This window comes from Leopardus geoffroyi, chromosome E1 (assembly GCF_018350155.1).
Source record: "Leopardus geoffroyi isolate Oge1 chromosome E1, O.geoffroyi_Oge1_pat1.0, whole genome shotgun sequence".
In the NCBI taxonomy this organism is placed as follows: Eukaryota; Metazoa; Chordata; class Mammalia; order Carnivora; family Felidae; genus Leopardus; species Leopardus geoffroyi.
In genome coordinates, this window is record NC_059330.1 from 35,965,008 (window position 1) to 36,092,216 (window position 127,209).

The 127,209-nt window shown below is 48.5% G+C and overlaps 2 protein-coding genes across 5 annotated transcripts; both read left to right on the forward strand.

The window, feature by feature from the left end:
* Positions 1-18,467: 18,467 nt before the first annotated feature.
* Positions 18,468-30,510, forward strand: PHB1 (prohibitin 1). Of its 2 annotated transcripts, none has more exons than XM_045488477.1 (7): positions 18,468-18,575; positions 20,893-21,008; positions 22,348-22,509; positions 25,014-25,156; positions 25,325-25,441; positions 28,679-28,774; positions 30,143-30,510. In XM_045488477.1, the coding sequence occupies exons 2-7, from the start codon at positions 20,921-20,923 to the stop codon at positions 30,353-30,355; spliced, it is 819 nt and encodes a 272-aa protein (XP_045344433.1). In that variant the 5' UTR covers positions 18,468-18,575; positions 20,893-20,920; the 3' UTR covers positions 30,356-30,510. The 2 variants fall into 2 exon arrangements, with proteins under 2 accessions (XP_045344433.1, XP_045344434.1); XM_045488478.1 differs by having other exon boundaries at positions 18,568-18,743.
* Positions 30,511-62,946: 32,436 nt separating this feature from the next.
* ZNF652 (zinc finger protein 652) lies at positions 62,947-119,053 on the forward strand. 3 transcript variants are annotated; one of them, XM_045488480.1, is made up of 7 exons: positions 62,947-63,291; positions 67,671-67,729; positions 101,948-103,106; positions 105,570-105,717; positions 106,096-106,211; positions 106,565-106,709; positions 115,718-119,053. In XM_045488480.1, the coding sequence occupies exons 3-7, from the start codon at positions 102,204-102,206 to the stop codon at positions 116,227-116,229; spliced, it is 1,824 nt and encodes a 607-aa protein (XP_045344436.1). In that variant the 5' UTR covers positions 62,947-63,291; positions 67,671-67,729; positions 101,948-102,203; the 3' UTR covers positions 116,230-119,053. The 3 variants fall into 3 exon arrangements, with proteins under 3 accessions (XP_045344436.1, XP_045344435.1, XP_045344437.1); XM_045488479.1 differs by lacking the exon at positions 67,671-67,729; XM_045488481.1 differs by lacking the exons at positions 62,947-63,291; positions 67,671-67,729 and adding an exon at positions 63,568-63,797.
* Positions 119,054-127,209: the final 8,156 nt, after the last annotated feature.

Sequence of the window (127,209 nt, forward strand, 5' to 3'; positions counted from 1 at the left end):
TCCCGGGCCGTCCGGGGCAACGTGGGAAAACATTGTAGGGCCCTGTGCAGGGCAGGCCTGCCCCACATGGGGGACTCTAGGAACTGGGGGTGGGGGGGCAGAAGTATTGCCTTGAGGTTCATCATCAAGTCCACTCAGCGGATTATCTCCAGTGTGCAGAGAAGGCTTACAAAATCCAGGATGACCTCCCAGAAGAGGCAGGCATTGCCCTAGGCTCAAAAGGACGAGCAGGCTGGGGACAGAGTTGAAGAGGGAGAGGATTCCAGGTGGAAGAGGCCAACTGGTTGGCGCCATTTTGATGAAGATAAATCAATAAAACAAACCCTAGCCCTGCATAGTTGTCCCAGGAGGGTGGGAGATACGCTAAAGTCAGCTTTCAGGTTCTGGCTGAGGAGTTAGACGTGGGTCTGCATCCCGCCTTGGTCCTTTACTGGCTGTGTGGCCTTGGGCCAGTGACTTCATCTCTCCCAGCCTCAGTTTTGTCATCTGAGAAATGAAGAAAATAATAATGGCTTCCACGCATGAAGCAAGGTCAGCTCTGAGAAGTAGGTGTCCGGGATACGGGCCCAGCCAGTGCCAGTTCTTTGTGACAATGGCACATTCTCCTTAAGAGGCCCCTAAAGAGATCGGGAGGGGTGGTTCTCGAAAAGAGGTCCCCCAGTGGGTGATGGGCATCGAGGAGGGCACCTGTTGGGATGAGCACGGGGCGTTGTATGGAAACCAATTCGACAATAAATTTCATTAAAAAAAAAAAAAAAAAAAAAAGAGGTCCCCAAGCGACTCTTGAGTCATGGAAAACATAGGCCCTCTCCGCCATCTCCTCCTCCCTGGAGCCCTCCCAGACTCCACTGCGGAGCAGGGACCATGGCTTGCTCAGAGGGGTCTCCTTCCGTAAACGGGGTGGGGATATGGAGGAAAGCTGGGGGCCACGGTTCCCGGCTGCCCAGAGGACCGCTGGGGACCACGCTTGGGGCAGAGATGGCTGCTGGGAGAGGCTGGAGGAGAGCAGGGTGCGGCTGAAGAATCCTCCATGGAGGCTGGCACGGGTGCCCGCTGCCCGGATAGAGCCCAGGCGGCGTGGTGTTGGCACAGCTCCGCTGCCGGAGATGAGGGTGAGACAAACAGCAATTAGCCAAGCACAGGCTGGGCTCTCAAGGCTAATTACCAATTAGATGGGGCCGGGCGATTAGCGACATAAAAGAGACAGTCAGCAAATAGTCACTGGCGTGGCCTAGCGGAAGCCGGGGGGGGGGGGGGGGGGGGGGGGTTGTCTCTGTTCCTGCCAACAGGCCTGGGCTCCCGGTGGTTGGTGAGGTCCTGGTAGGAGGAGGGGGTTCCCAGCAAGGGAAGGGCTGAGCCTCCTGGGCTCCCTGGGCCAGATTCGCCTTCTTTTTCTTTTTTTGATTTCCAGAGTCACCTTCAGAGTGGGGCTCACGGCATCTCTTCCTGGCTTGTGTCGGGGTGACGGGTGATGAGGGCGCCCACACCCTTGGCCAGGTGAGCCCAGGAGGACCTCAGAGCAGTCAGGCACCAGATGCCCAGTGGGACGCATTTGTATCTTGAGCCATGCCCGGCCCTGTCTCGGGGCTTTCTGTCTTTGTCTCTGCTTCTCTTTGGGTCTCATTCTCCCTCCCTCCCTGAACTCCACACTCCAAGGTCCTCGCTGCACCAAGGGTGGGGCCTCCGCACCGCAGGAAGAGCTGAGATCAGACATACAGTGACTTCCTGACGACCAAGGCCTGGCCGCGCCGAAGGGGCGGGCCGTCCCTGAGTGGGAGAAGGTGGGAATGGGGAGCGGGCCCCTCGCTCTAGGAAGCCTGTGGGGGAAAATAGTCTTGTGTGTGAATGATCCCTGCGGGTGGATCCTAGGACCCCGCATCATCCACTTTCAGGGCCCAAATCAGTCAAAGTCAAGAGTTCGGTCACTAAACCGCCCCCGGGGCCATCCACTTCTCTCTCTCGTCCCTCATCTGGTTGAAGCAGGTGGCCCAACCTGCTGAGATACTGGTGACCAAATCTCCCCCACCTTACGAAAGCCCAGATGAGCCTCTCCAGGCTGGTCGGAGGGGGGGGGGGGGTTGGGGACAGGCAGACCAATGTAACCTGTCTCAGCACCATCTAGGGGATCCCTACTGTAGACTAGACCCTCTGGGACCCCCAGAGATTAGAAGGAAAAAAAAATGCTGCTCTCCCAGAGAGGGGGATTCAGGATTCAGAGCGGGGTTTGGTTGTGGAGAGGCACTCCGTGAGGACAGAGAATTCAGTGAGACAGGGCGGATGGTTCCATAAGGCGAGGTGTTCAGTGAAGGGGAGAGAATTTCTCGGGGGGGGGGGGCGGTTCTGGAGGAAGATGACAGCCCGGATCTGGAAACAAGTTTTAGGAAAGCAGTCCCGGGCAAAAGACCTGGTTTGCCAAACTCTGCGTACCTTTGGCAGCCCCCACCACAAACACAGCCCGCACAGGAGATCAAAGCACCCTGGGCTCTCATCCCAGTGTGGGTGGGGCTCCAGGGGCGGCCCCTGCCCCCAGGGACAGGTGCCACAACCCCGCTTCCCCTTGCCGGCGCTACGTCCGGAGCCCCGGAAGGTGGGGAGATTCTGCCTCACCAGCTCTGGGAAGGAAAGAATGGAGCACCTGCCAGCAGGAACGCGGAAAGAGCGAGCGGAGGAGGGGCTGGTATTAATTCTGTTGGGCTGTCCTGAGGGCAGGTGTGTGTGTGTGTGTGTGTGTGTGTGTGTGCGCGCGCGCGCCTGCGCACGCCGGGGAGCCTTGGGAGTGGATGCACCTCTGTGAGGATGGCCGTGTCTGTTTGGGCTTGTGGGTTTACGATTGTGTGTGTGCAGTTGTGTGAGCCAGCGCCGTTCCCCAACAAGCGGCCCAGGGAGTTTCCCCGTCTCCCTCCTGCTGCGGTCAGAAGGCCAGTGGCCAGCCCAGTGGTCAACCGACATCTCTGGGCTCTGAACTCACCCTTCAGCTATGCCCCCCAGGACAATGGGGCTCTTTCTGCACAAGATGGGCATGAGGGACCCTGTCATAGACTTGTGACCTGAGCGACAGCGCTGCCCTAGGGTACACCCCAGTCTTGGTCACACTTGAGGACGCTGCCTGGCCCGGAGCCAGAGTAGACCAAAGAGAAAGAGCGGGTCTCCTTCCCGCCTGTGTCAGGAAGGCTTCCTGGAGGAGGGGACCAGTGTTCTCCCCAAGCTCCCGGACACACCCCGGCCTCTAGCGTTCTGGTTGGCATGCATGCACGGGGGGTCCCTTCCGTGATGTCAGGAGCCTGAACAGGCACCGGACCTAGAGCTGACCTGTCTCCCGGCGTGCACACGCTCAAGCGCCGGCAGGTCAAGCCCAAGTAGAGAGCTGGGAGGTTCAGCTAGAGGGAAAAAAAAATCAGCCAGGTCTGTTGGGAGACGGAAGGGAGCTGAGTTTGGAGGAAGGAGATGGAAGGAGATGCGTCCGCGGCCTCCCTGGAAGCCTTAAGCTAATGACTCAGCCCCTGTTCCCCTCCTCGCTAAATCTCCCACTCTGAAAGCACCCCTCCCCTCACTGAAGGTCCATCTGATGGGGGAGCTTGCCCCAGCTCATACCCTCTCCCCAAAACAGAGACCAAGGCAACCTGGTGAATAGCCTTTGAGGGGGAGGGGGCAGATCAGGAAAGGGTCCAACCCATCCAGAGAAGACCAGGCAGGCTTCCTGGAGCAGGGGAGGGTAGAGCTGGGCTGGAACTGTGAGGGAGCTACCTTGCAGGGGCTCAGAGGAGGATGGGGGTGCAGAGAAGAGCTTCTGGGGTGATCTCCTTCCCCGTTATCTGGAGCCCCTCCAACACTGGCACAGAGAGGCCAGCCTCCGCCCCGAGGCAGCACAGCTCGGGAGGTGGCCCGGCACGTTTTAGCCCAGGTTTCTGACTCGGCACCACAGCCCTTCCCCTTCCTCTTCCCCCTTCCCTTGCAGCCCACACCCCGGGCAGCCCCGGAGAGATCAGTGGGGGGCAGGAAGCGAGGTTCCAGCCGCTCTGCGCCCTCAGCCGGACAGCTGTTCTGCGCAGCTGCTGGGGGCTCTGGGGGCTGTGGCGGATTTGATTTGATTCAGGCCCCAAAATAGCCGTCCTAGCAGGAAGCAGCCCCCCTTCCACAGCCCCTCCAGGACTCTGCATCCGGGGGTTGAACTGACACCTTAGAGGTTCTGCCCCCTCCTCCTTCCCTGCACTCACCCCCTGGTCTTCCGACCCACTCCATTTAACCCCCCTTAGCTCGGGACCATTCCCTCCTCCTGCTTCCCCTCCTCCAGGAAGCCCACCCTGGTCACCCCTTCCCCCCCAACTGTGTGTGTAGCAGTCCTTTGCCCACACACGATCCTCAGCCCCTCCTCTGCTCCAGCCGGGCTCTTGGGGAGGGTGGGACAGTGTGGGGGGGCGGGGAGCAGTCTAGGGCTAGGGGCCTGTGGCCAGGCACGGGCGGGCTGCGGAGGGCACACAAAGACGCAGGCTGCCCTGGCCTTTGATGAGTAATGGCTGTTCCCTGGAGCCACGATTCCACTCGGCCGCCTAGGCCCCCAGCCCCCGCCCCCCTCGGACTCCTCAAATAAGACTCGTTTTTGTTCTGAGGACACAATGCGAGAAAATGTCACCCGGGGGGCGTGCCCCCTGGCCCCAGCCCTGACAACCGGAGCTCTTAATCACCCGGCCTCCTTCCTCCCCAGCTTCCCTCTCCAGCAGCTGGCTGAGCTGGGGGAGGGGGTGAGACTAGGGGTAGGGGGACAGTTACCACCTTCTGGGGCCCAGACTTCTTCCAGCTTGAAAGTCTAAGGCCTTCCTGTTTCTCCCTCCCTGGGGTGGGGCCCCTGCACCACCCTCTCCCAAAGGCTCAGTTCTTGGCTCCTCTCTCCATCAAAACCTGCCAAGGTCCCTGGAGCAGGAGAGGTAGAGAGGAGCCTCCGAAATGCACCAAAAGCTGTAGAAGGGGGCTGCCCTCCAGACACCCGAGGCCGACGCTTGGACAAGTGCAACAAAGAAAGTAACATGGTAGCGAGTGACGGTGGGGGAGGAGGGAGCAGAAGTCATCTCTTTGGCAAGGCTCCCTGGACGCGCCTGCAAGACCCCAGCAAGGCCCCTGCAGGGCAAGAGCCTTCCATGCAAAGGCCCTGTGGCCCGTGGTAGTGTTAGAGTGGTTTGCAGGGCAGCCCCCTACCCCCCACACACTCCATTATCGCCCGAAGCATCCCTCTTCGCCTGTCTCATATAAACGCAGTCTAGGGGCGCCTGGGTGGCTCAGTCGGCTAAGCGTCCGACTTTGGCTCAGGTCATGATCTCACACTCCGTGAGTTCGAGCCCCGCGTTGGGCTCTGCGCTGACAGCCCGGAGCCTGGAGCCTGCTTTGGATTCTGTGTCTCCCTCTCTCTGCCCCTCCCCTGCTCATACTCTGTCTCTCTCTGTCTCAAAATAAAAAACATTTAAAATTTTTTTTAAAAATGCAGCCTAAATAAAAATGGTGTGCTTGCTATGGGTACAGCTTTTATACAAGTTCCCCGACCTTACTTCCGATCAAATGACTGCTTCCCCCCACCCCCCTTCCAAGCCCTTCTATCTAGAAATTCTGGAATCTTCACCACGAGGGTCTTTTCCTTTCTTGATCCTCTCACATCTCATACACCAGCCAATCTGGTCTGCTCTCCTTGCCAAACCTATGCCAAATCACCCCCTTTCCTTCTCTCCGCTGCCACCCCTCCAGCTCACCCCGTCTGGTCATTTTTGCCTCGTCAGCAGCCTCCGTCTGGCCTCCCCGCCCCACTTTTGCCCCCTACAATGCATTCTCCGCAAAGCAGACACAGCGATGTTTAGAAAATGAAAATCATATTATGTCACGCCCTTGCTTGAAAGCCTCCCAAGACTTCGCATTGCGTCGAGACTGCAACTCAAGCGCTCCTGTAAGTAGATGTAGGCAGAGTGGAAGAACCGCACGAGATAAACGTTTGGGGTTGTCACCGTGCGAAGGGAGAGCCCTAGAACAAGGTCCGATGGTAGCAACTACCATGAGAAGGATGACACTCCATCACTCTGAGGAGTCTGAGCTCATGGATGAACTTTGGGTACCTGAGATCCAGTAAAGGAAAAAAAAAAAAAAATCCAAACTCCTTATTTGGGTCCACAAGGCCCATGCTGGTCTGGCCTCCCCGGCTTCTCCCCCTTCCCCTACCTCATCACCTGCCACTCTGGCCTTTCCCTTGCTCACTGGGCTCCAGCCGAGAAAGAGGGAAGATTTCAACCCAGTGCAGAGTTTCCCAGGCCATTCATATGTTTATTCACTCATTCAAACTCATATGTTGTATCCTACTGCCCATCGAGCATCGATCAGATGTGGAGATGGGAGCTACACAGGGGCTTAGAGTCCAGCGGGGGAGATAGAGGGATACAGAGAAGTGTGACAGGAGCCCCGCCTGGGGTACTTGGGAAAGGCTTCCCCGCCTTGAGCGGTGTCTTCAGGGAGGAGTCTAAGTTCACCAAGCGAACACCGGGGTCAGAATTCTTGGCTGAGGGGACGATGTCTGCAAAGGCAATAACCCTGAAACAACACACACTGATCGGGGGCGGGGGGGTGGGTGGTGGTGGGGGATTGGGGAAAAGGGTGGGATGGGTGGATCGAGGACCGTGCTGGGAGATGCGCTTGGACTGGGAAGCAAGGGTCGGGCCATGAATGCACGTGGAAACCTCATTAGGACTTTGGATTTATCTTCTCGGCCACAAGGCCACAGCCAAGAGTTTGAAGCAGAGATGTGCATAATCAGATTTGTGTTTTAGAAAAAGCTCTCTGGCAGCAGCACAGATGGGTGATAGATTGGAGAGAGGACAGACTGGAGTCAGAGAGACCAACTGGTTCCAGAAAGAAATGATGCAGGCCCGAACTAGGGCAGGAGCAGCAAGAGGGCGAGAAGTGGGCACGCTCCTCGTGTACGTGTGGCTGGACTTTTGGTCACGTGGGAGGGAAGGGGGACGGGCAAGAAGGCAGGTATTGATGGGAACACCCAGACCTCGGGCGTGGCTGATTGGGAGGGGGCTGGGACCCCTCCTGACGTGCACAGTCCAAGCAGAAGAGCGGCCTGGAGTCGGGGCGTGTGTTAGGTGTGCGGGCAGAGAGCCTGCTTAAGAGCAGGGAAACCCAATCTGTACTTGGGAACGAACTGTGGATTGAGGGGCCCAGGTGATGCCAAGAGCATCTGTCTTGACAGAGGTCACCAGTCTCCTGGAGATTCTGCCTCTTACCCCCCCCCCCCCGCGCGCGCGCACACACACACACACACACACACACACAAAGGAATGTCTCTAAGTTGGAGCGGAGAGGGGGGAAAGGAGGCAGGGAGCTCTGCAGGGGGAAGGGCTGGTGTGCACCTGCAGAAGTCAGGGAAGGGCAAGGCTAGAGGGGAAAGGGGAGTCCTGGGAACCTGCGAACTGCAGGACCCCCATGCTGACGGAATCCTTGCTTTCACTGGAGCAAGGGGCCTCAGAAATCATCTCACAGATGGGGAAACTGAGGCCCAGATGAGTAGAATGCATTGGCTAAAACTGCCCCCACCCCAAGTCGCTTCATGCTCTGGGTTGGGAAAGTGTAGTCGCTTGGTTTTGATTTATGCACAATCTGCCGATTTCCGTAGAGCCTGGAGGCTCACTCCCCCAGCACACCCACGTGTGTGACAGAGAAGGAGGTAGCCCAGGGTCAAAGGACAGGTGTTTGGGGGAGGCCCCGAGACCTTTGAGGCCCTCCCTTCCCTATCCCTAGAAGAGCGCCACCCTGCAGTCCACTTGAGGACACTGGCTCCTCCTAGCGGCCATAAGGAGCACTGTTCTTGATCCCAGGTCAGCCTGGAGTCCAAGTCCCTGGAGCATGAGACTCAATTCCCTCTGACCAATCTCTAAAATGGGCCCAGTACCGGTTACCAGTCCCTGTCAGATACTCCTGCCTGCCCCTGTACGAGACATTCATTCTTGAGGCCTGACCCCAGCAAGACACTGTCTTCTCCAGGCCACATTCCTTGGCCGTGACGGATGTGTTTCCACGGCTTATGAGGAGGCGCGGGAGACACATCCCACCCCGTCCTACCCAAGTGCTTTTCGCCAGACGAAGAGCCCCTCGAGGGCGGGAACTATCCTTACTTCTCCTTAGGGTCGGACACAGAGCCTCCTGTGTAGCAGGTGTTCAACAAACTTCAGCTGGAACTAAAGCCCACCGCCCACGCAGCCGTCCTGGGACGTTAACACCCCCTGCCCCCATCCACACATTCCCAGGATGGGGCTGTCTACACCTCTGAACCTCTCAGCTTCAGTTCATCGTCAAGTTCTCCCTCTTAAGAAGCTGGTCCCTGGTCCAGCTTGGCTGGAGCCAGCTCCCTCCAAGCTTTAGTGGAGATGGAAAGCGCTTCTAGAACTGCCTCCAGCTTTCTGTTGGGGTCTCTACCTGGCCCCCATCCCTCCAGGCTCTTCTCCTTCCTTCCCCGGCTCTCCACCCCACCTGGGAGGGCGGAGGTGAGTCTGAGCCCCCTCCCCACCCCCCCACCCAGGGCTTCCTCAGCACTTCCGGGAGCCCATCTGTCGCTTTTTTCCATACGGTCTTTTAGAAGCTGAAGATTTTTGCCTATTCCACAGTCCTGGGGCTGGGGACCCGGTGCCATTTGTATGCCTTTCCCTCGCTCTTTCATGTGAAGGGTTGGCTGTGCGTGGCATCCAGTTAGGGTAGAGTCTTCTCATCGCTGCCAGCTGGGGCTGCATTTCTGAGGGAGCAAGAAGGGGCCCATCTGAGGAGGGTGTCCTGCCTGGGGACGGGGGTCGGATGAGGTTATAACGGCAGGTAACATCTGCACAGGCACGGAGGCCCTCTCGTGCACCCCTTCGCAGGGGGAGCCGTGCCCTCCCGCCGCCATCTAGCAGAGGAGAAACCTGCCGCAGAAGCCTTGCTCAAGGTCACAGCACTGGCGAGAGTGACAGAGCGGGGACCCAATCCGGGCCTTCTGATTCCCAAGAATCTCCCTCCCTTCCTGCCAACATATTCTGCACTCTATGTGTCAGGCATTAGACCCTGAGGTCCAGGAAAGCCTGGAAGGCAAGAACCACACACCTGTCACTGTCTCGGAGCATTGTGCCAGCATCAGGCTATGCATGGAGCCCCTGCCGTCCCCCAGACAGTAGCTGTGCCGAAGGAAGGGGGTGGGGGCGACACACAATGACTGCTCTACCTGGGCCACTGCCAAGGAGGCCGCTGAGGACTTAAGCACAAGTTTGAGGTCCTGGGATGCTCAGGACAGTGTCTCCCCCATTCTGTGTGTGTCGGGCGGCAGGGGCACGGGGAGATGGGACAGGGGAGTAATGTCGCCAAAGTGCCTGGAGAGCTAGAACCACAAGCAGGAGGGACCTCCGGCGGCTGCAGTGGGGCCACGGCCAGAAACCCAGTCCAAAGCAGGAAGCGATGAAGAAATACTCTGATTTCTCTCCCCGTCTTCCACCAGTGCCTCCCAGGGGCCTCACCCACCCGGAAGTAGCTGGCAAACGGGTTGGGTTGACGCAGGCCCCAAAGACTGGCCTCCTCGCCTCCGGGGCGAGGGACAGAGAATGGGTCTGGGGATTTGGGGTTAAACCAAGCTGGAGTGTGCTAACGCTCATATGCACGTGGTATTCCCGGAGTCTAACACAGAGTCGGCTACACAGCGGGCATATAAGCATCCTTGTTAAACGAATACGTAGAAGAGGATAGGTAATAAGGCCTATCCAGTGAGGTGTCAGGAGGAGGAAATAATAACCCCTAACATTCGCGGAGTGCCAGTGCTCCCCTAGGGAAACCGCAGACGTGACTAGCGTGGTCTAACGTATGCCTGGACACGGAAGGTACTCATTCGACGTGTTTCCTCCCCCTTTCCCCTCCTGAAGGATTTGGTTCCATCAGGCATAGGCCTGGAGAGCACCTGCCTTGAGCACAGCATGGGCTAAGCACAGGGGACTCAAAGCAATGTGGTCCTAGACTCCAGGATTTGGGGACCAGCAGCAAAGAGGTCAGGTGAAAGGGAGAGAAGGAGCAGGGGACAGAGTCTGGGCGCCCCCACCAGTGGGATCTGGGTGCTGTTGCCAAGGAAGGCCAAGCCACCGCGGGATGGAAGGGTGGAAGCCTCAGGACAGGAAGAGATTGGGCCCCCGCCCATCGCAAAGGCCCCTGGGCCAGTCTCCTGGTGCCTCGTTTCCCTCTTTGCCTCCATCCCACCAGAAGTCCCCCCATGTCACTCTGACTGTTGTCGCTCCTGCCCTGCACACCTCCATTGCCACCTACCTCCCCCCAGCCCCAGCCCTCATCCCCTGCAGCCCTCCCAACCTCCCCCCTCCCGGGGCCTGCTACGCTCTGGACTATGACTGGCAACCCCCCCCCCCCCCTTTATCTCCACCTCTGCCCGGAACACCCCACCCCTCCGGCAGCCTCTCCGGCAGACTTTTCAGTGGAACCTTGTCTTCTCTCATACCTGAATACCATGGGGCTTGGAGGGAAAAGAAGAGTCCTCCTTGACTCCCATTTCTTTCTCCTCCTTCCCTCCTTTAAAAATCCCAGATCTGGGGCGCGCCTGGGTGGCTCAGTCGGTTGAGCGTCGGACTTCGGCTCAGGTCACGATCTCGCGGTCTGTGAGTTCGAGCCCCGCGTCGGGCTCTGTGCTGACAGCTCGGAGCCTGGAGCCTGTTTCAGATTCTGTGTCTCTCCATCTCTCAGCGCCTCCCCTGCTCATGCTCTGTCTCTCTCTGTCTCAGAAATAAACATTAAAAAAACTTTAAAAAAAAAATCCCAGATCCTTTGAAGCTTCTGTGATCCATTTACCTTCTTCCCACCTTGTCCCTAACTGTTCCTTGACCTACCTGCCTGAACCTCGTCCTCGCCAGAAACAATACCCCCCCGGGACAGCTCCAGTTCCAAAAACCACTTCCCAAACCACCACCTCCCGCCCTTCCAGCTGGCTCGCTCGGGTCCGCCTGCAGCCACGCTTCTGCAAGCTCCGTGAGAACTCCTGGTCAGTTACAGCTTTCCCCCTACCCAGCAGCTCTTCCCGACTTCCCCCTTCTTGCCCAGCCTACATTCTCAAGTTCCAGATGCTTCTACCATGCCCCTTCCCCTCCTGGTGTTGCCATAACCCCCCCTGGCAACCCCCTCACCCTGGAGGCAGTCTGCCGTGCACACTCTCCATGCCTGGCCCTTGCTGGAGAGAACCACCCGGTTGAGCACTGCCGCTGGCACTTAATGTCCACAAACGTCACGTGGGCTGGATTCTGCCTGGAAGTCCTGCTCGGTTTCTCTGGTGGTCCTGCGTCTGTTCCACAGGACATCCCATGCCCTCTCGTCTCTCCTCCAGCCTCCCACCCGTCCTCCTCTGCCCTCCTCTCAACTGATGACCTTGCCACATACTTCACTGAGAAGCCATCTGACCTGGCGCTGCCATTTCCCGCCACCAAACCCTAACCCTCGTGCATGTGCGCTGTCCCTTCCTCTCCCTCTCCTCTTGCAATGGCGCCACCTGCACTTACACCCCACCCCCCCTCACCTTTCCAGAGACTCTGCTCCCTCGGTGAACCACCCCGTTCCGAATCCTCATTCTCACCACCAGATCATTTCTGTCGGTCCGCAAACCGGATGGAGGGTCTCCCGTGGGTAGGAAGACCCTAGTCTCCCACCTCGTCCTCCAGCCCCTACCCCAAAGAATTTCTCTTCTCCCCTTTCCAAAACCTTGTTGCCGCACTCGGTTTCCCCTTCCTCGCTTCCCGTTCTAGTTTTTTTCCTCCGTGCTGACAAGGAGGACTTAATGACAACATGACCACAAGAGAATACGACGTGAAAAAAGATAGGACACAATGGTGCCAATTACTCTGACCCCAACTACTTATACATTAAAAATGAAGGGAAGGGGCGCCTGGGTGGCGCAGTCGGTTAAGCGTCCGACTTCAGCCAGGTCACGATCTCGCGGTCCGTGAGTTTGAGCCCCGCGTCGGGCTCTGGGCTGATGGCTCAGAGCCTGGAGCCTGTTTCGGATTCTGTGTCTCCCTCTCTCTCTGCCCCTCCCCCGTTCATGCTCTGTCTCTCTCTGTCCCAAAAATAAATAAACGTTGAAAAAAAAAATTAAAAAAAAAAATAAATAAATAAAAATAAAAATGAAGGGAAGACCAAAAAAAATCTAACAGTGACTATTCAGTGAATGTTGACATTAGAGGCGATTTCTAGTTGCTTTTGTAGGCTTTTCTCTTCCGTTTTCTGCTGTGAACACATATTCCGTTGTTGTTTTTTTTTTTCATTCAAAAATTAAATAGTATACAAAAGAAGAGAAGTCTCCCTCCAGCTGAAAGTCGGTTGTGTTTCTGCCCAAGAATAGATGTCCTTATACCGCCTAATTATCATGACCTTCATCGTCTGTGGTTATTTGTAGCAGTTCAGGGGGCTAACTTTTGTCGTACTTGTGTATAGGCTTCCTCCTTTGTATTATCGTTCTTCTTTATTTAAATTGTACTTTTGAATCAAAGATACATTTGCACACAGCTAAAGAATTCAAGAGTTCCAGAAGGCTGCAAAAGACAAACAGAAGTCCCCATTCCTTCTCTTTCCCCCCAAATTCCTGCTTCCCCAAGGCCAACCCTTGCAATTCTTTGATCTATTTCTCTTGGTGTTTCCCTTTGTGTTTCTAAGTCCACATGCGTATACAACTGCTTGCTGCGTTTTTCAGCTGTAAATATTACTTGCTGTCTTCCTGGTATGGAAGAGGGAGATTTAGCTCACCCACATACACATCATCTTTCCCTTCTCCCATCTTCCCAGAGCTGCCACCTCATATTTTATGAGATCATTAAGGGCTTATCTTATTATGACTATGAAAATGTTACTCACAGCTGAGCCGCGTACTATACTACGATGCTATTTCCTATCTTGGCTCCATTCCCCCTGGAATTAAACTTGCCTCTTTTTTTAACGTGCTTACCTTTCTGTGTGCTCACTGCTAATTAATCCCTACGTTGTCTGACAGTAAATGAAGTCATCTTTCAGTATGTTTCAAACGAAATTTTTTTCTTTGCCACATCCTTCTCGGAACCCTGTTTCCTTCTGTTTCCATCTGGTCTGGGTGCCTTCTGGGGTCCTCTCTAAGCCCCCTTTTGCCTCCTACCTGATCTCCACTTGCTGAATCCTATGTCTCATCTTTAATTTTCTCTCTCTCTCTCTGTCTCTTTTTTTTTTCTTCTCCTGCAACCCATCCTTACATAGCTTCCTGAGAAATAGTGCAGGAAAGGTAAAGTTTTAGGGACCTTGTATCCTGAAAATGTCTTGATTTTAACATCTCATTTGATCAATTGGTTGGGTACAGAATACTAAGTAGGAAACCAGTTTCCCTTAGAATTCGAAAGCATTGCTTCTTTGTATCTAAGTTCCAGCCGGGCTGGTGAGATGTCCATGCCATGTGATTCTAGTTCTCTGTGAGCATCTAGAATCTTTTTGTCTTCCTTGTTCTGAGTGTTCACGGTGATGAGTTTGGGGTCAGTCTTTTTCATTCATTGTGCTCTACCTGGAGGGATCTTTTTTTTTTTTTTTTTAATTTTTTTTAACGTTTATTTATTTTTGAGACAGAGAGAGACAGAGCATGAACGGGGGAGGGTCAGAGAGAGGGAGACACAGAATCTGAAACAGGCTCCAGGCTCTGAGCTGTCAGCACAGAGCCCGACTCGGGGCTCGAACTCACGGACCGTGAAATCATGGCCTGAGCCGAAGTCAGCCGCTTAACCAGCTGAGCCACCCAGGCGCCCCCTGGAGGGATCTTTTAATCTGAAATTCATGTCCTGAAGTTCATGATATTATTTATTCGATTATATCATCCTGTTTTTTCCGTTCTTATTTAGTAGGATGTCAGGCCTGAATTGATTCTCTAATCTTTTCTCTCTTACTATACATCTCTTTATCTTTTTGTTCTATTTTCCGGGAGCAGTTTTGTCTCCCAGTCCCTCCACTGATTTATTTTATTTTATTTTTACCTCAAAAAAATTTTTTTTAATCTCCAAGAGTTTTTGTATGTCTCCAATAATTCCTTCAACAAATACTTGTGGAGAATCTGGTATATGCCAGGCACTATTCTAGGTGATAGGGATATAGCCGTGAACAAAGACAAAAACTGTTGCTCTAGGGGCACCTGGGTGGCTCAGCCGAACTTCAGCTCAGGTTACGATCTCGCGGTTCGTGAGTTCGAGCCCCACATGGGACTCTGTGCTGACAGCTCAGAGCCTGGAGCCTGCTTGGGATTGTGTGTCTCCCTCTCTCTCTCTGCCCCTCCCCTGCTTTCACTCTGTTTCTCTCGCTCTCTTTCTCTCTCAAAAATAAATAAACCTTAAAAAAACAAACAAACAAACAACTTTTGCTCTTCAGACCTTATATTCTACTTCCTTTAACAAAATAAAATCCTTATTGGGGCGCCTGGGTGGTTCAGTCAGGTAAGCAGCCAACTCTTGATTTTGGCTCAGGTTATGATCTCACGGTTCGTGAGTTTGAGCCCCACGTTTCGTATGAATGGAACCATTTAGTGATTCCATTATCACTCTCCTACGCATGGCTTCTTTTACTCAGAATGATGGGTTTTGAGATTCCTTCATACTGTTGCTTGTGTGAGTAATGTCTTCTCATTTCTAAGTAGTATTCCAATGCCTACCACACATTTCTATCTAGTCACCTCTTGCCAGACATTTGAGTTCCTACCAACTTGCGTTTACTAGGAAGAAAGCAGATATGAACACAGGTATACAAGTCTTTGGGTGGACCTAGGTTTTTATTTCTCTTGGGAAGATATCTAGGAATAAAGTTGCTGAATCGTGTAGTTTTAATCATTTTGGTGGATGTACAGTGGTATCTCATTATGGCTTTTTTTTTTTAATTTTTTTTTTTCAACGTTTATTTATTTTTGGGACAGAGAGAGACAGAGCATGAACGGGGGAGGGGCAGAGAGAGAGGGAGACACAGAATCGGAAACAGGCTCCAGGCTCTGAGCCATCAGCCCAGAGCCCGATGCGGGGCTCGAACTCACGGACCACGAGATCGTGACCTGGCTGAAGTCGGACGCTTAACCGACTGTGCCACCCAGGCGCCCCTCATTATGGCTTTTTAAAAAAATATTATTTATTTATTTTGAGCAAGAGAGTGCACACACGTGCTCCCTGACACGGGGCTCGATCCCATGAACCGGGAGACCATGACCTGAGTCAAAATCAAGGGTCAGTCACTTAACCAAATGAGCCACCCAGGCTCCCCTCATTATGGTTTTAACCCACATTTCCTTGATGACTAGTGATATTAAAAAAAAAAAAAATTATGCCTATTCATTTTTGAGAGAGAGAGAGAGAGAGAGAGAGAGACAGAGCACAAAGTGGGGGAGGGACAGAGAGAACAGGGAGACGCAGAATCTGAAGCAGGCTCCAGGCTCTGGGCTGTCAGCACAGAGCCCGATGTGGGGCTTGAACCCACGAAACGGGAGATCATGACCTGAGCCAAAGTCAGACACTTAACCACGCCACCCAGGTGTCCCTGATGACTAGCGATATTGAACGCGTTCTCATGTGCTTGTTAGCTGTGATGAAGTATTTGTTCAAATCTTTTGTCTATTAAAATTTTTTTTAATTGGGCTTCATCGTTATTGAGTTGTAAGAGTTCTTTATATGTACTATATGCAAGTACTTTGTCACGTAAATACCTTGAGATATTTTCTCCCAGTTTGTGGCCTTAAAAAAGCTTCTTTTCATAACAGTGTGTTTTGGGGTGCCTGCATGGCTCAGTTGGTTGAGCGTCAGCCTTTGGTTCAGATCATGATCTCATGGTTTGTGAGTTTGAGTCCCACATCCGGCTGACTGCTGTCAGCGTGGAGCCTGCTTCGAATCCTCTGTCCCACTCTCTCTCTGCCCCTCCCCTGCTGTGTACTCTCTCTCAAAACTAAATAAAACATTAAAAAAATATGTATGTTTTAAAGAGCGTAAGTTTCCATTTTAACCAAGTTCAGTTTATCACATTTTTTTGGTCTATGGCTTGTGTTTTTCCGTTCTATGTAAGAAATTTGTACATAGTCATGCAGATTTTCTCTTGCTTTTCTTCTAGAAGTTTGATGGTTTTATTTTATTTTATTATGATTATTTTTCAGTAGTAGTAGAGCTTCAGCTCGCAACTCCTAGATCAAGAGTTGCACACCCTACAGACTGAGCCAGCCAGGCGCCCCAGTTTGATGGTTTTAGCCTTTGTATCTGGGTCCATGATCTTTTTCAGGATAATGTTTGTGTATTGCATAAGATAAGGGTAAATACTTTTTTTTTTAATGTTTTTATTTATTTTTGAGACAGAGAGAGACAGAGCATGAGCAGGGGAGGGGCAGAGAGAGAGGGAGACACAGAATCTGAAGCAGGCTCCAGGCTCCGAGCTGTCAGCACAGAGCCTGACGCGGGGCTCGAACTCACAGACCGTGAGATCATGACCTGAGCCGATCTTGGATGCTCAACCGACTGAGCCACCCGGGGGGCCCCAAGGGTCAGATACTTTTGCTTCCCCATATAGGTATTCAGTTGCACCAGTGCCAGGTTTTGAAAAGACTATCTCCATTGAATAACCCTGTTAGCTTTGTCAAAAATCAATTGACACAGATGTGTGGGTTTATTTCTAGATTCTCTATTCTGTTCTGTTGAGAGCCAACACCGCATATTCTGTAGTTTTATGGGTAAATGGACACTCAACTTCAAGTGCAGTAAACCTTTCAACTTTGTTCTCTTTTTCAAAATTGTTTGGCCAATTCTAGGTCCTCTGCAATTTCATACAAATTTTAGAATTAGCTTGTTAATTTCTACCACACAAAAAAAAAAAACTTGCTGGAATTTTGGTTAAGATTGCTATGAATCTATAGACCCATGTGGAGAGAACTGACATTTTAACAATATTGAATTTTCCATGAATGTGGTGGGCATTTCTCCATTTATTTAGGTCTTCTTTAATTTCTCTCAGCAATGTTTGTGGTTTTTACTGTATAGATGTTCTTAAATTTATCCCTAAGTATTTCATATTTTTGATGCTATTGTAAATAGCATTTTTAATCTTCAATTTCCAAATGTTCATTGCTGATTTTGCAAACTGACTTTATGTTTCACATCCTTGCTAAGCTCACTTATTGGTTCTAGTAGTTATTTTCTTTTTTTAGGACTTTTTAAAAATTTAAATTCTAGGGGCGCCTGGGTGGCTCAGTCGGTTAAGTGTCTGACTTTGGCTCAGGTCACGATCTCGTACTCCGTGAGTTCAAGCCCCGCGTCGGGCTCTGGGCTGACGGCTCAGAGCCTGGAGCCTGCTTCCGATTCTGTGTCTCCCTCTCTATCTGCCCCTCCCCCGTTCATGCTCTGTCTCTCTCTGTCTCAAAAATAAATAAACGTTAAAAAAAAAATGAAAAAAAAAATGCAAAACCTGAGTCTAATCATGGAAAAAAACAACAGACAAACCCAAAATGAGAAATATGCTTTTTGTTTGTTTTAACATAATAAAATACAAGGAAGGCTGAGGACACTTTTCAGATTAAAAGAGATGAGAGAGACAGGAGAAATAAATACCGTACCTAATATTAGACTGCATCCTGTATGGGGGTGGGTGTGTGTGGAGATTCTACAAAGTTCATTATTGGGTCAATGGATAAAATTGGAACGCAGAGGATACACTTACTTAAATCATGTAAGAGGAGGCCCCTATTCTTAGAAAATACGGAGAGAAGACGGGAGGAGAGAGGGAGAGAACAAATAAAAACAAATGGAGCAAAATGTTAGCAATAGATGAATTTGAATAAAGGACTTATGTGTTCTTCGCATTATTCTTGCAACTTTTCCATATAAGTTTGTATTGTGTCCAAGAGGCCCCGACTCTAAAGCGGGCCCCTTGACTAAATCAGTGCATGACCCTGAATGTATCCCTTCCGGTCTCTAGTCCACGTTTTCTAGTCCAGATGGTTCTAAGGTTCTTTCTGGTTCTGGCAATTGACGTCCCACGACTCAGGGCATTTCCTGGAAGGACTTTGGAAAGATGGCCCCATTTGCTTCCCTCCAGGTCCCTCAGCCCGCCAGTTATCTCACCACTCCAAGATGCTCACCTGTCCTCCTTCACGAGCTGTAAACTTGCCCCAGCCCATCCCTGCCACCGACCGCGCGCCCAGCCACTCTTTCCGGGGCCCTAGGGCCCATCTCCTGGCAAGTTCTAGCATCGGTTCTAGACAGGCACGTGCATGTAACCCCAAGAAACTACAGCCCCCAAAAGGCTTTGCGACAACCCCTCCATGTTTACCACCAGAGAGGAAAGGCTTTTCAGCGCGGGCCAGACACCGAATGGCATTTTGGGAATCGTAGTTCATTTGGGAAGAGCCGGGGAACCGGGGGTCAGGCCTAAAGCCTCCCTTCCCAGAATGCACAGCGCACTCCCCCACCAATCGGAGGCCCGGATCTTGGAAGGGGGGCGGGGAAGAGAAAGAGCTGAGCAGCGCATGCGTGGTACGTGTGGCTGGGGAATTCATGTGGAGGTCAGAGTGGAAGCAGGTGAGAATGGAGGGGAGCGGCTCCGGCCGCGTTCCGTGCGTGTATGCAGCTCCCCGCTGCGTTCTCGTTCACAATTTGGGCGGGGGGGGTGCGTGCATGGGTCCGCCTCGTGTTGGAGGGGAGAGGGTGTGACCCCGGGACCAGCGGGGGTTGCGTCGAGCGAGGAAGGTGTGTATGGGGGCGGGGTGAGGAACAATCCAGAAGCTGTATTAGAAATGGAAAGGTGGGACTGGGTGTCTTGGCCTCGGGAAAGGAAAACAGAAATGCGCGGGGAGTGATCAAGGAAGATTCGGGAGTTGAGGTCTTGCCGGGCGGGAGGGAGGATTTGAATCTGAAGTGGACGACGACGCTGGGGCGGGACATTAAAAAGTTAAGTGCGGGGTGGGGGAGGGCCCTGCCCTGGTGGCCCAGTCCGTTGGTTGTCCGACTTGAGCTCAGGTCATGATCTCGGGGTTCGTGGGTTCAAGCCCCACATGGGCTCTGTGCTATCAGCGCAGAGCCTGGAGCCTGCTCTTGATTCTGTGCCTTCCTCTCTTTCTGCTTCCCCCTCAAATAAATAAACATTAAAAAGAAATTAAGAAAAAAATTAAGTGCGGGAGTAGATTCCAGTTAGGTCAGTCGGGCTCCCGCCCACCCCGCCTCAGCCCCGCCCACCCCGCCTCAGCCCCGCCCTCCCACTTCTTCCAGGGTTCTCCCTTGCAGTGCAGCTATGGAGAGCGTTTTTGCTCCTTTGGTTCTTCTGGTATCTTGGTCCCAGAATGTCGCCCACCTCCCGCTTCCATATTAACAGTGAGGTGTTAAGCTGTGCCTGCCAGGATTAGACCTCCAGGTGCTAATCCTGGTTCCACCACTAAAGAGCTGTGTGATCTTAGTCTCCTCTTGTAACCTTGCTGTGTGCCTCAGTTTCCTCATCTGTAATAACCTACCTCATAGGGGTCGGTGTGAGGATTAAATAATTGCCATTCGAAGACTGCCTCCTGATATAAAAGCTAGCTGTTACTGTTACTTTTGCTGTTGGAATCACCATGTAGCGCATTCTGGGAGTTACTTTTCCAAACCAGAATTGCACAGAACCAACCACAAAGCAAGCCTTTGTCTTGGGGCTTGCTTGCCCAGGAAATGGGAGGGTGGTTTAGTGTGGTGCTGAGTTCTCCGTGGGTGTCAGGCCCACGGCTCATTCCCATTATTGAATCAAGTGCCCCAGTCCCCTAATGGAAAAAAAAATTTTTTTTTAATTTTATTTTTAATTTTTTAAAATTTACATCCAAATTAGTTAGCATATAGTGCAACAATGATTTCAGGAGTAAATTCCTTAGTGCCCCTTACCCATTTAGCCCATCCCGCCTCCCACACCCCCTCCCGTAACCCTCAGTTTGTTTTCCATATTTTTGAGTCTCTTCTGTTTTGTCCCCCTCCCTGTTTTTATATTATTTTTGCTTCCCTTCCCTTATGTTCATCTGTTTTGTCTCTTGAAGTCCTCATATGAGTGAAGTCATATGATGTTTGTCTTTCTCTAATTTCACTTAGCATAATACCCTCCAGTTCCATCCACGTAGTTGCAAATGGCAAGATTTCATTCTTTTTGATTGCCGAGTAATACTCCATTGTGTATATATATACCACGTCTTCTTTATCCATTCATCCGTCAATGGACATTTAGGCTCTTTCCATACTTTGGCTATTGTTGATAGTGCTGCTATAAACATGGGGGTGCATGTGTCCCTTCGAAACAGCACACCTGTATCCCTTGGATAAATGCCTAGTAGTGCAATTGCTTGGTCGTAGGGTAGTTCTATTTTTAGTTTTTTGAGGAACCTCCATACTGTTTTCCACAGTGGCTGCACCAGCTTGCATTCCCAAGAAATGGAAAAAATTTAAGATTTTTTTTTAATGTTTTTATTTCTGAGACAGAGAGAGACAGAGCATGAGCAGGGGAGGGGCAGAGAGAGAGGGAGACACAGAATCGGGAGCAGGCTCCAGGCTCTGAGCTGTCAGCACAGAGCCCGACGCGGGGCTCGAACTCACGGACTGTGAGATCATGACCTGAGCTGAACAGTCGGCCGCCTAACTGCCTGAGCCACCCAGGCGCCCCAGAGATGGAAAAAATTTTAAAGCAGGAGAATTGATAGTACACTTCTCCAAGCTGTAGAGTTATTTATGAGGTGGCCTTCAGTGCGTGATTTTGAGCTTTCAAGAGTGGAGAAATAAATAGCGAGCCCGCCTGGGAAGTGAATATGGTGCCTCAGAGAGGGCTTTCTCTTACGGATTTCCAAATCCGGATCAAGCTGTTTTGTTTTGTCCCCGCCCCCCGCCGTAGGTGTGAGTGGGGTCCAGCAGGAGGCGACATGGCTGCCAAAGTGTTTGAGTCCATCGGCAAGTTCGGCCTGGCCTTAGCCGTGGCAGGAGGAGTGGTGAACTCTGCCTTGTATAATGGTGAGGCTCCGAGGGGGGTGGTGGTGGGTCACTGCCTTTTGCCAGATTTCCATTGGCCTGCGTGGCCCGTGTCACACTTGTGGTGGCGGCGTGTGTGAGACCGAGGGGGGCTCACCTGCCATCCCACACCATACGGTTGCCTTGTCACTAGATCCTCTGCCCTCGTGGCCGCAGGTCCTCTGCGAGCCTTTGTTCACAAAGAGCCTCCCAGACCACGTGCCGGTTGGACATTTCCAGCTACTCTTGTTGGTTTGAAGTGACGCTGCGGCCGAGTGTCGGGGTCTCACGGGAGACCCCGTGGAGAGAGCTTATTGGATCCCTCGGCCGCGTGTGAAGTAACCCAGCGAGGGCTTTAGGCCTTCGGTGACCTTGTCTGGAGCCGGATCTTTGGCTCTGCTGCAATTGGGTTGTTCCAGACAAAATATCTTTTGAGGCCCATCGCCCAGCTTTTAACAGCGCGACAGGGGCTCCCGCTGGCTTTTTGTCTGCTTTCCTGTGCGACCTTAGGCGAGCCATCTCCCCTCCCCACCCCCCCTCCCGCCCCAGGCCTCAGCTTCTTCATTGGTCAAGCAATAGGACGAAACTGGTTTATGTCTAAGACTCCCTCCAACTCCGGTAGTCTCTAGCTTTCCTGATTGGAAAGCGGCGATAGATGGACCTCCCTCGTACGTGACTATCTAGCAAGAGGAGGATAAGTCTAGAGTGAAGATCTTTGGAGCAACTCTGAAGTCTCCTGAGGCAGAGACACAGAGCCGCCGACGAGAAAAGCTTAACTTGGTTTAAACGGCGCCGCTTTATGCTCTGATGTCCGCAGCACAACTGGAGAGTAATCACCGTCACTGATTTCTCTCTGAACCCAGAAATCCTTAAAAACCTGAGAGAAACCGTGCCCTTGGAAAGAGTGGGACCTTCCAAATGTTAGGGGGTCCGTGGCTAGGTTAGGGTGCAGCTTCTGGGAGTACTGGCTTAAATTGGAACCAGGATGGGACGGTAAAGACCTTGGTGAGTTTGGGAACGAAGTTTGGGGAGGTGATTTCCTGGAAACGTGTTGGCGGGTGGGATGGTTAATCGGAACAGCGGCCGCCAGTTTCCAGGGAAAGGATGCTGAGGAATCGATCCTGTTACCAGAGTCCTTGGGAAGACCGTGGGGTGGGAAGGGATGGCTGAGTTCTGGAGCTGCGTGGAAGCCTCTAGAGGCAGAAGTGTGGCAAGATGGGGCCGGGAGAGGGGAGACTTAAAAAAAAAATAACAAGAAAGCACCAAGGAGCTTTCAGAGGTAGGCTTTTTGGTTAAGAGGCGAAGGGATTTTTTTTTCTGTCTTGTTCTCCTTCACTCCTAGTGGACGCTGGGCACAGAGCTGTCATCTTTGACCGGTTCCGTGGAGTGCAGGACATTGTGGTGGGAGAAGGGACTCACTTCCTCATCCCTTGGGTACAGAAACCTATCATCTTTGATTGCCGCTCTCGACCGCGTAACGTGCCAGTTATCACTGGTAGCAAAGGTGAGTCTCAGGGGCGCCTGGGTGGCTCAGTCGGTTACGCGGCCGACTTCGGCTCAGGTCATGATCTCGCGGTCCGTGAGTTCGAGCCCCGCGTCGGGCTCTGTGCTGACAGCTCGGAGCCTGGAGCCTGCCTCGGATTCTGTGTCTCCCTCTCTCTGCCCCTCCCCTGTTCATGCTCTGTCTCTCCCTGTCTCAAAAAGAAATAAAACGTTAAAAGAAAAAATTAAAAAAAAAAAAAGAAAAGAAAAGGTGAGTCTTGCCCGTGGCTCCCATGAGGTAGCGTGTGGAAGGGTTACCGTAGGATCCAGAAGAGGCGGACCTCCCCGAAGAACTCCCTTGTAAATTCCTCCTGGAGAGATTTTAACACGGATTCAGAGAAACGTATATCACACAGACAGCTGTACAAATTTAGGGAGATCCACAAAGATAGACTTCGAGAGTCACGGAGCGCTCCAGTCTTAAAGAATATGCCGGATGTGCCTCTGCTCCGTCAGTCACCTCTTCCGGTCAGTTCTCGTTCCCCAGGGTGACGATGTCAGCCGGTCTCCAGCCATCCCCTGTGCCCTCACAGCCGGCTTCCCCTTGGCCTTGTTCTCCAGGGCCTCTGTCTCCAGCAGTGCTGGCCTCCCACGGGCTGGGGCCGGGTCCCTGAGGGCGGTCTCCTGGTGTCTGGCCTGCCGCTGGGTTCCCAGCGAGCCCCAAACGAATTGCCCTCACCGCTCTCCTGCCGTCCTACCCACAGGGGTGCCCAGGCAGTAAACAGAATAGCAGGGATCTTTCTGCACGGCGAAAGGTGAGGGTCGTGTGGCTGCTGGGTTTATTATCTGGGGAACACTCGAGGCCTTGGGTGCCATTCCCTGGCCGATGTGTGCTTACGGTGACCGTGCCAGGTGTCAGGCTGGGTCGCAGGGTGGGGGTGGTTCGGAGATTTCAGAGGTGACTAAAGCGGGGGCCCCTGGGGGGCTCAATGTCGCTAGGGACGTAGATGTGTGGACAGACAGTTACGGTAAGCGTGGCTTGTCCTGGAGGCAAGGGCGTGGGGTGGAGGCGAGCGGAGAAGAAAACAGCTCGCCCCCACAGGTGGCTGCGCAGGCTCCCGGGAGGACCTTAGCTTGAGCTGGGACTTTAGCGAGAGACCTGTGTCGGGCAGAGGAGGGGACAGGTCAGTTGGCATTTCGCAACCTGGCCTGTAGCTCCCGGCTACGGGGTCTGGCTCGCGTCCTACAAAAGGGAGATCAAAGTGGGGTGGGGTTAACCGAGAAACATAAAATTTTAACTTAAAAGCGTAGCTCTCGGGGCGCCTGGGTGGCTCAGTTGGTTGAGCTTCCGACTTCAGCTCAGGTCACGATCTCACAGTCCGTGAGTTCGAGCCCCGCGTCGGGCTCTGGGCTGATGGCTCAGAGCCTGGAGCCTGCTTCCGATTCTGTGTCTCCCTCTCTCTCTGCCCTTCCCCCATTCATGCTCTGTCTCTCTCTGTCTCAAAAATAAATAAGCGTTAAGGAAAAAAAAATTAAAAAAAAAAAACAAAAAACCGTAGCTCTCAACTTCCCACCTCTCCGGGATTGTGCTTGCTGTTGTGCGGCACCTGTTTGTAAGGACGCGTTACTTACCTGTCTTCAGAAATGTTGATAGGAACTTCCAGAGATCAGGAGTGTGTGCATCTCCCGCTTCCCTGGGTGGCTGGTTCAGAACTTTCCCATGCGTCCGTGTCATTGATGACCGCAAGCAAGCTGACCGTGCTTTCGCCTCGGGCAGGCCTGAGCTGTCAGGGGACATTGTAATTAATGTTGTGCCTCCTGTTGCCCGCCCCCCCCCCCCCCCCCCCCTTCGCCTGGATCAGGTCACGAGAAGCGTGTTCCAGATGAGTCCGATAACCCCTTCCATCTGTTCGCATTTGACCCAGCGCTGTCCTGTCTAATTTCTCCTTCACTTTCCCCTAACGTTCCTGGAAGGCAGATGAAATCACCCCCCCCCCCCCCCCCCCCCCCCATTCTTACAGACCAGGAGATAAGCTGAGATTGGCTAAGGCTGAGGTCACACAGTTAGTAAACAGGACGGGACTGCAGCCCAGGCCTTCGGACTGACTGCCCGTCCAGCCAGAGTGGACTGTCTCTGCTGGGCCCATGATAACCTCTCCAGGGCAGACTCCTGAGTGGGGCCTTGGAAAGGCTTCACGCTAAAACTCTTGGCATTGGCCTGTCTCATTAAAACACGCACTGTTCCACTGTCCCGCGGTACCTGTCACGCAGGTACTCGGAATTGCTTTTATCAGAGGACATTCATTCAGGACAGACTGAGAAGCTGTCCTCCCCAGGAACCTTTAAGAATTCCTGACTCCGGGGCTCTGCTGGGTTCGCTAACCAGGAAGCTGTGCGTAGGGGCCCCTGCCCTCTAGGGTCTTAAAATCAGCAACTTTACGCAGCAATTGTGGCACCCTTGGGGTAGGAGGGGTCACATAGAAGTGGTTTTGATCGCTAACTCCGGCCTTTGTCCCCTACCCTAAGATTTACAGAATGTCAACATCACCCTGCGCATCCTTTTCCGGCCAGTCGCCAGCCAGCTTCCCCGCATCTTCACCAGCATCGGGGAGGACTACGATGAACGGGTGCTACCGTCCATCACGACGGAGATCCTCAAGTCCGTGGTGGTGAGTGACGGGGCCTCAGCCTAGAGTCCGTTCCCCCAGAGATAGACAGGTGCCAGGAAGAGCGCGGTGGCGGGAGGCTTGGGATGTGGCTCGTCCTTTTCCCTCCTGCCCTCTCTGCTTCCTCATCGCCATCCTCACCGGGCCCCCTCTGCCCTCCCTTGGAACCAGGCTCGCTTCGATGCCGGGGAACTGATCACCCAGAGAGAGTTGGTCTCCAGGCAGGTGAGCGATGACCTCACAGAGCGAGCAGCAACCTTTGGGCTCATCCTGGATGACGTGTCCTTGGTAAGATGCTTGGTGGGGGGGGGGGGGGGGGGAGCCTGCGAGGGAGGGGCTGCGGTTCTTGTTCAGGTGCTCGGCCCCATTTCCGGGTGGACGCTAATAGGTCCTGCCTTCCACGAGCCCAGACAGGCGACTTGAAAACGTGGAAACTTCTCGACTGTGAGACGGTCTCCGTGGGTTTGTTTTCAGATGAGAGTTGTTTTCCTTTCCCTCTGCCACACACATACTTCTTTTCCTTTTTCTTTCCTTTTTTTTTTCTTTTCTTTTCTTTTCTTTTCTTTCCTTTTCCTTTTCTTTTCTTTTTCTTTTTTTTCTTCTTTTCTCTTTTCTTTTCTTTCCTTTTCCTTTTCTTTTCTTTTCTTTTTCTTTTTTTTCTTCTTTTCTCTTTTCTTTTCTTTTCTTTCCTTTTCCTTTTCTTTTCTTTTCTTTTTCTTTTTTTTTCTTCTTTTCTCTTTTCTTTTCTTTTCTTTTCTTTCCTTGCCTTTTCTTGCCTTGCCTTTTCCTTTTCCTTTTCCTTTTCCTTTTCCTTTTCCTTTTTCTCTTCCTTTTCCTACTTATTTTTGAGAGAGATTATGATGCCGGGGAGGCACAGAGAGACAGGGAGATAGAGAATCCCAAGTGGACTCCACACCATCAGCGCAGAGCCCGATGAGGGGCTTGAACCCACGAACCGTGAGATTATGACCTTAGCCGAAGTTGGGACGTTCACCCGGCTCAGGCGCCCCCCCACACACTTTCCTTTTGACTTCTAGCCCTACCCGATGGTAGGGTCCCTAACCACTAGGCTTTTCACCTCCTCCAAACTGTGAGTGTTCCCCAGAGCTCCCTGAGAAGTAGTGTCTTGTTAACCCTTTTGGATGCCGGAAGAAGCTGCCTAGCGAGACTAGAGAAGGCTCACAGTTTTTCTCCCTAGTGCACACCTCCCAGCCTGACCCCTTGGGATGTCCTCACATTTAGGGTCTGAAGCTCAGTGAGGTGGGCTCTGGGAACCCCCGGTGAAAGGGGATAGAGCGTGAATGAATGGTTCTGTTCCCCAAAGCCCGGTATGGGGCGCAGGGGACATCTCTGAGGTGTAAGTTATCCTCTCGGGACCGTAGAGTGCGTGTATTTATATGACACCGAATGCCATGACTCAGAAAGCAATACAGGCAGGATAGCATTTCAGATCAAGGAGGGTGATGGGGAAGGGGTCGTGTTTCTAGATGCCCTGGGAAAAATCACTGGGAGTGATTTGTTCGGGTGGCGAGGTAGAGGGTTTCCTGTTCCTTCTCCTGTGCGTCGCTAGGGAAAGGCACCGTTTCCCTCTCGGCGTCTGTGCAGCTGTTTAAACAGTCCTGCTCTCCAGACACCCAGCACTGACCTCGGGGCGCCCCGCTCCCCCTTGTTTCAGTTGCGGGCTCCCTCTGCTGGCGGGATGCCAGGCTGCAGCCATTCCCCTCTAACCCCAGCAGCTCCCACCTACTGTTAACCTAAACGCCTCGCCTGTGAGGCAGTGCTAAGTCAAAACCTAAGGAGAAGCTTGGCGTTCTGCTAGACTTTTAACCACATACTCCATTCGGGGGAAATGCGGGCTGACCACAAGAAACCATATCTAAGAGGTGTGAGGAGAGAATTAGATTTCGGGGGGGGATTTGCTGCCCTCACCTGGCCCTTTTAGAAAGGAACTTTATTCCTTAGTTACACATTTCATTTTAAATTTCTCAGGACCGCGTTTTCTTCCCCGGGCTTTGAACACGAGTCCAGAAATGGAACAGGCAGAGTAGAACAGCTGCAGTTGGAGGAGTGAGGAGCGTTACAAGTTGCGGAAGGCAGCGGGACTAGGATTTACTCTCGAGGAGAAGTGTTGAGCTGCTTATGTTTCTCCCTTTTTTCTCTTTTTTTTTTTTTTTAATCTTTATTTATTTTTGAGAGAGAGAGAGAGAGAGAGAGAGATTGACAGAATGCGAGCTGGGGAGGAACAGAGAGAGAGGGAGACACAGAATCTGAAGCAGGCTCCAGGCTCTGAGCCACCAGCACAGAGCCCGATGCGGGCCTCGAGCTCACGAACCGCAGGTTCGTGATCTGAGCCAAAGTCGGACACTCAACCGACCGAGCCACCCAGGTGCCCCTGCTTTTCCTTTGTTTTTGTTTTTTTTTAATTAAAAAAAAATTTTTTTTTACATTTATTTTTTGAGAGACATGGAGCGACAGAGCACAAGTTGGGGAGGGGCAGAGAGAGAAGGAGACACAGATTCCGAAGCAGGCTCCAGGCTCCGGGCCGTCGGCACAGAGCCCGACGCGGGGCTCGAACTCACAAACCGTGAGATCACGACGGGAGCCGAAGTCGGACGTTCAACCGACCGAGCCCCCCCGGGCGCCCCTCCTTTTTTTAAAAGCAGAGATTGGGAGGGTGGGGGGAGGGGATGAAGCAAATAGAATTTGGTAGCAAAACCAGTGCCATTCTTCCCTTTATTTCTTCCCTTTTAATAAAACGTGGGTTAAATAATAAGTAAGTCGCTCTAGTCTCGGCATTAAGAGTTGAGCTCTGTTCCCACTGTCTTCTGCCGTCATTGCAGACCGTCGCCTCAGCCAAGTCTCGGTTGTACGTGTTCTTAGGGAAGGTCTGTGGGTAGTCCATTGTAAGCCCTCACCCTAAGCAATAGCTTTACCTGCCTTCCCTCCTAAACCCTTTACCAGAAGCGCTCACACATGAGGAATGCCGTGATTCGCGTTCCACCATTTTTCACCCTCTTCCTGTTTGGTGGTTGGGCTGCTGTGCGAAAGACGGGGATGGTTAATCCATAAGCGGAAAGCATCACGCCCTTGAATCCCTGAGAACCGGCTGCCTCCTTCACTCTCAGGGGCTCAGTTTTCCATCTGGCCTCTCTGGGGGCTTCCAACAGGCCACCAAAGGATGGACCCTAGTCGGAGGACGGGGGTCCTAGAACCCGCAGCCTCCTCCCCTTGGGAGGTGGTCACTTGAGTAGGTGCCTTCTGGTGCCCACGGGTGGTTGTCTGCTTCAGATCTCCTCGCCGAGGGCGACAGAATGACGTGCGGGAGCCGTTGAGGCAGCCGAGGCCTCCGGGGTGTGCCCTCGGTTTGGACCCGGATGTGGAGGTGGAAGGGCGTTCTGGCCTCACAGAGGCCTCCAGCTGCTAGAGCCATTCCTGGCCCCTTCCTTCCAGCGGCCACGGGGGCCTCGCGGCAGCGCTGCCTGAACAATCCCACCGCCTCATCTCGCGCTCCCTCTGTCCCCTTAGACGCATCTGACCTTCGGGAAGGAGTTCACAGAAGCAGTAGAGGCCAAACAGGTGGCCCAGCAGGAAGCGGAGAGGGCCAGATTTGTGGTGGAGAAGGTGAGTGTTCAACCAGATGGCAGGGGCCTCTCTCCCCTTTCTCCTGTGCTCAGCCTCCCCGTTTGCTGGGTGGCCTGGAAACTCATCATCTGTCATCTCTTTTTCCGGGATCCTCGGAAGGGGATTGAAGGAACCGCACTCCTACGATTGGTTCCAGAGTCTTTGGGGGCTAGTCAGGGATATGTGAACTTAGGTTCCGAAGTCACCGAAGGGTAATTTTTCTTCCACTTCCCCTAAGATCAAAAACACCCCTCCTACCAATAAAAATGTTTTCTCCTGGAATATTTTCAGCTTCACTGAGAAGTCGTTTTTAACCGTGGTTACACAAGTGAAAGCTGACAGCGAAAAGGATCAAATGTTGGGCCAGATGCACTATCGTCACTGAAGTTTTTTTCCAGCCCTAAGTCCATCCAGATGTGCCAGAGTGTGGTGGGACAGGAGATAGTTGCCTAGCAGCCTGCTCTTCTGGTCTTTGCAGACGTGTATTTATTTCTTGCTGTTGCTTCCCCCCCACCGCTGCTGGTTTTTCTTGGGTTAGTCCTAATCCAAGAACCCTTCGTCCTTTGAATCAAGGTAGAGACATGTATTGGTGGCCAGCGTTTAATTTTAGAGAGTGTAAACTCCACGTGGACGGGAACTTTGTTGCCCGCCCCCCACCCACTAATCTCCAGAGCCTAGAACACGCCTAAGACCATGCCTGGAAATATTAGGTGCTCATTTAACATTTGCTGACACGGTACCCGCCTCCCGTGACCTCGGACAGGTTGTGCCCCGCTGATCGATGTCACCCTGCTAATAACGGGTGGGGAGAGCCTCGGAGATCTCATTCAGTTGGTTGCCTGGGCTCCCGGTCAGGATCCAGCTTAGCTCAGGGGCGACTCTAGGGCCCGTCACGCATACGTGCTGCTCCTCCCCAGCTGCCCTGTTTTCATCAAACAGATCTCATTTGTTTGATGAAAGTCCCTTCGACTTGGGGCTGGAGGGAAAGGTGAGCCTGAGGGTGGGTTCTGCCTTTTTTTTTCTCCCTCCCGTCTTCTGCGGCTTGGATCCTCCTGGCTCAGAGTAAGGTGGCCGGACTGGATTGCCGTTGACGTTAACGAGAATTTTGAAATAAGACAGATACTTGCGCAGCCAACAGAAAGAGAGCCCTGCAACCATGAGAGGTGGCGCTGCATTGCAGGAAAGCGGAGGACTGGGTGCACGTGCCTGTTGACCCCACCTGGAGGGGGAGGAGGAGGAGGAGGGAGATTCCCAGAGTTCCTTCAGGAGCCGGTGAGGGTGCCTCGCCGAGTCCTTCTGAGGCTGCTGCCCGCCGTTCAGCACCCTCAAGTGTGATCCTGGTTCCCCCCCACCCCCCCACTCTCTTAGGCTGAGCAGCAGAAGAAGGCGGCCATCATCTCTGCCGAGGGTGACTCCAAGGCAGCCGAGCTGATCGCCAACTCGCTCGCCACCGCGGGCGACGGCCTCATCGAGCTGCGCAAGCTGGAGGCCGCGGAGGACATCGCCTACCAGCTCTCGCGCTCCCGGAACATCACCTACCTGCCGGCCGGGCAATCCGTGCTCCTGCAGCTGCCCCAGTGAGGCCTGCCCAGCCCGCGCCTCCTCGGGCCGCCTGGGCCACAGCCCCGAGGATTCTGAACACCGCCGTCCTTCTGCCCCTGCCCCAGAAATCACTGTGAAATTTCATGATTGGCTTAAAGTGAAGGAAATAAAGTGGAATCACTTCAGATCTCTAATTACTCTAGCAGACGAAGCTTTCTCATTCTCCCCATTTCCACCCACTTTCTGAGCCACCTCCTTCCCCCAGATTGCCAAGTGCCTACGTAGCCCGGGGCAGAAGAAAGGGCTGTCGTGCACGGCACGGGTCTCCGTGTTTTCCGGCGGTTCCGACACAGGCCCGGCTGAAGAGGTGCCAGGGAGGATCAGAGAGGAAGTAATCTGTCTCTTGCCGTAAGGCTGATGCTCTCGAACTGTGGGGCCGGCGGAAGCAGGTGTGAACAGCTTGAAGAATCTGCCCCTGTGACGGTGGGTGGGCCTAATTCGCTGCCTCCCCTCCAACCCCCCCAGGGTCCTGCAACTGGGACAGGCTTGGACAGCGAGCAAGCGGGCCTGGACTGAGATGTGAGTCCGGCCAAAGGCTTCCTGTCCACCCCCCACCTCGGTGTCTCAGGACACCCGACGGATTCCAGCTTGAAGGATTGCATCCTGCCGGGGGCCGAACGTGCCTGCCAAAGACGTGCATCCTGTGCTCCTGGCTCCCTCGTCCAGAGACTGCCCTTCTCGGGGGCTCTGTGCCTGCGCTTTGAAGGAGGCGACCTTGGGAAGAAAGCGAATGTGTGTAAATTGCCGTCAATAAATGACACCCAGGCCTTCCAGCCCAGTCTTAAAAGGGTTTGTGGTTCTGTTTGTGGGAGCCGTGGGATCAGAACCGAGCATTCTAGAGTTGGCGTGTGCACGTGTGTGCGTCGCCAGCTGGGACAGGCTCTCCAGCGAGGCAGAAAATGCTTCGGTTTCAGAAAGCACCACTTTGGGCTGTGTCCCAGATCCGTCCCCCGCCTGAAATGAGATGAATCTCAAGTCGTGCCAGGTGAGGGGGGTCATGAGATGGGCTCTTCGGAGGCCACGTGGGTGCAGATTAGTTCACTTTTCCCCCGTGGCTTTTGGTACCACCACCCCCCCCCCCCCATTTCTGACTGGGAGCCATAGGCCTGCCCACCAGCCCGTTGGCAGTGGACAGACGTCACGTGCTACGCGCGTGCAGTTGCCTTCCTTGCGCGTGAGTTGGGTTTTTTTATGTTTTTGTGTTCCGATGGCCCCAGGTTGCTCTGAGGTCGGTTTGTATTGCTTACTCTGTTTTGCTTTGATGCAGAAAGGACTTGGCCTTTGAGGGGGCCAACCGGATGTATTTTGGATGGTGGGGAGGGAAAGCCGACCGACCGTTGAGAAACGAGCCAGTGACCCATCCGAAACCCTTCTAGGAACTAGACGCAGAAACAGCAGTGGTGGGGAGCACTCCCGTTCGCTGTGCTTTACCCTCTGCGCTCAGTTTAATCCCTGGGCTCACCACCTGGCCAAGGAGAGCTGTCCAAGAGACCTCGGCAGGCCAGTCTCTGACCTGAATTCCGCATTTCCTCTCCCCCCCCCAACCCCCCCCTCCGCCGCCCCTGCACCTGCTCCCCCTCCTCCCAGGGCCTCCCAGCGGGGGTCTGGTCCTTTCCCGTTCCCCCAGAGCACTCAGACAAGTGTGATGGGCCGGGCTACACCTCCCACCTCCCACCAGAGCCTGGTGATAGCCGCGAAGCTCCCATCTAGCCCAGCTCCCTAGCCCCTGCCCCGGCACCCTCTATCTCAGGGCGTCTCTTCCTATTTCTTTGCTGTAAGAACAGTGAGGCCCGAGAACCATGTGCCTGGACTCAGCGCGACAGAGACGTGAGCAGAGAACATAACTTCTCAATAGCTTCCAGAAGGGCTTCTACTCTGCCGCCTTCCTCCTTTCCTGCTGTTTATTGCTTTGGACACCCTTGGGGGGGGGGGGGTGGCAGGGGCCAGGGGCAGGAGACTCCCTCCTCCCCAGGCCCTTTTTAAAAAGAACAGTTGTGTTTCTTGCACCGGGCGGGAGATTGGGTTTCATCCTCCAGGTGTCTGCAGGGGAGCCCTCCACGGGTCCCCTCTGCCTCGCAGGCCAGCCCTTCTAGCCACGGACAGGCCAGCTTCTTACTGGGTTTGCCTTTGGCCTGCTTGCCGCGGATGATGCCAGTGACAGCCCGGGGGCCTCGTTCCGCCCTGACTGCCGCCAACTAATTCTTTCCACAAACGTTCAAGGGCTGTTAACCAGCTCCTTAGCCCCAGAGCCCCCCCCAATGGCCTCTGGGCTTCTCCAGATTTCTCCAGAAGCTGCCACAATGGGCCTTTATCAGTTCTGGGATTCTCTGGGCCTTAAATAAAAAGCCAAGTCCTGTCCTGGCCAGGGAAGAGCCAGAGTAGGGAGTGCCTTCCTCCCTCTCTCCTTGGGTCAGGCTGAATTGCTTCCTTGTTCGGGCCTGGAGAGGTCGCTTGCTGAGAAGGCAGTGGACCCTGGATAGGCAGCGGAGAGAAAACTTCTGTTAAAATACGTTCACGTTAAAAAATACCATGAAGTACGAGGCTCTCCATGGTCTGGCTACCGCTGGCTACTTTTCTAGTCCAACATTACAGTTTACTGCTTGCCTCCCCAGACCAACCTAGCGGCTCCCGTGGGGTGGGGAGCGTTGTTTGACGACGCCATCATGGGCGCTGGGGGAGGGGGAGGGGAGAGGGCAGTGAGGCTACAAGACCTACTTTGTATGGGACAGACTCCTACTACGAAGAATCGCCCCCAAAGTAATGCCAGTAACATCCCCCCCCCCCCGCGTTGAAAACGCACACCGGACTGATGTCTCTTTTCTGCGCCCCCCACATGTTCACCGCACCCCCTTTGCTCAGCATCCCTTCAACCTGGAGAGCCCTCTCCCTACATGTCACAGGCCCCGGGAGCCCCATCCTCAAAGGCTTTCTCTCTCACAAAACGGCAAATCCCCTTTTCTAGTCATTACTTCTCCCTTGCCTGAATTTCCTCATCCACACTCTCATGAGGCATTTAGCGATCTCTTCATTGAGCCGGAGTGTGTGTGTGTGTGTTTATGTGTGTGTACTCTTCTACTCTTTGTTTATAAAGGGCAGGATCTTCATAGGACTCAACATTCCTCCTTCCTCTTCTTTCCCCCAACCACTGCCTGGTCTTTTCCCCAAGTCAAGCACGCCTGGCTCTTGGTGGGAGCGCCCGGGTGTCCGTCGAAGGAACCGATGAAGGGGCAGCCAGCACAGGACCGAGGTTAGGACTGTGGACCGAAGTCGGGTCCTTGCGTTCTACTCCCACGCCGTCGTGCTGTTACCCCCAAGCTCCCCTGAATCAGGCCCTCAGGGTCTAGCAGACCGACCCCTCCACTGCTGGGCTGCCCCGGCCAACCCCCCCCCCCCCAACAGTGCCGTCACTCTCTTGCTTCAAACAGCCTCCGTGTGGGATTCTCCCCTCGCCGCCGCCTGCCCGCAGCTCAGTCTCGCCCGCTTCTGTCTGGAACTTCTCTCTCTCTCTCTCCCTCCCTCCTTCAATCCCCGTCCTTCTCAATATCTTGAGCCCGACTTAAAATGCCTCCGCTCCGGGAATGCGCCTCTGGCTGACGCACCCCAGCTTTCCTAGCGGCTAAGGTCTCCCTTTATAAAAAGGATGCTGACTCTAGACCGCCTGCAACACGGGGATTGAGAATTCGACAACAAAAGCGCCGTGAGGCCTGCCCGAGCCCGTAGAGGCCCGGATGCTTTGGCAAGGCCCGGTGCACAGAGCTGGAAGAGAGAATACGTGGCAAAGTGCTGGCCTGGGGAAACCACTTTAATACAGCCGAAAGAGAACGCCTTTGCAAGGAACGCTGGGTGGGTAGAGAGGAGGGTATCTTTCCAGCGCCCTCCGATCAAGCTACTTTGGAAGAGAGAGAGAAAAACCGAAAGGACAAGGCCACTTTGGGGGAGCTTAAAGCTGTCGTCATCCCTGCCGGCTAAGAGGAGCCGTCCAGATCAGCCAGAAAGGCCAGGATCACGCAGAGGCTTGGATTGTCTGAGTTCGGCTGAACCGGCTGCGAACACTTGGGTGAGGGGTGGGCAAACCACGGCCGGCAGGCCGAGTGCAGTCCGACTCACGGGTTTTTTTTACCAGCTCACAGTGGTATTTACACTTCTACGTGGTTGGGAAAAATCAAAAGAAAAATACAATTTGGTGATACATGACAGTGATGTAAAATTCAGACTTCGTTGTCCGGGAGCGAAGTTTCGTCGGAACACATTCGCGTTGCACTTCAACGGTGGGGCTGAGTAGTTCCGACAGACCCCACGTGGCCTGCAAAACCCACAGTATTTACTCTTTGCCCCTTTACGGGACAAGTTTGCTGAGCCCCGACTCGGGGGATTGGATAGCTTCGGAGAAGAAAAAAAAAGAAGCGCGTGAGATTTGGAAGTCTCAGGGACCAAGGGGGCTGAGGGCTTTAGGTCCGACACAGTGTAATTGCTACCAGAGTTCTCGATCGTGTCCCGGAGAGCAAAGTTCTGCTGGGGCCCTGGCACACACGTTTATGATGCCTGCCGTTCTCCCTGGCTTGCACATGTTTCTGAACAGGACAGAAGACAGGAATGGCCGTAGCACACAGGTGGGAATTAGGAAGAAAGGAGGACCCGATGGTTCCTTAGAGATCCGAGGCTCTCCAGGCCTGGGATAAAAGTACTTCCTTTCCCTCCAGGAGGGGTTTGCTGCTGGACAGTCCTTCCAAAGCTAGGAGAGGCCACAGTCAAGAAAGGAAGCCCAGGGCACAATAACTCCCAGAAACGGGGCCTCTGGGAGCGTCAGCCACTGGGTAGAGAAAGTCTCTTGGTTAAGGCCACATCTATCCTGGATAACCAGAGATCCCCAAAGAGCCGCAGATGCTACTCATTGTGGATTGTGCCAAACCTGATCTCTACCAGGCGTCCGACAGCAGATGAGCTCACCGTCTCTAGCTAGCAACTGCTTCCTGTCCTTGCTTGACTTTAGCAACCTCTCAGTGTGAGCATTTCCCTCTCCCATGTCCCTAGCCCTCCCCTCTTCAAGATCCTGTCCCACACTCACTTCCTTCAGGGTCCCTTCCCTGTCTAACCCCCCCCCCCCCACTGAAATCACAACAGTGTAGAACTGAGCAGGAGGCTTTCACATCCTCAGGGACAACCCCTTCATTTAGGTGAAGAGCATGAGGGGACTTGCCCAGCGTCCCACTGGATGCTGGTGGCAAAGCCAGGAGTGGGATCCAGGTCTGCAGGCTCCCTGTCTAGTGCGGTTTCCATCCCATCTCTAGCTTCTAGATGTTCTCAATCTGAGGCTACTTGTCCTGTCAATCCTTCTTGGCACTCACAAGTCGGTGAGTGAGTGTGAAATCTTCATCACTTTCACCAGCTTACTTTTATCCCCAGCTAGACTATCACAGGTGGGAGGCAGAGACAATGTCTTCTCTTTTGTGAGGCTCTCCATGCCAGGGAACTGCAGCGATCCTGACTGACACAATGGAACTCTGGGCTGGGCCCGACTTCCTAGATCTCTTGCTCCAGGAAGCAACCCCCATTTACTGGAAAGAACGTGGGTTCTAGAATTAGAACGATTTGGGACTGGATTCTGACTCTGCCATTTACTAGCTTGGGAGACCTTGGGTAGCTTACCTAAATACCTCAAGCATCCCCCCCACTTATTAAAAACCTGAGGAAATGGGGACACCTGGCTGGCTCAGTTGGTAGAGCATGCGACTCTTGATCTCAGGGTCATGAGTTGGAGCCCCGTGTTAGGTGTAGACATTACTTAAATGTATAAATAAGTAAAATATGAAAAAAAAAACCCTGAGGAAATGAATATCCACACTGCAGTGTTGTTGAGGAGTAAATGAAATGGCAGACGTGAAAATGCTTTGCACAGGGCTCTGAGCACAGATGCTCAAACTATTCTTGTTGCCTTTCCTATTTGTGTTCTAGGGGGCTGCCTGGCTCTCCCAATGTCAGGGACCAGGAAGCTTCTTTGGAATCCGGAGACAGCAATGGGCATCTCTGTGCCCTGATTCCGTGCTGGCTATGGAGAAGGGGACATAGGGATCATCATGGGTCCGACCCCGATTTGATTCAAACAAGAAGATGCAGGAGGAATTGGGTTCTGGGCTTCTCCTCCCCAGGAGCCTAGATGTCTTGGAACAGGCGGCTTGGCTGAGCACTCAGGAAGCCGTGTGGGGCCCTTGTTTGAGGTTGACGGTACAGCTTGGCCGGGCAAGTGCCAAAGCATGTTTGGCACAAGGGCTCTGTGTTTTAGTCTGCTATGCCACTGTTTGCACAAGTAGCTTCTTCTTTTTTTTTTTTTATGTTTATTTCTTTATTTTCGAGAAAGAGAGAGTGCCTGCATGAATGGGGGAGGGGCAGAGAGCCAGGGAGAGAGTAGATCGTACGCAGGCTCCATGCTGTCAGTGTAGAGCCCGGCTCGGGGCTTGAACCCATGAACGGTGAGATCATGACCAGAGCCGAAATCAAGAGTTGGGACGCTCAACCGACGGAGCCACCCAGGCGCCCCTGCACGAGTAGCTTCTTATCTTCAAGGGTCCACTCTCCCATCCTTACAGTGACAGCGGAAGTGAATCCACCAGCTGAGCTTGGGGGAGTGTCCGGCAGGTCCGGTGGGGCTCCGAGTCCCTCCTTCCCCTGCTACAGCCACAGCAGCGCATTTGTCACCTTGGTCCTTGCTGTGGTTTGAAGGAAGGGTTCCGTGGCTGCAAAACTTTGACACCCACGGTCCTGGAAGCCGTGGTCAAAGGTTCCTTTCAGCTCCCCGGTTTCAGGCCAGCCTGGGAAGGCCATGGCCTCTCTTGTCCACCAGATGGCAGCAACCGGCCTGCTGCCGCAGACCCCAGGCTTTGTGGGCATGTACAAGACATTCAGGAAAAGACCTCGGGGAAGGGACTAGGAGGCCGACAGTGGCAGGTCCGAGGATAAGGACACAGGTCGAGGTGACCCTTTGCAGACGGCTGCCTGATACGGAACCCCCGGGGGCATCTGTGGCTGTAAATATACCACGTGTCCCGGCCCAACCACCAGCCAAACGGCTGCTACCCCTCTTGGCCACGTGGGAGACAGCCACCCAGCTCAGCCTTGCCTCTTTCTTAAACCCGGGAGGCTCCCGGGGAACTGGGTCCTCAAGCCTTGGCAGCCTGAGGTCAATTTGGGCAGCTCGCTCCGTTGTTGCTGAATTAATGAAACACAAGGGAGACCTCAGACAGGGTCTCTTTCCGAGGTTCTGGGGGTTTCCTTTCAATTTCTCAACACACTCACGAGGCGGAGCAAACAGGCCTGCAAAGAGCAAGTTCCGAATTGACACACGAGCTACTCCATTCGTTCACCCCCCACCCCCACCCCGGTGATTACTGAGTACCTACTGTGCGCAGTCCTGGGATCAGAAGATGAGTCAGATACGGGTCCTTTCTACAGAGGCTGCTGCCACTCGGTCCCGATGACAGACGATCAGGTCACGTGTATCAAAGTGCCTTATATTGTGTGTCTTCTCCCTTCAGAGTTCTCTTCCTTATTTTCCGCGTGGGTCAACAGCTAAATGAGGAGGCCGCGAAATGGGGGACGAAGCTGGGAGAGGGAGGGGTTGGAAGGAAGCCCGAGACAGCTCAGACGTTTGCCGCAAGGAATCCACAAGGCGAAATGCAGAACGGGCGACACTGTCTGTCACTGATGGGTGCGGATCTTAAAGCAGAGCGTTCCCCCCCCCCCCCGCCCCCACCGCGCCCCCGCTTCTCCCATAAATTTTCCCGGAGAATCTGCCATCCAGGCTCTACCTGTTTCAGCTCGTAAATGCTCACTGCCAGATTCTTTCAGTTGCCTTAAAGATACGACTTAGTGGCTCAATACTTCTTTTTTTTTTAAGTTTATTTATTTATTTTTTCAGTAATCTCTACCCCCAACGTGGGGCTCGAACTCGCGACCCGGGGATCAAGACTGGCATGCTCTCCCGACAGAGCCAGCCGGGCGCCCCAATTTTTTTTTTTATTTAAATTTTTTTTCAACGTTTATTCATTTTTGGGACAGAGAGAGACAGAGCATGAACGGGGGAGGGGCAGAGAGAGAGGGAGACACAGAATCGGAAACAGGCTCCAGGCTCTGAGCCATCAGCCCAGAGCCCGACGCGGGGCTCGAACTCACGGACCGCGAGATCGTGACCTGGCTGAAGTCGGACGCCTAACCGACTGCGCCACCCAGGCGCCCCCCCCCAATTTTTTAAATGTAATTTCATTTAATTTGGTTGAAGTGTATTTATTTTGAGAAGGAGAGAGCACACACACATGAGAAGAGGCGGCGCAGAAAGAGAGACCCTCGAGCAGGCTCCGCGCTGTCAGCACAGAGCCCCACCCAGAGCTCGAACCCGCGAACCCGCACAATTAAGACCTGGGCGGAAATCGAGTCGGACCCTCGACCGACTGAGCCACCCAGGCGCCCCAGCACGTTTTATTCGAAACGATGCAGAGACGTGGAAAGAGGGAAACGGAACGGACCCGAATTCCACTGCCCGAGGTAATCTTTTCGAAATATATAAACCTTACTGAAAAACGGAAACAGCACCGAAAGATAAATAATGAAAAAAGTGAAGCCTTCCCACCACTGTCCTCCCAGTTCCTCTCGCTCAAAATGGCCCCTGGTGCGGGTTGCTTTAATTTCTCTCCAGAAGGGAGATGGTGCATTCAGCAGCACATCTATCTGACAGTCTGTGGGGACGTGCCCTCTGCTCTTCTCATTATTTGCACGAAAGGGATCACACGGTTTTCTGCAGCTTGCTGTTTTCATTCATGGAAATGTCTTGCCCTTCCCCCCGCAGTGGCATATACCGATCCACTCCGTTCTTTCGAATGGCTACGGCGTTTTCCCTGGCGTGGATCTACTAAGTTTTGCTGTCAACCAGTTGGCTTTTGGACGACTAGGCGGTGCTTTGCATGTGTTTTGCTGTTGCAAACAAAACCGCGGTGCGTGCTGCCTGATTTTTTTTAAAGGACGTGGTGATTGGTGATCTTTGCACAAGACTTCCCCAGAGGGCAACAGAGTTGTGCCCAGGGTCCTTGGGAGTAATTTGCGGTGGGGGTAGGGGTGGGTGGAGGGATAACGATGCTGGAGCCCCCCCACGCCCACCCCCAAGCTGCTCAGAGGCCTCATATTATGAATGTGTGACTCTGGCTTTTTTTAGGGAAGTCATTACTCCACCTCCTGTCCCCGCCAAGCTGGCCTAACTGCTAACGGGGCTTGCCATCTGAGCATGGCTGTCCTGGGAGAGAGTCCCTGCATCTCCCAGCTGGCTGAGGGCTTGCTGGGTTGGCGGACGGGCTCCCTGGAGCTCTTGGCTCAGGCCAAGGTTGCTCTGCTTAGCTGGGTGCTCTGCTTAGCTGGTGTTCATGACTGCACGGGGCTGCTCTGAGATTCACAAACAAACAGGAAGCCAGTCCACTTCCTCCTTGCTGGGGCTGGTCCCCCGTCCTTATCACCCAGTTAGCCCGGAGGGGAAGGGGCAGCTCAGGATTCCTAAGGCAGCTTCCTGGCAGAGGTGGCCGGGGAATTCTGGGTCCCACTGCCAGGATGGGCTCACCATCTCTGTGCACCTATGTGCCCAGCTGGGACAGCCTTATTGACAGTCAAAGTTAGGCTGAGATCTCTCCCCTTCGGGAAGTTCTGATAAATCCCAGCGCGTTTGGGTTCCCCCCCTCACCCCCTTCGTTCTGAGATGGAGTTCTCTTGAATCTGTAGTGAGCAGCTGTCTAGGTTTGTGGTGGGAGAGTTTTCTCCCTGGAAGGAGCGTTGAGATATATGTATATGTATGTGTATATATATATATATATATATATATATATATATTTTTTTTTTTTTTTTTTTTTTTTTTGCCTTATCCCAGTACCCACCCAGCCTGTCTCTCTCCGCCCATGGGTGACGCCCAAGAACTGTTTATAGACTGAACGGGGGACCAAATCCTAAAGAGGTGCCAGGGACAAAGGAGATGGAAAACAAGTTTGCAGCCACAGTTCAGTGGGGCCAGAAGGCATCGCTACTTGGGACGTTGGGCTGGCTCCACCGGAGGGAAGGGTGGGGACAGTCAGCAGAGTGTGAAGCAGAGGTGTGGCCTGAGGGGGGGGCGGGGGGCGGGGAGATGAGAGGTACAGGTATTCTGTGTCATCAGCAAGGCCTCAAGGCCATGTGGAGAATTGGTTCTTTGACTTTCAATCAGGAGGTGTGTTACACAGGGGCGCTCTTTTTTTTAAAGAATTAGAATTTTCAAGACGGCGGTCCACAGAAAAACAAAGCTGAAGCTATTTGATCCTTGGCGGTGACTCAGAGCCCAGTAGGACGTGGCGATGCCCCGGGCAATCATTAAGACTATCGCTTACTTTAGAGAACATTAGTGTGGGCCCAGCAGCCTGTAGTGAGTCACTGTCAGTTGCTTTAAAAAAAAGAAAATCTCAGGGGTGCCTGGGTGGCTCAGTAGGTTAAGCGTCCGACTTTGGCTCAGGTCATGATCTCACGGTCCGTGGGTTCAAGCCCCACATCGGGCTCTGTGCTGACAGCTCAGACCCTGGAGCCTGCTTCAGATTCTGTCTCCCTCTCTCTCTGCCCCTCCCCTGTTCATGCTCTGTCTCAAAAATAAAACATTAAAAAAAAAATCTCTGATATTAATTTGTTTAGTTGCTGTTTAGCTGTTCTGTTTTTTTGTTTTTTTGTTTTTTAAAGAAAGCCAAGTATAGACACTGAACTTCAAAACCAACAGCAGTTACAACAAAACCCCGAAAGCCCAGTTATCTCCCCTTTGCAGTTACTGAAGCTTCAAAACAAAAGTTTCTCTGTTTCGCTCCTGGGGTGCAGAGAAGTGTTGAGACGTTGAGGGGGTGGGGGCTGGACAGCAGCGGGTGAGGACAGCGTGGAGGATGGTCGGTGGGCCAGGCTGAGGGCTGAGGTGAGGAGAACTAGAAGCACAAAGGGCTTCCTGGGAGCAGAGACCTTCGAGAAGTTTCGAGGAGGACGGGGAGGGAGTGGGGAGCTCTCTGCGCTGCGCCTCCAAAGCTGAGAGAATCCTTGAACGTCCCCTCAGGCCTCCAAAGGGCATCAATAATGCGGGTCACACAGGCGGACTGAGAGATGACCCTGGTGGCTGTTCCGGGGACGTGCGACATTCTAGGCCTCCTTGACCTTTACCTGGCTCTGCATATGGTCTTCACGGCATTCCCCCCCACCCCACAACACCTCGGGGCTGAGCTCAGCTCCCTGTGTGTCCTGTCCAGTTTCCAAAGCTTCAACCCGTAGCCGGTTCGCGGTGTTTCCTTCAGAAGCAGACGAGGGAGAGCTTAACAGAGGTGGGGAAGGGTGAGGGCTAAGCCCGTAGCCAGCAGCGAGGGACGCAACTGCGGCCTCCAAGGTGGGCAAACCGCTCCCAGCCCTCCAGCTCGCCAGCAGCCCTGCCCGGTCCCAACGGGACAGTGAGAGGTGAGCAAAAACCTCAGGTTAAAAATACCCAGTCTTGTAAAGAAAAAGAACAGGAAGGAAGCGTGGGGAGGCAGGCAGAGTAGACAAAGAGCCCCGGAGAAGGAGAATGAGCTGTTATTAATGGCCGGAAGCTGATCAGATAGAAGAGGTGGGGAGCCCCCTCCAGGTGCCCGAGGGGCTGGTGGCCAGGCATTGGGGTCATGGGCATGGCTCCTGTGGGCCCTCCCGGAGAAGTGATGGCACCCCGCTGATACCAATGTTCAGATCTCCCCAAAGAGCCCTGGTCCAGGCATGGAGTGAACCCGGCAGAGGGCTTCCCCCAAGGACGGCGGGGAGATAGTCATGCCCGTCGTCTGTCTGGGGGCGGGGAGAGAGCTACCCGAGCCACCTGTCCCTCCGCCTTGCGCAGGGTGGAAGGGTGTTCAGCTGGCCTTGGGAACAGCAGCCACTCTTGTCGAGGAAAAGCGAGAACAGCGAGGTCGAGTGAGGTCTCACACAGCACTGACCCTAGGCCGTAGAGGTCACAGTCAGGGCTCTGGACCCAGGAGGCAGAGGTGGACTCCTGGCTCTGCTCCTTACTCGCCATGTGACCCTGGACTGCCTCATTTACGAAACAGGGATGCCGGAAGTGCCAACCTTATGGCCTTGCGGTCAGAATTCAGTGAGCTGATGTACTTAAGGATGCTAGAATAGTACCCGGCGCCTAGAAATTTGCTTTCTGAGTGTTGGGTGTTGGGGGTGCGGTAGGGGGTGGTCCAGGTGACAATAGGAAAAAAGTGCCTGACACCTCAGGTCAATGGGACAGCCCTTTCCAGAGAGACTGCCACCATCTCAGGCTGGGAGGGAGCAGGGGAAGGAGGGTATAGACAGAAATGAGATATGCGTCCAGGTGTTCAGGATCCACCATCATGGGGAGGATACAAACCGCCGAGCAATCACCTTCCAGCGTAATGTAACAGAGTTTCGCACCAAGCGCCAAGGTGCAGAGAGAGACGGAGTGCATTCTCTCTGCCTTCAGTGTTTGGAAGGTGCCCGGAGTGCTGGCCTTGAAGGTGAAGTCATACAGTTCAGCAGGCCGAGAAGAGGGAACGCGCAAAGCTATGGTAAGAAGGAACACGGTATTCAAGATGGCAGCTCCCGGGTGGTTGGCGGGGTGACCAATTTGGAAAGGTCAGCAGGGCCTGCCTTGCAACCGTGTGCCAGGAGTTCATACTTGGTCCCATCGGCAGGAGGCAAAAGGAGAGGCTAGGAAGAGGGGAGGCCCAAATCAGACGTGTGTCAGGAAGATTCTCTGGCAGAAATGTGGAGGGCACAGAGGAAGGGAAGAGCACAGTGGCAGGGAGGCCGACTGGTTAGCAATGGTCAAGGCCCTTAGAAACTGGACTGGTTTGGAGCACGTGGGTGGCTCAGTGGGTTAAGCTCAGTCTGACTCTTGATCTCGGGGTTGTGAGTTCAAGCCCTGCTTTGGGCTTCCATGCCCAGCAGGGAGCCTACTTAGGAGAAGGAGAGAAAGAAAGAAAGAAAGAAAGAAAGAAAAGGAAAGGAAAGAAAGACAGAAGGAAAGAAAGAAAGAAAGAAGGAAAGAAAGGAGGAAAGAAAGAAAAAGAAAGAAAGAGAGAGAAAGAAAAGGGAAGAAAGAAAGAAGGAAAGAAAGAAAAAAAAAGAAGGAAAGAAAGACAGAAGGAAAGAAAGGAGGAAAGAAAGAAGGAAAAAGAAGGAAAGAAAGAAGGAAAGAAAGAAAGGAGGAAAGAAAGAAAGAAAGGAGGAAAGAGAGGGAAAGAAGGAAAGAAGGAAAGAAAGAAAAAGAAAGAAAGGAGGAAAGAAAGAAAAAGAAAGAAAGGAGGAAAGAAAAAGAAAGAAAGAAAGAAAGGAGGAAAGAAAGAAAAAGAAAAAGAAAGGAGAGAAAGAAAGAAGGAAAGAAAGAAAAAGAAAAAAGGAAAGAAAGAAAAAGAAAGAAGGAAAGAAAGACAGAAGGAAAGAAAGAAGGAAAGAAAGGAAGAAAGGAGGAAAGAAAGAAGGAAAGAAAGAAAGGAGGAAAGAAAGAGAAGGAAAGAAGGAAAGAAAGGAAGAAAAAGAAAGAAGGAACGAAAGAAAGAAGAAAGAAGGAAAGAAAGAAAAACAAAGAAGGAAAGACAGAAGGAAAGACAGAAAGAAAGAAAGACAGAAGGAAAGAAAGAAAGGAAAGAAAGAAAGAAAAAAGAAAGAAGGAAAGAAAGAAGGAAAGAAAGAAAGAAGGAAAGAAAGAAAAAGAAGGAAAGAAAGAAAAAGAAGGAAAGAAAGACAGAAGGAAAGAAAGAAAGAAGGAAAGAAAGGAGGAAAGAAAGAAGGAAAGAAGGAAAGAAAGAAAGGAGGAAAGAAAGAAAGAAGGAAAGAAAGAGAAGGAAAGAAGGAAAGAAAGAAGGAAAGAAAAAGAAAGGAGGAAAGAAAGAAAAAGAAAGAAAGGAGAGAAAGAAAGAAGGAAAGAAAGAAAGAAAAAGAAAGAAGGAAAGACAGAAGGAAAGAAAAGAAGGAAAGACAGAAGGAAAGAAAGAAGGAAAGGAAGGAAGAAAGGAGGAAAGAAAGAAGGAAAGAAAGAAAGGAGGAAAGAAAGAGAAGGAAGGAAGAAAAAGAAAGAAGGAAAGAAAGAAAAAGAAAGAAGGAAAGACAGAAAGACAGAAAGAAAGAAAGAAGAAAAGACAGAAGGAAAGAAAGAAAGAAAAAGAAGGAAAGAAAGAAAGAAAGGAGGAAAGAAAGAGAGAAAGAAAGAAAAGACACTGGACTGGTTTGTGGTTTCTAGTCGGTGCAACTGAGCATTTAGTGGGGCCCTTAATGGACTTAGGGAATAAATGGAGAGAAATGGGCTTTACAAAGAAGGTTTTGGAAGTGACCTTGAGGCGGCTGAGAGAGCCAGGGGGGGCACTGGAGATCGTAGAACCGGCACATGTACTGATGGAAATGAGGTGGGGGTCACAGAAGACCCCTTTCAGACTGAGTCAAGGAAGCCTCACCGATATTCTAACATAGGGCTGGACACCGAGCCGTGGGCCATTCAGTGAGCTGATGTACTTAAGGATGCTAGAACAGTACAGGGTCTCCTGGGGGAAGCATGGGAGTGTGTCAGAGAGGGGGACAAGGCTCCCTCGCTGTTTACAGATCATGGTTGAACACCTGCAGAGCAGGGATGCCTGCGTGATTCAGTAGGTTGAGCGTCCGGCTCTTGATTTTGGCTCAGGTCGTGATCTCACAGTCGTGGGATCAAGCCTCGCATCAGGCTCCGTGCTGAGCGTGCAGTTTCCTTCAGATATTCTCTCTCTCTCTCCACCCCTCCCTCCTTCTGCCCCTCTCCCCTGCTGTGCTCTCTCTTCTCTGCAAAAACAAAACAAAATCAAGCAAAAAACTACAGAGTATCCCAGTTTACATTACCTGGTTAAATGACACTAGGGATCATGTTATCTAACTTAAACTAAATTAACCTTCACAAGGGGCGCCTGGGCGGCTCAGTCAGTGAAGCGTCTGACCTCGGCTCAGGTCATGATCTCACGGTTTGTGAGTTCGAGCCCCGAGTCAGGCTGTGTGCTGACAGTTCAGAGCCTGGAGCCTGCTTCGGATTCTGTGTCTCCTTCTCTCTCTGCCCCTCCCCTGCTCACGCTCTGTCTCTCTCTGTCTCACAAAAATAAATAAAATGTTAAAAAATTTTTTAAAAATGAACCTTCACAAAATGAACGGGGCGGGGGGCAGTTAAAAAAGATTCCTGCAAAGAAACCTCAGGATAAAGATCTTCCTAAGTCAGCACAGAAGAAAATGACAAAGCTGAGGCTTCTCAAATGAGCTCTTTGTTAGGCCCCATCACGAGGTAGAAATGGCAAGTCTGGATCAGGTCTAACATGAAGAGGGCCACAGAACTTGTAATTTGTAATTATCAAGGTGACTATTTTTGGGAAAAAAAAAATATATATATATATTTTTAAGTTTATTTATTTTGAGAGAGAGAGAGAGAACGAGCCAGGGAGGGGCAGAGAGAGAGGGGGACAGAAGATCCAAAGCCGGCTCTGTGCTGACAGCAGAGAGCCCGATGTGGGGCTCGAACTCACGAGCCGTTGAGATCATGACCTGAGCCGAAGTCGGACCCTTAACCGACTGAGCCAGCCAGGCGCCCCTTTTAAATATATATATTTTTAAAGATTTTATTAAGTAATCTCTACGCCCACTGTGGGGCTCGAACACACAAGCCAGAGATCAAGAGTCACCCGCTCCACTGACTGAGGCAGCCAGGTGCCCCACGAGGTGACTATTTGAAAGGTGAGCTAACCCGGGGCGCCTGGCTGGCCCTGTCGGTAGAGCCTATGACTCTTGATCTCGGGGTTGTGACTTCCAGCCCCACGCTGGGCATGGAGCTTCCTAAAAAAACGAGTAAATACATAAAAGAAACGTGAATTTACCCTTCTACCCTTGTTAAAAACGAACCTCGAAGCCACGGACCTCACACCTTCACGGGAGACTTGGGGTACCCGCACCCCACGCGAGAAGAATCTGGCGGGAACACACAGGCGTCAACTTTTACGCTAAAATAACTATTTGTACTTTTGCAAAGCACATATGCGTGGGGAAGTTATTGGCGGGGGGCTGGGGGGATGATCACTGGCCACAGTTTATGTCCAACACTTACTTATTGAGCAGGTGCCCCGGGCGCACGGTGCTGTGCTGGACACATGGGGACACAGAGATGAACGAGACCTCAGCATGGTGATGATCCACGGGGTGAGTTAAGAAATGCGCGCAAGCAACCCAGGAGGCGGGCACAGGAGTTGAGAGCTTCACGTGGAGAGGAACCAGCGTGCCAAGGTGGGATGGGGGTCAGGGGTGCTCACGGAGGCAATGAACTCGGGCTTGGGCTTTGAAGGCTAGGAGGGTCTGGCCGGGTGTCGGTGAAGGAAATGACATTCCCCAAGAGGGACTGGAGCCCCAAATGGAAAAGCATGGGGTATGTATGACCAACTGTTAGTGGTTACTTCCGGCTGGCATCTAGAGGGTGAAAAGAGTAGGTAGGGTTGGAGAAGCGGATTCAGACCGGATTTGAAACAACCACATGCTGGCCCTACGAGATCCAGAGCTTAGCTTCAGCGAGCCACGGGGAGTCTTGGGAAGTTCGGGGGGCAGGTGAGGCCGGGAACCCAAAGAAGTCAAAAACAAAACAGAACTTGCCCATGGTCCTCTGCCGGGCTAGTCTGCGGGCCGGCCAGGCCTTGAATTCAGAGCTGCATGGACACGGGCAAGGCTCCTGGACCTCACGGTGACCAGACGCAGGTGGGTCTGTGGGAAAGTGCTCCGGGCCAGGCGCGAGGAGGATGCTTCTCTGGGAAACCCGGAGCCCGAGTTTCCAAGTAGCTGGGCGTTCTACCAGGCTGCTGGCTTGGGTCTTGTTAAGCGGAATCTTCCCATGGAACCTGGGTGGTGGATGAGCCGGTGGCTGGACCGCGCTCCTTGGGAACCCAAATGGGTTGGGCTGGGAATGGGAGAGTGTGGGATCGCTGCAATAAAACGAAGGGAGAGGAGCCCTTCGAGTGTCCTGGGGTGTGAGGCGCACAGGGCGTGGGGCCTTGCATTCCTGGATGGTTAAGCCGCCCGCAGCTGATGATTATCATTATTATTCCTGCTCTGGCTTCTCCAAGCTTTCATCCTGCAGGACCCTGCCTCGCCGGCCCGGCGTCACCAACTAGCAAGGCCTTCTGGGGGAGGGCGGGGAGGGCGGCTCCTGGCTGCAGAGGAACACAAGACTGTGGGTTCTTCCCCCATGAGCTCAGGGAACGTTTTAGCACGGGGCGGCCTCCTCACTCTAGAAGCATGGGCAGACTGTCTCCAGGGAGAAACTGAGGCACAGAGCTGGGGAATGATTTGATCCAGATCCTAGAGTTGAGACCCCCCCCCCCCCACCATCCGCTACTCACTAGGCCACGCTTATCCTTCCCCAACTGGCGCAGATCTTGTCAGCCTGGAGGGGAGCCAGGGAAGGTGTGGATTCTAGAAGAGAGAACTGGACTGTGGCCAGGACAGAAGAGCTAGTACCTTACTTGCCAGACGCTGCGGGCATCATGAGGTCAGGCTCTTGGTTTCGCGTCTCCCTGGAAGGTCCTGCCCTATGGGTGGATCTTCCCCAGTCCCCTGAGGGAGGCCAGTGTTTACAGACGTGCAAAATGCCCAGCTCTCTCACATCAGAGGCCACATTCAGCATCCGGGGAGAGGAAGAGTCATACAGATGGGCCAGGCCTAGAGGCAGAGGGACAGACAATGGCTCAGAGACAGGGCAAGTGGGGTGTGTGTGTGTGTGTGTGTGTATGTGTGTGCTAACACCAGGCTCCCGTGGTGACACGTCCCTGCTTGCCAACATAGGATCAAAGGGAGAAAGACTGCAAGGAAACGTGAATGATGATCTGATGTTTGGGTGGGGGGCCGAGCGGGATCGTCCAAAACGCGTGGACCCCGTCTGGCAGCAGGAGCCCCGGGAGAACGGAGGGCACGGCCCACGAGGCTGCAGGCCGAGACGCAGCCCGTAGGTGCTAGAGTCCCCCTCTTTGGTATTGGCTGTCCACCTACAGAGTAGCAATCTTTGGGAACATCTTCTGGCTTAAAGCACAAGGTGATATGACGCAGAAGATTAGACCAGGGAAGTCGGAGCCAAGAAGACAGTCAACAGAGCTCTGGTGGCCTCCACATGCTCTCAGATCCTCAGTGCCTCCCAGAGTCGGCCAAGCCAGCCAAGCATTCCTTTACGGAGTGTTAGTTGAGCAGCTACTACGGGCAAGGCCCTCTGCTTCGATTGGCTATAGATGCATAAGACATAGCCCCCTGTCCTCAGAAAGCTCTCTCTGGGGAAAGTCAGATCTTGCCTTTGGGGCTTCCCTCCCACTCCACGCAAGACAACACCAGATTCCCAAGGCGTCTTCTTCCTCCCCGGGGGCCATTTTTGGCCATGACTGCACTGGCCCCTGCCTCTGCTCCAACCGCCACCTTCTCTGAGTTCGCCCAGGAGCAGCGTCCATCTTTTTTTTTTTTTTTTTTTTTTTCAACGTTGATTTATTTTTGGGACAGAGAGAGACAGAGCATGAACGGGGGAGGGGCAGAGAGAGAGGGAGACACAGAATCGGAAACAGGCTCCAGGCTCTGAGCCATCAGCCCAGAGCCCGACGCGGGGCTCGAACTCACGGACCGCGAGATCGCGACCTGGCTGAAGTCGGACGCTTAACCGACTGCGCCACCCAGGCGCCCCATGAGCAGCGTCCATCTTTGACACCCACCCGTCGGAACCATTCAGCCTTCAGCCACAGGAGTCATCCCTTGAGTTTGCCACCGTGACCAGGCCCCTCCAAGACGCACTGCTCTTTGGTGCCCCTACCCTCTTCCGGATCAAATGCGGCCCGGTAAGCCTCCCACCGCTTGCCTTCTCCTATCGGTGACCCGAAGGGCCCCCAGTGGGCTTCCCTGTTGTTTACCAGATACAACTGGAACTTTGGGGCTGTTTTCCGGGGGCCGCCCACGTGCTTCTAGCTCTTATCGTCACCCAACGGTGTCCCTTCCCGTCCCCCAGCACCCCAGGGTTTGTAACGTAACTCTACATCCGAACCGGAGCGAGGAGCGCTTTAAGGGAATCGCCTCCAAGTTTACAGTTGAGTTTTTTCAGCAAACATTTACCGAGCGGCGGCTGTGTACCAGGCACGGTGACGGGTACTGGGGACGGCTCTGGCGGCGACTAGGACAGACCTGCCTCCTGCCCGGGGGGAGCCCATGAACTCACAGGGAAGATGGACACCGATGACCACCCGGGTCCCGAGAGTCTGGGGTCTACTTCTACTGTGGCTTTCGTCGATCTCCTTGACTTCCTGCCCGGTTTCTTCACAGAGCAGAGCGTATCTTGCTAAGGAGGGGGGGGGGGTGCGGAATGTTCCAAAAGGATGTCCCCCACTCTTCACCCCCACCCCCCGAGGTGAGGTCCCTCCCTTCCCGAATTCAGTCTCCTAGGGAAGTGATGCAGGAAGCAGGGACAGAATCAAGAGCCTAAGAATTCCACATGCAAACAAACTCATTGAGCAGCGGCACTGAGAAGGCCCTTCAGAATTTCACCGCGCCAGGAACTGTCAGATCCTTCCAGAAAGCAGCCGCCCCACCGCGTGTGAGATCCACTCGCCTCTCTTCTCTGCATTGCCCGTGACAGGTTGTGCTGTCGTGTCTCGTTGTGAAACTTGTCTGGGAATGACGGCTCTGACGCCTCACCGAGTTGTTGGATGTTGAGTCAGGGTTTAACCACTATAACTGGTAGAAACGTCCTCCTACTGTCTAACCCAGATGAGACAGACACTGTAAATGTCACCCTTCGTGCTCAGCGGCCGCCCTCTGTGGAATGGAGAAGGCAAGGAAGTTACGGAGTGTTCCCTACTCCGAATGCTCCCGAGAAACTTCAGCAAAGCTGACATAAGTAAAGGGCCGTTGGATCTGATGACCCCCTTTCTCTCTAAGTGTGAATATCCCAGAAGGAATTGTTTTAAAGGGTATCGAAGGCCCCGGAAGGGGGGCGGTGCTTGCCAGGGGGCGCTCTCCCAGGGGCCATTCTCTCCCCAGTTGGCGCTTCTGTCACACGGGGTGACCGTGCATGGTCAAGGAACCGAAATGGACCCCATGAATGCGGGGTGGGGGGGTTGGGGGATGGGACTGTGAATGTGAATTGCAGCAGTAGAGAATTCTTTCTTAGGTGTGCCTGGTGCAAGTGAAAGTGTTTGGAGCTCTAAAACAAGAAAAACATTAGAGAAATACAATTTTCAAAGGCTGCTGTGCTAAGCCTGTGGGAGTTTCCTAAATGGAGGAGCGACACACTATACTGGAAAGAGTTTCCTTCCCTTCCCTTTCCTTCCTTCCCTTCCTTCCTTCCCTTGCTCCCTCCCTCCTTCCTTCCTTCCTTCTTTCCCTCCCTCCCTCCTTCCTTCCCTTCTTCTTTCCCTCCCTCCCTCCTTCCTTCTTTCCTTCCTTCCCTCCCTCCCTCCTTCCTTCCTTCCCTCCTTCCTCCTTCTTCCCCCACTCCCCTTCTCTCCTCCAGAATCTAAACCAGTGAGTTCCTCTACAAGGGCGTCTTTATCCCTCTACAGCCACATCCTGAACACCTTCCTCTCCTGTCTTCCAGCCTCAGCCCTACCATCCTTTCAGGTTGAGCCAAAGCCTGGCAGCCTTCCCGTCACCTTTCCCATCTAGTTAATCTCTGGTTGAATGCCTCTTTCTCTGAATTCTCACTTAATGCCATTAAACTATGCAGCTTGGTGTGATTACACAACGTCTTGTGCTCCCCCACCGTTTCACATCCACGACTCTTGTCTCTGTAGCCAGGTTGTAAACTTCTAGAGGGCAGAGGCTGTTCCTTACATTGTGGGCTCCCTCCGAACACTGAGTACTGGGCACGTAATCAGCCTTTACTGAGGGCTCCAGTGGCCTTTCGCTTCTCATTAAACATCAGAGAATTCACACAGGGGACAAAATTCACATGTGCAATGAATGTGAATAAGCCTTTATTTGGGTGGGGTAACCAACCATCTTCTACAACATCAGAAAATTCCTACTGGAAAGAAACTCTGTATCTGATGTGTCCAAGGGAGAGCCCTCAGGTGAGTTTGGAGTCTCAAAAGGCATAGCTGACATCTGACTCAGTATTCTGGAACTCAGTTACATGAATGCAACGACTGTGGGGAAACCTTTGCTCAAGACGACACCTAGCATCGGTGTGCCTATTAGAAGACATGAATCCGAAGAATATGGGAAAGTCTCCCCCAAGATCTTCAGCAACCAACACCCAGGAATTCACTTAAGAGGAAAGAGCGCTGCTAGGCATGAGGGGATACAACCGGGTTTGAAGCCACCACATCTCCTGTTTCTGTGTAGCTTGTCTCTAGACCCATTTCCCAGCTGAAGAAACCAAGACCTGAAGAATATTGTACACTGTAGGGAGGGGCGCCTGGGTGGCTCAGTCGGTTAAGCGCCCAACTTCAGCTCAGGTCGTGATCTCATGGTTTGTGGGTTCGAGCCCCACGTCGGGCTCTGTGCTGACAGCTTGGAGCCTGGAGCCCGCTTTGGATTCTGTGTCTTCCTCTCTCCCTGCCCCTCCCCCACTCATGCTCGCATGCTCTCTCTCTCTCTCAAAACTGAATAAACGGGGGCGCCTGGGTGGCGCAGTCGGTTAAGCGTCCGACTTCAGCCAGGTCTCGATCTCGCGGTCCGTGAGTTCGAGCCCCGCGTCGGGCTCTGGGCTGATGGCTCAGAGCCTGGAGCCTGTTTCCGATTCTGTGTCTCCCTCTCTCTCTGCCCCTCCCCCGTTCATGCTCTGTCTCTCGCTGTCCCAAAAATAAATGTTGAAAAAAAAAACTGAATAAACGGTAAAAAAAAAAAAATATTGTACACTGTGGACATAACTGCACTGTTACAAAACTTTGATTTGTGCCTTTTTCTCTTTTTTTTTTTCAACGTTTTTTTTTTTTTTTTTTGGGGGGACAGAGAGAGAGACAGAGCATGAACGGGGGAGGGGCAGAGAGAGAGGGAGACACAGAATCGGAAACAGGCTCCAGGCTCCGAGCGTCAGCCCAGAGCCTGACGCGGGGCTCGAACTCACCGACCGCGAGATCGTGACCTGGCTGAAGTCGGACGCTTAACCGACTGCGCCACCCAGGCGCCCCTTTTTCTCCTTTTTTTTTTTAAAAAGCTTATTTTGAGAGAGAGAAAGCACGAGTGGGGGAGGGGCAGAGAGAGAGAATCCCAAGCAGTCTCCGTAGGATCCGTGTGGAGCCCCGTGCGGGGCTCGAACCCACAAGCCGTGAGATCAGGACCTGATCTGAAGTCAGCGGCTGGCTTGACCGACTGAGCCACCCAGGGCGCCCCCACCTTTTTCTTCTTTGAACTTGAAACACTGCCTGATTTCCTTTGTCTTCGTCTCTCACTAGGGAAGGGAAGGGAAGGGAAGGGAAGGGAAGGGAAGGGAAGGGAAGGGAAGGGAAAAGATGATTCCTCCCTTCCCCGTGTTTGTTATCGAAGGAGAGGTGGGGCCGGAAGGGCTGTATCACATCCAGGGCACAAGTCAGGACAAGAGCTCTAGTCTCTGGAGACCTTTATTTCACGAGTCGAGTCGGGGACTATGCTGGGGGCAAAGGGAGATCAAAGAGACGTCCCATGCCCTCAAGCAGCTTATAGTCCAGAGAGGGAACAGACAGGTCCTTTAACGGGAGCGCATATGAGATGCAGGAAAGGAACCCTAGGTCAGGCTTCACAGACAAAAAATTGTTTGAGCTGAGACGGAAAGGATGAGGACTTTGCCAGGCAAACAGGTGAGGAGACGGTGTTCCGGGGAGAAGAAAGCATGTGCCAATGCACGGGAGTAAGAGAGGGCACGGCCCATTGAGGATCCTGGAGAAGTTCAGCATGCAAAGCATGGAAGGCAGGGGGGAGGGGGCGCCGGGCAGATACCCCCAAGCCCTCGAATGCCCTGCAGAGCAGTTCAGTTTTCCCTTTAAGTAACAGGGAGCTGAATTCGTTTTTTTTTTTTTTTTTTTTACTGCTGCCATAACAAGTTACCACCAGTTGAGTGGCTTAAAACCACCCGGATTTATTATCCTACAGTTCTGGAGGTCAGAGGTTTCGCTGGGCCAAAAATCAAAGGGTTGGCAGGTTACTTATGTTCCTTCTGGAGGCTCTCAGGGAGATCACTTCTTTGCCTACTCATTTCTAGAGGCTGCCCACGCTCCTTGGTTCCCGTCTCTCTCCCATCTCCAGAGCTAGCGCTCACATCATTCTGGCCCTTGTTCCACATCGCATCTCGCTCTCTGACACTAAAGCCCCTGTGTCTCTCTTCTAAGGACCTTCGTGATAACACTGGACCCACCAGATAATCCGGGATAAAGTCTGCATCTCAGGATCCTTAACTTAATCCCATCTGCCGAGTTCCCTTTGCCAGGTAGGGTAATATAGTCACAGGTTCCAGGAATCAGGGTGTGGACATCTTGAGAATATGAACATCTCTGGGGCTGGGGGGTGGGGTGGGACATTGTTCTGCTCACCATAGAAACCATTGAAGAATTCTGAGTAGAAAGTTGGTGTGACCGAATTAAGGTGTTGGTTAAAGCAGCAGGCTTAGGAGTCTAGCTACCTGGGTTCAACCCTGAGTCCACCATTTTCTACTTCAAGTCTCTCTGCCTTGGTTTTCTCATCTGTACAATGGGACTATCCACCCCAAAGGGTAGTTGGAAGGGCTTTATGGGATTATAGAAGCGGAACACTCAGGACCGTGGAAAGCACTCAATACATTGGGAACATCTTGGTGCTTAGTAACTGCTAAAAATAGCAACCTGGTCAAGAAAAGGCCAGTCACAGTTGATGCCATGAAGGACAAAACCTAGCTTCCCAGGAGACCCATTTCCCCCACGCCATCGTATGATAGGGAAGGAGGTATCCAAGCACCAGGGGGTTCTGTGGCCCAGAGGAAACATGCATGTGCCTCCGAATGGCACGTTGATCCGTGAGCATTTGCCTGCCTCCTCTCTGTTGGCATAAAGACATGAGGGATTGGGGCACCTGGGTGGCTCAGTCAGTTAAGCGTCTGACTCTGGATTTCGGCTCAGGTCACGATCTTGTGCAAGTTCATGCGTTCAAGCCCCACATCAGGCTCCTCGCACTGACAGTGCAGAGCCTGCTTGGGATTCTCTTTCCTTCTCTCTCTGCCCCTCTCCCTCTCTCTGCCCCTCCCATGCACACACACTCTCTCAACGTGAATAAACTTAAAAAAAAAAAAAAAAGAAATGAGGGATGGAGGTTAAGCTTGATTCTCTGAGATCCCTGAAATAGGCAGTTAGTTTGATGTGGGGCCAAAGGCTTGGTGACATTTTACCCATGTAGCCAGTATGATGATGAGTGGGTTTCTCAGTATCCCCTATGATTCCTTAACACATCTTTGGCCATCTTCTCTGTCCCCGTTTCCTTGTACCAATAAACCTGAAGTGATCTCAAAGTTTCTCTCTCCTTGTTTTCTTCTCTGAGGAACTCCAGAAGAGTGCATATGAATCTCCTAGTAGTTTACCTACAAGAGCGTTGCCAGACAAAAGATAAGACAACCAGCTAATCTGAGTTTCAGATAAACAGTGAAGAATTTTAGTATTCAGTACTATATATTTAGTACTACTCCGTTAACCAGATTACCTTATTAACCAGAACATTCTGTTCCCAATGTCACCACACAACACTTTACTGTATGTTCTTTGATACAATCTACAAGATGGGTTGGTATTTAAGTCCTGAAAGTTCTAGTATCTTCTTACCGGTGACTTTTTCTGTAGTGACACAGGGAAGGGAAGGAAGGCTGTGGTGCTGGAGGGCTGGCAAGGGTCAGAATCGTGAGGTCTGGTCCCTCTCATTTCACTGTCATGAACTGTGACACAAATTCTTCTGCCGCTCGATTCTGCTCTGGATCTCTTGTGTCACCTTTATTAATAATTAGTGGGGAGAATCATCCTACCACTCCGTGACTGAAGGACCCCCAGGATACCTTGCTTAAATAACTTGAGATTTTTTTTTAAACGTGCTTCTGTGTCTCCCTCTCTATCTGCCCCTCCCCTGCTCACACTCTGTCTCTCTCTCTCTCAAAAATAAACATTAAATTTTTTTGTTTAAAAAGGTGGGGGCGCCTGGGTGGCTCAGTTGGTTAAGCGTCGGACTTCAGCTTAAGTCCTGATCTCATGGTCCGTGAGTTCGAGCCCCATGTCGGGTCTGTGCTGATAGCTCAGAGCCTGGAGCCTGCTTTGGATTCTGTGTCTCCCTCTCTCTCTGCCCCTCCCCTGCTCGCACTGTGTGTGTCTCTCTCTAAAAAATAAACATTAAAAAAAGTTTTTTTTTTAATGTGCCCATACATTGCATGCTCTATATCCTTATCTTTGATCTTGACTAGGATAACGACGAGGACTCTCACCATCTATGGGATGCGATCGAAAGCTTGTAATTGCATTGGGTGCATACAATCTGTGGCGCTCACTGTTACGGGAAACACACAAACAACGTGAAACAACAGTTGAAATCTACAAAGCTGGTCACGGATGGCACTCAGGTTTGCTCAAGGCTTTTGGCGCCCAGGCTCCATCCCACGTGATTTCCGCAACGTAGAATAATCCTCCTCCTCTTACTTGCCTTGAGTCTTCACTCTAAATTCCCCTCCTCGGTCTGAAGTCCTCCGATTTACCTTGTTTGCAGCAGACGCTCAGCCTTGCCACTAGCTTGGGCTTCACAGATGGTCGCTGTTCACTTCCAGGTCACTTCCGGGTCACCCCCAGGTCACTCTCCACTGTAGCACATTGTTCAACCTGGTGCTCTTTGGGTGGGGGGGGGGGGACTGGAGCTTCCGCATCAAAGTTGTTCGGGCATCTGTGGTGACCGATTTCTACATTCCCCTACTCATCCCGTTTAAACATCACTTGTAAAGAAATGCAACAGCGTATAACGGTTTATGAAACCTTAAAGAACCTTGCGTGTTCTCCCTCTGTAAATGAACCAACCCTCCCAGCCACCAGCAGCGGGCCTAACTGCCCAAGGATTGTCTGCGTCCTCTTGCACCCACGTTACTTCCAGAAAAAGGTGGCCCGAGGGGCCGGGGGAATTAATGACTTAATGCCTACAAAGCTCTAGGAACAACTTGCTGCAGATAAGGTCTCATTATCCGTTAATTGTTATTATTATTGTTATTATTGTTATTAGCTCCACTCATATGAAAAGCTGCCATGGCTTTGCTCACCACCTCAGGTCAGGGGTTTAATTAATACCTTCTCTGAATGCCAGAGGCCCCAGGCGCCGTGCTCCCGCCCCCACATCCGGGCTCCACCTCCTATGAGCTCCACCCACAGGGTCCTCTCCACCCCCAATCTCCGTGGTCCTTACCTGAGCAGGTCCCTCTTGCTTGGTTCCTGCCAACAGTTCCCCCTCACATCCCCCCCCCCCAGCCCCAAGCATCCTCTTGCCCCTTGACTGCCGCTCCCCCAAATCTCACATACCTCCTTGGACCTTGCCTTCCCTTTCCTGCAATTTCCTAGCGCCCAACACACTTCTATGGTACCCAACAGTTCTCAAGAGCCAAGATTCTGGGGTGTTAGGAAAGTTAAGAGAGCGTCCCCTGACCACCCCCCCCCCCCAACTTCCCCGTTGGCAGCCCTCCCTTTCTGCACTGCGTCCCGGGTCTCCCAACCCATCCGTGAGAACCTCAGGATTGTTCCTCAGGTGGTGAGGCCGGTTGGGTGGGTTGGCCGGTTTAGGGTTACGGAGTTTGGCACTAACTCACAGCCCAGGACAGCTGCCTTCTTTAATTAATTAATTCCAATTTAAACAAACAAACAACAACAACAACAAAAAACCAACCCATCACTTTCAGTTGGACCTCAGTGCGTGCCTCCAAGGCATATGTCACATCAATTACAGACAACAATTAAGCGTGCTGCCTAAAAGAATCTGCGAGCCTCTTTAAAGACTCTAACACAATTTGGACCTAACTGCCTTAGATCACTCTGCTGGAGATAGTCCTCCAGGCAGAACCCCCAGGGGAGGAAGCCGGCTGCTACTAACTGTTGGAGATAGGAGGACGTTCTCCTGCTGGATCCCTGCCCTCAACTGCCCACGTTGTTCCCTAACGCTAGGGTCGCCTCTGCCTTTGCTCAGGATACACAGGAACTAAGCTGTTGTAGGTGGGGCCTGGCCTCGCTTCTCCGATACCAATGTCCCTCAAATTCCAAGCCCACCGCTGCGCTGTCCTAACTGGCCGTCTTGCATGGATAAGGATGAATCTCAGGCCCTGTGACAATAGGACGGCCATGGAGTTGATCTGTCCTTTTCCTCTCAGCAGAGATGGTGGAGGCGGGGTGCATTGAAGCTTGGACAGCAGTTAGCTTTAGGAAAATGGTTGAAGACGTTGCTCAAGGGCAGACGTGATTTCATGATGGTTCTGGATTCCCACCTTGGGTGACCCTTGGTAGATGTTCACAGAAAGTTGATGCAATGTTGACGACAAAGAGGGGAACCAGTGTGGAACACCCACAGTATTTTTCCACATACAAAGCAAGTAGGCAAAGAGGGGACTGGCCTAAGACCTTAGCCTCATTAACGATGTCCTCTTTACCTTCTCTACTAATAAATGGGGGGGGGGGGACCAACAATATTAATAGAGCAGGTAAACATGGCTTTCCTTATCGATTTAACCCATTTATTTATTGGCAGATGCGGGCTGACCGTAATCACTTTGTCCTTTTATGTTTGCCAGAATTGTCCATCTGAGTCCAAACTTCCAGAGAGCAGAGACCACATCTGTCCATTTTGCTTTGTAGGGTATCCAGCAAAGGGCTGCAGCGCAGTATCACAGAGAAGTCCCGGACTTGAATCCTGGAGACCCACATTGTAGTTCTGGCCGTGCGGCCCTTCAACTCCAGGCCTCGTTTTTATTTGCTGTTGGAAAAAAAAAAAAAAAATGAAAACAGCATTTTCTGCCCTTCCTACCTGCCGACGACGAGGGAAGGATGAAACGATGTGATGTAGACTATAGATTTGTAGAAATTGTCACATGAACATGAACATGAACACATGTCACATTTTTAAAAAAATGATAAAACGCATTGTCATGTACAGAGACCATGGCTTCGGGGGGTGGGGGGACTGTAAGCCAGATGATGACCCAAGGCCATGTTGCAGCCGGAAACCAAGCTTTGACCGAAGGGACACTGACCATCCCCATAGCTTCCCTCATCTCTGTCCCCAACGCAGAACAAATGCATTCGTGGGTCTGGCCTTTGAGGGTATCTTCTCTTCTTCTTCTAGGACACCCTGGCCTTTAGCTTACCTTTTTTTTTTTTTTTTTTTAATAATGTTTTTTTTTTTAATTTATTTTTAAAGGAGAGAGAGACAGAGCATGAGCCGGGGAGGAGCAGAGAGAGAGGGAGACACAGAATTTGAAGCAGGCTCCAGGCTCTAAGCTGTCAGCACAGAGTCTGATGCGGGGCTCGAACTCACAAACTGTGAGATCATGACCTGAGCCGAAGTCGGTCGCTTAACCGACTGAGCCCCCCAGGCGCCCCTAGCTTACCTTTTTAAAACAAGTAGGGGTGGGGGGAGGTGAGGGGGCACCGAATGGAAGTGCCCTTGGCTCACATCCCTTTAAGATTGGACATAAACACAGACCTGTGCGCGACACCTCATACACACGCAAGCCTTATGGCAGAAACGCAAAAGCCCAGCTTTCTGACTTGTCTCTAAACACCGTCACTTGGAGATACAAGAAAAAGTGAGTAAAAAAAGGAGAGCCCGGGACAGCTTTATCCTTTCTGCAAAGGGGGCAGCTTCTTGTACCGAGGGCTTCGAGATAGCAACTGGATAGTGCTTCTTAGCAAAGGAATGGCATTGTAAGATATTAACGAACAAAGTCAACTTTCTCGAATAGAATTCCGGGCATCAGATCTGGAAGACTTGTAAGAACCGGGTAACGCCGGCTGTTACAAAGTCTATTTGTAGGCTTTTACAAAGTCTAATAGGTGAAGGGATTGAGCGAGGGTTGCGGCACCACGAGAATGAGGATCTAAGGGACTACGACCAGGGCTCCCAACTCCAAGTCTGGTAGAACCGTCAAAGTGTGCAGAACTTCATACTAAAACTTTTTATTGTTTCTGTATCGTCGGAGTAGAGTCGACATGCAACGCCACGTTCCTTTCAATGCCACGACAGGGATTCGGCCTCCACCGTACGCTGTGCTCACCTCCAGTGTGGTTACCACTCGCCACCATATAATGCTATTACCGTATCATTAACTATACGATTCTCTATGCTGCGCCTTTTATTCCTGCGATATATTCATCCCGGGACAGGAAACCTGCATCTCCCACTCCCCTCCTTCCCTTTCGCCCAACCCCACGCTTTCTTCCGCTCTGGCCACCACCACTGTGTTCTGTGCCTTCGTAGGTCTGATTCTGCTTTTGCTTGGTCAATTCATTGTTTTGTTTTGTAGATTCCACTTCTAAGTGACAGCATATGGTATTTGTCTTTCTCTGACTTAGTTCACTTAGCATAGTACCCTCTAGGTCCATCCCTGTTTATTGTAAGTGGCAAGATCTCATCTGCTTTTATGGCTAATATTCCTGTGTGTGTGTGTGTGTGTGTGTGTGTGTGTGTGTGTGTGTATGTGTGTGTACTAAACTGTTTTTTTTTGTTTGTTTGTTTTTTTGTTTTTTTTTTAGTGGCTTGTACTGGGTTTTGTCCACTCTCCCACTCTCTCTCTCTCTTTTTTATTCCGAATTTATTTTATTATGGAAGTATAATTGGTATACAATGTTCTGTTAGTTTCAGGTACACAGTATTGATTCAATACTTCTCTTTTTTAAGATGAAATTTATTGTCACGTTGGTTTCCATGCAACACCCAGTGCTCATCTGCACGGGTGCCCTCCTCAAGGCCCATCACCCACTTTCCCCTCCCTCTCACCCCCCATCAACCCTCAGTTTACTTTCAGTTTTTAAGAGTCTCTTACGGTTTGCCTTTGTCCACTCTCTTAATGAAGAAATTAGTGAAGGACTATCCAAGGCCAGGAAACCAGGGTGAGAGAAGCCTGATCTTCCAGTAAGGCCAGATGTAGGTGCTAAATGTTGTCTGTAATGCCTGCCGAGCTATAGTGCCAGCAGCTGAAGAAGGGAGGCATGGAATGAGGGAGTCTGGCTGAGAGCAAATGCTCCTTCTTGTGACATGTTGAGCGAGGACACTGGCCGGTAGCCCTCTTCTGTGGGTCGATGCATGAAAGGGAAAAGTTAAGGGACAGCAGGGAAACCGGGATCTCCTTGCTAGCCCAAGACCCAACGCCTTCCAAAGTACCAGTCACCAAGGCCTCGAATACACGGGGACGAGTCCTAGGGTCCTGGATTGAAAAAAGGGGGGTGGGGGGAAGGAAACGTGAAATAAAGGAGATGCAAATGTAGAACTGAATATTAAAATTATTCTCTCTCACTTGCCAAGGCTACCTGTTTTTACTCCACAGGAACATGTAGCAGTTTTTCGGAGTCAAACCCTCCATTGTTTTCTGGGGTGAGTGATTGACTGAGCCATTAAACATTCCTTGGCCCAAATTTCCTTTATTGGGAATAATTCCTGTTTTGCCTGCCTCACAGGATTGTTGGAAGATCTGATGAGATAATGGACGTAACTTCTCTGCAGAAACCATAAAGCACTCCTCAAATAGAAAGTAATAATATGACTATTCTAACTACTAGGAGCCCTTCAGAGGGTTGGCCTGTGAGTGGAGAGTCATTGAAGCTTGGAAGGTTACCTCTCCAGCCTTTGCTCTGCACTTCCCTCTTCCAAGCTGGATTGCCCTGATCGGCAGAGTAGGGCATTGATCAAATGTCCTAGAACGCAAAACTAGACATCCCAGTCAGATATTCTGGGCTCACCACCCCCCATGGATGTCAAGTCCTTTCTTACATTAAATCTGAGTCTTCCCTTTTTTTTTTTTTTTTAAAGATTTTCTTTTCTTAAGTGATCTCCACACCCAGCATGGGGCTTGAACTGACAACCCGAGATCAAGAGTCGCACGCTCCACCAACTGAGCCAACCAGGTGCCCCTAAGTCTAATGCATGGTTATTTCCTCCAGCTCTGCCCTGAAGATTTTCTCTCTACCTGCTGAATTAGGACATCATTTTTTAGTGTTTATCCACTGAAGACACTCACTACTGAGGAACACGACCCGAAGGTGACAATTACACTCTCTGGAGTGTGGAGTCCAAGTGTAATAAAAAAAACCTGTTTTCAGAAGGGCCCAAGGACAGAGCTAGGCCTTGAATCCTTTTGTGTATCAAGTTTCAATCTCTTCCCTAACCCTATGCCAGATTCGGGTCCTTTCACTTGCTATAGGACTAGTTTTGAGGGGCGAGGGTGGCTATTTTGGCACGAAGTAGCTGCACCCTGTTGAAAATGTATAGAGAGGTAGGTCTTAATGCCAGGACATTTGTTAAGCGTGCTTTTAATAACGGAAGGAGGATGAGGAGTTCCAATGGAGGGAAGATTTGGGAAACGTCAGGGGGGTTTGGTTTATGGTGGGGAAAGGTCAACCTCCCCCTCCAAGCTGCCCTCTTGGGTCCTCTCCTCCTTAGGCCTTCGCCTCACCTGTTTTACTCCCCCTCTCTGTACTCCAAGCACTTGTAATTATGATCACCCGCTCTTGGCTCTGAACTTGGATAAATGCTACCTTGTTAGCTAATAGTACCATTAATTATATTAATGATTAATAGCTAATTAGTCATAATGCTGTAATCCTTCCAATGGAGGGCTCCTTTCTTATAGCAGTTCTCTGCCTCAAGCACACACACACACGCATCCCCTTCCCTATTCCTGGCCGCAGAACAAATGTGGCTCTAAGTTGGTGTTTCTGACCACTCCGGCAATCTCTAAATTTCTCCAGTGTTTACTAGCTGTCCCATCTATCTAGTGAATGACCACTACTGCTTATATTTTTACCTCCTTTATTTCTGTCCTCTGTCACTCACACTACCCTCCAGGAACAGAGGCCGCAGTCAAGATTTTTTTTTTTTTTTTTTTAATTTCATAAGCCAAGGGCTCTTTTACTTCTGAGTCTCCCTTGGGCCCGCTTTCCTACTTTGGTCCCCCTTCTTCACTTTACCTTCCCCTGAATCCTCACCCGCCCCTACTTCGGGGAGGCTCGCACCCTCTGCCCCAAGCTCCCTCCCACTCTGCGACTTGGCTTCCTTTCAGCAACCACGCCCCCAGACCCAGGGAGGGCGGCGCGCACGCGCAGTCCACGCCTTTACCTGGGCGCTCGGCAGTGGGCGGAGTGGGGGAGGGCGGGGGTGGAGCGGGAGCCGGCGGTTATCTGGGCGGCGGGGCGCTCACATTGTGGCAACGGGGAGAAAAGGTGCGCCGGGGCCGGCCCGAGGGGGCTGCGCATGCGCGCCGCCGCGCCCAGCGGCCGGGATGCCAGGGGGGCGGGCGGAGGGAGGTGTCGGCTCCCCGTTGGGCGGGGGGGCGGGCGAGGGACGGGGCCGCGGGCGCGCGCGCGCTCTCGCCGCCGCTCGCCCTCCCTCCCTGCCCCCGGCTCCGCACACACAACCACACACGCACACCCCCTCCCCTGCCTCCCTCCCCGCGCGCCGCCCGCCCCGCCGGCCCCGCTCGCCCTCGCGCGCTCGGAAGGGAGTCGCGAGACGTCGGAGCGGCGGCCACGTAGCGCTGCGGCGGCGGCGGCGGCGGCGGCGGCGGCCGAGGCCGGGTCTGCGGAGCGGCCCTGAGGACAGACGTTGGGCGGGGGGGAGGGGCCGGCCCGGCCGGCGGTTGTTACTCGAGCGCCGCGGCTACAGGCCCCCCGCCGCAGGATGGACCGCCGAGGCGGCGGTCGGGGCGGCGGAGGCGGAGGCGGCCGGCCAGGGTGAGTAGGGGCCCCTGCCCCCCACGCACACGCCACAGTCGCGGCTGCGCCCCTTGCAGCAGCCCTTCCTCTCCGCCGCCCGCCGGGCCGGCCGGGGCTCGGGCGCCGGGTTAACCCTTCGCCGAGGCAGCTGCGTGCGCTAGGCCGGAGCAGCCCCCATCCGGCGGGGAGGCCCGGGGCGCTGCGCTCCTCCGGCCGTGAGCTCGGGCCGGGGGCGCCCGCTCCTGCTCCTTCGCCCCCTCGCTCCCGGACCCGGGCCGGGCTCCAGTTTTGCAGAGAGCCCGCTCGCCCCGAGGCCCGAGGGGAGGCTGGGGTTGCCTGGGTTAGCGGGCCGAGGGAGGTTTGCACCGGTTCTCCTGCGAGCCTTCCCCTGCCCTGCAGCTGGTGGCTTGCACCCACTGCCTCCCTGGCCCTGCGGCTGCGCCCAAACCTCCAACCCCCGGAGTATTGTGCCGCTTGAGATAAAATGCATCCAGTGTATACCCGCCCAGCACTCACCCCAGAGGGTAATGCAGACCTTTCTCCTCCCCCACCTCCTCCACCCCTCCAATCAGGCTCTACTTAAGATTCTTAGATGGGAGACACTGAAGGTAGTGACACCCCCGTTACATCTGCGCCGAACATGTTCATTGTCGAGGGATGTCTCCTGTAGAAATGATAAATGCCCCTGCCTCACCCTCGAAGTCTGTCTTCACGATTTGAGATCCCATATGCTGTTCTTTGAAGAGGGCCAGTCTTTGATCACATCTAGTACATCCCTCCCCCACAACACACACACACACACGCGCACACACACACACTTCCTGATTGCCAGAGCAGCCCCTGTCATCGCGGATCCATTGTCAGGAATGGCTTGTGCCAATCAAAGGAATGTGCTCTTGCCTTTGGAAAAGGATTCTTTCCACAACCATGTCCTCAGGATGTTCCTGCGTGAGTCTGTCTCTGATTGTCCCCATGTTCAAGCGTCGTTATCAGAGTATTTTGCTGATAGGCATCTCCTGTGTACCCTCAGTAATCACTGAGTGGTGCTTTTTTCCTCAGTTGATGAGATACATAGGGTGTGTGGGTATTTCATTTATTTTGTGATGAGGTTTAACATCAGTCGTCAAGGTGCAGTAAATAAATAGGGTAATAATTTGGGGAAGAATGTGTATTTTTTTCCAGAGATGGCCAGGCCTGTATTGTTCTGGGAATGGCAACTAGCACATGCTTTGTTGACAACATGTGTATGCGTAAGGAATGAGGGGCTGGCGCGTGTGTTTGTGTGTGTGTGTGTGTGTGTGTGTGTGTGTTGAATGCAGGTGATGTTCCTGCCTCGGGCTGATTTGAGAGTGGTCAACTGAACTGTGATGGTCGGGACTGGCAGGGCATCTTGGTTGTCTGTATCAGGACTGTGCACATGTATTCAGATAGATACTACCTTTAGTATAATTTTGTTTAAAATGTGCACCTCTGAGTTGTAGGGATCCTGGAAATGTCTGCTTCGGCGGTTCTTAACCTTTCTGTGGGGTCACCGAAGCCTTTAGGGGCTGTCTTCTTAGTGAAAGAGACACACACAATTTTGTATGCAATTACAGCCCCCTTGAAGCTAGTCCTGGGACCTCAGGTTAAGATCTATATTATGCAAAAGTGAAAGGAACTTGAGTTCTGTGTTTTGTTTCCCAAGGTTTGGCATTACAGTACTTTGGTTCTGAGCAGCAAGCTCAGATAACAAAGTGGATTATATATGTATCCTTGTGTTTTGTTCCTTGATTACAGGGGGTCACGTATTTCTAAGGCATCGTTCCCTGTCTTCCTGTAAGAAGGAGATGTGCGAATTTCAGAAAAAGTTAAAACTGAAGTCAGAACGCTTTGTCCCAATTTGACCAATGGATGATGCATGCTCCTTGCACCGTATTCTAAATGCAGCACATGTCAACATCAAAGTCGGTGGTCTGTTTCATGATGACTATCCGGAATGTTTATGTGTTGATTGAGGTTGATTTGATTTCTTAAAAGAAGGCTTTGTCATTCCCATAGTAGGGCACCTTCTCCGTGCAGAGTTTTTCCACCTTTATTAAATACGATTTCATGTCTTCATTCAGGGTGGCACTGCCATCAGAATCATCTTCTTTTAAAGTTTTGTTTTAATGGAAAGATCTGAACTGCAGTTAGGGAATTCGGTCTCCGTGTTTAGAACTTAGAACTGGAGAGTAACGTTGCACCATCCTGGGATAAATATCAGCTATTCTTGTTTAAATCACTCTGCATCCAGCTTTTGCCTTCTGATTGTATTTCAACCAAGAGAGATTTATTCCGGCTTGTGATCGTGCTGTGATGGGCAGTGACATTAAAGAAACACAGGCCCCGGCTTTCTGGGAGCTTCCATTTCCAACAATATTTTTTACATAAAGAATCCTTTGAGACCTTCATATTTTTTTGCGTTTTGGGGGTTCTGAGAGGCCGAGGAATTCATGGTATTAACAGCTTTTTGGAAGGCAAGGGAGCCTTGGAATCTTGCAAAGAACCTGTTCCACACACCTGAAGAATAGCACTTATTCTAATAATTATGCCGTGTACCCTATGAAGTTTGAAAGCATGCTGAGATTGCAAATATTGCACTTTTTATTATCTCATAAACATGCTTGAAGTGGCTTGTATTACAGGCTTGTTTTATATTTTTTTGTTCATGTCATGCCTGAAGTTTTACTGTCGGAAATTATTTGCCTATCCTAAGCCCAGACCATCTCAGAGTTGCAAATATGTTACTTTTCTTTGTCAGCCTAGTTGTAGTGCCAGATCGTTAAAATCTCAGGGGGGCAGTGTGCTTCCTTGATTGAATATTGCTGCACGGCTTCTAACTAGTCGCTTACCTAGTTAAACACCCACACACCGCAGAGCAGCTGATCCTGTAACACCTATGGCTGTGAGACCAGAGTTCTGACTGCCAGATAGATTCAGAGCTTGGAAGGGTAGAAAACAATCGCCTAGCAGTGGAACACTTAAGGAGTAGTAGCGCCAGCGGGTCACTCATTAATACAAACAGCTTGCTTTAGCTTCTTTAACACCCTTCTTCAGACACCCTTCCCTTAGGACGTTTCAGATCAGCAGCTCCTACTCAAGGGAGACAGCACCTACTTTCCGCAACTGTGGCCTCAAGATCCGAGTCGCGACGCCCAGAGCTGTTTCCATTTCTGCTCTGAGTATGGGAAGTAATCTTGTAGTGTGGTAAGACGATACTTTTCAAGTCTGTAGAAAAAAGTTGATCAGCAGCGCTACTGATGGGATTTTGCTTTTGAGTTGTCCGGAGCCTATCGAAGAAGTAAACTGTGAAAGCGAACGGTTTAAAAAAAAAAAAAAAAATCACCCTTCACTCCAGGGTTTTAGCAGTTACTGGCTGTATGGCAGCGGGCGTATCACCTTGATCTCTCTGGCCTCAGTTACCTCACCAGGAGAATGGGATTTGTTATGAAGATTAGAGATGCTGTGTGCAAGCTTCTGGCAGTTCCTGGCGCGTGTACCTGTTAAGGAGGCAGTAAATGGCAGGAATGGCTGATGTGGGAACATACAGATCATTCTGGTTTGCAAGAGGTCCGGTGTTTCACTTGTGCCGATTTGGGAGGAAAAAATTGCAAATATTTGACTTGGAGCACACCGAAGTCTTGCAGGTGCGGTGTGCTTATTGGAACTTTGATTCGTTGCTCTACGGCCGGCTGAACGTGGTGGAGACCGTAAGACTTCGCTCCAGTTTCTACAGCGCTACCCGCAGGCCGTGCTTGTTTTAAGCGTGTTCAGAGCTTCTGTGGTGAAAGGGGTGTTTGAGGACGTTAACGTATCTCGGTGCGTTCTGTGTCCAGAGTTGAATCATGTGCAAAGCCTTGTGTAAATTGTCACGGCTAACGTAAGCCATAAAGTGCTTGGTAGAATCAGTGAAGACATCAGACGCTTATTTTAGTTAATCTGTTTGTTTATAGAGCAGTTAGGTTTGATTTTAAGAAACACTTAGGGACATTCTCTCCTAAAGAATTCCCACTGCCTCATCTGAGGTTTGGATCATAAACTGTCATTAGGGTTCTAAGTCTGACTGCCTTAGGCATTTTTGCTTCGGTGGGTGAAGGAAAGAACCGTCAAGTCGCCTTACCTGTCAGATTTTATCAACTCTCTACTTTTGGCCTGTACCTACAGATTGTGTGTGTGTATCCCTAGCCTTGTTTTTAGCCCCAAAGGTGGTTTTGTAAAAATACGGCATTTTTTTTTTCCTCTTTAAAACCTAGGGTAAGAGATTGATTACTTCGAAAAGTAGATTCGAGGGCACGTGTACGGTTCTATTCAGTGCATAGAGCTTTTAAAATAGAATTTCTTGGGTTCCATAGAATTAAATTATTCTGGCATTTTTGCAGGATATCGTTGTGATAAGCCTGTGAACCCGCAAGAGTTACGTAGAGACTTTTCAGATAAGGTAGACACATCACTAATGCATTAGGATTTACCTCAAGGGAATCGGTTAATCCCTGTTTTCGTTTATTATTGAGCCACCTAGGGGCTTTGCCATCAATGGAAATCAGTCACTGGTATTGGATTGCTGATAAAGAGGGATTGGCAAATAATGGCCTTAGATTTGCCTTAGGTTTTGCAGAACACTTGAAAAAAATGTAATCTTGGCCAGATGTATAATAATAAGAGGACTTGCGCCAGGTGAGCCCAGACTGACTAAACAAATAAAACTGGGATGATTGAGCTACGTGTTTTTTTCTCAACCAGACTACATTTTGCTAAGTAAACTTTCTCTGGGGACGAGGGTGCTATTTTTCTTTCTTTTCTTTTTAATTGTTTTAAATGTTTGATTTGATTTTTTAAGAGACAGAGAGGGACAGTTCATGATCAGGGGAGGGGCAGAGAGAGAGAGAGGGAGACACAGAATCGGAAGCAGGCTCCAGGCCCTGAGCTGTCAGCACAGAGCCCGACGCGGGGCTCGAACTCGTGAACTGGGAGATCGTGACCTGAGCTGAAGCCGGACGCTCGACCGACTGAGCCACCCCAGGCGCGCCTATTTTTCTTTTAACTGTTATTTTTCCTGGTGTACTGGCGTCACGGGGCCTAGTGGAGAGCGAGGTGCTTCTGAACGCTTCTGGGTAAACCAGTCCGTGTGGTGAGAAGGGATTGTTGGAAGGGAACAGAAATAGAAACAAGGCAGGGTGCGGCTCCATTGCCTGACTCCGGGGTCTTGCTCTTCATGTGGCATCCGAGGGTCAGTACTCTCAGCCGGATTTATTTCATAAGGGTAAACCGTGTTGGGTGATTCCCTTTTGTCTTGGATGCTAGTGAAGGATATAGTCGTGAAGAGCTTTGGAATTTAGACTTTTCAGCTTTGGAATTTTGATTCGGTTTTGGAGATTCAGTGGCATATAACTTCTTAATTACCCCGTGTGGCCTACGAAATGGGTATAAGTAGGCCCTCATGAATTGTTTTCGTCCTTTCAAATGTGCCATTTTAACGTGTCTCAAGTCACGTCAGTGGCCTGTGGACATTGACACATGATAAAGTGTTGGGTTTTTGGAGGAGGTGAGGAGTGTGTGTGTGTGTGTGTGTGTGTGTGTGTGTGTGTGTGTGTGTGTGTGGTGTTTCAGTTGTATGGATAAATCTGTGGTTTTTTGTTTTGTTTTTGTTTTTAATTTTTTTTTTCAACGTTTATTTATTTTGGGGACAGAGAGAGACAGAGCATGAACGGGGGACGGGCAGCGAGAGAGGGAGACACAGAATCGGAAACAGGCTCTAGGCTCTGAGCCATCAGCCCAGAGCCTGACGCGGGGCTCGAACTCACGGACCGCGAGATGGTGACCTGGCTGAAGTCGGACGCTTAACCGACTGCGCCACCCAGGCGCCCCAAATCTGTGGTTTTTTTACCCAGTTCCTCCTAAGAGGAGGGGATTTGAAGTTCCCTTGCCTGAAAGATCCTTATAGAGAGCCGTGCACCTCTCTTTGTAGCCTCCAGAGCAGACAGAGTCCTCCAAATAAACTCAACAAAAGTTTGGAAAAAACCGAAATGTCCATCTGTATAGAAGTTGGGTAAATAAGCTAGGGTATGTTCACGCAGCAGGATAAATTTTATAGCTGTAAAAAAGAATGAGAAAACCACGTATGGCTGTGGAAAATCTCTAAGCGGTGTATAAGTGGACTACAGGATGTGCTCATTTGATTTGTGTGTGGTGTCCTTCACTCAAAATTATGTTTATAACATTCACTCTTACTTTTGCATGTAATAACTCATTTTGCCTCGTAATATTCAGTTGCATATACTGTAATAATGTATTTGTCCATTCTCCCATTGATGGGCATTTGGATTATTTCTGGTCTTGGCTCTCGTGAGTAGTGGTGCTCTATCCGCTACACTTTCTTCTTAAAATGTTTGATCCAGGGGCGCCTCCTCCGGAGGGAAATGATAATGCCCTATTTTAAATTACATTTTGAAATATTTAGTGGGACAGAATGATTTCAAACCATTTTTAAATGGTTTGAAATTTTCAAACCTAGCTTGGAGTTTTACCATATTAAGAGAATTCTGGAGTCAGTCTATAAGCAAACCCTACGTATTTTCATCCTAAAAGAGGGGCTTAATGTGACAGAATAGTTACATCTCTTGAAAGGTTTGTCTTTGTAACTGCTAAATATTTCTTTTACTGCTTCATTGCAGAATATTCATATAATAATCCTTCTTGCATTGCTAGTTATTAAAAGTGTTTACTTAATATTTTTATAACCGTGGTATAATTAAACTTTTTGGAAACTCGGGGTTTTAAACACATAGCAACGGGAGAAATTTACTGAAACACAGTTAACCTGGTGTTGAATATTTTGAAATTTGGTCGCCCTGCCGGGTTGGTCGGTGGAATGTAATTGTATGTGCCCACGAACCATAATAACTGCTGAGGCGTCGTCACTTCCATTGAAAACTGCATTTGATCACATTTTTTTTTTTGCTGTAATTGCAGTATTGCCATTTTCTCCCTCTTACTGCCCAAACGTGGAAATCGCGATTAAAATACAAATTTATAAAGCAGTAGTTCAACCAAGGGCGATTTTACCTCCAGGAGATACTCTGCAAGGTCTGGAGATAGCTCTGATTTGACATAAGGAGGCCCTGGGCCGGGGGGGGGGGGGGCTGGGGGGAGCGGTGGGGCTACTGGCCAGAGATGCGGCTAAACATGCTACAGGGCCCAGGACGGCCCCTCATAACAAAGAATGATCTCTCTGCTCTAACACGTCAGCCGCACTGGAATTGAGAAACACTGCTATGAGGCACCTCACTGAGCTGATGCTACGAGGCAGGTAGCAATTTTAGCATTGACTTTGTTGGATTTAGCACACCGAAGTCACATTTAGTTTATTTAGTCTACAGAAGAAATAAGCTAGGTAGTTTTCTAAACTGTAATAAGGTTTTATTATTATTATTTATTTATTTATTTATTTATTTATTTTTAGTTTATTATTTTGAGAGAGAGTGCACGCGCACATGAGCAGGGGAGAGGCAGAGAGAGAATCCCAAGCAGGCTCCGGGCTGTCAGCCTGGAGTCCAGTGCAGGGCTTGAACTTAGGAGCCTTGAGATCATGACCTGAGCCGAAATCCAAGAGTGCCACGCATCACCAGTTGAACCACCCAGGCGCCCCCAAGGCAGACACATTTTAACTTTTCTGATCCTAATGGGTATCTCATTCTGCTCCAAAAGAAAATATTTGCTTGTTTGACATAAGGTATTTAAAAAAAAAATTTTTTTTTAATATTTATTTATTTTTGAGAGAGAGTGAGAGCGTGAGAGAGGGAGACCCAGAATCCAAAGCAGGCTCCAGGCTCTGAGCTGTCAGCACAGAGCCCGACGCGGGGCTTGAACTCACAGACCGCGAGATCACGACCTGAGCCGAAGTCGGACGCCTAACCGACTGAGCCACCCAGGCGCCCCTACATAAAATATATTTAAATCTTGTGAGTTAAACTTAATGTTGCTCAGTGACAACAATGTTCAAATTAAATTTGGAAAATACATGCATAGTATAAAATTTTTCTGCTTCCATGTGGCTGGTTTCTTCCTGTCAGGTTGTGGTAAAGGACGTATACACTTGTGCCCCTGTTCCACGTTGTTGGGTATTGTAACGATGTCCAAGAGGTAGTTTGTTCTGCCTCCCATTCTCTCTCTGACCTTTTCATCAGCTCCAGTGGAAAGTTAGATTTTTTTCTTTGAGGATGACTTCTGTCTCTAAGGTCAGGTGGTGAACAGGTTTTAGTGAACACTAAAAAGATTTGTCCACAGAGGCCTGATGTTGCAGAATTGGACCGTTCTCCATCTAAGACTGTTTATTGAGTTCCCCATAGCGCTCTTTCTCAAACTTTCTGACCGTGACCCACAGTAAAAAGCAGTGTGTGTGTGGTCATGTGTGTTCTCTCACATTCAGTACCCCTACCCGCAGCTGAAGCAAGACTTCATGAAACAGTGCTTACCTTATTTGTGAAGCATTTTATTGTGTGTGTGTGTTTTTTTTTTTAATTCTATTTCATTTTAAAAAATTGGGTTGGGTCGGGCAGTTTGAAAATCACCTCCGTATATCGTCCTTAACAAAAAGCATTTTTTTTTTAATGTTTACTCATTATTGACAGACCGAGCATGAGCAGGGGAGGGGCAGAGAGAGGGGGAGACACAGAATCGGAGGAAGCAGGCTCCAGGCTTGAACTGTCTGCACAGAGCCCGACGCGGGGCTCGAACCCCCTGACTGCGAGATCGTGACCTGAGCCGAAGTCAGACACTTGACCGACTGAGCCCCCCCGGGGTGCCCCATATAGAAAGATATTTTTAACTGTATAGTATAACTTTCTTTAACACAGAGCCTGGTTTAGGCAATCATTTGCTTATGTAGAATGAGTACAGAATAAACGTATAGCAAGGACTCAGTGGTGAATGTTTACTTCTGTGTGAAAATCAGACTCCAGGGTCGAACTGTGTTTCAGAGACCGCCCTATCAGAAAAGCACTTATCAGAACCTCCTTCTCCAGAAGGATAAAAACTTAAAAGTTACATGGTTGGCATTGTCTTTCATTTCTGTACCCAAAGTTATATATAGTGTCTGTATTTTTGCTACTGATCAACCTTTACAAAGCACTTGCCATGTAATCCTCATATAACCCTTTGAGGTAGTGTATTATTACCCCATTTTACCAGCAGGGAAATTGAGACAAAGTGAGGTTATATAACTTGCCAAGTTAAACATGTTCTTTTCTTGGCAATGAGATTTTATAAGAAAGGACCCATTAAATCATTTTATTTTGCTAATTAAAAACTGAAGTTTAAAAAAACCGAATTTAAAAGCCCAGAAATATTTCTGACTTTCAGAACCCAGAGACTGCGTAAGGCATTCGTTTTAATTTTTAAGTTCATGTACAGTGACATTGACACTTTGGTACGTGTACAGTTCTGTGAACATTAGTACATGTTACGGACTCGTGTAACCGCCGCCACAGTCAGGAGACAGAACGGTTCCGTTGTCTGGAAACACTCCTGCCACAGTGCACTCCCCCACCCTCCGAACCTGGCAGCCGTTGATCCGTTGTTCATCGTGAGTGTTTTCTCTTGTGGAGAATGTTACCTAAATGGGATCATACCGCGTGTAACCCTTTGAGACTGCTTTCAGCATAATACCTTTGAGATTCGTCCTAGTTTTTGTAGGTATCAACATTTTGCTCCTTTTTAGTGCCAAGTAATATTCTGTCCTATTCTGTGGATGGATCGCACTGTTTTTCCATTCACCTGTTGAAGGACATTTGGATTGTTTCCAGTTTTTGGTGATTCTAAGCAAAGCCTCTGTAAACGCTCACGGACGGCTTTCAGAGCGACTGTAAGTTTTCATTTCTCTAGAGTGCATACCTAGGAACAGGGTTGCTGGGTCACGTAGTGTGTATGTCCGGTCTGTTTTCCAGAGTCAACGTGCTCCTTTGCATCCCCACCAGACACCTGAGAGTTCCAGTTCTGCATCTCTGTCAGCACCTAATAATGGTCAACATTTTTTGATTTTAGTCATCATTTGGAGCCTTATGACCAGAATCTGGGTGGTCGGCCAACTCTACTGTCAGCTAGCTGTTGACCTTTAAAGGAGCCATTTAACTTTTCTGAGCCTCTGTTTCCTTGTCTCTCTTCTAACCGAGAATATCGAATGTGTTGTAAGTTCTCCTGCAGTTCCCAAATCCATCGATATGGAACGAGAAGTCCTTGACAAGAGGACAGATTTGTGTTTGCTTGTGCAGAAAAAGCCTACTGACCCATCTTCTGAGCTAAAGTAAGAACACTGTAAGCAGTATACATATTTATAAATAGAATCCATATGAAATTACTTGATATTTATAACTATAGTTAGTCGTTTGGAGCTAAACGTGACATTGTGATGGTGTGTGTCACATCTATAAGCAACAGTCATGTAGCTAATGTTACAGTTAACGTTGGCAGCCTATAATCTTTTGGCTAATGTTGGATATTTTTATATTGTAATTATTTCTTAGCTCTCTAGGGTTACAGTTTGCGAAATTTAATAGCAAATACTTTGCCGTTTTCTTTTTCTTTCTTTCTTTCTTTTTCTTTTTTTTTTTTTTTTTGAGAGAGAGAGAGCATGTGAGTGTGAGCAGGACTGGGGCGGAGGGAGAGGAAGAGAGGCGGGGAAGGAGAGAATCTTAAGCAGGCCCCATGCCCAGCGCAGAGCCCAACTCGGGGCTCAATCCCAGGAAGATGAGATCATGACTTGAGCTGAAATCAAGAGTCAGGCACTTAACCAGCTGAGCCACCCAGGTGCCCAGAGGATCACTTTTTAAAAAAGATTACATATTTAGCTACTTGTCCTTAATGACTTTTTTTGAGTAGGAGACAAATTGCCTCTATATAGCATTAAAAAAATAGCTTTATTATTTTTCTAAAGAATTATACATGCTTATTTAAAACTAGGTAAGGATTTCAGAAAAATACAAAGAAAAGAAGTGTCTCCTTCCCCATCTTTATCCTGAGACATCTCTCGGTATGACTGTACAAGACATACTTGTAAGGACATGGTTTTACATTAATGAGATGAGATGACATGAGCCGGCTCTTTAGTCTTTTTTTTTTTTTTTTTTTTCTGATGTGGACATACTTCAGTGTTAAATAACATAAATCCATATCACATCTGGATGGCTACGTAGTATGCTGGTGTCTGTGTGTACCATTATTTATGTTTCAAGTTTTTTTGTTATAATAAATAATGCTACAGTGAATGCCCTTGTATACACATCTTTTTATGCTTGTGGCATTATCTTCTCATGGTGAATTCCTTGATGGCTAGGTCCAAAAGAATGCACACGTCACACTTAGGAAAATAGCACTGAACCCCTCTAAGGAAGGTTACTCCCTGCTTAGATAATCTGCTGTGCCAAGTAATGTCATACATCAGGCTATTTTGGCATTAGGCAGTTTGGGATTAAAGCCATAAGACATATGTACACACGTTTGTACATGGATCCTGCTGAAAAAAACCAGCCCATTCGCTAATTGATAGTCTTTGCCAAGTAAACCTGAGAATGCGTAAAAACATCAAAGCCTTAAAAAACAAAGTTTAAAAATTAGTTTGGAGAAAAGTTAACTGATAAAGCAACCTGCTTTTTTAATTCAAAGGAAATCTTTTAATTAAAGTGATTATAAATAACTCAATTTGTGTTATTCCAATAAGTTCTGTTAAACATTTTTTAAAAATAATTTTTAAATTTTGGAATAATTTTAGGCTTTCAGAAAAATTGTAGAAAGAGTATTTGTATACTCCTCATCCAGTTCCCCTTACTGTTAAGTTCTTACATAACCATGTTAAAGTCTTGCGTAAACTAAGGAAACAACATTGGTATATTACTATCAACTCCATATTTAACCCAGAGTTCACTAGTTCATCAACAACTATCCTTTCTCTATTTGGAAACATCCTAAATTAGGCTTTTAAACTCCGTGCTTAAATGAACTTGAATATCTGTTCATAGATTAATTTTAGTCATACATTGTATGTACCATACGTAATGTGTCTGGGTCTGTATTTAGACAAATATAACTCGTCTTTAGCACTAATATCTCTGAAAGTTATCTTTTGACATTTACAGACAGTTTTGCCCAAGGCCATTTTAGAGTAAACTTGAAGATTTTTTTCTCTACCCGTCTGTGTTCCATATAGAAATACGGGGTGTCTGGGTGGCTCAGTTGGTTAAGCGTCTGACTCTTGATTTCGGCTCAGGTCATGATCATGCGGTTCGTGAGTTCGAGCCCCACTTCGGGCTTGCACTAACGGTGTGGAGCCTGTTGGGGATTCTCTCTCTCCCTCTCTGCCCTTACCCCACTCATGCGCGCGCTCTCTCTCTCTCTCTCTCTCAAACTTTTAAAATAAAAGTAAGAAAAGAAATACAATCTATAACATGGATGAGTGTAACTCTTGCACAGGGGTACCCTTTCCGATATAGTTACGAGTTGCTGTCTCCAGGAGCACGTGAAAAATAGCCATCTTTTGTTTCCTGGGAAATTAACTTGTCTCTTAATCGCAGGTAGTGGTCACCAGTCTACTCTGCCTATAATGTCTGTAATGACTGGCTCTGAGAGAATTTTAAGTATTAGGTGGTTCTTTAAAAGTTTCTTTTTAATGTTTATTTATTTTTGAGAGAGACAGATACAGAATGCGAGTGGGTTAGGGGCAGAGAGAGAGGGAGACACCGAAACAGAAGCAGGCTCCAGGCTCTGAGCTGTCAGCACAGAGCCCGACGCGGGGCTCGAACTCGAGGACTGTGAGATCATGACCTGAGCCAAAGTCGGACGCTCAACTGACTGAGGCACCCAGGCACTCCAAGTATTAGGTGGTTCTTGAGGGAGAAACAGGTGCTGGCCTTGAGAAAGAACACCATTATACTTGGGTATCTTTGACTCTACGCTTTCTAATGCAGAGAATCCTTCCCGAGGCAAACCATGGCATCTAAACTCATATTAATTTGAATCACTCCTGGAAACTGTTTGGTTTATGGAAGAGGAGGAAGGAATTGGGAACATTAAAATAGATATGGATTTATTTTTTTTAATATTTATTTATTTTTGAGAGAGAGAGACAGAGTGTGAGCAGGAGAGGGGCAGAGAGAGGGGGAGACAGAATCTGAAGTGAGCTCCAGGCTCTGAGCTGTCAGCGCAGAGCCCGACGTGGGGCTTGAACTCACAAACCACGAGATCATGACCTGAGCCGCAGTCGCTTAACCGACTGAGCCACCCAGGCACCCCAAAATAGATGTGGATTTTAAAAAAAATCACTTTTCTTCCAGAATAAGTGGGACTCCTTGAGTGTTCCCTCCATCAACATGCCACATTTTTTTTTTTAATGAAAAAAAAAATCCTCTTAAGCATTCTAGGAAACAAAAATGTGATCCAGAAAAGCTTCAAGAAGAAGGTGCATTTGAGCTAGGTCTTAAGAGATGGCTAGGATTTTATAATTGAATGATGGGGGAACAGCCATGTTTTAGGTAGATGGAAAAAATGGCATAGTCAAAGATTTCGAGGTAGAAACAGTCAAGGTGTGTTTGAGAGAGGGCACAAGAATGTTAGACGGGAGAGGAGGCCCTTGGGAGCTAAAACTGAAAACGGCAGTTTGGGTCAAAACTTTTGGAATGCTCTGCTGAGGAGTGGTAGCTTATTCCAAGGCTTTAGAAACCAATAAAGATTTTGTAGCTGGGGAGTTACATGATCCACATTCTTTAGGAAACTGGGGTTTAGAAGATCTGTGTGTAATGTGGTTTGAAAGAGGGAGTCAGACAGACCGTTACAACCTGTGTACGAGGTGATTAGGGCCTGAACCGGGAGGTCGTGTTAGCAGTCGGGACAGAGAGGACAGAGCACTTGGTTAAACGAGCACTTGCCGGCTCATGAGAGAGAGGAGTGAGGCGGAGGGAAGAGCCAAAAAGGAACACGAGGTTTGGAGCCTCGGCCAGAGGCTGCAGCTGATTCACTGGAACCTTCGGCAGACTTGACCGTAAAATAAAAACCGAAAGGCGATAGCGTCCTGGAATTGGGGTCAGACACGTAACGTTGTGCTTTTCGAAACAGAAAACAAACGTGCCGCGTAGACTTGAGGACACATGGTATTTGCTGACCTAGGACGGAGGGAGCACACCAGGAATGGAAGGAAGTAGGTTTTTATGTAACGGTTGAGAGCCGTGGTTCTCTCCCGACCGGCTTTTGTGCGGTGAAATGCTTCAGACCGTTGTGCGCACGGTAACCCCGCCACCGCCACCGCCACGCTGACTCAACAAGAAGAGAATCCTGGTCCCCTCACAGGACAGCAAGTTTTACGCAACGGTCTTTCCGTTGGACCCGTGTATGCAAAGTGCCAGACCCTGCTATGTCGTGTATCAGCCAGAGAATACGCAGGAGGCCGTTTGAACGCCAGTCCCTACGGAAACCTCGGCTGTGTCCTTGAGCAGTGTAGGTCTGAAACCTTACCTGCAGCCAGATGTACATAGTTCCACGTAAAGGCAAAAGAAGGTTGTGGTGTTACCATTCTGTCCTTGAAAACTTAAAAAGCAAAACCCGGCAGCAGCTACTGCCTAGAAGGTTGGATTCCAGTCTTGACCGAGCGGTGACCTTCCCAGGCAGTTGTTTTACTCCTATCACGTTTAATTTTTCCTTTATAGTTGATCATTGTGTGCGAACGTATTCGGGATTATAGTCTTATTAAGGCAGAAATACACCGTATTGCCCACATTATAGTTTTTAGAGATAACGAGTTTTGAGCTGGATAAAGAGAAAATGAAGTAGTGGTCCTAATGTGAAGGAATTTTCACACAATATTTTACTTTCTCTTTAATTCCGTAGATCAGAATGTCAATTTAGATTTAATTGTAGTTGTTATATTTTTTTTCTACGTTGTCAGATTAGGGTTCTGTATGTTTCTAAGGTATGATCCTGGTTTTTGGTCTTTAAAAGGAGGTAAGGTAGGGGCGCCTGGGTGGCGCAGTCGGTTAAGCGTCCGACTTCAGCCAGGTCCCGATCTCGCGGTCCGTGAGTTCGAGCCCCGTGTCAGGCTCTGGGCTGATGGCTCAGAGCCTGGAGCCTGTTTCCGATTCTGTGTCTCCCTCTGTCTCTGCCCCTCCCCTGTTCATGCTCTGTCTCTCTCTGTCCCAAAAATAAATAAACGTTGAAAAAAAAATTTTTTTTTTTTAAATAAAAAAAAAAAGGAGGTAAGGCTGCTTTTGAATAAAGCCTTTTTAGGTTACGGAAATTCTCCAATATAGGGACACCTGAGTGGTTCAGTCGGTTGAACGTCCGACTTCGGCTCAGGTCATGATCTCACAGTTCGTGGGTTCGAGCCCCGCGTCGGGCTCTGTGCTGACAGCTCAGAGCCTGGAGTCTGCTTTGGATTCTGTGTCTCCCTCCCCTGCTCTCTCGCTCTCTCTCTCTGTCTCTCAAAAATAAATAAAAAATTAAAAAAAGAAACTCTCAAATATAAAAAAGAAAAAAGAGAGAAATGTGATAAATCTAATATGTCCATCTCCCAGCTTCAACAGTTATCTCTTTTTTTTTTTTTTAATTTTTTTTTCAACATTTATTTATTTTTGGGACAGAGAGAGACAGAGTATGAACGGGGGAGGGGCAGAGAGAGAGGGAGACACAGAATCGGAAACAGGCTCCAGGCTCTGAGCCATCAGCCCAGAGCCCGACGCGGGGCTCGAACTCACGGACCGCGAGATCGTGACCTGGCTGAAGTCGGACGCTTAACCGACTGCGCCACCCAGGCGCCCCTCAACAGTTATCTCTACATGGCCAATTTTGTTTCATACATATATATACTTGCCCTCACTATACTCCCTTTTCCAGTTCCTTTGAAACAACTCTAGGGGCATCTGGCTGACTCAGTTGGCAGAGCATCTAACTCTTGATCTCTAGTTTGTGAGTTCGAGCCCCATGTTGGGTACGGAGATTACTTTAAAAAAATTCTAGACATCATATCTTATTATTTATAAATCTAAGAATTCTTTCTGAAAAAGACAACTGCAATACCATTATTACATTTAAAAACTTCCTGAACATCATTAAGTATTCAATCAGCATTTATATTTTTCAATTAACTCATAATTGTTTTTCCAATTTGTTTTTTCAAAAGACATAGGCTAGAATGTTGAATTAGGGTCTAAAGAAGAGTGATTAGTTAATTATATCTGTTAAGTCTCTTTAATCTGTAGGTGTGATCCTTCCTTCCTTCCTTTCTTTTTTTTTTTTTTTTTCTTTCTTTTTCTTTTTTTTTCTTTGCAGTTTTAGTTGAAGGATCCGGATCATTTGTGTAGTTTCTCATAGTCTGGATTTTGCTGATTGCATCCATGTGGTGTCATTTAACATGTTCCTCAGTCCCTTTTACCTTTTATAAATTTGTTTTTAGATCTACAAGCTTTCTTTTTCCTTTTCTTTTTTTATTAAGAAATTTTTTCATGTTTATTTACTTTTGAAGGAGAGAGAGAAGGAGTGTGAGCAGGGGAGGGGCAGAGAGAGAGGGAGACACAGAATCTGAAGCAGGCTCCAGGCTCTGAGCTGTCAGCACAGAGCCCAACGCGGGGCTCGAACTCACGGACCGCGAGATCATGACCTGAGCCGAAGTCGGACGCCCAACTGACTGAGCCACCCAGGCGCCCCTCACCTACCAGTTTTCAAAAGAATGAGTTGGTTCTCTTAGCAAGCTCTAAATGTGACTTTAAATGGATTTAAGCATAATTTGATGTGTGTCAGTCCACTAATGTTGTCAATCCTCGTTGATACTGAATTGCCCCTGTCTTTGTCCATTAGGTGCTTATCGGGCTGGCTCCTGAGTCTTTTGACCCAGCCCTGGTAGCCTTTGATAGTTTCCTTGCTTTTCATTATGACAAAAAGTTCCAGATTTATGCATTTTCTGTCCTCTTTCCTTTTAGTAGGAAATACCTGAAAACCACAGTGGCTTCTTAGTACTGAGTTCAACACAGGTTAGAATGTTGAAATAGTGTTTCGAGAAGAACTGCCTGCCCTCAAGGGGTTTATAGTCTTTAAAGTTTTTTTTTTTCATTTTACTTACTTGTATACGTTTTTTGAGGTGATAAAATCAGATTTTGATTTCTTCTTACTTGATTAAAGCAAGTTGTGGATTTCATTGTATACCAGGTGAAATCATACAGCAAAGCGAGATGAATGTCTAAAACAAGTTACACTTTATCATTTAAGAAAATGCGAACTGAAAAGGAATGAAATGAATTTAAAAAGAAAGCTAAAACCTTGAAATGATCTACATTTTACAGACCTGTTGCCCTGTAGGAAGAATCGTTTTGTTTTTGCATAAATAGGCAACCATATAATTTATTGGTCAGCCTGGGAGATGTGTGAGAGGGGCATTATTAACAATTACTTTGAGAAAAACAAGTAAACCAGGGCTTTGCCCAGCGAAGTAGAATATAAACAAATTGACAGTATCCATAAGCCTCTTGAGATCAGGGAACATACCTGTTATGTTCACAGTTATGTCTGTGGCACCTGACACGTAGTTGGTGCTCAGTAAGTATTTGTTGACTGTTAGTAAAAGCCTGCTCATATTTGGAGGGTTGGCGTAGATTTTAAGTGTTTGCTATGCTTAAATTATGATTGAGCCTTTTCCCCAACTTTCTCTCATTAACACTTGCATCTGAATGATCCTACACGTTGAATCTGAATGGGTGTGGTGAATTCATTCATTTACTTGTTAAAATTTTTTTTTTAATGTTTGTTTATTTTTGAGAGAGAGCGAGAGCGCGGGAGACACAGAATCTGAAGCAGGCTCCAGGCTCCAAGCAGTCTGCACAGAGCCGGACTTGGAGCTCGAACTCACAAACCATGAGCTCATGACCTGAGCCAAAGCCGGATGGACGCTCAACAGACTGAACCCCCCAGGAGCCCCAAATTCATTTATTTTTTTTTAAGTTTGGAATTAGTTGTTTTGTTTATTATAGAATTAATCCACGTTCGTTATAAAAACATCAGAAAATCTAGATAATCTCCTTACCATCACCCCTCGCCTCTACTTCAAAAAAAAAAAAAAAAAAGTCATCTGGCTTCTGGTTGGATTTTAAAGGGAGAAGAGAGCCTAGCAGTTATATATTCAACTAGTTCTTGCTCTTTCAGAATCCCTCGGACTCACCTTTTAGCCACTGGGCCTTAGTTTTTTCCATTTATAAGAGATGAGTACTTATCTGCCAGGAACTTTGTCGAGGCTTAGATAAATGTGGTTTTTAGTGGGGAGGAGCTGAGGAAGGAGGGAGTGATTACTTGAACAACGTTTCTGTGATCAGAACTATCTTGGGTCTCTCTAGCCACATGTCTTAAAGATATTGCCAAAAGCAGTGCCAGAAAATTTGCATTGATGTGAACTTCTGTGAAAATTCTTTGATGGTGGTAAAGGAAGTCTATGCGCAGTCAAAGTCCACATTACTAACTAAGATCTTTTCCTTCAACATAAACAGATGAAGGGGAATTACATGCAGTCCTGTGTCCTCAGGCCTCTGACTGGGCACCCTGCTCGGTCACGTTGGCTTGGTTATCTTGACCACTCAAGACAAAAGTTATTTAAAAAAAACCAAAGAAGCAAGCAAATACAGATTTATTCAGTTTTTTATTAACATCTATTTATAGTACATGTGTTGTGAAGAGCTGCGGTTTTCTTTAGGTTAAGAAACATTGTATAAAAAAAAAAATCACTTGAATGTTCCCTCCACCTACTCATTTGTCTGCAAAGCCAGGAGTCTGTTCACTTCCTCTTGAGCTCGGGGCCTTTGCTCATAGGCTCATGTTTTTAAGACATTCCAGTGCAGTTAAAATATAAATCTCGAAAGTGTGTATTGTTACTAATTAATTTATTTTATACCTTAAAAGTAACTTCTCTGGAGCTCAAGAGCAAATCGTGTCTTAAAATAGGCTGTTCATTCAGAAACTTGGACATTTGGGATTTTTGTCCTCCTGAAACATGTATAGTCATTACCAGTTCAATGTGGAGAATCATATTCTGGGGAAAAGGTAATTAAGACTTCCATGTGGAAAAATAACTTTTGTATTTGAACATCTCCCATCAGCTTTCCCTGCTCAGGTTGTTACTGACCAGTTGTTGGGCCAGGGAGCAAAGAGCTGAGAGCAATTTTGTGTGGTGCTGAGGGCTCCCCCCCCCCCCCCCCCGCCCCCAAGTAGATTGTTAAATTACTAGCTGTTCTATAGCTTAGCCTAGAGTTAAAATCTTAGTGTTATGTCACCAGTAACTAACAGAGGTTTGTCAATTGTGTGTGTGTGTGTGTGTGTGTGCGCGCGCGCGTGCGCCCACGCATAACGATTGGGTCTTTCTTTCCTTAACCTGAAGAGTTGAGATGTGTTGAAGCATGAAGATGTGTTGAAAAAATTCCCCCTACACTTTACCTTTTATCTGGCATTTAATGAAAAAATCTTGCTCGAAAGTTGCAGGTCCCTTGAGGGCAGCAAACACTATACTCAAAATGAAACTAGGTTACTGTTTCTGTAACATGCAGTGGTTTGTATCAAAAGCTGTTTTGGTCTTAACTTTGAGATTATCCCGTCTTCTTTGAAGTGGTCCTATTTTAACTTGGAGTGGTTTTAAATTTTCGAATCTCCTGAAGTGAACATAAAAATGTTTTAATATTTTCTTATGTGGTTGTTGTACACAAGCTTATAGAAAGCTTATCTTGAGACGACGTATTTCTTCAGTAAGACCAAAAGAAAAAAAAATACTTAGGATTTGAGAAAGGATTGCAGACGGACAGTGTTTTAGGTGGGTATTCCAAACGGGTTTTGGTAGCTCTGTTATAGGTGTCCTTAGCTTTTAGCTGTCTGGACTTTCATGGTTTAGTATTTTGAGTTTGGGTTTCAGTGTGCGAACCATCTTTATGGCGTAAACCAAGAGAACTGAGCACTTTTCATTTGCTGTTTACTCTTACTGCTTTTTATAAGGCGCCGTCTTTTTTCTTTTGGTTGACACGTTCTGAAGGGAGGTGGAGCTCAGCGCTTGAGGCTTTATCATATTTTTCTCCTGTATCTAATTTTTGAAAGCTTAACGAACTAACCTCCCACTGTAATGAATTGCAAGATGGTTTCTTGTAATGGATCCTTTGTGGTGAGAGGTGCTCCTTCCCACTGGCGTTCGGACACAGTCAGGTCTCCCCCACCCTTAAAAACCCAACTCAGACCTTCTCCCCGGGCCGACTCCCACCCCCAGCTTCCGTTCCTCAGCCCCCATGCCCTCCGCATCACACCTTAGCCAGCTGGTTGAGGAGGCCCCACGGCCAGGGGGTGAGAGCTCCAGAACCCAGCCCAAGCCTCAGCCCTGAGCCAGTATACTCATTAACTCAACACTGCTGTTTGTCCAGGGAGGAGGGGGGAGGCTCGCGGAAGGACAGGGGGCCCTTCAGCTTAGGGAATGACTTCAGCCCCTAAATTCGGTGGTCAGTTTTCTCTCTTACTCCGTGTTTTAGCAGCATTCGATACAGCTGACCAGTCCTTTCTTGAGGAAAATGTGTTTATCTCGTGGCTTCGGTGCTCTGCACTTTTTAGTGTTTCCTTTCACCTCCGCGTGAGTTTTTCCTCTCCTCTTGGTTGGCTCTTTCTCCTCGGCCCTGAGGTGCCGCGGTGTTTTCTTTTCTCTGTTTATCCCGTCTTCCCAGCCCCCAAATTTAAATTCTTTCTGTGTGCTGATGTCTCCCAAATATTCAGCCCCAGGCCTGACACCCCCCCCCCCCGCCGCCCCCCATCCCCACACTCTTTTGGCCAGCTGGCCACTTGACTTGTGTCCTTAGTTGTCTCGTTTGCATCTTAAACATGACTGTGTCAAGTAGGATGCTTTGGGTTTCAACTGATAGAAAATCTAATTCAAAGTGATTTTAAAATAGGGAAAATGCATCATTACAAGTAACAAGATGCCTCAGCCTCGGATCGGTTTAGGACTGTGGTTCAGAGACATCATCAAGGACCCGCATTCTTTCCGTCTTTCTGCTCTGCCATCTCGGAAATGTCTTTGTCCCTTATCCATCTCCCACCGTGGGTGCAAGATGGGCACCTCCGCTCCAGGCATCATATCCAGACAAGAGAACATCGAGCAAGGGGTGGTTAATACTTTCTTTCGCTTTTTAAGAGTTTGGCAGTCTTTCTCAGAAGCCGCCCAGCTGGCCTTCACTCACATCTCACTAATCAAAACTTGGCCATGGGCCCGCCCCTAAGCCAGCCACTGGCAATGGGAATGTGGACAGATGAGCAATTTTTGGACAAAATAGAATGAATAAGTATGTTAGAAGTGGTAGTGGCAGAGTATAGATACAGGGGAAGTGATGGGGCTGGGGAATTGCAGGAAGAGTAAGTGGTGTTTGAACCGAATACTAAAAAATTAGCAAGATTCGGTTGTTAGGGAGGGAGATAAGGCGCTCTTGGCTGAGGCGGCAGGATACACTGATGCCTGGCCTGGAGAAATTCTGCGATGCTCAGGGAACGTTGGACCCTGAAGCTGATGCATAGGTTTGTGGAGGGATGTGGAGGGAAGTGAGAGTCGCGCAGTAAGGTGAGGGGTCTGATCTGGAGGGAAGTTTGGACGTAATTTTATGGCAGTGGTTGTCATCGTAAGAGAATCTTAGCGATATTCCACGAACGACTTCTCTAGTTACTGTGTGAAAGAGATGCCCTCTCTGAATTGAGGCTGATGATCTTATATTTTTTATTTTGCCTCTCCCACCTGTATTTTCCTGTTAGCTGTAAAGGATGGAAATTCACACTGTCTGAATCCTCTTTGATCATGTTCGTTCTTTCTCCATCACGCCTGATAAGCATATTCTGTTGATTTCTCCCTCTTCAGCCCTCTCTGCCACCTTTGGTCATGCATGTATTTCCCAGCTCTGCAGTCAGAACCCTTCCGTGTTCTGTCCCTGCTCTGTATTTATTAACCCGATCGCCTCTTGATTCCCAGCAAGACTCCTTTGGCTAGGTCTGTGTCTTCATCGCCCCTGGAATATACTATTCTTATTCCTCAGGGCGGTTTTACTTGCATAGCCCTCTCCTCCACCTGTCTTTTCATTTCCTCTCTGCCTTTTCACGTCCCTCCCATTTGTCAGGACCTAGCTCAGATCTCATGCTCTGCACAGGGCCCTCCATAGCCTGTGCATTCTACATCTTTCTTGCCCTTTTAAATAATTTTATGGCACCTCTAAAATACCCTTGGGACACCTGGGTGGCTCAGTCAGTTAAGCATCTGACTCTTGATTTTGGTTCAGGGCATGATCTCACGGTTTGTGGGTTCGAGCTCCACCTTGGGCTCTGTGCTGACGGCTCGGAGCCTGCTTGGGATTCTCTTTCTCTCCCTCTCTCCCTGCCCGCCCCCCCCCCCCATGCTCATGTTCTCTCTCTCTCTCTCTCAAAGTAAATAAACTAAAAAAAAGAAAATACCATTTGTTTTATTTGGCAGTTGTGACTTATTTTTTGGGTATAGTTCTTGCTCCTCAAACAAATTTTAAGCTTGTGATGGTTAGGGCCAACACAGTAATTATTTGAAGGAATGAGAAAAAACATATCTTCACCTTATATTAGGCTGTTGGCGCTTTGCATGTAGATGATAGTCACAGCTTGTAAACAGAGTAGAGTGAGAATTGCACAGAAAATGCTTAGTGTATAAACCCTTTTGAACTATAAACGTCACCTCTTTAATCAGAAAAAAAAAATCAAAAAGCTATTTCTCTCTTTGGAGGAAAAAAGGAGATCTGGGCACCTATAAATAAACCTGTGTTTGAGTAACAGTTGTAGTAAACAGAGTCCCATCTCTTCCAAGCCTGTGATATGCTGGGTATACTGTCTTGTGAAGATTCAAACCCGTAACTCATTGTGGCGAGGGTAAAAACCCGAATCGAACCCTAGTAATCCACTTCTCTGTGTTCAGCCGTGCTTCCCCAGAGGGAGGGAAGATCTCTTGGGTCAGTGTGCCAGCCTCCAATGTAGAAACACCTCTACCGAGTCCAGTTGCGCTGTCCTTTACCTCTGGAGTGGTTGGGCCCTTTTGCCTTTAATTTTGACATAGTCGTGGCATTGTTACCCGGTTTTGTTTCACTCGGCCTACAACTTACGTTGAAAAACAAACGCCAACAAAAGGGACCATTAACATAAAGGAAAAAGGCTTCTGGATTTCTGAGGTATCTGAGGCTTCCTGGATTCCTTCCACAACCTGTTTGGCATACTGCCTTAAATGCTTTCTTACCAAGGCAGAGGACTGAATAGAATAATCCAAGGAAGGGTGGTAAGTGTGGTCGTGGCTGTCTCCACACTGAGAAAGCGTGGTGGACCCAGTTTTGGAAAAACCTAACCTATACCATAGGCCAGCTTGTGGGCTTGATCTCATTTAGTATCGTACTTATTTCAAGACCACAGATAATATATTCCCTTAACAGGTGTCCCCAACCTGAGATTCATAAGCCAATTTTAACGTTCAAAACTCAAATGGAAATTACGGTAAAGCTGGACAGTCCGACCGAGAAATTATGATAGGCTCTTTTTTTTATATTTGGTTGTTAAGACATTTTTTAAAAAGTACGATCTAAATGCAGATTCTGAGACACAGTATTTAAAAAGCAGTGCTCTGTGGGAACGTGGCTGGGGAACTGGGGGTGGAGAGAGGAGCGTACGACAGCCCTTCATGTTCAAACGGTTGGGAATGACGTGGCAGTGGGCGACCAGAGGAATTAGGCAAAAGAATGGAAACACATGATCAACACAATGTGAGTGAATGTGAGTGTTGGAAGGGAATCCCTTATTTTCATGGTTGAGGAAACTGAGGGCTGGAAAGGCAGAGTAGCCTGCCCAGCGGTACGGAAGAGCCCGGCAGAGTCCTGCCTTAATTTCCCCGGTCTCACTGCACTCTGCTGTCCGAGCCCAGCTCTTAGCTTATGGCCCAGCCACTCATCCAGCAGTGTCATTTTTATGTAAGCTATCATAATTTTCAGATAATCTTATTTTCTCAGACCACCTTTGGACTATTCGTGTTCAGGTAGCCTATTTCATTTTATTTATTTTTATGGAGATGATAACTCGTCCACCATATATAACTCGCCGTTTAAACATGTACGGTCTCAGTGGTTTCCGGTATATTCACAAGGTTGTGCAGCCGTCACTAGTATCGGACTCCAGAACATTTGCATCACCCGAAAAGAAACCTGGAACCCATGAGCAGTCCTCCCTGCTCCTCCCTACCCCCAAGCTCCTGTCAGTCACTCATTTACTTTCGGTCTCCCTGGATTTGCTTATTCTGACCACTTCATGTAAACGGAATCCTATGGTGATTCCCTTTTGTGTGTGGCTTCTTTCGCTTAGCATAACATTTTCAGGATTCATCTATGTTCCACTGTGTCTCAGTATTCCATTTCTTGCTTTGATAATATTCCATCGTGCGGATGTGCATTTTCTTCGTGCATTCATCAGTTCATATATATGTGGATGGTTGCGCTTTGGGGCTACTGTGAGTAATGCTGTGAACATTTATGTGCAAGTTTTTATATGAACATTCATTTTCAGTTCTCTCGAGCATATACCTAAGAGTGAAATTGCCGGGTCATACGGTAACTCTTGTGTTCAGCTTTTTGAGGAACCGTCAAACTGTTTTCCAAAGTGGCTGCTGCAGTTTGTATTCCCATCAACAGCACATGAGGGTTCTTTTCACTCCACACCCTCACCAACCCTTGTTGCTGCCGGCGGGTTTTGGTTTTGTTTTTTGTTTTTTTTTTTTAGTTTTTTTGTTTGTTTGTTTTTGTTTGCTTTTTGCTTGTTTTTTAGGATTACAGATTTTATTCTAAATTTGCCACTTTGTAAATTTTTTGCATTTTCAAAATTTATACAGCGCTACACATAAATATTATATTGTATTCTGTTATTATATTTAACACAAAAACATTATAGTTTTTGACTTTAGTCCTTTTGACAGGTGTGAGATGGGAGCTCATTGTAGTTTTGATTCGCCTTTTTCTGATGATGAGTATCTTTTCTTTCATGGGTCTGCTTAGCCCATTTCGTTTTTTGTTTTTTGTTTAGTTTATTTATTTATAACATTTTAGTCAGTTAACATACAGTGCGATATTGGTTTCAGGAGTAGAATTCAGTGGTTCATCACTTACATTCAAAACCCAGGGCTCATCACAACAGGTGCATCACCCATCTAGCCCATCCCCCGCCCATCTCCCTCCATCAGCCCTAGTTTGTTCTCTGTCATTAAGAGTCTCTTGTGGTTTGTTTCCCTTCTCTCCCCACCCCCTTCCATATGTTCATTTGTTTTGTTTTTTAAATTCCACGTATGAGTGAAATCCTATAGTATTTTTCTTTCTGATTGACTTATTTCACTTAGCATAATACATTCTAGCTCCACCCACATCATTGCAAATGGTAAGGTTTCATTTTTCTTGATAGCTAATATTTCATTGTGTGTGTGTGGGGGGGGTCTATGTGAGTGTGTGTGTGTGTATATATATATATAATATATATATTATATATATATATACCACATTCTTTATCCATTCATCAGTCGATGGACATTTGAACTCTATCCATAGTTTGGTTATTGCTGATAATTAGCCCATTTCATTTCTGAACCTTAACTTTCCCTTCCCTATCTTTTGCAGTTTTTTTCATCTTCATTACCTCATGTTCACTATGGAAAAATGTGTGCAACAAACTCTAAAATTACATAAATCTCTACTCTGTCACCTATAGTTTATAACTTCTTTGAGAAAGAGTTTCTCAACTGAGAAGGAGAAAGGAGCCAGCACTGAAAGCCCCCCCCCCATGTACTGGGAACTTTGCCTGTGTTACCAGATTATGTAGGTGTGGGCGCCCTTATTCTAGTCTTACGGGGGGATGCAGTGAGATTGAGTGACATCAGTTGCCTCGTCCAAAGTCACATACCTGGTTAAGTAGTATATCGGTGTTCATACAAGATCTTTTATTCTATACTTAATGATGTCACTCATCAGTGTTCTTTCGTTCAGCTGTTAATTCACTTCTGATCGTGGATACACTGTAGAGATTGAGAGAAAGGGTAGGAAGAGGAGAAAACATTAATTTGTAAACCTCACTACATATATGTTACAAAATCAGGAAAAGTAAAATCTGCTTATGATACGAGGTCTTTGCTTGGGGGTTTTGGACCTCTGAGGGTTCCATGGATGGGTTTCTGGAAATGGGCAAACTCCTTGAAATGGCATGTGAAATTTTGTGTGTTCGTTTTTCTCGGGGAGAAGATTTTTAATTTTCCAAAGATCCTCAGAAGTGTAAAAATTGCTGTGCCAACTAGAGCAACATACAGACCTTATGGGAGGGAAAAAGCAGGCAGTATGAGAGCAGCTGTCTCTTCCCATTGGCCATGTTTTGGGTATGTTAGGGTTGGGTTAAACCTTCCCATCTGTCATCAGATATCTTTGTGTGAGACTGTTTATACCTGTTGGTTTAAGACTATTTCAGTTCAACTTTCTTTCCAAGTGTTAACTTTTTGAAGTGTGAACAGTTAATGAGAAAACAGTAAGAGTCATTTGTCTTTTGGTAAATTCCAGCATTTCCTTGTTTACACGTCTGGAATATCTGCGATTTTTATTTCTGTGAAATATAGGAATGTAATGAGGGCCTTTCTCCATTATTTTCATTTTCTGAGTGAGTTTTTCAAATTCAAGTTCACAATGGTCTAGTCAGTTGACATACGTATAGGCCTCTCATAATGGCTTACATTACAGGCGGCCACAGTGAGAACAAGAAAACAAGAAAGATTTATAAGACCTTTTAAGTCTCTGAATTTTATATTGATCAGTGTACCGGGGCAACTGCGTGATTCAGTCAGTTAAGCGTCCAACTGTTGATTTTGGCTCAGGTAATCATCTCACGGTTCATGAGATTGAGCCCCGTGTAGGGCTCTCGGGTGACAGCACAGAACCCGCTTAGGATTCTCTCCCCCTCTCTCTCTGCACCACCCCCTCAAAAATGAGAGAAATAAACTTTTAAAAAAATGATCAGGTCCTCACACAGCCATTTTGAAAATGGACCAGTGCATTAAGTAGCTTCATTCCATAAAGCAATTTGGGTCAAGGCTAGCCTGAGACTTTCCAAGATTCTGTATCTCGTGGATACGTTCTGGTTGTTTTTAAGGGCACAGAATTTTACTTGAGTATTCCTGCAGCCGGGACTTTGTCGGGTTTTAACGGAAGAGATAGCAGGAATACAAAAACTCTTACTCTTCTTTTTGTTTTTGTTTTTGTTTTTTTTTAATTTAATTTTTTTTTAATTTTTTTTTTCAACGTTTATTTATTTTTGGGACAGAGAGAGACAGAGCATGAACGGGGGAGGGGCAGAGAGAGAGGGAGACACAGAATCGGAAACAGGCTCCAGGCTCTGAGCCATCAGCCCAGAGCCCGACGCGGGGCTCGAACTCACGGACCGCGAGATGGTGACCTGGCTGAAGTCGGACGCTTAACCGACCGCGCCACCCAGGCGCCCCTCTTACTCTTCTTTTTGAAAGAGCTCCTTCGTGGGGCACCTGGGTGGCTCGGTCGGTTAAGCGTCCGACTTCAGCTCAGGTCATGATCTCGTGGTTTGTGGGTCTGAGTCCTGCGTCAGGCTCTGTGCTGACAGCTCAGAGCCTGGAGCCTGTTTCAGATTCTGTGTCTCCCTCTGTCTGCCCCACCCCGCCCTGCCCCCCACTCACATTCTGTCTCTCTCTACTTCCAAAATAAATAAACTTTAAAAATTTTTTTTTAAAAAGAGCTCCTTCGTTTAAATTATATTCTCCTGTCTGTAGATGATGTTTGGGAGTTGAATAACGGAAAGATGTTTTGAATATAACTGTGATCATCCAGGCCCTGCAGCGTAGCCTGCTTAGTATTTGATTTCTCCTTTGGCCCTCAGGGGTTATTGGTAAAAGTTAAGGTTGCCTAAGCCACTGTGATGAGTAATGCACGTTAGTTTTTATTGTCTTGAATGGAAATGTGGAGACTGTGGATGTTTTGAAGGTAATTAGGGAGTCCCTTAGGAGAAGTACCTCCTCTTTGTCCTCTTTTTCCTAGCTTCTCCTGTGTGTTATTAAGGAAACACAGTGGCAGTCTCATTTAAATGTAGGTGTAAAAAACTTCAGTGAAGTTTTATTTTTTGTGAAAGCTTTGTCTAAAACTAAAGGTGACAAGCATTTCTCAATTCCATTTCTTACGGACAACGGATTAGATGGACTGCTTAAAAGAGAATTGACATATGAAATCTTATTAGGTGAGATTACATTAAAATTAGTTGTAGGGACACCTGGGCGGCTCAGTTAAGCGTCCGACCCTTGGTTTCAGCTCAGGTCATAATCTTACAGTTCGTGAGTTCAAACCTCCACCTCAGGCTCTGCCCTGACAGTGGGGAGCCTGCTTGGGATTCGCTGTCTCTCTCTCTCTCTCTCTCTCTCTCTCTCTCTCTCTCTCTCTCTCCCCATGTCTGTCTCTGCCCTTTCTCTGTTCACTCTCACGTGTTCTCTCTCAAAATAAATAAACAGTAAAAAAATTTAAATTAGTTGTATTTTTCACCTATATGAAATACAGGCATCTGAGAACACTTTATAATATTGATCTAAAATATGGCCCAGTAATCTATGTCATTTGAGGTTTTGCTTATTGTAAAGCTGATTTTTACATGTTGTGTCGGTAGCTTTTCTAGTGCGTCCCAGGTTTGTTCTGTGTCTACCCTTGGAAATGAAGGACATTTACAACGTGCTACTGATCTTGTGACTCAGAACGTTTTTTACTGTCAGTTTTGTATCTGTAACTCCCACTTTACACACCCAAGTTTAAAGTCTACAGATTTCTTAAGGTTTCATCTGCTGAAAACTTAACAGTATTGTTGCGAGAAAACAAACTGAACCAGATTAAATTTTTACCTTGTCAGATTGGTCCCTGTGGAACACCCAGTGCAGGCGAGGCGTGCTGAGACCTGAGATGTGTCCCAGGGAAGTGACCCAACACTCGGGGCCTCATGCAGGGAGGTGGGCATTCACTAGCGAAGGTTCAAACTTGGACCCTTGAATAACATTTTATTTCTTTTACTTTGTCTCATTAGAGACTTTTTTGTTGTTGTTCAAGGCCTAAATACATCTTTTGGAATAATTGTCATAGCGCAACGAGAGGCCGTTGGTAAACGGGACTAGGAGTTAGAACACCAGAATTCCAGCCCTTGTTCCATCACGTATCCAGCAACCATAATGGGAAAGTTATCAAACTGAGCCTCAGCTGTGAAATAGGAACTTGCAGTCCAAGCCACTGCAGGGCAACGCTGCTTAACTAAGACAGACAAAACCCTATGTGGTTTCATTCCTGTCTTTTTCACGTGAGTTTCTTGCCTGTAACTTTGCCTACTTCCCTTCTCCATCTCTCTGACTTCTGCTTGTCCTTCAGAACCAGCTCCAGCTTTATCTCATCTCTGAAACTTCCCCTAACAGGTGACCCCCCCCCCTTTACACCAGTCAGTCACCTCCTTTTCCTGCACTGCCTCTGTACATTATAGGTATAGGTGAGTGTGTTTATTCAGGAAGCACTTATAATAGGGCTTACTGTGGCTAAGTCCTCTCATAAGCGTTTATATTTTATTAACTCCTTTAATCCCAGTAACATACCATGAGGTACACACAATAATTGTCTTCATTCTGCAGATGCAAAAACTGAGGCATAGAGAGGTTAAGTAATTTGACCAAAGCCACTTAGCTCTGGAATGTGTCAGAGCCAGATTTCTAATGCCTCGGAGTTTGTGCTCTTAACCACTGGGCTGTGCTGTCTTTTGCAATTGTCCTTATCACGCCGTACTGCGATGACTGGTTTTCACGTCCGTCTCCCTGGTTAGACCTTTGCACACCTTGATGGCTTCAACTCCTGCAGCGCCTAACACATAGTAGGCACTTAATAAATGTGTAGCAAATGTATGATAAATATGCTATGTGCACATTGTAAAACATCGTATAAATGCAAATTACCACCACTACCGAATGCATTTTGTAAATCAGGGAGTAGACCTTACCGAGCTTTCCAGGTTTGCAGCTTGTTCTTGGTTCCCACTTTACAGGTCGACAGACTGAGGTACATAGACTGATCAAGTTTTAGACAGTACCAAAACTTGGGTTAAAAATGAACTGTAGTTATTGGTCCCATGATTAACCCTGTTGGGTCACACATTCTTTGCCATAATAGTATAGCTTGTTTTATATAAAAGAACAAGATCAGAGAGGTCTAAATGACTCTTACCGCACTTGTTAAAATTACTTAGCAATTTAGGATCTGAAGTAGTCAGACTTCGAGTGTCCACCACAGGTATCTTGAAAGTTGTCTTACTCTTTGAGATTATTTTTAAGAAAAAAACAAGGACAGGAGCACCTGGCTGGCTCAGTCAGTTAAGTGTCTGACTCTTGATTTCGGCTCAGGTCACGATCTCACGGTTTGTGAGATCGAGCCTCACGTCAGGCTCTGTGCTGACAGTGTGGAGCCAGCTTGGGATTGCCTCTCTTCTGCTCTGTCTCTGCCCACCCGCCCTTCTCTCTCTCAAAAAGTAAATAAACATTAAAAAGAAAGAAAAAGACAAGGACTTGGTGAGATTTCTTTCATTGCAGACGAGTAGAACCTACTGTATTAAGAAAAAAAAATCAGCTTTTAGTGTGGACATGAATTTTAAACTCTACTTAATTACCAGGTAGAGAGATTAAATAATTATTTCATAAGGGACACATTCTTGTAAAACATTATTTTGAATTGCAATTCAGATATTTAAATTTTTATTTTTGTCAATACTGATAATTAGTATAAGGCGGTTTTTGCTTTTATTTTATCCTTATTCCAGGTATTATCTTTCCTACTTTTATTTTTTTCTACTTCAACTTTTTAACTTTTTTTAAAATTTACTCTATCTTGCTTAACTGTGTATTTGTTTTGTTATATGTAATATATAATAGAATATGCATATATATACCTGCCATTCAGACTTTTCCGAAATATATTATCCTTCACAGACTTTTCCAATTTCTCCAACTTGGAGAAATTTTTCTCTCTTCTAAACTTTCAGATTTCTGCTTTTTTTTTTTTTTAACTCCAGTGTATATAGTAGTTGTTAAATAATTACTTGACTGTCCAGAGACTTTGAGATTAGTTGTTACTTGGCAAATGCATCACTAACATACTTTCCTAATAAGAAAGAAGTGAATGGCCTTCTGCAAAAGCCACAGAGCTTTGAATAAAGTATCAGACAGTTATTGTCACAGACCCAGTTGTCATCCTGTCCCTTCTTCCTGGTGGACCTTATTTATTTCGTTATTTATTTATTTATTTGGAAGGATTTTGCCAATACACATTTCTCTTTCCCTCCTTGTTCCTTTCCATTTCTTGGTTGTTGTGGTCTTGGCCTTCTCCTCAATCGGTGTAGGTTCTGGAAACCTCCGTCCAGCGGGACCACGGTTGGGCACCAGGTAGTTTGGCCTTGAAACAGGCTGGAGGAAGCGGTTCCGCAAGAGGAGTCAGGACGGGTGGCAGAGTGATACGCTTTACAAAGTTGCCCTTTCAACTTGCAGCGACTCGCCCCAAGTACACGAGGAGGATGTATAGTTGCATATTTTAATAGGAAAAAAAAAAAACCTGTTGGGTTTGTCAAAAATTAACTATTAAAACTTTTCAGGGGACAAAGTGGTTTTTCCTTTAAAACTAAATGTAAATAAACACTCTTGAAGACTACGTAAGTTTGTTTTGTAATCCACTTGGGGGGAACATGGCATTGAGAAGCGTGCATTCTGGAAGTTGTACTTTGCTGTTTATAACATGCTATCGCGTTCTCTAGTTTTTCTTTTAAAATTGTGTTTTCTTCCCAGTGGCTGGTCAAGCTCATAGAGTGCCAGGACTGCTTGCCTCTCAGTTTGTTTACCCCTTAGCACACGTACCACGTTTTTTCCTAAGTTGCGTACGTTACTTATCGCAGGACACGCAGGAATGACCTGCTTTAGTTTGGAATCTAAGAAGCAGTAGAAAACGATGTCTAAGGACTTGTGTTGTTGTAACACCAAAGAGAGATGAATTTAAACGGCTTTAAATATCAGTGAGAGTTATTTCTTCGTTGCTCTTTCTGTCTGCTTTCAGGTTCTTAGAGCTCCGTGTATTCACCTCGAGACCCTTCTAAAAAATGAAGCTAAGATGATTTGTAATAAGTAAGTTAGAACTGAGGATACACAGTAGGAGTTGGATAACGAAACATGGAATGTTCCGTTTCCCTCGTGTGCTTTTGGTCTTGCAAAGGTTACTCAGTTGTGCTCTCAGGAGGTAGTTTAAGTCTTCTGGAAAGAGAATAAAGGAAGATTATTACCAAAATTGAGTGAAGGGTGAAGGTGCCAAAATCAAATGAAGCAAGTAAAATGCGGGCAGAGAGCCCGTGTGTGTTTCAAAGTGAACAGTTAGACTGCATCTTCCGTTGCGACCGTGTGGTTTGCTGATGTTTCTGTGAGTGTCCCTGATTGTAATAGTGGGGAGATGCCCCTCTCGGGTTCATGTGGGAAGGCGTTTATGCTGTGTCATTTAAAGTAGAATAAAGTGCTCTAACTCTAATTTTTTTTTTTAAAGAAAGAATAGTCTCATTTTCTAACCTACTAAGTAAAGAATTCCCCTGTGTATTAAGCCCTCTGTCTTTCGGATTTAGCTTTTCACTTAGCAATTCTACTGTCTGTGCTGTCTAGCTGAGGACCAAGATAGCTGATCCGTGTAATATGTATAAGCGTACACATAAAGAACTACATTAGCTAGGTTATGCTGCCATAACAGATCACTGCCCGCCCTTGGCTGAAATCAGTGAAGGACTTCGCTCTCGCTGCGTGGCCATGGTAAATGAGCAGGGAAGCTCCGCTCACATCACTCAGGGATGCAGATTGATGGAGCAACCATCTTCTTGTACATTACTGGCCACCATGCCTGAGAGGGAAAAGCGGTCTGGAGGGCCTCTCCTTGGCAATGAACTACAGTAGCTCAGAAGTGATGCACAGGTCTTATTTCACACGATGCCCACAACTAGTCAGGTAGTCCCCGCATGACTATGGTAGGGGCAGGAATTCAGCCCTGCCAGGGAGCCAGCTGAAAATACTTCATAAACAGCACCATGCTTTTGCTCATCAGATACTGTCTGGTCTCTCTCATTGGCAAAATACACTCACTTCCTCTGCAAGGTAGGGAACCCCAAGGTCTAGCCAGTGATGGTGATGCGGTTTTGAAGTGGTGGGGGGGAGGTCCGGGGCCAATGGCCAAGAAAGAATTCTTGGTGCAGAAAAGGTGATTGACTTGTTAAAGTGCGGGAAGAGGACCCGCGGGCAGAAAGAGCTGCACTGGGTTGTGAGGAGTGGATTATATACTACGGAGTTGGGGGGTGGGTGGGTAAGGAAGAATGGACATTTCCAAAAGGACTTTTATTGGCCAAAGAGGACTCATAAGATACTGGAGGCCTTGCTATTGTTGAGGTAAAGTTCTTTTTCCCTCCAGCAAAGCACTAACATTAAGACGGTAGGGGGTTCCTAGAGGACTATTATTCTCTGTATTTGCCTCAAGTATTTGTCAATGGGCTGCAGGTTGTAAAGAATTTTAATTTTATCTACATTTTCTTCTTGCCGTTGTGCCCCGCATCACTGTGGAGGGGAGTGCCACACTTTAGGGCTCCAGGAAATTGAGCCTGTGCGTTTCTGGAGGCTAGGCTATTGATAAGATTGCCTTTTTCTTGTAATTTGCTGAGACATTTGTAAACTGATGGAGACTCATGTCCTGCATGACTGTGATCTCTATCAGTTAACCATTTGTTTTTCCCTTTCCTTTGTTCCGGGGCAGCCAGGAGTGCCTGAGGAATGTCACACGTATCCCATGGGGAGAAGGGGGGGGGGGGAGCACTTGGGGAGGGAGGGCTGCAGGGTGTTAGCTTGTGCTTTGTCCTGAGCTTGCCTTTGGCCCCCTCATCAAGGGCATCAAGCTTCAAGTCCAGGACCTCAGAGTGACTCAAGGGTATGACGATTGGTGGTCTCTTTGTGAGGAGATGACGCACAGTAGTCTCTCCATTGGATCTAGATGTTGCCTTTCTTGATCTAGAGACTTGTGTGAAAGAAACTGACAGATGGTCACTGCCCCGACATACAAAGTGCAGCCATGACTATCTGCTGGACTCCCATTTGAAAGGGGGCAAGAATAGAACTGTAGCAGTCAGTGCACTGTAGCAAATTCTAAAATCTCGGAGCAGTCATTGAGAGGGCCTCCTCAGGGTGGGAGAATGTTCTTGAATAGACTCTGATTGGCTCCTTAGGAGTAACTCGAAGGTCTGTTTTCTCCTTGCTCCCTCGCTTCATCCTCTTTTTTTTTTTTAATTGTTAATTTTTATTTTTTTACATTTTGTTTATCTTTGAGGGAGAGGGAGAAGGAGACACAGAATCCAAAGCTGGCTCCAGGCTCTGAGCTGTTAGCACAGAGCCTGACGCAGGGCTCGAACCCACAAACCTGAGATCATGGCCTGAGCTGAAGTCGGATGCTTAATCGACCGGGCCACCCAGGTGCCCCTTCTTTTCCTGTAATCTTCTTAATTGTATGTAGAATGGACTCATGAAGAAGATGCCCCCTTAGGGGAATGATCAGCTTTCTTGGCCTGCCTCCTCCCATAGACGCTTGAGGACCCAGAGAGCATTTTAAGTCTTGAACAGTCATGGTCTCTTTTAATCCAGTCTGGAGGTTCTTTTGGCCGTATAACTCTTAAAAACTTAATTGGCTTTTTTTTAAAAAGTTTATTTCCAGTCAGCCCTGTGGGCCTTAGCCACATCCACAGTTTTTTTCTAATCCTACTTAAATTTGCTACAGAGCTCTGTCTTATTGGTCCCATCCTTCTTCCTGGACTTAATTTTGAGTATAGGTGTTTCTGCTATAATGCCATATATGTCTTCCTGGATTTTGCAGAATCATACATTAAAATGAATGAGGCTTATGGGAAAAATCAGTTCGGGGCAGACCACTCAAAATCTGTGAAACACTGTAACCGGTGTACCAATAAAAACAATAATTAAAATAAATGTATTATATTAAATAATATGTTCCAAATGTAAATATTCTAAATCTCCATAGGCATGTGCACCCAGCGTCAGTCATTCGAACCTCTGCAAGACTTAATCCCCGGGGTAGTGGTTTCTTCCCCGGAGACTGGGGTCTTGAAGACATTCGCTTACGGTAGAGACCAGTTTCGTTACAATTAAAATTTTGATGTAGGAGATGGGGTAGGCTTTGGCGATCCAAAACAATTTTGTAACCCGGGAGGGGAACACATGCCTCAACTTGACGAGACATAAAGTGGAAAGTGTGGTGGTTCATGAAGCAGCTGAACCAGCCGCTCCTAGCATTCAAGGAAGGCACGGAAGTTGGATGCTCAGCTTTTTTCTTAAGGTCTTCGTAGGTTGCTAAGGCTCTCTCTTTAATTGTGAGAAAGCTTTCTCTTGATCACTTGAAACATGAACTCGCAGGGTTCATCTCATAGAAACCAACAGAAGAACTTGGGTGTTACACTGACATCATTTCCCCCATTTACTAATAGCATTTCAACTGATTGGCATTAGAGAACTAGGCTTTGTAGCTACATATGCTAAGAGACTGCTTTCCTCATTAGTCTCTTTTTTTTTTTTGCTGGGCCCCGCCTTAATCCAGTGGGAGGTTTTATCAGTAAGTAGTTCTTGATCCTGCCTCAGGACTGAATTCTAATCAGCGTCTGTAGCTTGAAGACTTTCCCTGTTTTTAGTAAGCATCTGCTTCTTCTAACCTACAAACCGCTGACTTTCTGGACTCCTTTAATCCTGACTGCACACCGATCAATGCTTTTCTGCGTTCGTCCTTTTCATGTCATGATTTGTCACGGACAGCCGATAGTAAGCAGCACTCTCTCTGGACAGTCCCATTCTCCTGGTGGAGCGGTGAGTGCTCTCTCTTTGGAGACACATAGGTGATAAGCCTCACCAGTAATTTCACCACTGCATAATAAGAGTTGCTGTCCCTGTCGCCTCCCATAACCTCCCTTGCCCCCTTTCACCCGCTCCTAAGCCTTTGCCCTATGTGTTCGTTTTTGTGGATGAGGCAGTACCAGCTAGGCCAGGCCAGATGATGCGTGCAATAGTACTAAACAACACAAGATCTCAGAGGTCTTAAAAACCCACCCTGGGTAAAATTAAATAAAAAATAAAAGTAAAATCCCCTGCGCCGCGCCTATCCTGTAGGTCATTCTAGTCACTCGGGGTCCCAGGTTGATACCAGTGATGGCAGTTGTCATCTTGAAGGTTGGTGGTCCCTGAGGCAGAGAGAAAAGGGGTGTGTGTGTGTGGGGGGGGGGGTGTCTCATTGGTCATAAAATGCCCTGTCCTGCATGTCACCTGTGCTCACGATGTGCGGTCCGGAAGTAGTCACGGTACCGCACCCACCGACAGGGGAGGGGTGGGGTTAGAACACGTGGTCCTGCCACACGCCTCCAAGGTTGAGGACCCACAGGTCTTTGCGAAGAACACCTTAACGATGACCGCAGAGGATTTCCTCGCAATTACTGTTCTTTGTCTTCCCGGTTTTTGTTTAATTCTTAGCGTTTGCTGGTTAACTGAATTTTACTGTCTCTCCTCCCTTGCTAAATTTGAGATAATTAGCGTGAGTAAGTTTAACATGATTTGTAGTAGTTTACATTATTTCCCTGGGTCAGAAGTTTTGGCACATGCAAAATAAAGCTAAGTAAAATTAAAAGCTACTGGGATCTTCCTGCTTATCTTATGAGGTATGAAATTTTGAAATGGGCAAAAGGTACGCGGTTTATAGGGACAACTGAGTTGAAATTATTTTGGAGCGTCATTTGTCCATGAGCCGTGGGGTCAGGCAGGCCTGGGTCAAACACTGCTTCTCTAATGTAATGGGTATGTGATCTTAGATTACTTAGCCTCTCACAGGCATAACTTCCTCATTTATAACTATAAAAACGTACAAATATATCTGTTCAGATGTCAAGTAAAACATAGTGGTGTTTATCGCCAGGCGTTTCTGAAATTCCACTGAAATGAAAGTAAAATCACTTTTTTTTGAAAGAATACATCCATAAGGTCAAAGAAGACGGAAGGTAGTCACAGAGGACTGACAGTAGTAGTTATGAGCCACATATTATAGTCGTAATAACGTAAGAACAAATACTGATTTAACAAAAAGCTGTGATCCAACTATTATTGGGAAGATGGAGGGAAGGTTGGGAGCAATAAGGTTAAGAAAACTTTAGTGAGAGACAAATAGTAATGTCTCAAACTGAAAAAAAATCACGAAATAGAAATCCAGTCATATTTACAAATACGGAAGCACATCCTGGGGGGAGGGGCTAATAAAGTAGTTGAATGGTTTCGTCTGTGGGGGATGGGTTTCAGATAGGACAGAGTAGGCAGAGGGCTGCTCTTTCCATTATAAACCTTGCCGTGTATTTGACTTGGGCAGCTGTGCGTGCTTTTCCTTTTTTAGTGATTTGATTTAAAAATATATATCTATAAATTAAAAACGAGTTTCAAAACCAGCCCCAAAGTCTTGTGGTGGCTTTCAAATAGAAATAATAACAAGCACCTTTACCTGCCGGCGCACAGAGGAGGCGTTCAGCAAAGGCCAGTTTCCTTCCTTGTGTCGACTGGACGGGGTATGTGTTTGCAGTAATATTCATGATTCAGAGATTAGGTGGTTGACTAAACAGCAATGTGAGGTATGTCACAAAGCAAATTATGTGCCCTTCTCATTTTTTTTTTTTTAATGGACGGTTTTATTTTTCTTGGAACCGTATCAACCTGATGGTTACTGTTTCTTAGAATTTAGACCTCCGTGCAACTGACACATGAAAAATTACCCAGCTCTTGAGCGCATCTAGTCCGTTCACCTAGAGGAGACTTAAAAATACGTAGCAACTTGGAAATTGCTCCAGCAAACCTGAATCCAGTAATGTCTGTGCCTAGATTATACCGTATTGAAGGCCGAGGACATTTTCTGTCTCTTCTGGAGTTATGTCACTTAGCTGTTCTATCCTCCTAGCTCACTGCCAGCTTTGTTCTTTGAGCCCTCGCCGTGGTGGATGGTGGTGACCGAAGTTGTAAAGAAAGCCAGCCGGCATAAAGCTCTTGTGTGTTTCGCGTATGACACGTATTATATAACGAGACTAAACGCCCTGTGGACAGCGACCGTATATTCTGCCGTACCGTTATGTGCCGTAGCACCTAGCATAATGAACGCCATGCAAGCGTAGACACCCAGTTCGTCGTCCAACGTATACCCAACACCTACTAAGCGCCTGGCCCTGTGCGAAGCTCTAAAAATATCTCCGTGTACCGGACAGATGATGCCTCCCGCTGTCGTGGACTTTACACTCTGACAAAATACGTGTCGGATTTAGTAAGCCAGTAGCCCAGTAAAATAATGGCCCACGCGGAACCACTTAAGCAGGGTAAAGAATTGTATATATAAAGAGTCTAATCCTTTTCAGCTGTGTTTGTGGTATGATGTAAGCTCATGCTGTAAGAAGGAAATAGTGGTATCTGACCTTTTTTCCTCTTTGCTTTTCTTTGTAGATAAGATGCGCCAAGTCACTTGCAGCTGTCTGCAGAAGAAAAATCCCTAGTGCTCTGCTCTTGCCATAATACCAAACCTTTCGACTTCTGCTTTGGTGCTGCAACACTGGAAGAATTGCACACAGGTCCCAGGAATACCCTTTTTCCATTTGAGTGGTTCTTTGTGGATGGAAAATTATTGGAGGCTTAACAGCTACCCTGTTTGAGAGCTCTCTCTCTCTAGTCTGAACTGCGTAATAAATCGGGCCACGTACCCATGAGCCACACAGCCAGTTCTGGTCAGGAGCTGGCTGAAAACTGTGCTGCGCGTGTAGCAGGAATGGCACAAGAAGAGAGCCGTCGTGGTCAAGCGCCATCTACCTTTTATCACGGTGCCAACCAAGAACTTGACCTGTCCACCAAAGTGTACAAAAGGGAAACAGGAAGTCCTTATTCTGTGTTAGTGGACACCAAGATGAGCAAACCACATCTCCACGAAACAGAGGAACAGCCGTATTTCAGGGAGACAAGGGCAGTGTCTGACGTGCATGCTGTTAAAGAAGACCGGGAGAATTCTGATGACACAGACGAGGAGGAGGAGGAGGAAGTCTCTTACAAAAGGGAGCAGATCATAGTGGAGGTAAACCTTAATAATCAAACATTAAATGTGTCTAAAGGGGAAAAGGGTGTCTCTTCTCAGTCCAAAGAGACTCCTGTTCTGAAGACAAGCAGTGAGGAGGAAGAGGAAGAGAGCGAGGAGGAGGCCACCGATGACAGCAATGACTACGGAGAGAACGGAAGGCAGAAGAAGAAGGAGAAGACGGTGGAGAAGGCCAGCGTCACACAAAGGAGAACCAGGAGGGCCGGCTCCGTGGCCGCAGCTACCGCTTCCCCGACTCCCAGGACTACCAGAGGGCGTAGGAAGAGTGTAGAGCCACCTAAGCGGAAGAAGCGGGCCGCGAAGGAGCCCAAAGCCCCAGTCCAGAAAGCTAAGTGCGAGGAGAAAGAGACTCTGACCTGTGAGAAGTGCCCCAGGGTGTTTAATACTCGCTGGTACCTGGAGAAGCACATGAACGTTACTCATAGGCGCATGCAGATCTGTGATAAGTGTGGCAAGAAGTTTGTCCTGGAAAGTGAGCTGTCCCTTCACCAGCAAACAGACTGTGAAAAAAATATTCAGGTAGGTTTCATCACCGAGAGGGCAAACCTTTCAGGATACAACCTGGCTGTTCAGACTCACCTGGTGTCTGCCCAAGAGAATAAATACAGTAGAGGCTGAAGGGACAGTTGTCACCGATTTCTCTTTTTAAAAGCTCCTTCCTGCTTTGGTCTTTTCAAAACCCAGGCTTAACATTTTCTTTCAAAAGCATTGCATTTAACTGACGCTGGACTAGTGGGAAGCCAGGTACGTGGAAGGGGGATCTGTTGTAGGTGATTGCCCAGGAGGTAGAGTCAACACCGACTTGGCACTGAGATTCGCTGTTGTAAGACATACGTAATGTGTCATTCGTTCTGGCATCTTCTCTGTCAAGGTGGGAGACACTGAGTCAAGGTCAGGAATAGAGAGAGGTCCCCTTCTGGGTTTGAAAGGATGCCAGATTCTAGTGCAGCTGATGGGGACAAAAACCGTAATGACTCAGACCGGTGAAAATGGAAGATCTCCAGGAGTGAGTTTGCTTTTACCAGTGGAGAGATGACAACATTAAATTTATCAAGAGGCTGAGCCCATGGGAATATGCAAACTTTAAACAGAGGCTGAGCTGGTTGAAAGTGTTGCCCGCCTGGCGGTAGGGTTACATAATGCTCCCGTACGGTATCATTAAGGTAACAGAGTGTGGTATTCAAACCAGGCTGGTGTCCTGAAAGGACGGTACTGTGACAGGTTAAGAGGTATGCTAATTATATTATGTTGAGCCGTATTGGTTTGTACATGTGAATGCATATTGATGAATGTTCATAAAAGGTAAGTCTGTTAACGTCTCCGCAAGATATGTAAAATACAAGTGCTGTGCTGCATTCAAGCTAAACTTCTTTTGAAAAGTGAAATTGTTCTGTTTTGGTTTGTTTCTTGGAGCGTGCTTGATCTGGAGCCCTCCTTCGTCTTCACTTTCCCGCTTGCTTTTGATCAACAATTGAGATCACTGCTTTACTCTAAACAGGTTTTTAAAATATAAGTTACATTTGCTAGACATTCACTGCTTTTGATTCGTCGGCTGTGACGTCACCTGTTTCGCGCTTGCGCTTGGTAATGAAAGAAGGCTGAGTGGTGGCGCCCCTGCCCTCCCGTAGCTGTAGCTACCGTTGCCGTTGCCCTTGCTCAGTTGTCAACTGGTTCAGACCGAAGGGAGCGCGACGCGATGCTGCACCCTAGGGGTCGGACTTCGGCTCTGTGATGACCCTTGCTGAAAGGTGTATCTTGATGTTTATGCAGTTGTGGTTTTTTTGTTGCTACTCAAATTTTCTCTACGAAGTTACAGAAAGAAAGCATTTAGTACATCCTCCTTCTGTGACTTTCCTCGCTGTTGCTGACCATAAGGCATTTAAACTTGTGTTCAGGTTTTCTGGAATCCGCCGGAAGAGTGCTATTCACATTCCTGAAGGACACTGCTTCGTTCATATGTGTAGATCCTAATAATCCTGGCGACCCAGGAAGAAGTAAAAATCGAAACCCTGCCCTGCATAATGGCTTTGGGGGGTGGGGGGGTCTGCCCTTTTCTCAAGCAGGTCCAAGCACAGGCTTATTTTTTACACTCCGAGTTCTTGTTTCCCGAAGGGATCGTGATGCTCAAGATCTTTATTTACAGTGAATAACTACTTGTTCCCTTAAATATCCCAGAGTCTGGTGGTTACCTAGAACATTCTAGGATTGTTTTGCTTTAACCAGAAATATTTTATTTTGATACGCTTTATGCCTGGTATTCTAGACTATCCATGATTTGTAATACGAGGAACTGAGCACTGTTGGCGCGTGTGTTTCCTATAGATGCGTGTACGAGAGATCCGAAGCTGGCCCTAAGGGGGAAGGAGGTTTAGGAGTTACAGAAAATTCTGCCAGAGGGAAATGTTTAGTAGAGTAAATGAGATAATGGGAAGATACAATAAAATCTCAATAAATTGTGTGAATGGAGGCTCCAAATGCATTCTTTAAGGTACAGAAACATTGTTACGCTTCCACAGATCTATAACCTTTAATGTGTGTTTTATCTTGCTTTTATCTGTGCTGCTTTAAAATTAGTTTGTAATCTCTGGGAAGCACCTGTTACCTGCATGCTGACTTACATGTAGGAGACAGATGCTCTTCGTAATTCATTTATTTTTAAAAACTTGGTTCTTCTCGTTGGTACTGTACTAATTTGCTGAAAGCAGTCGAGTCTTCTGTATGAGTGGAACTTCCCATTTCTTTCCGTCTTCCTTTTTGCCATTGTTTTTGTACTCCCGACGTGTGTCTAAAAGATGCGTCTTGGAGAATAGAACATACAGAGGTTGGTGTTGGCATCTGGACTCCTCAGAGGACTGGCTTCGGTTTGGACTCGGGCCCTGTGCCCCGAGTCTAAGGCACGGCCGTTTCGTAGCGGGCCGGTAGGCAGCTATGGCTTTCTGCAGGCCCCCGTAAATAAAGATTATTTCTATTTATCCTGCTCAGTGTGTTTCCTGTAACAAGTCCTTCAAGAAACTCTGGTCCCTTCATGAACACATCAAGATCGTCCATGGGTATGCAGAAAAGAAGTTTTCCTGTGAAATTTGCGAGAAGAAATTCTACACCATGGCTCATGTGCGGAAACACATGGTTGGTAAGTTCTTCCTGCTGCTTTTCTCACCACCCCCGTCATTGTCCCTCGTTCTTTGGTGTGTTTGAGGCTTCGGATTGGGCAGGATCTGAGGAACGGCCTTGCCGTAATCGTAATGGGTTCTGACTCGCTGAAACTAAACGCTCCGTGTCTCCCCTGAGCTTCCGCGGCGCAGCGTGCGCGGGGTAGGTGGCCTTCCGCACCCGGGCTTCTTTCCAGCGTCGTGGCCTCTTCCTCTCTTGAGAACGTTGCTGCGAAGGCCTCACTAATTAAAGCGTGGAAGGTTAAGGTGGCACGATTACCTCGCAGTAGGAGCGGGGTCTGGGCCACTTTGAGCGGCTTGGCGGGCCCGTCGTGAGTCCGGCGCCTTCTGTGTTCCAGCACACACGAAAGACATGCCGTTTACATGCGAAACCTGTGGAAAGTCGTTCAAACGCAGCATGTCCCTCAAGGTGCACTCCTTGCAGCATTCTGGAGAGAAGCCCTTCAGATGCGAGGTAAGGGCTGTGCTGGGCCCCGGCCCTGGGGCGGGGCAGGGGCGGGGGAGGGGGGGCGCGGTGAGGGAGGGGAGCGGGGCCGCGGGCGCCAGGTGCCGCTTCTAACACCCCGGTAGCTCTCCCAGACTAGGGCAGCCCCGGGACTGACACAGAGCGAGTTGTTTCTCTTTCCTCAGTCATCCCGACAAGTCGGGTGTGCTTCGGGGATCATTCTGCAGAAGCCCTCCCTCTTGCTAATAACCGAGCTGCAGACATATAGCAGCGCCGCAGAGGGAGCCTCAGCGACCTCGTGGGCTGGGCCCCAGCGAGGCCAGCGAGCGCGGCTCTCACGCGTCTCCCCGTGTCCGCTGCAGAACTGTGACGAGAGGTTCCAGTACAAGTACCAGCTGCGCTCGCACATGAGCATCCACATCGGGCACAAGCAGTTCATGTGCCAGTGGTGCGGCAAGGACTTCAACATGAAGCAGTACTTTGACGAGCACATGAAAACACACACTGGTAAGAGTTCCCGGGGACCGGTTGGTCACCACCTGGGCATCTGTGCACGCAAAACTCGAGAGCACACATTCGCGTTCTGAGTGCAGATCCTCCTTGAGATAAGCCCGACAGGTGGAAACACAGACGTGTCGTCCTGGGAGACCGGGCTCTCGTTAACTCCGTTCGTTTAAAAACGGAGTGTCTGCCAGTGCCTTTTACCCATGGGTCCCTCCGAGACATCGGACGCTTAGGGCACAGGATTCCTGAAATTGTACGCCACTTATTTTGTGTACGTGCGTTTGTGCTTTTTTAAGGAAAGGGTTCCGGACCCTTAAAACACGAAGGCCGCCAACTGCTTTAGATCGAATACTCTCTCAGCTCGCTTAAAGTCTGATTGGATTGGATTTCCCGAAACTGACCACTTTTCAGGAACCTCTCCCGTCAAATGAGTCTTACTTTAACCATTCCGTGTTTCTAGGGGTGTATGCTTCCTAGCACGGATGTGAATCTTTATAAGCACTTGACCACCCAGCCCGCAGGGACGCACGGCATCAGTGTATCTCAGCCTTGACCGGGTATTCTGGGGTTAGCAGTCTTTGCAGCGATCGAACAGTGTGAACCACCTTCCGGGTTTCTAAATAGAATCTAGTCACAGGTTTCTCCGTTCTGTTAGTACAAAGTGACAGAGCTAGAAAGAACCACGGGATTAACTTGCTTAGCGCCCTGCTCGTTTGGCTCGGCCAGTGGTGAGGAAACTGTCCTGGCCGGATCACTATAGTGCGCATTTTTCTGTCAAAGTCCGGAGAAGAACGCCTGCCTGGCTTCTTTCCCATTCAGGGCAGCGCACCCTGCGATTTTAAGGATTAGTCTAGATGAAGAGTCACGAGAGGATTTTCATTAAATAAGTTACACCCCAAAGAGTAACTTTGAAGCCCAAGCAAATGGGTGGCAGGATATATCAGCATAGGTAACAAATTCTCCTCTTCTAATTTGGTGGCTCTCAGATAGACTCCTGGTTGTAACTGAGTCACTTTTAGGATTCAGTTTTTTGTTGGAAAGCAGGAAACTGTGGAACTACGTGGAAAATAAGCTCTTGGGAAGGCAGAAGCTGTGTCACATTCACACACGATGCCTGGGACATAGCGGGGCCCCATAAATGTCCCACGATTGGAAGGAACCTGGAGCCACCAGTGCCCTCTGCCTCGCGCCCCTGCTCTTCTCTGCGTGTCTTCTGGGCCCTTCTGTCCCGGTTCCGGACTCGCTCTTCCTTCTGCGGTTCTTCCTCTTTCTTCCTTCCCCTCCGTCCTTCCTTCTCTAGGCCCTTAAATGTCCACAACACGAAATAGAGTGTGTATTTTGTGATTAACTTATTTGTTGAATAAAATTTTATGTTGAATGTTCTTTGACCAAATAGGCAAGTTCAACATTTCCTGTTTCTTCCAAAACAAACAAAAAAATATAGCCACCTAAATTCACTTAAATTTTTATCCCTCTCATTAAAAGAGTAGTACATACTTCTTAAAGTGTATTAGAAAATGCGGAAGTTGAAAACAAAACAAAAATGATCATCGCTGAAAGACCATGACTGTTAACATTTTGGCATACATTTAAAAAAATTCTTTACTTTCTTAACACACGTATAGATAGATCCTGCGCATAAGTATTTATGTGTTCGTGTGTATAGTCATAAAACAAAAGTTGGGTCTTTATTGTAACCTACTTTGCCTTTTTACTGTGTTATGTCATTACCAGTCATATCGTTTTAATGGTTGTATAATATTCCTGCTGGTAAATTTGCTGTAATAATAGCCGTCATTTGCTATGCACATATATGTCAGGCACTGTCTAAAGTGCTTTGCATACGTTACCTCCTACAATAAATACAACTTTTAACAATAGTCCCATAAAGTAAAAGATGTTGTTTTCTATTTTTTTTAGCCAGTTCCCTATTGGACATTTAGATGATTTCTGTTTCCAACTTTTCTACTCTTCTAAATAATACGGTGATAGACAACTTTGTGGTTAACACATCCATGACTAGTCACTTAGGGTAAATTCCCGGAAATGGGATTATCAGGGCAAAGAGACGTGCACGGTCTTAAGACGTGGTATGTGTTGGAAAATAGCCATCCACCTACACTCTCACTGGCTGCGCCTGAAAACACCCATTTCCCCAACGCTTTCCAACGCTAAATAAAATCATCGCTGATTTGATAGGTGGAAAATGGTTTCTTATTGTAATAATTTGCGTGTAATTAATTGCTAAGTAAGAGTGGACATTTTTTCATGCACTTGTTGAGAATCCGTTTATTTTCTTTCCTGAATTGCTTGTGCCTCTACTGTATTCACCTTTCCATTGCAGAGCTTGACTTTTTTTTTTTTAATTGTTCATAATAGCTCTTTATATATATTTACATATACTGGACCTCGTTTAACACTAATATTAAAATACTCTTCCCTGGTTTGTCATCTGCCTTTTAATGTTGTCCGTGATACCCGAGCTGGGAGAGTAGCTGGTTGGTGGGGTGGGACAAACCTGGCTGTGCCGTTCACTCCCGTGGGGCCTTCCATGAATTATGCAACCTCAGTGGGTGTCTGCTTCCTTGGTATTAAGTAAGGATGACAGGAGTACCTGGAAAATACAAGGAGAAGGGTTAGCACTCAAGAAGAAAAGGGATAGCTCTTTTAAGGCTGGGCAAAACCACATTTAGAGTGTGTTTTATTGGGGATTAAGGCCATTGCAGGAACAGACATTGCTTGGGCTGTTTCTTTGCAGTTAAAGAGACTTGAGGTGGATCTTATCTAGGGAAGCTGGCCAGCCCTCAGGCAGGGTCTCCTAGGGTGGTGTGGACATGGGGTGAGTTCAGCATGGAATAATTGCTGATTCTCCTCGTACCAGGCGCAGCACTAAGTGCCTGGCGACACAGGGATGAGTTGAGACCCGGTTTGTGCCCTCAAGGGACTTCCAGTCCAGGGACAGTGATGATGATTGTGGTGTAGTAGTAATAGTCATAATAACAATATAGTAATAATAATAATAACAGTCCTAATGCGCCACTAAAACGCGTGGAGCGTCTGCTACGTGCTGGAGACTGTTCTAAGCTCTTTCCTTCTATTTCCAACTTATCTCAGTAACCTACTATTGTTACCTTCAGTTTTCAGATGAGGAAACTGAGGCTCGGAGATCACATAACTTGTCCAAGGCAGTCTGACTCCAGAGCCACATATTTAACGGTTCTGATATAATTTAACGTAGCAAGTGATAAAATGGGGGGGAGGGGGGGTGTGCAGGGCCTCATGAGGGCAGACAGCACCATCCCAGAGTCTGGTTCTCAGCTTCCAGAATGTGCCCGTGTACTCCAGCAGATCAGGATCAGAGGAACTGATAGGTGCTAAATAGTGTTAATGATCTATAAACAAAACCGCTGATTTATTAATTCACAGTGAAAAAGCTGAGCGGCAGGTGGCTCAGAGCTCTTATTTCTTTGGTCGTCATGTTCTTTGCCTAAATAAAAATCTATGTCGGAAGCTAAATTATCAGAAGATTGGTAGGGATGGGGAATTACAGGAGAGGAAGGTAATTGAAAGATCTTAATAGTGACTACCATATGTCATTGAACCTGATTGCAGCCATCCCTCGTGAGACAGACTTCATTTGCACACTGCTAAGAAAATGTTGCCAAGTAAAAATGCCACATCGTTGATTGTCGGGTGTGTGTCCGTTTCTGAGATGCTGACATGCCAGGGCACGCATGTCTTAATGTCTTAAAGTAACACATAGTTGTTTATAAACATCAGTCAAGAACCAACCAGGGGCACCTGGGGGGCTCAGTCGGTTAAGCATCCGACTTCAGCTCAGGTCATGATCTCACGGTCTGTGAGTTCGAGCCCCACGTCGGGCTCTGTGCTGACAGCTCGGAGTCTGGAGCCTGCTTCGGATTCTGTGTCTCATTCTCTCTCTGCCCCTCCCCCACTTGTGCTCTGCCTCTCTCTGTCTCTCAAAAATAAATAAATGTACAAAAAAATTTAAAAAAAGAACCAACCGAATTGTGGGGGGCACCTGGGTGGCTCAGTCAGTTAAGTATCCAACTCTTGATCTCAGTTCAGGTCTTGATCTCAAGGTCCTGAGTTCAAGCCCCACGTTGGGCTCTGTGCTGAGCATGAAGCCTACTTAAAAAGAAAAAATAATGGGGCGCCTGGGTGGCGCAGTCGGTTAAGCGTCCGACTTCAGCCAGGTCACGATCTCGCGGTCCGTGAGTTCGAGCCCCGCGTCGGGCTCTGGGCTGATGGCTCGGAGCCTGGAGCCTGTTTCCGATTCTGTGTCTCCCTCTCTCTCTGCCCCTCGCCCGTTCATGCTCTGTCTCTCTCTGTCCCAAAAATAAATAAAACGTTGAAAAAAAAATTAAAAAAAAAAAGAAAAAAGAAAAATTAAAAAAAAAAAAAAAAAAGAACCTACCAAATTGGGCTCCTGTAGTGAACAGGACTGAAACATCCCTGGGTTCACAGGGCTTGCAGTGAGTCTAGGGGGCAGACACACGAGGCACCACACTGGTTCGCTGACGAGAGCCCAGCAAGTACGCGGAACTAAATGAGGTTGGCTAGAGTTTGGGGGACAGGCACGGCCTGGTGTGGAGTGTGATGAGACGTGTTACTGGAGAGCAGGTGCCAGGTCTCACTCACACACACACACCACACACACAAACACACACCCATAAGACGTGTAAAAACGTTTGGACTTTATTCTAACGACAGTGGGAAGTTCTTGAATGGCTTTGAGCAGATTGTGACACAGCTCTCGAAAGTTCTCTCTGGCCGCCTGTGGAGATTGGGCTGGAGGGCGGGGAGCGAGAAAAGAGATGGCGAAAGCAGTCAGGTGGCTATTGCAGTTAATCTAGGGGAATGAGGGTGAGGATATGGACTGTGGTAATGGCAGTGGGTGAAATGAAAGTGATGCACCAGGGAGGTGAACTTGGTGACTGATTGGATAAAGGTGGTGTGCGAGGGAAGAATCAAGGGGTAGTCCCAGGTTCTTGGGTCTTGAATGCCATTTGTCAAGATAGAGAACGGTGGATGGAGGGACACGTTTGCTAGGCAAGATAATGAGTTTAATTTTGCACTTGTTAGATTGTTTTTTTTTTTTTTTTTTAGCCTTTATTTTTGAGAGAGACAGAGCGCATGAGCGAGGGAGGAACAGAGGGAGAAATAGAACTTGAAGCAGGCTCCAGGCTCTGAGCTGGCAGCACAGAGCCCAACATGGGGCTGGAACCCACGAGTCGTGAGATTATGACCCGAGCCGAAGTCAGACGCTTAACCGACTGAGCCACCTAGGTACCCCTTGCACCTGTTAGTTGTGAGACCTCCCGTGGGACATGCAAGTGGAAATACCCAGTAGGCAGTCTGTAAAAAAAAATGGGTTTAAAGCTGAAGAGAGAGATTTTAGGCCACACACATCGATCTGTGGGTTTCTGCTGCTGCTCAAGGGCATTCATACTAAGCAGACTGGAAACCAAGATCGCTTATCCCTTTGAACAGTGCAAAAGGCAACCAGCTAGCCAGCCCAATTCTTGTTCTTTCCTATCTTCCATGTAGATTCTCTGCCTTCCATTTCTAACGCTCTTCCTTCACACCCATTACAACACTGCTTCCTCCAGTCGGCTTAGCTTTCTATGTAGTAGGCCTTCTCTCTAGATGTATTTGTGTTGAGATACTTTTCTGGTTGCCGTGATGGACTTCGCTTTAGCGTGTCTTCCGGTCACCCATCTACCAGCCCTTCTGCAAAGTGGGACGTTGTGCAGGTGGCCGCGTGCACATAGTACGTTTTGACTCTCCCTTATTTCAGCCTCATTTTCATCCTACCCCGAGGTCTTCAGGAGACCTTCCCATCACTCATTAGCACAGTTAGTTGGGGCCAGATGAGTAATGAGAGTTAGAGGCAAGTGGGATTGTAGACTCACGTCTGGAACAACAAATGTGGAAAATGTGGTAGGACTTCAAGAAATGAATAGAAGAGGGATGAAGCAATGAAAGAGTTTCAAGCAATGAAAAGGACCCATTGAAATGTGATCCCATGGATTTGTGGGAGGCGGGTCCTAAGAGTTGTGGGCTCTTTCTATGGCAAATCATTACAGCCTAGAAGACCACACATGAGAGATGGCTAGAGAGGTCCAGGATTCGATCCGGAATGGAGCACACAACAGAAAGTAAGCTTACAGTGAGGATATGCTGTTTGTGGCGCAGGGTAGTGTGCCTAAAATGTGGTCCGTGACTCAGGTGGACAGCGTTTGCTCAGAGTAGACTAATAATTCAAAGAGTAAGTCCTTTGGCCTTGTTTCCAACCGGCTTTTGGGAGCGAGGACTAGTTCTGGAGAGTCCAGGAGAGAGGGGCCCAGGGGGGTTGAAAGGTTATCAAACAGGTGTGCTTTTAAAACATTATATGATTAAGTAAGTGGTATTTATTTAAGAGAAACAGAATGTACACATAAGCATAAAAAACAAAACATCACTCATCAGCCCTTCGCCTCCGGGTAATGACTGACATTTGTTGTGGTTCTTTCCATATTTTTTCTACAGATGTTTTTCACCAAAAGAGGGTAATACCGTGTGTGCATTTTCATTTAAATTAATAGAGTATGGATTCTCACGTTAGGAATTTGAATTCTACAGTTTTGTAGTATTTGTTAACGGTGCTGTCCATTCAGATGGGTGCGCCATGTTGATTTAATGAACCCCACTTAACAGAGAATTTGAAGTTTTTAAGGTAGTTGGAGGAAATGGGTTAAAATGAAAGAAAACAAGTTGGGCTCAGAAGTTACCCAGAAAGTTGAATGTGGATCACAGAGAAGAGCCTAGCAGTGGCAGCAATTGAATAATGAAAAGCTGAAAGATAAGAGGAATATGATGTCAGAAACTAATACTGGTGATTACAGACAAAACTGATCCCTCCTGACTGCACAGCCCGGTCTCTTGAGGAAGCAAGGAGAATTCTGGCTTTCACAGAAGGAGGGTAATGGGAGATGTCAGTTTTCAAAGGCAAAGATAAGAAATAAGGACTACAGGGGCGCCTGGGTGGCTCAGTTGAGTGTCCGACTTCGGCTCAGGTCGTGATCTCACAGTCGGTGAGTTCGAGCCCCGCGTCGGGCTCTGTGCTGACAGCTCAGAGCCTGGAGCCTGCTTCGAGTTCTGTGTCTCCCTCTCTCTCTGCCCCAACCCCGCTCATGCTCTGTCTCTCTCAAAAATAAATAAACATTAAAAAAAAAAAAACACTTTTTTTTAAAAAAAGAAATAAGGACTCCGATACGGGTACAGAGGTGTTCCCTCCTTGCGTACGGAGGGGTCCCAAAGCGGAGAATGGTAGGAAAATAACATTCCTCCGTGTGTGCAGGGATGCACAAAGCTCCGCCATATGAAGGGCTGTGTTTTATGTGTCGAAAGCACACTCTGGAACCAGACTGCAGGGTTTTAAATCCTGGCTCTCCTCCAGCTGTAGAACCCTGGGCAGCTTTCTTAATTTCCTTATCAGTAAAACAGGGATGATAACATAGCTGCCTCCTACCCAGGTCTGTCCCTGGGAGGATCACCAAAGTTCACAGACGTGAAGTGATGGGAACAGTATCAGGCACACAGGAGGGGTCCATGCACCACAGCTATTGTTTATGCCGAGTAGGGCGAAGACGCTGTTGGAAACGAAAGGGAGCCGACCTGAGCTGAGAACAGACTCTTGTAGCAGGAGTTACAGTAAAGGCACAAGCTCTGTACTCTGAGAATTGGTGAAGGAATTAATAAATACAAGCACATGTCCACTGAAGGGCACGTACACAGGTACTCAGCACGGCGTCCGCATGAAGTGATTAATGGATGTATGCGTTCAAAAACTGTTCTGTTTCCCCCTATGGCTTGGGTAGAAAGGTAGGCTGGCAGCATGGAACTGTGTCGTCATCCAGAGGAAGTTAGGAACCCTAAAAATCAAGCCCTTATTTCTCCCCTAAGTGCCTTGACGGGGCATTTTGTTTCCTTTTTTAAAAATGTTTATTTATTTTTGAGAGAGAGACAGAGAGAGACAGAGTGTGAGAAGTGGAGGGGCAGAGAGAGAAGGAGTCACAGAATCCGAAGCAGGCTCCAGGCTCTGAGCTGGCAGCGCAGAGCCCGACGCGGGGCTCGAACCCACGGACTGTGAGATCATGACCCGAGCTGAAGTCGGACGCTCAACCGACTGAGCCACCCAGGTGCCCCAATTTTGTTTCCTTTTTGACTCATCGGCCCCATGCTTCTCATCCAGGGCCAGGACCCCCTCTCAGCACCCCCCCACACACACGCATGGACATTTGGAAATGATGTAGGGACAGTTTTCATAGAATCTCTTGGGAGCATTTAGTGGGCTGGCACCGGGAACGCCGTGGGCTCTTCGGGTGGGCCAGGCGGTCCCACGTGATGAAGAAGTTGTCTGCAAAAATGCCAGGAGCTCTCCCCCGGGAGCCACGGCAGCGGGGGTTCCCCGGGGTGGGGCGAGCCACCCAGTATTTTCCAAGTCCAATACCAAAAAGTAAGCCACATGCTAAGGATCCCGCGCGAGTAGACACGAAGCGACTTATGCACTCCCCAGGATGTTTTCAGCAGCCTTTCTTCTGGTTGGAATTCAGGAATTGCTAACAGATTAACTTGCCTAAATGTAAGAGGCAGAGACGCGCCCGCGGCCTTAGCTGCTTTGAGCACAGGAAAACGATTCAAACGGTTCTTCGCGTCGGATGTGAAGGATCACTACCGTAGATTTTTTTTTGGGGGGGAGGGGGTTGTTGTTGTTTTTGTTTTTTTAACCAAGCCCAGATGGTAGGTTGCATGTAAGTTTTCCTCCTGTCCGCTCTTACTTGTGAAGCCCCAACTTGGGGAGACTCTCTTAACGCCTCTCAGGCTATAATAACATGCCGCACGGGAGCGATGTGGTGGTGATCTCCTCGTTGAGTGCGAGGACTAGCGTGAGCACGTACTTACCGCCTAGTATGTTAATCGTTTTCTTGTGTCTGTGTTCATCTCAGGAGAGAAACCCTTTATCTGTGAAATCTGTGGCAAAAGCTTCACCAGCCGCCCCAACATGAAGAGGCACCGCAGAACGCACACAGGCGAGAAGCCCTATCCGTGTGATGTGTGTGGCCAGCGGTTTCGCTTCTCCAACATGCTTAAGGCCCACAAGGAGAAGTGCTTTCGGGTGACCAGCCCCGTGAACGTGCCGCCTGCTGTCCAGATCCCACTCACGACCTCCCCGGCCACCCCAGTTCCTTGCGTGGTGAACACACCCACAACGCCCACGCCCCCGATCAGTATGAGCCCCGCAAGCACTCTCCCCCCGCGGCCCATCCCGCACCCCTTCTCACACCTCCACATCCACCCACACCCTCACCACCCGCACCACCTTCCTATCCCTCCGGTCCCGCACCTCCCGCCGCCCCCAGCTCTCTTTAAGAGCGAGCCTTTAAATCACCGAGGCCAGGGTGAGGACAACTTTCTGCGGCACCTGGCAGAAAAGAACAGTTCAGCACAGCATCACTAACATCCATCTCCTTAAGTGTGTTCTCCACGAGCTGTGTGCCCGTGTGTGAGTTTGCAGAAAGGGAGCTGGTGGGCATTTCTGTAGCTGCCAGACTCTCCTCAGCCTCCACCAAGAGCTGTGTCATTGTCTTGGGGAATCGACACATCCAAGGGAATGAACGAGAAGACCGCCTTGCGCTCCCGGAGGGAACTGTCATCTAAACCAGGGGAACCACCGAACTAAAGCCCAATTCGCTTGCATTTTCTGATGGACTTTTATAAATTTCGAATACTCAGACTTGTGGAATTTTATAATTTCATATCAGCTGATGAGGTATGCTTGCTTTTCTATCCCGGGCTTCTCCTCAAAGAGGGGACAGGCCCGGCTTCCTTTGTACTAATCGGGAAGGCTGTGAGATTAATCCAGAGCATTAATTGTATCACTGTGTATCGTAACCAATTCTTTTCAGCTTTTGGCGCTGGCCTCCGAATCGAGCCGGCCGTGTTTCACAGTATATCAAGCATTATAGAGAAAGACAGAAATTTTCTTCTTTGTGTAGCTCTCCTAACGCACTCTTTATTTTACTACAGAAATTATTTTAGAGTTTTTGTATAGACTTCTTTAGTAGTCTGTTTCTAAAATGAAATGTATTTCAATAAGCGGTGTAATTTTTTCAGTGTAGCTGGGCCTATGTTGTAAAATAGAAAAAAAAATTTTTATAATCATCAAAATGTGATTCTTAAAGACGCATATAACTTCTATAGTTCAAAGTTATTCTTACATCCGTACAACTCAAAGGTGCTTCAGAGACTAGATGCATCTGGGAGGGTCTCCAGACACCAGGTCACTGCAGAATGAGGTCTTGCTTTCAGAACTTGGCGTAAGTCCTTGGCAGTTTTTAAATCTCTGCTTCACACTCAAGCATCCGTCTGTCGGGCTCGTTGACACGCTCCTGTCCTCCGTGTTTCGTTTCGTTTGGTTACCGCGTGAAGCGGGATGATTTCATTTGGTCACTGCGCTGAGTGGGGTGATTTGCAGGGAGCTGGACCCTTTCCAGGGACGTCCCCTCACGCTTGCATGTTCGAAAAATCGGAGTCAAGCTGTTCACCGTCAGGAGGAGGAAGTGATGGAGAATCATTCTCCCTCACGTCTGCGTCTCACTTTCCCCAGGGCTTGTTTGTGTCCAGCCGATGGCACAACCAAATGGAAGTCTCACGAGACACTGCTCGTTTCGAGGCTGCTGTATTTTTCTAGAATTGTTAGGAAAATACTCAATAGTACACTAAAATCACAAGCATGAATGATGTTGCTGACAGTAGCTGAGAAGTTTGGATGAGGACAGATTTGACTATGAGTTTTTAAAATGTCTGTTCAGCTATGGATCCAGCCACAACTTTGAGCTGTTCTAACACAGTTTAAATGGTAGCGAGGGAAAGAAAACTGCCTATGTTTTGCTGCCCTGTTCTCTGCAGATAATTATGCGACAGACAGCGGTGTTCCCAGGTGGTGAGGGGAACATCTCTAACCACCGTTAAGATGGGTTACTTTTTCAAGTTTGGGAAGTTTCGAAAGAGCACGATCATTCAGGAACTTATATAGGAAAGTCTGAATAGAAGGGCTAACATACTGCTCATACTTAACTGATCAAATTTCTCCAGACTCCGTACAGCTAAAACTTTTATATATATATGTCTCAGAGAACTGAGTTCCAAAGCTAGGTCTGCTTTCTTACTCTCTCTCCCTCTGTTTTTTAATCTTGACATTTCTTCAGTTCCTCCCCCACCCCCCCACACTGCCTCGGGCTCTTAGATCATTGCCTAAATAAGAACCCTGGCTTTTATTTATTTTTTAACTTTTAATATTAAATGTGCAGATATACTTCAAGCACTTTTCTGGCTGATTAGCTCTGTGGTAGGAAAATTTGGAACTCTTGATGGAGGTCAAGTCCCTCTTTTTAAAATATCACATTCTCTGTTAGCTTTTTGGTTTAAAATTTCCTCATTTTTTTCCTTCTGATTATCGCCTTTTGCCTTCTGTAATGAGCATAGGAAGATTTTGGAACGGGGCAGAAAAGTATCTCAAGACCTACTTTTCTTCCTGTTTTTGGATGTAATTTCTAAAGAATGTTATTTTAAATATTTGCGTGCATTTTTCAGGCACCCAGGTACCCAGACCATTAAGGAAAATTAATTTCTTGTTTGTGATTGTCATTTCTTTCGTGGCTGCGTCCCCTTACTTACTCCACTGTCTCCTTTACCTCCCATGACAAGTTTCTGGGTGGATCTACACCTTTATGTAGACATACCGTCATTTAATGGCCAAGCCTATGATATTAAGATGGTTTTTTAAAAGATGTAAATCGCAGCTTAATTGGTTCTGGTACCTTATTTTATTCTAAACAAATTTACGGTATTCGGTAGCAATTCTGAATTCTAGACTTGAGACCATTAAATCAACCATTTTATGAAGTGTACTATAATGATACACTGGAAAATGCAGGTCGTCATATTTGATTTTTCATTCAAGTGAATATAGCCATAAGAAAATACCTACTTACATAGGAAAACCAGTATGAAGCAAATAATCACCACCACCCTTAACAGAAGCAAAAAAGGATTTGTTTTTGTTTTGTCTTTTGAATCAGCATTGTCACACGGCACCGTTCATAGTGAAATGTATTGTGGAACAATCTGGAAACTTCTGATTGTTTTTCCCCCTAGATGGGTATACTTTCCTTGACTCGGGATTTGTAGTCTTCAGGAAAACTGCTCAGCACGTAACGATTCCTTATCAGTGTCATATTATACACATAAACAATGAGATGCATTAAATAATATTCACGACGCTAATGCTTCTGAATATGAGAACTGCAAGATTAAGCCTTAAACATATATATGTGCGTCAGGTTTAACATGCTTCAGACTCCAACTCAGGGTTGGAAATTTGATTGGGGTCCTTCACTAAGGTAAAAGTTGCATCCTGTGTGTTCCCTCCAGCCTACAGGACAGCACCCCGTGACTTCTTCAGAACTTCATGCCCGTTTGCTATCTGTTTACGAAGAAAAGAACCACGGAGGAGTTTGAGCCCTTAGCCCTCATCTGTCCTTAGTCTGCTAAGACAACAAAGGCCACCTTTCAGCGTCCTAGCGATACCCAATTGAGGTTGTTTCCCATTACTTAATTTCACTGTCTTCAAAGGCTTGTTTCTTTCTTTGGTAGGGTTAAGGCTTACTTGAGGAAACTTCCCAAGGACTTTCTTGAGTTGACATTGCCTTCCCGCCCCCATTCTTATCTCATAGATTTATCATTCAGATATAAGCTCTTCCTTAGCCTTAATGAAAGGCTGCTTGCTGCTTTCTCAAATGGAGTCAGGGAGACTCCGGCTGAGTTAGACGTTTTAATTTGAGTGAAGAAAACAAGGGGAGCAGTTTAAAGGCACGTGGCTTCATTTCCACATCTATTTGTGATTTGATTCTTATTTGTAGCGAGCAGGGAGTCTCCACCTAAGACATTACCGTAGTTCAAAGAAATCTTCGCAAATCAGCCACGTGTCTTTTCACAGTCTATCACTTACATTCATTGTTCTAAATTAATGACGGAGGACGGCATTACCATGGTTGTCTTTTTAAAAACTACATTTGCTGAGGGGCGCCTGGGTGGCTCAGTCGGTTGAGTGACCGACTTCGGCTCAGGTCATGATCTCACGGTTTGTGAGTTCGAGCCTTGCATCGGGCTCTGTGCTGACGGCTCGGTTTGTGAGTTCGAGCCTTGCATCGGGCTCTGTGCTGACGGCTCGGAGCCTGGAGCCTGCTTCCGATTCTGTGTCTCCCTCTCTCTCTGCCCCTTCCCCACTCATGCTCTGTCTCTCTCTGTCTCAGAAATAAGTAAACATTAAAAACAGATTTTTTTTTAATAAAAATAAAAAAAAACTACATTTGCTGGAAGCACCTTTTCATTGTGGCCAGAATGCTCCCTGTACCTCGACTGCCCCTAGTGTACTGACCGAAGGCGAAACACGCTAAAGAGATGCTTGTCAACTTCGAATTTTCTACTTCTCGAAATTTTTTTCAGTCCTTACGTTTGTTACGTGGATATGTGCGTTTCGTTTCATTTTTTATCTCCCTGGAAGTTTGAAATTTTGAGAAGATTGAGCAGAAATAAAAATCTGTTGCCGATGATATTTATTTACCCTACCTTGCGGATTTCAGTCAGTGAAGCAGAATGGTGGGTCGGATTTTATTGTACCAAAAAAAAAAAGGATAAAAAGTTAGAGAAACTTCTGTGTGAGCTACTGCCTAGAAGAGACAACTCGTACTACATCGCCGATCCACACGATGCACATTTCCATGCTGTTCTAGACTGTGGGAAGTACTTAGTGGAAAAGGGGATACGTTCCATTTAAGAAGTGTATCAGCTGTTCTACCACGACAAAACCCAGCTCGCTTGGAATTCCTCAGACTATACGATTGAACAAGTAAATATCGGGTTTTAATTGCCCGTTGCCTAAGTCCGGATAGGAAATTCCCCCCAAAAGATCATTTTTTTCAGGAATGAAAGGTCATTAGCCACCGGAGTTAGTGGCATTCTTATGCAATAGGAACATGACCACCCTGCTTCGGTCACCTGTAGCATTTGTACTAAATGATGATGGCCTTCCAGCCCTGGACGCTACCTCGATAAAGCAAACCAGAGATCCTCTCTCCACTTTCTACGGAAGCCATAAAAGTTGCCATCAGTATGTCCCTTTCATAACGCTGTACTTTTATACTCTCCCGACTTTTTATAGACTTTGTGACCGGACCTTTTTGTCCTAGAGGATCGGTTTTGCAAGATTCAAAGGAAAAGCAGACTCCTCGGTCGTCCCAGCTTTGAAGCCTTAGCTTCAGGAAATTCGTTTAAAGAACCAGATCGCGTACCACTTAACCGAATTCTTGATCTCGGTCAAAACTGTTCGGCCGAGAGGCAGCTCCAGAAAACAGACTTCTCTCTCTGACTCCCTGTGTAGAAGCTATCTTGTTGTAAGAAACTACTTAACAAAATGGATCTCCACTACCTTGTTACTCTGTGGGTCACTCGATGGAATGTGTATTGTCACAGTGTTCCTGCGGTTGTTTTGATTTCCTCGTGACAGATCAGTGAGTGGACACCTCTCCCGAATCCCCCATTGTCTCTCTGAAGCTTCTTCACGCTCTCTCACTCCGTTCCCGAGTGCCTTCAAAAAAGCCAGCATCCTGGAACATTCTTCTCCTGGTCTGAATCCTACCTCTGAATATCTCCTTCTGCTGAGTGTTGGAAGCCACCCTTGCCCTAGTTGGTTTGGCCCTGCAAACTAGCTGAAACCTTGGATGTGAACTTTGAACCTCTCCCTGTTCTGTTTCCCTAGGTCGCTTTTAGATCCCACTTCACGCTTTTCGCTTCTGTCTTAACGTCTTGACGCATTAACATCTCTAATGATGGAAGATTTTACCCTTACCCCTCATTCGCTTTTCCTCTCACCGGAAACTAGATGTTCCTTTAAAGTAAAGGTCACCGAGCACCTCTTTTGAACAGCTCCTTCTCATCATGGTCTTGCCAAACGGCACCCTCCCCCCCCCCCTTTCTGATTAAGGGACCCCGAGTGCTGCTGTTGCTGCGTCCTGCTCCTGCGTTGCCCTCTGTCTCTTCCAGGAACATTCCGGAAGATCGTACCCATCATTTTAGTGTAGTCAAATTACTTTAAACTTGCTCTCTGGGTTTATCAGCAGCCCTTCATTGATGCCTATCTCATCCGCCGGTCCCTCAGAAACGTCCAGTTCCTTTTCTTTTCTACTGGCTCTCATCTAATTAACTCTTCAAGTATGACTGATGCATAACATAGGAAGGATGGAATAAAAAGGGGGTTGCGGTACGTTCTCCGTGTGATCCGAGCACCTTATCGCTAAACCATTGTTAACAACGGGCCGATCTTTCCCAGTCAAAGCTGACGTGCGCGGGGTTGTGCGGGTCTCTCGCTCCCTTTTCGGTTCTCCTCCCAAACCGAAAACGAATAGAACTCTTTACGACGAGGACACTCGGTTGCATTTTCTTTTCTCTTTTTGTCAGGGAATGAAATCTGCTAAGTGGAGTATTTTGGTCTCAGTCAAAATTTTTCCTTTCTGACCTACATTGCCATGTCCCTTTCCTTAAAGCCGATCATACTAATAACTCAGGTTTTCAAGACTAAGAGCCACACTAAGTGGGAGTCTGTGAAGGCAGCTGTTAATCAACTCCTTGCCCTCTTTTGTCTGGCGACCGTATGTCGTTGGTGAGACGGTGCCAACTTGTGAGAATTGGTTACGTTCGAAAATGAAGACACTCAAGACCTCTGAAGGCCTCCCAGGCCGTTTGGAATTGGAAGGCCAGCTCACAGAATGCAAAAAGTAGATTTATATGGAATTAAGTATCAAGAGTTTTCTCGTTTCAAGGGCTTTTCGCTTAACGTTTTCCTCGATGGTCCCCATGATTGACCTAGAAGTTGGCCTCTTGTATTGTAACTGGCTCCCTAAAGTAACCACTTCGACATGCGTGGCTTCCCTTGGGAGTCACAGGCCACACGTACCACAGGTTGGGGAGAGCCACGGCGGGTTCCCACGCGGAGCAGCCACATCCCTGAGACGGACCGCCGGCTCGGTCATGTCTTCAGTGATAGGAGACGTTTGGCGCAAGTTAGCGAAGGGCCCTTGTCCCTGAGAAGCGTCTCCTCCACCTTCTGGTCGCAGGTTCCTTTCACGCTATTTGAGCTTCTCTGGTGAGATCAGGGATGTTACAAGTTACTTGAAAGCACCCTGGGGTACAAGTGGAAAGTGGGGACGTGGCAAGAAGGGGTAGGGGCGGTGAATTTCGCTTCACGTCAGAAGGAAATGGAGTACTTGCATTTGCTGGTTTTGACCAGCCAGGGAGCCTCTCTCTGACGGGGATGTGCCAAAGAATCAGGTGGTTTCTGAATATCCAGCTCCGCTGAACGAACGCAGCTTCCTCCCTGCCTGTCTTTTCCAGGTGAAAAGGGACCGTGTGCTCAGAAAGGCAGAGACAGAGACGTCACATCACAGCCTGCGTAGGACTCGAGGCTGTGTGTAATTGCATTTGAAAGTCGGTGGGAAATAGCTGATCCTTTCAGAATCTCTTAACTGTCTTAGAAATAGCCTTTCTGTCCTTGGTTAGCCAACTCACTAGGTCTTTCCAAAAGTGGGAAAGAAAGAGACTGTGTAGCATAATTTTGGTGTTTCCTTCTAATGTTGTATCCCAAAGGATAGGTCTGCAGCCTCTGAAAATCCGACGGATTCTTCTCAATCTTCCATAAGTTCAAATACGCATTGTATTCATGTGTCGGCAAGGGCTGTGTGATTCTACCCCATGAGCAGTACCGGCTCTGTCCACAAGGGAGCGACAAAGTACTTCGGCGTCTTTATTCTCCACCTTCGGAAGAAAGAGCGTGCTTTTAAGTCTCTTGCAGACTGTCCTCTCTTGGCTCAGTGCTTATTTATAGATCTTTGTTTTTAAGACATTTTCCCTTATTACAAAGTCCAGTAGTTACTCAGCCTTCAGGATGCAAACAAAGATTGAAGAGTGGGGTCAGGCAGCTTATTAATTAGCCGCTTCAAACAATGGTGCCCGGAGATTGAAAGCTAGGACCATCCCATGGAGGCCCGGTTGTGCAGAGCAGGAAGGCAGCCCTCCTTTACTTCTTCCTTACAAATGCCACCACCAGCACAGGGCGATCACATCTCTGAGAGGCACAAGAGCAGCGGGGTGGGGGTAGGGGGAGACTCTGGAGTACGAACGAGGAAATGCTTCTCTGCTGGGCTCCAGTGGATGTCTGTTACACCAGCGAGCAAGTCCTCAGCCTTGGACCCTGCATCCTGACCCCTGGGAGGTCCCTCTCCAGGTTAGGATTCAGTCCGTGTTCCCTCTGTCAGTGACTTGTCCTAGGGCTGCTGACCCCCTTCCGTTCTCTGACCAGGAGTTTCGTACTCACGGCGGCATCTGCCCCACCGTGGGCCGGTCAGTGACAGCCCAGGGCAAAGCCCCGCACGGCACTGTTTACCCCGTAGAGCTGGGGGCACCTGCGCCTAGAGCCGCCTTCCCTTCTGACCAGATCTCTGCCTGGATCCTGCCCCGAACCCCGGCCCAGGCTGACCCACTCCTACACTTGACAAAAAGCGAAACGAGCTGTGATTGATTGGTTTAGGTAACAGGTGGCCAGAAGTAACTTGTTGGGTTTTATTTTTGTTACCCACCCCCCCCCCCCGGCCCCGCCCCGCCAGTACTGAAATCACTTGCACTTTTCCTCATTTCTTAAAAGAAAATCCAGTTTGCTTGCCAGGAGTTGTTTAGCATTAGGTTTACAAAGTTGAATGTTGAACATTTGTCCAAAGGAGTTTGACAAAACAGAAGCTGCTTGGTCCCTGTTCCGCCCGCCAGCTCCCGAGGCTCAAGGCCACGCGGCTGGGGTACTTGTGTCAAGTTCAGAAGGGGGCAGTGGCCCTCTCCTACCTCTGCGAAGACGCAATTGAAGGTCAAGTTGGGACTCACGTAGGGCAGGTACCTCTCTTGCTGCAAAGAAGTTTAGAGAAGTCTTTCAGTCAGGGTGGTGACAGGTCGGTGGGACAGGATCCCTTCAGATGGGAAAGAGCCTGCAGAGAGGAGGGCTCTTGGCCCCGGGGTGCTGCAGCGAGGCGGAACCCAACTCCCCCCTGAACCTCCAAGCTAGCCCGGCTTCCCTGAGTCGTCTCCTTTCCGGCATCCTGTCACATCCCTCAATGTACTGATTTCCCACCCCCACCCCCGCCTTGTGTGAACTCTACCAATATTATTTTTTTAGCAATTGAAATGCACTTTTTAATTTCCACTCAATCATGATTTTAAGTATAAAAAATTTATAGACTGTTAAAACTACTTTTTGTGTGTGTATTTTTAACCACTCGATGTAGCATTGTCTATTTTATTCTTTGCGAGACTCTGGTATAAGGTGTGCCACTTCATGATATTTCCGACATGCTGGGCCTTTGGATGTGTACGGTAACAAACTTAATGCTAATGTTCAAAGTAAAAAAAAAAAAAAAAGTAGCCACATCCGTTGTGTGTCTTTCATTTCTTCCTCCTTCTCAGTCAACAACATCCTGAGGTCTCCTTGTCCAGTGAATTCTTTTTTTTTTTTTTTCTGTGAAATGAACAGCCCTGACCTGCTGTCATCAGTGGTCAGTCCCGCCCAGCTCACAAACTGTACAACCCCACACCCGCATGAGGCCCAAGGCCCATGGCCAGAGTTAAAGTGATTCATTCTCATCCTCGTCTGCCAGCCCCTCCCCCACCGCCCCGACTCCTTGCTGATCGGTTTCAGTAACACTTTCTCTGTCCAGCTGAACAATAATCTGATCATATCCTCGAACGCAGTATTTGAGGAAAGAATCGTGGCCAAGATCTGAACCAGTCTGGGGAAAACCAAGCCCGGATGGAAACAGCTTACAAAGTACCTTCAGGGAAAAGCAAGGATTTAAAATATGGCCCTCGGGATGAGGGCCCTCTTCAGGTCCCTCCCATTCATTCATTCATTCATTCACCCATTTGTTTATTCCACAGATGTTTATTGAGTGCCTAGTCTGTGCTGGGCACTAATCTAGCCACTGGGAATTCAAGCAGTGAGCAGGACAGGATCCCTGCTCTCGTGGACCCTGTCCAAGTGGAGGACACTCAAGAGACCAGTAATTATCGAAGACCATGTCAGGCGGTGAGATGCTGGGTGAGGCTGGTCCTCAGAACTGTTTTCCACTGTCAGCTGGAAGATCACCTGTTTTCTGTCACATTCCTTTCCAGCTCAGGGTCCACCCTGTTTGGTTCCTTTCAAGGACTGCAGCGAGGGAGCTAAGGAGGTAGAAAAGAAATCCCCTTGTTCTGGGGCGCCTGGGTGGCTCAGTCGGTTAAGCGTCTGACTTCAGCTCAAGTCATGATCTCACAGTTCGCGAGTTCGAGCCCCGCGTCGGGCTCTGTGCTGACAGCTCGGAGGCTGGAGCCTGCTTCGGATTCTGTGTCTCCCTCTCTCTCTGCTCCTCCCCTGCTCACGCGCTCTCTCTCTCTCTCTCTCTCTCTCAAAAATAAGACTAAAAAAAAAAAATTTTTTTTTAAATCTCCTTGTTCAAGTCCCCTCTATTTAATACCTCTCAGAATGGAACAAAACTGTCCAAATCATAGAATTACCATACTTGCTTTCTAGCATGTAACTCTGACGAGAGACTGAGGTTAACACATATTTTTTTCATGGATATAGAGTAGATACTCCCCTGCCTCAATATGTACTAACTCAGCAGCTTTCACCCTTTGGGACCCTTAATAAAAAATGTATGTTCTCATTACCTAGCTAATCCAACAGAAGGAAATTAAAAATTCAAGAAAAATATCTTTGTATGTGCTGTACTTTGATGTTTTCTATTTTTTAAATGCCAGTCATAAACAGCTTAATTAATTTTAAGACCCATGAATAAGTCCTGCCTGTAGTCCAAAGAATCTTGTTCTAAAGCAGCGAATATGTATATTATTTTATTCCAACTACAGCCTGAATTCACTTTCATGTAGAATCAGGTCGTGGTAGCTGAAAGTTCCAGCATTTTAAGTCTAACGTGTTTGTATTTCTGACTAGGTCCCAACTCTGATGCTCCCTACACAGATTACTCGTTCCAGTGCCCTGCGGTGGAGATAGTTCACATCGCAGGCACATTGCGGTCCTTTCTCATGGGGCCTGTAACCCACTGCGAGGACCAGGGCAACCCGAACTACAGATGACCCTCAAACAACATGGGTTTATGGGTGCTGACCCCCCTGTGCCGTCGAAAATCCAGGTGTAACTCTGGACTCCCCCCAAACTTAACTACTAATAGCCTTCTGTTTTACTGGAAGCCTTACCAATAACAGAAACAGCCGATTAACACATATTTTGCATGTTCTGTGTATTTTTTACTGTATTCTTACAATGAAGTAAGCTAGAGGAAAA

What these genes read in the sequence shown, in the direction of transcription:
- PHB1 (XM_045488478.1), top strand. Translation starts at nt 18,619, where the DNA reads ATGCAGCTCCCCGCTGCGTTCTCGTTCACAATTTGGGCGGGGGGGGTG. An exon ending in GGTTGCGTCGAGCGAGGAAG is followed by an intron (nt 18,744 to 20,892) that starts GTGTGTATGGGG and finishes CCCCCGCCGTAG; the next exon opens with GTGTGAGTGGGGTCCAGCAG. An exon ending in AGATCCTCAAGTCCGTGGTG is followed by an intron (nt 25,157 to 25,324) that starts GTGAGTGACGGG and finishes CCTTGGAACCAG; the next exon opens with GCTCGCTTCGATGCCGGGGA.
- ZNF652 (XM_045488480.1), top strand. Translation starts at nt 102,204, where the DNA reads ATGAGCCACACAGCCAGTTCTGGTCAGGAGCTGGCTGAAAACTGTGCT. An exon ending in TGTGCGGAAACACATGGTTG is followed by an intron (nt 105,718 to 106,095) that starts GTAAGTTCTTCC and finishes TCTGTGTTCCAG; the next exon opens with CACACACGAAAGACATGCCG. An exon ending in GCACATGAAAACACACACTG is followed by an intron (nt 106,710 to 115,717) that starts GTAAGAGTTCCC and finishes TGTTCATCTCAG; the next exon opens with GAGAGAAACCCTTTATCTGT.